Below are 144,179 nucleotides of genomic sequence, written 5' to 3' on the forward strand. Positions count from 1 at the left end.
AGAGGGCTCCTATGGAGGATGTGTGGAGTGGAATGGTGAGGGGAGAGATATTAATGGTCAAAACTGTGTAAATCTCGAGCACCTTAATATTCACACCAATAATACAGTCAAGATGGCTCGTTTATCGATACTTCTAAAGAGAACGAATAAAACTTTCACGTCATGACAGTGAATGTGGACACCAGATGAGGCCCAGGGGTGTCATGTTGGGAGGGTAAGTCAACAGCGTCATTTTCAAACGGCGGAATCTGATTGTATTCATGCCTCAAGTAATGTCCCATTACAAAGTTAACATGGTTAGGGCTAGAACTATTTACAAAGTTAAGGGCTTCGTAGATTATAGCTTATAGATGCTGCGAAAAAAGACCAATGTCTCAAATCACAAAAGCAATAAAAATTTTAGCGCCTTTTCTGGATCAAGAAAGAACACAATCATCATGTCCATTCTGTTAATAAATGTAATTAATAGATACATAATGCCAATTATGTGAAGTGAAGGTAAAGGGAACAGTTGTTCAAGGCTGTGTCAGACGTCGATTGAGAGGGAGTCGAAGAAAGCTAAGCCTTGACCATGTCATTTTCTTCAATATACATGCATACATACCTTCCTGGTCAAAAGGGTATTATGTCGAGTCATTTTGAGGGCCCCTAAAAGATAAAGCTCTTTGAGGGTCAATATACACTGTAGAGTCCACGCATCATCCGCTTATACCATTCTATTTAATGTGTAAGGCCTATGATACAGGTAACTTTAACTAAGTCACTCATCATCTTTATGATTATGTATTGTCACTTGTACTCAGGGCCTCTGAAGAGGAAGGGTACTTTCAAAGGGTCGCATCGACTTAATATTGACGTTCATGTGAGTGTTAATCCCCCTCCCCCTTCCATCCTTTAATTCGCACTTGCATATTCCTACATAAAAGTACTCTAATCAAGAGTTCGCGAGTTTGGCTCGTTGTGATCTTTAATTTTGAAGTGAGTATATTATGTAGCGGTGACCCCAGGTATCTGGTCCAAATCTCCACACTCAATCACTGCAGTTGTGTGCGCAATGAACGTTTGTCCTATCTTTACATGGACATAGTACTATTGTTTTATTTTTTTCAAACACCACAGCCCCAAATCAGTGGGAACTATAGACGGCTTAAAATTGTTTTACCTTTTTTTCCGCTTGTTTTCGTAAAGAGTCCACGTTCCATTTAGAAGATCTGTAAAGTGATAAACTGGTGTAGCTAAGATTACTGTAAACAGTGATTAGGCGAAGAAATAAGTTGGGCAAAAAGCATGATGAAAAGTGAAAGTGATATGTAAAATAATGACTCGGTAGTGATTACAGGAGGATACTTGTTTGTCAGAACCAAAGTATGACAGCAACTGCTATTGTTCAGAAGGGTAGTCCTACGTCCATAATTGTTTATTTTATTTATCTTTTTTTTTTCTTTTTGGTCTGGCATCCTCTTCAAGTCTCATTTCCGTAAAGGTAGCATATTTCAGGACATGGTAATAATCCTTCGAGAGAGGTTAGTGAGCCACAGTTCGTGGCAAAAAAAAAGGGGGAAAAAAAGAGAAAAATTCTGTCCGCTCAAACTATCTTCAGAGGCTGGTATATTAGTATCGTGGGTGTGCGGGTATGAATTGTGTGGCTATGCCCCCTCATAATATGAAATATTTCGCAGTAACGATAAAATGGCCTTATCTGTTATTTTGACCTAAATCAAAATAAGCAGATCACCTGGATTTGCAATAACGAAAAAACTAGCCGGAGATGCAGCTTTCTCTTCTTGTGCTCCTAGGCTGTGGAATAAGCTCCCTCCTCTTCTCAAATCTTCACCCACACTTGATCATTTCAAACAAAACTTGAAGACTTATTTATTTTGATGTCCCTCTATGTGCACTGGACTTATACTGTCACTGCCTGGTATTTTGTATATATTTTATCTCCTATGGCGACTAGGGATGACATGTCATAGCGCTTTGCTCTATAAATGTCTACTATTAATGATGAAACATAACAAAACTCTGCTCCAATAGCTTCTGGTTTCTATGTTTTGTTGGTGTTTTTTTTTTTTTTTGCATACCCATAATTTAGCAAATCTGGACCTTGCTTTTATAGCTGCATAATGATATATATTCAAATTCATTAAATTCTTCCGTCGAGATGTTTTCATTGTAACTGACTGACAAATTGTCCTACATCGATGTAAATAAGCACTGAATTTGATCAGTGTTTTAGTAGTAGCCATGGAAAAAAAAAAGAAATAATGGGCGTACATACTCGAGCAGGATTCGAACTTAGAACCTCCTGATCTTCGGACAGGCGTCATCTCCACTAGACCACCGAGCTTCCCCCCGACAGCAAGTGTTGGTTCTAATCCTGATAGCACGCAGCGGGTACTGCGTACTAGTAATTATTCAAATTCATGGAATTCTTCCGTCGGGATCATTAATCAATTTAGTGCTTATTTACGTCGATGTAGGGCAATTTGTTAATCAGTTGCAATAATACATATTGCTGGGTTTTTTTTTTCAAGCTGTTTAGAGAGAGCTAGAAAATGACAAAGAGATGAAGAGAGGATATATAGGATAAAGTAAATTTGTCTTTAGTTCAGAATTCTTCAAATTTGTTAAGTAAAAATGATAACACGAGGGTAATTGCAGTACGAGCAGTTGCTATTCTATCGAGAGAAGTGAACAAAGAAAAACGATTCAAAAACAAGACCTAGAGCAAGCATGATAAACAGTCTTTTGTTCACATATTCAGTCCCGACCTCATTTGGACACAGATCCGCAAGAGCCCGCCACCTACGCCGTTCATGGACGAGGAGTGTTGCTTGTTCCCAGATGGTGCTTCCGCTCCTCAAGTCTTGGTCAATAATAATACATTGTTCCCTCTCAGGTCATCGGAGGTCTGTCTTCTTTCTTTTATTCTGTTTCGGTCTCTATGTGACTGCTGCTTTCAGAGTATGATATAGAATAAAAACAACCTCCGAATCATGCAATACCGTGCTTTTCACAACGAATATTAGATTCGACACTTCCCCTGACTCCCACGATAGAGAAATTGAACCGTCATGTCCATGTGCTAACTTTGGATTAATGACTAGCCGCATTTTCGAAGTGACTTGTTGAGCATGTACTTTTTGTTAAGTCTTCCTGCTTTTAATGGGAAACGTTGCTTGGTGTTTTCATCAACAGATAACATTGCAGTTCATATTGATGCTCTTATACCTACAGGTATTTTTCTGAGACGGAGCCATGTTAACAATGTTTATTGCATTAAAAAAAAAACTAAAAGCGAATACAATAGGAAAATATAGAAAATTGCACTGTATGACTATCGCATTCGAAATTCGATGCAAAATATAACAAGGTTACCCGTCCCGTCGCCACTCCCAGGTCGAAATGAAATTGAACGGACAAACAAAGATGCAAGAACTACATTGACAGGTTAATGTGAACAATTAATGGATATAACCACCTTCGTCGTACTTAACTTTCGAACTATTAGCTACCGATGTCCAAGCATATAGGTTGTCCTTATGAGAGACAGCATAAAGGAGCAACACCCCATCGCCTAAGAAGAGGGACACTGCTGATTGAAAAAACATTGTTTGTCTCGTTGGTTAATCAGGTCAATTCTGCACTTTACCAGTATCCTCCTATCTTTATCATCTTCACTTTTAACTTCATCTTGCTTGCTATTGTGCTCCCGCTCTCACACAAACCAACCCATTCCTCCCCAGTACACCCACCGTGTTTCCTCACCTGTGACATACCGATTGTATTCCATCCATCTTCATGTCAGTCAGTGCTGTTTTGTGAAAAGCAAAATAGGTAACTGAGATCAGTTGCGAAACATCAAAAATGGATGTGTCTTTGAAAGCATTCGTATCAGAATCTAAATATTGTAGTGCGCAAGTGTCTCCGCGATACATGCAAACAATTCTAGACCATCTTCATGACATGACAAAATGATCGTAACTCACTTTATTCGTATTGTCTTTGTAATGTAAATGTAGTGTATTGTATATCATGCTGTATTGCTTTATGTTTTGTCTTGCAACGGTATATCTGTTCATCTCATTTTTTTTTTTTTATTGATATGAAAAATTTACCACCAATGCATTTTTTTAAATGGATTTTCTGGGTCGGCCAGATTTTAAGGAAATTTAATTCCTCGTTGGCTGCTGCCCTTCAGCTTTATGTATTCCAAAGTTATGTTTTTTTCTCTGTGTCTGTCATGATTGCTCATCATTGTCTTTCTCTGTTGTTTTTATGCTGAATAAATAAATTCAATTCAATTCAATTCATGGTGCATAATAATCATCTTTAAAAACTAATCCATGCAGTGTAAGTTTTGCATGACATAATGATATGTGCAGTTTGCACAATGTTAGTGCAGTGTTAGGCTAAACATTGCGACACTTCTTTCATTTGGAGCCAAATTATTCGAATGGAAAGATATGGAGTCCGGTTCAGTTTCACTTCTGCATTTCGTTTTCAATACGATACAACAAAATTTTACAAAGTGTCGACAAAATCATATGAATCATTCACATACATCAATGTACATTATGTAGAACAAATAATAAAGCAATGTCAAACTGAATGTATAAACTGACAGAGCAACCACTACAAATAAAGTTATAAAAAATAATTGGAAATGTAGGTGACCATCTTCCTAATAAGCAGAGTTTAGCTGGCATGTTGACTTGTAGTGATGTGGTAATGGGGAAACACCAAGAATGACCCACCAACTCTCAAGTTTGAAGTAGAAGTCATGCACACTTTAAACTGGGGAGCTGTGAATTCATGATAGTCATAAGTAAGCCGCTCTCCTTTCTTCGGGTTAGACAGAGAGTAACCGTTACTATGGTTACCGGAGACTCAAGTAGTGGGAGTCGCTGGCGGTAGGTCTGAACCTTCTTTAGCAGCCGAAATTACTCCCCCACTGATTTAAAGTTCTTCCATTGTTTCTTGTCCACACGGCAACGTGCACAGTTACATAGTCATTGCCTTCTGTTCTTGCAAAAGACCAATTGTGAGTATCATACAGTCAAGATTGTATCAACACTATTGCTTTTGTTAGCATAGTGGATGGAGACTGGCATTTTGACCAGAATTGCAATAAAATTTAACACGCTTGATGAGGAGATTTAATTAGAAAATGATTATTATCCCTATATAGATAATCCAATATTAAGTTTAAGCAATAGATCTTGAGGAAGAGGAGTTGTGCATAACGACTAGTGCTCATGGGCTTTAGCTGTCACTCAGTCGCTAAGAGTGTTACACTTTTTAACGTCATGCGTAAGATATTTGTAGTGACGTCATCTGTCAAACGCCCTGACGATATGCCTGAAAAAAAAAAAGGTATTAGTCAGTGTGAGGTCATCGGCAGCTTATTCATGTTCAATGAATTCACATTAACATATCTAAATGACATATACCGTCTGCACGCTGATTGCGTTCAGCAATACACTTGACACTGCACAAATGAATCTTAGTGACTCATATCATGTTGTGAATTCGGCATGAACTGTACTCAAATTCACCGATTTGTCTTTTCGTCATCGACTAATGGGAATGGTATTTAGCATGAAGACGACAATCACAGTCAAACCGTATTGTGATATCCAAGTTTCCTGTTATTGTGTTATCATTATGCTCCCTGCCAATTATACGCCGCTTTAGTATTTCACTAATAAAGTGCTCACGATGTTAACTCTACGAAATTGGGGACAGGAAAAAAGGTAATCTATACGAACACTGTATGCTACCAGAGGACGAAGTCCAAGCTCTTACCTATGTTAATAAGCACTGGATATTCATTGCAATCATGACAGTGACATCCGCTCCGGACTGTTTTTTCACGTGACGTGACCTCTGTTTTATATGACAGTCTGATTGCTCACTCTCACCTATTCACTGAGCGGTGTTTCATTTACATTGCTCGCCTTACGGTGTTGCTATCTTTATTTTCTAACAAAACTGTAGAACTTTCAAGTTGGGATATCCAAATAAGGTTATACACGTGTATAGCATAATATCATCAACATTTTAGATACACACTGTAGCTTCTTGCTACTCATCTCTTTCTGTATGATGAAACCGACGACGATGAGTAAAGAAAATACATTTACACACAAACATACACACACGCACAAACGACGAGCCAAAATAATATCCTTTCGTGATTTTTTTTTTTTCTTGAGGTATCCCATGGATAAGGCTGATTGTGTAGGCCATTCCCGCAGCCTAGTTTCCTTGCGTGGTCTGGCTCCCGCTGCGGTGGGGTCAAGACACGCCCAGGGGAAACCTGTTCACATCACTGTGGTTCACATGTACCGATCACACGCTGCGTGTCATCTCCAAAATATGCACGATTCTTTTCAGACGGAAGAAAAAAAATACAGCAACTCGATTCCTGATTGGAAGATGAGGTCACTAGATTGGTATGCACACTGTAAACTACCTACATCTCTAAGGAAGAGTTAAAACAGAAACACGAATATGAGAAAGCTATATCCTGGTAGTCTTATGGGACGAAGAAATACAGTCTGTTTTACCTAAATCTTGTGTTTTAGTTCTTATTCGCCAGTTTCAAGAGATGATTTCGTTAACATAATGCTTGTCTCTAACATGATCAACAATGGATCATTTCTTTCTCACCATACACAATTATGGAAGAAATGGAAAATGCGTAAACTCCATATATTATTATGAAAAGTGTATGTACGTTATACTGTTTTGAAAACATAGTTACAGAAGTGATGTAGTTATCACTATTTTTGTTTTCAGCCAATGCTTTCATCACGTGTGAGTGTAGAGACATTAACACTACACCACTTTACTTCAAAATGTTTCAGTAACATTTACTGTAATAATGTAGCGGCGTCTAGTGGAAGTCATCTTTATACATACCACACCACTAATTATATAGGAGAGAAGTTCAACTTAATTGAACTTTGAATCATACATTATATCGCAGATATAATTCATTTGAATTATAGTGCAATGTTTGTAATGTTATTATGTTTTGTTTTGTTTTGTTTTGTTTTTTGTTTTTTGTTTATTTCTCAACATTTGTTTTCCTGTTGTAATTTCGCTGATTTGAATAGCGTTGCCGTGTTCCTCAAACTATTTACACCGCGTTTAATTCAATTTCATTCTAGTTCTGGATATGCATTGCGTCGGTTTGGTACAAGGTTTTAGAGAGAGAGAAAAAATCATATGAGTTTGTTATTTTGTTTTTGACCAAACCCACCTACTCTACTCTATAAGCTACGTGGTGTTAGATTTCTTTAATTCTAATTCTTCATTATATGTTTTTCTGTCAGATCAGTGAGGTGGGAAGAGATACTGTAGTCACTTGTCTGTATGGTTTGTATTTCCTGGAGCGGGCATACGTGCAGGTAACGTCCTTGTGATATTTTGAATTTGCACAGAAAGACACAAGAAACAACACCAAAAAAAAAAAAAAGAAAAAGCGATAATGACATAACGTCTGCTTACTTGAATCCCCTCCTGGGTAAATCATGTGTACATGGTTTCAGTTATCGACTGCCTCTTCCGGTCGAGACTGTAACTCCACACCCTACCTCCCTGACCAAAAAACTTTGAAAATCGACAAACGAAAGACCCGAGAGTAGATGGGAAAATACAGATGAAATTGAATCTTATTTCCCTCGATAAAAAAAAGAAAAAGCTTCAAAACCACCTTGCGTATGTTTGGAAGGATACTGTGTCTTCTTTCCTGAGCATGGATTCGATGGGATGACAAATGGAAGGGACCCATAGATACAGATTAAACAAAAGTGAAAGAAATGTAACCAAAAAAAAAAAAAAAAAAATCAATTATGCAGACATTTTAGAGACTAATATCGAAATAACGAAAACTAAGAAGTACACATGAAACCCCACAGAGAACAACGAACGTCACTGCGTCATTTCCACTGACTATACTTGATTTGACCTCTAAACCCGCGGCCGCTCTTAAAAAGTGTGTGCACTGTGTTTTATGTGTGATGTGTTGCCATGGGGTGTTTGAAACGGCATGTGTCTTCCCTTTTGCCAGGTTCATTCCAGTGTTACCCTGAAATTTATTAGTGCTCCAATCAGTCAATAAAGGCTGACATCGCATTTGCTAGAAATTTCTGGATCTTTTAGAGTTAATGATAGGCTATAGTGCTCCGCGAAATAAAAGGAAGAATGTATACATTGACAAAGTTTAGGCAATCAATTCGATTGATTTCATTTAAGACACCTGTAAAACGTCTGTTCGTTTGTCCATAGACACATGGGTTCAACATTCGTAGTCACGTGAAATTTGCTTTACATGTAATCAAATTTTCTAGTTTCAATTTTTGATATCTGATTTGCAGACAAATCTCCTGTCAATTTCTCTCTCAGAATAATCCAAAGAAGACTCTCAGCACACAAGGTAGAATAAATTCACTTTCTCCGCAAATTCGATGGAGGGAATTGATTTGCAGCCTTGTCTATAACGATATCGAAATATAACGCGTGTATTAAAGTGTTTGAATAGAATCTTGAAGGAGTATACAGTGTAATCATTGACGAGCCGTGGACACCCATCACTACTTTCGGTTTCCACCGTATGTAAAACTGTAATGATGCACAGATTGTATCAGTCTTGATGTTTGCATGTCTGCCAGATGGAGACACTTTGAAGAATCGTATTAGCGTGTGAGTCATACCTCAAAACTTTCCATGGGTCCCATGGTGAGACCAGCCTTGTTCACGAACATCGTAACTATGGCAAAAACAAAAAGGGGAGAGAGCGAAGAGGGACGATCTTGATGTGAAGCTCAGAAATATCTTCATAACCCGTTGGGTCCTCTTTCATTTAAACAATTTTCTGCCAAATCCTCTTTTAGTACCGCCACGTCCACACATGTATGATGTATGATACAGGTAATGACCTCCATCAGCTTTTCACACATAAAGGTTCTGTTATAATCAGATATAAATAGACGATCACCCTGTTTCCGTCTACAGGCACATCATCTTTCCGCTGTTTACGCGCAGCAGGTGTCTGGCGAAACTCAATACAAGTCATGTTCGTGTATGAGAGGATATAGAGGAAGTGTCCACCTTCCGAACCTCACTGTTGCATACCTGTTCCTTTAACCCATCAAATCCTGGGAGAGTTTTACTTGCAGTAATTGATCATCCTGCAGTCATTAACGGTGTGTGTGTTCCGGTTGGCAACAGAAAACCCCGTAGCGTTATACACATTGTCAAAAAGTTCCTAACAGAACAAGGGTTAAATTGACACCTCTGATTGTCCATATCTTATACTGGAGAAATGTTAAGAGTGAGGGAAAATTACCATCATGATAAACATACAAAAGAAATTGTTAATATGATCTGCAAAATTAACATTCAATCCTTCAAATTGTTTTGTTAGTTTGCGGATCATATTACACAGTTAGCGATCTTAGCGGGGGTTTTTTTGTTTTGTTTTTGAGAGGTTTATGAGGATTCTGCCACGAAAAAGTAACGGTATGACCAAAATAGAAATCAAATGAAAGAGACATTCTTATGTTATACTCTATATGAATCACTAACGTTGAATGGTAAAAATCATAACAAAAAGATACAGCTCCGAACCACTAAAGTGTGTTTTCTGGGATTCATGTAAAATGTATACATTCAAGTGCTGTTTGGTCAGTCATATTTTCATCAATGGAGCCCAGGTGTTCGAGACTCTGTAAACCTCAATATTGCAGCCATATTATCACCATGTCAGTGTAATGTTTTAAAGTATTTTTCTTGTTTCCTTTATCATTAAATCTTTTAATTTGTGTTAATAGATTAATTCACTAAATTTGTGTTGATAGATTAATTCACTAGTGGAATGCCTAGACAATTTGTATCCTTTGTGTTATTTGCTGTAAAATTGACTACCTTTGTTAAGTTTGAAAAAGCCGCATGAATAGTAATAGCACTAACAATGATGATGATGATGACAATGCAACAACTATCATTAACTTGAATCTTTAAGGGTGAATTGATTCGCTATACTGGCAGACGCGTGGACACTTAATCTCAGAGTCTGTGACAGATTTCTCTGGATAAATCTTGAATTAGTCATTGCTTTCACGTGAGAGATCAAATAAAATACATGAAACATGGTTGAATGACATTGCAATCATTAGGGGAGTATATCATTTTGAGGTTCTGATAGTAGGCCTAAACATCACGTGCCAACGGGTTATGATTAAAACTACTTATTCTCAATTGGTTCGGCCCTAATATACTAGCTTGTATGAACTAATTGCCTATATCATGTATTTCTGAAATATTCTATGGATTTACATCTTTGTTATACTTCTGCCCTCCCAAGGAAAAATGCAGTATCTGCAATATAAATACATTGCAGATATTACTTTTTTCCTTGGGAGGGCAGACTTATTAATGTGACTTCAGTGATTATCTTATTTTCCTGCATAACTCCCTCATGTTCTCCTTCCTCCTCTCTCAAAGTTTATTTCTGCTTCCTCCGTTATTTCATTGATTACTTGTTTGTTTGTTTGTTTGTTTTGTTTGTTTGTTTGTTTGTTTGTGTGCTTGCTTATTGAGCCAGCAGTGTCTCCACAGGTTTCTGAGATTGTCATTTTAGACTGTCGACGATGTATCTCCTCGATGTTGTGTAGGCCTGCATAGGAATGAATTCAGCAGATTATGAAAAAAAAAATCTTCTCATAACATGCCTGCATTATCAGGACAGTATATTGCGACATGTCCTTGTCAAACTAGCTCATGCAATACAGGCTGATTACGGACAAACAACCAAACATTATGTTGTTGTATTTGTGTGTGTGTGTGTGTGTGTTGGCATTAAATATTATTGACTTTTGATAACACAACGTGATATGACACCGTGAAGATGGCATTGGTGGATATAAACAATGTTATCAATATACCGGAAGTTGCGTTCTTCAGTGTTTTGATCGGAACGCGGCATCCCAGCCTTAACCCATAGCTTACGGAATCGGGAAGCGCCATATTCCCCGGATTCATGAGGTTCTGGAGGATTCGCCGGTTTAAACCTGAAAACTAGACGTGCTTTGGTGTGGATTTATTCCAGCATACAAATTCTTCGGCGCTGAGCAGATAATCAAAAAGGCTATGCTTGAGGGAAGATCGTTCAAATTTGTCATAACTAAACGATGCATTTCTATACATTCGATACCGCATTGATATTTCGTACTCGACAAGAACAACAACAAAAACAACAACAAGGCATAAATTCCCTTTTCTATCCGTCGTTAAGCATTTTGGTGTTGTTGTTTTTTTTTTGTCTGTTTTTTCTGTATCCTTCAAGTGAGGCCCAGTTTACAGTGTGAGTATTACATCAAGTGACAGTTGCCTGACAAGTAAACTGTGAATATTTTTAGTGTGACAGGAAAAATTCTCTTAGATATCTCTCCTGTTAGTGACATGACCACAAAATCTTTGCCAGCTTTTGCTGTTACCATGGAGATGGAAGTGCTCTCACTCTCTCGCCTCCGTGTCCTTGTAACCTCTGTTTGCTCAAAATCACGACTAGCACGTCATCGTCGCTTTGTATCAAAGAATCTTCATTAAATCATGACAGAAGTACGAATTCGATTGTAATGCAAAATAACCATGCAAGTACACGACGGAGGAAAAATGATTTCACAAGTGAAGCTTGGATCACCAAAATATGCATGACCCAGAGTAATGTGTGTGCAGTCAGTCACCTTCTCAAGTAGAGAATACAGCGTATTACAGAAACCTTACATATCGTTGTCTTGAAAATGCATTTTGATCAGATTTGGCAGGATTCATCCTATGAGACAGAGAATGCAGATTTCATTATTGTTGTACACGATGGGTATTATTCATCCATTCTGTCAATCAGTCGGTCAGTCAGTCACTCAGTCATGCCATCTCTCTGTCCAGCAGTTTGAGTAAATGCTGGTTGTGTGTGTGTCTGTATGTCTGTGTGTGTTGACGTCTATAGAAAGGATGTTACCTAATGATTATTAAGTGCTTAGAGGGCCCCTGGATGTGGGTACAAACAATAAAGATATACTATCATGATGCATCACAGGAAGGTGACATCAAGGTCAAATTTGTCTCGAAGCTAAGGTGAGCCTCAAGCCCCCCCCCCCCCACAATTGTGCCACAAACACATACATACGTTTCCTTCCTTCTAGTTTTGGAGTATGGGAAGTGGGATGATTATACCCAAACTGACAAAGTGTGTTGCGACTTCAAAACACTCAATATCTGTCATTGCATTGATGTAAAGAGATTGTCTCATATTTTTGTACACTATCATATTTCCTGACATCATCTAGTCGCGTCTCAAGTAGCAAGCGGCCCGTGTGTGTGTGTGTGTGTGTGTGTGTGTGTGTGTGTGTGTGTGTGTGTGTGTGTGTGTGTGTGTGTGTGTGTGTGTGTGTGTGTGTGTGTGTGTGTGTGTGTTGTAAATGTGTGAAAGGTGTGTTTCAGAATGGGCTATAGTTTTTGGTTAAATCCTATTTTCACGTTTCTAACATTTTTTTTTTGATTATATAACGAGAAATCTCTAATGAAATATGAAAGAACATGTAATTCCCAGAGGAATTCACCGTTTATTTGATGAAAATTGGTTTTGAAATGGCTGTGATATCCAAAACAGAGTGATCCTAATAGAATGTGGGACCCACCTTTTATTACAATCCCTTTGTTTTACTTTGTGTTTAGATGTCTCAGCCATTCCAAAACCGATTTTCATCAAATAAACTTTGAATTCCTCTTAGAATGGTATGCTCTGTACTATTTCATAAGTGGTTTCTTGGTATCTCGCAAAAAGTTAAAAGCCCAATCCTCATCTCCACCAATACTATATTATCCCTTTATATTATTGCCCCAAGAGTGCACTAGTGGCAAGGTAGCAAAAGTAGGGGCGGATCCAGGGAGGACCGCAACCGGCGCACGCCCCCCCCCCCCCCTTTATTGTTGAAACAAAAGAAATAAAAAGAAAAAATGGGGGAGGGGTGCGTGCGCCCCCCTTTAATTTTGTAAACGCGCCCCCTCTTTACAGAATTCCTGGATCCGCCCCTGAAAAGGGATCCCGGATGGTTAGGTATTCATGCAAATAAGAACAAAATAAGAGGATATGGTTTTGGTACAGCCGCCCCATTTGAACGAGTTTGTTCATCGCAGCCCTAACAGTACACTGGCCTGAATGCTCAAAGGAGATGGTCTATAAATACTCCGACAGACTAAATTGTGGTCGGACGTTACAAACTACCTTCCTCCTTGCCTCTTCGAGTCCAAGCCATGACAGCAGCTGAGTATGTTGTCGAACTTGGTTGGGCTATATTCGAAGTGCTATATTTAGTCAGTGTCCCCTGTAACGTACCCGCCAACCTCATTCCCGTTTCACCTCAGTGGGCTTTCGTTTGTATATACCTTATAAAATAACGAAAAACACCTATTTTGAAATTTACCCGTCCTTGAGGACAGCTAGGGTTACTTCGACAGCAGACAAAACTTATCATGTGAGCGTATATTCCGCTTGTTCTGCAGAAGATTTGGCAGGCTCGGGTGCGTATAACAGCCACATTTTTCAAAGATAATCACCATGGCGGTTCTTAGCAGTAGATCTTAACAGATACAACGCAATTCATAAAGAAAGCAGCAAACAAAAGAAACCAAAAAAAAAAAGAAAATGAAAAGAAAAATACTCGTTGAAAATTACCTTTCAGAAAGTTAAGATGTTTTCATGTGTTTATCCTCAGTAATCAAATGGGGAACTTCACAAATTTAAATTCAGACAAAAAAAAAGACAATAAAATTGTGAGTGGTGTTGGACATGTACGAAAGAATCTCATTTTCGTAATGTTTTCAAAGAATAGTGATGTCTGTTTTGATCACATATGCAAATAAAATGAGACGATTATATTTCACTTTTTTTTCTTTTTTTTACACTAGAAACTGAAGTTTCATCAATAATCAGCCTTTCATCTAAATCGCAATTGCTAGACTGAAGCTAAAATGAAAAGCACTTTGAAAGAGACATTGGAATCAGTCAAGAGAGATTATTAGAATAAAATCACCCCGGGAGGAATCGTTCCAAAGACCTGGAATTCATGTGGTTATCCCGTCTTTGTCATTGTGTGATTCGTTAATTATTCTGGCGTTGATAATAGGGGAGTTGTCATTCATGTTAAAGTTACCATCGCAGTGAATGTCTTTGGAAAGAAAATGTTCTGTTACGAGGTAACATGGTTCATGACGAAGACTTTCATGGTCAAAGCTCCATCATGTACGTGAGTGTGCTTGTGTGTGCAAGCGTGAGGGACATGTATTACGAATAACTTTGGAATGTGGAACAGTGCTATGAATAGAATACATATCATTTCCCCGGGTGAAGTATGGGCGAAAAAAATATAAACAAAACATGTTTTCATGGGTGAAAGCAGTCTTTTTCGGAGCTCAAGATGTGTCACCGTCTGAGGCAAATGTCACGGACTCTTTCAATTCCTTTCCAGAATCCCCTATACGGTACTTAAATCTGGTTAAAGGGACACTTTAAACTGCAATTCAGCCATTTTATGGAAATGATATTCGCCTGCTGTGGTGTATGTTTCCTTTGTTCGAAACGTCGACGATTCCAGTGCCTGCAGACAGTGTCATTCTTCACATTCCGGCACTCAGTGGTTGCCCAAGTTGAAGTTGATGTGGATAGGTTGCCGTTTTACCCATCTTTTGGCAGGTGCAATACCTCATCTGCCTTTAAATAAACATAGCTAAAACATGGTTAATAGTATGAAAATTTAGTTGCCTTTGACAGCATCAAGTAAAATTATCAAACGATATTAGCGCATAGTCTAAGCGAGCATTACGCTATTGAGGAGTGACGGAAACACTTGAAGTAAAATGAAGCTTTACTGTGCAGCCATATACAAACCCTTGAAAGCTGCTATGTCATCACTGGTCATAAATGCAGGCCTACTAGTGTGTGGCATGCATTGGTAAAACCCTGGAATAGTAGCGGGGAAAATGATCCATTTTGACTCAATAATCATCCAGAATTTTCATTCTCGTCTTCTGACATCTATGCTTATAATCAGCTTTATCTTGACTGTGTATATGTTTTAAAGGACTGTATTCATTTTTGATATTTTGTTTTCTTATTCCTTTGCAAAGCACATAGTGACAAAGGAAAATAAAAGAATAGCTAACATTGATAGACGCGGTATCAGGTTCGAATTCGTGAATAAATTGGTCTTCATGAATGAGTTCGATTAATGATCATATTTTCGTCGTCATTACAGTTTTTGTGTTCTGCCGATGCTTTGGTTCTGTGCGGTAAGTGTTGCTCTTTACAACTGATAATCTTCAAGCAAAGGGATCATTCATTCAAACAAAGAGAGGGTGAGGGGTACAACTGACCCTTAACCGCCCCCAGCCCGCAAGCCCAAGCCCATCCCCGCCCCCTCGCTTAAAAAGGAAAAAAGTTCCTCTCCTCTGCCTCAGGAGGTAATTATGCTTAGAGATGTGTCAAAGTTTACATGAAGTCTCATTTCCGTTTTTATAGTCTTATAAACGTGCTTCAGTATTCAGCTTTCTATCCATTCTTCGAAGACCTTTACCCAAGGTCAGTCCAACTTACCACACTACTTTATCTCTTTTAAGCTAATGTTGCAGTGTCTATACGTTAAGATTAACCAAGTCTTTTCAAATTCGTTGAGAATTTTTGTTACCATGTTAGCATAACAGTTGCATAGGTTTGTTGAACGAATTATGTTATTATAGAATACGGGGATACGGAGAAAATAAAGGGGAAAAGTCACTAGACCAATTGATTTAAGATAGTAATTCGATCGAAATATGTCCAAGTTCATCACACAGTGCTCATCAGTGGCAAATCCAGAGAGAAAATGTATACCGCCGAAACACAGAATTTTGATCCATACTAGCTGTTAAGATTTCGTTTAAGATGAGGGACATAATGGAGTATATTTGGGTTAACGTGACAGCACTGATGTGAACAGGGTAGAGTCACAACGAAACGGGCTAAAAACTTTCCTCGTCGATGACACGTGATCTGTACACGTCAACAGAGCGAACCTCGGCAGGCTTGGTAAAAGGGGTAAGCGAAGCGTAGATCGTCACACTCACCATGCTCACTCGAGAACCTGCGGCATGGCATCCGGCTGACGAGTTTGATCTACGCTTGTGACTAATCGGCAACATGAAAATCATAAGGGTTTTTGTCAAGGGATATTGCAAGCTACAGTGATGAATCTCATGCGTTGGAGGGTATTTGGATATACCTGTGTAACATCTTTATCGCCTTAAACTGTTAAGGTTGCGTTGTACGAATGCTGAAAGGTATTTTATCCACTCACGAGAAGCTATGCAACGTTGGCACGATAACTAACTTGTCAAAGCTCTTTAGTGTACTGTCTGGAAAGTCTACAAGAGATCGAAAGTTTACACGAACTATCTCACAAAAGGAGAGCATGACTTTCTATCTCATTTGTTGAGAGAGTTAAGTTCAAGTGATATTTTGAGAACAACTAGTCTTTGTAGATTATCGTAGTCGTCAGGGTAGCATCATGAAGCAGGCAACGGCGCTGGTATTATCGCTAACAGTACTGATGGTGGGTGCCATCAATCTCCGCCAGGGCCCACGCTCCGTGCAGGTTCGCCCTGGTGTCATGGTGACACTTACATGTGATGTTGACCAGAAGGGTGGGACTACCGTTTACTGGAAACGTCGCGAGAGCAACGAGTACCTCAGCCACGACCGCAACATCTACATGCGTCTTCCCGCGGATCGTCGAAGACGGTACTCCATCGTTGGCAGCCACGCCCAAGATGTGTTTACGCTGCAAATTGCAAATGTCGAGCTCGCAGATGATGGGACTTACCAGTGTGGTTACGCAGACGGACTCGGACGTTTCAACGTTTTGGCCTCGGCGCGGCTCACGATCCTCATCGCACCATCAGCGGAGTCGCCCATGTGTTTCGTCAACACTATTAGCGGCAATCCCAAGCAGAGGAAGGTGAGAGAAGCTCATAAGATAATTTGTTTTGTTTCGTTGTGATTTTTTTTTGTCGGTATGTTCACGCAGCAGCTGTATACAGCAATTAGCAATTCTGCAATTCGGCAATTAACTTTCACGTGATGGTGGCCATGTCTTAAGTTGCTTAACACATTCATGCTTATCCTGTTACTATAGTTCGAAACAGAACTGGGGTAGGCCTACATGCACCGTGACATGGGTATGATTTGTGTGACACCAAGGTCGCGACTTTTTTTTACTCTATTTTCCTGGTACAAAGTGGTGAACAACATGAACAATTTTCTTTTTGTCAAATTAGATTGTTCTTGAGTGTGTATGTGTGTGGTTTTTAAAGTTCAATTAGTTTTTTTTCCCCACAATATAACTAGAGCGTTTAGTTGAACAGAATGTCATTCGGTTGGTTATGTATTGCCTCTTCATCAAATGATCAATGAAGGTAATTTTGCATAGACCCATTTTTAGGTCTTCCAAACCTCTGGCTATCCTATTACAATCTGTATCCTTGTCACAGGTTACTTCAACGAAGGAGTCTCTTCGACTATCTGGAAGAGGCTTAAATTGGCCAAGGACGTACAAAGGCTCTTTCGATGTATTTAGTAATATGGGTCGCCATCTCCCTGCCAGATTGTCTGCAATTAATTGGTCTCGCCATCCTGCTGTCCTACGAAATTTCATTAGTTTGTGTGTGTGTGTGTGTGTCTGTGTGTGTCTGTGTGACTGTTTGTGTCTATGTCTGTGTCTGTGTCTGTATACCCTGTGTCATCCACTAAGACGGTCCGTACGTTTATTTGTTTTTTAACTTTGCAAGCGACTCCATGTCCTTGCCTTATAGCCTTTACCATTACAAATATTATATATTTTATACCACATTTTGACCGAGTACCATTTGGCAGGTAGCAAATATATCACTTTGTAATACTAGTATGACAGATTTTGATAATTATAATATATTTTTTTTCTTTCCTGCTTTTTCAGATATGCTTAACTGCAAATGTACGACTTCGCATTACGCCATCAATACCGCAGCTTGTTATGTTTGATAATTAGTTGTTTTGTGTTCCACATACGGAATTATCGACAAAACCCGAAAAATATAACTTTCAAGTTTATATAGATTACATTGGGAGCCCAGGTTTACATCATCTACGAAATGCATTATTTGCTATTTATGTGATTCATATATCGAAGAAGCTGAAATTACAAGCACGGGTGGGCAAGGAAGTGTCATTGCTTATATTATCATGATGATCAATTTGTTGTCCCTTGAAAACGGCGAATCCATTTCATTTACAATAATTACGATGCTTGTCGATTGCTGCAAATTCGGCTCTACACTTTGTCATAAAGAAACAACCTTCCGAGATAACAAATAATGATTTATATTTTTAAATGCACATGTATATTGGATATTACAAGCCAGTACCGAAGCACCACCAGACGCCGTATGACCGTGAACATCTGTCCGTCCTATGTCTGCGGTATGACTGTGTACATTGGCTGCAGCCCTGGTGAAAATTGGTTTTATCAACTTTCCTCATCATCGAAGGATGTGTGCTGATTAATCTAATTAGCGTTAAGTTGAGGAAACTTAGAGCAACGAGACTCGTCCTAGCCGACTATGGATGAAGTCATGAGGAGCAGGCCGAGACGCCCCATGATCCCATAGTCCCTTGTGTACATAATAATTTTCTCTTTTCATATAACTGTAAAAGCTGAATTGATAATCTTTTTTTATGAGATGGGAAAATGAGAACAATGCAGCAAAGTTCTCCGCAAGTTTTGGCCTTTGAAACATTTCTTTGAAAACGAGTAGGCTAGGTTTGGCATGATAGGAAAGTTTAGTGAAATGTGATAAAAATGGTGCCATAACTCATAGACATAACCATCCGTCACTGGCCTGACATATTTGTAGACATTGTCTCCGTTTGTTTTGACCTGTTGATTTTGCCGTGGTTGCGCGTGCGCGGGTGCGGGCGTGCGTGTGTGTCCTTGTACGTTTATTTGAGATCGATTTTCAAATTGGTACATTCTTTGCGTGCACGAATTTATGTTGTCAGGAAGCATTAGTGAGTGGAATATAATAACTATTATGCCTTTTCTTTGTGTGCATATATGTCTATTCATTTTTGAAGAATGAAATTTCTGCGGCTTTTTAATAAAGAATTAGGAAAAAATGTTGACACCCGATATTGCTTTGCTCCTCTCCTGTAGGGTTTCTGTTTATGTCCCCGTTAATCGGCAAATCCAGGCAAGTGAAACATGTTTCCTATGTTATCAAATCTTCTCTCTAGCTAGCAACAAGTATTTCCCGCCAGCCTTTTCAGCTTTTTCATATGTCTTTAGTAATTTCAACCATGATGACAACATAAAAGATAAGTATTTCTTTTAAAAGAAAATCAAGAAGTAAGGGCTGAAATCTAAATTCCTGATCACCCAGTAAGCACAGGTAATCTGCATTTTTTTTTTTTTTTGGCTTCAAGCATTCTAATGTTTTCACGGAATCAAAGCGACCTAAAGTATTTGTAACTCCATAAAGATGAAAACAATAAAAATAACACTGGTCTGCTGGGCGCATTGCCTTAATCCCTCACATCCGATATGAGATTTCCAAATATGCGTCAAATGCAGGTAGATGTTAAAATGCCTTCATGTGGAAGTCCTGGATTTTCGTCGTTTCAACGAATCAAAATTTAACTTCCTCAAAATTCGTTCCTAATCTCCATGTAGTTAACTCAGATATGGCTGGCAGCCGTGTTAATGACAAAGGAAGCTGTCATAATCCCTTGTTTTTCGTGGACATATTTAGATATTGATGTATGCAGTCCGTTCCGATTTCATATGTGTCCTGATTCTACTCTCACTTGTGTTTGGCATGTCAAACAAATACATGTATGCTCGAATTTCTGGACTTCCCATACCCTTTTCACCTCTATTTCTATTTTTAAAGGAGTTGTTATAGACCTTTCGCTACTCTATCCCGAAATGAGCGAATTGATTAAGTGAATAACTAAACAGAGGACAGTGTTTAGTTTATCTTGCTTTGTTTAAAGACACCAACTGATAGTTTACAATTAATATCCCTCCAGCGTTTTTACATAAACATGATAAGCAGAAATTACAACAACTGCATCAGAATGTAAAGACAGTGATATCATTTTCCCTCAGACTCTTACAGTATCCTACTGCACAATAGTAGCAAAGTATCAATACACGATATTTGATATACAATCAAATAATGTCATAATGCAATATGGACGATAGGTTATTCCTAGGAAGTGTCTTAAGCGTCAGATTCAAAGTTAACGATGACTCGATCTTTTCTGATACTGAGAAAAGGAAAGACAAAATCACCTGCAAAATGATGAAAGAGAGATAGATCATAACGTGGGAAAGATGGATTAGCTGAAAGATAAAATTTATATCTAAAACGACAACGGGATGGATCATACGATGTGTAATATTCTTCTCATGCGCGTGATAAACATCGCTTCCTTATGCATGTGTCATATCAAGTCATTCATATTTCCTTTTTATGTTTTGTTATGCTTAAAGACGTGATGCCTGGTAAGCATGTATAATTAGATACGAGTTCGATTTCACTTGATACAAAGAACAACGGTAGCGTTATCCATAATTAAGACCTGATTATGATATACGTTGATGTAAGACAAATGCCAGACCAACGTTTTCACTGCATGCATCTTTCCAGGTCATATAACCAGCAAAATTATTTAAAGTGAAATGTCAGGCTAACGATCAAGATGCTATCTCATTTGCATTATTGTGAGGGAGGTTGAAACCAAAATCACCGACATGGTAAAAACGTGTGAAACTTTGGGACATCACAACTTTCGTTTTTCATGACAGGTATTTAGTAACAAATCTTTCATTCTCTCCCTGCGATTTCTCATCAAGCTGGCATGGAGTACCGTGGTATTGCGCTTCGGTGTAGAATAATACGCAGAAGTAATTCCGCAGTGAAAAAAAAAAAAAAATTGGTTTCCTCACTGTTAACGAGGTGCATGTATTTATTGTCTCAGTGATCACGTGGTCAAGACTAATTACTTGGTAGTGACATTCGCCAAACTTTCCTGTATGTTACTCGTACTTTCGTTTTGTTAGTCAATGATGAGCAGACTTCACAGACAAGTCTTTCACTTCTCTGCGTGTTCGTGCTTGGTTGACAAGTCTTTACATTAACTGCAAAACAACAACGACGACAACGTCATTAACCAAAGGATAAGGTTGATTGCCTATGATTGCTACGTAACACTTCAGTGTGCTTTGAAAAGTATGTCATATCGTTGTGAAAGGATATTAGATGAGGAAACTAGTCTCACGATGATCCGTCCGTCCGCCGAAAGCTGTTGATGTAATCTGAATGTGATGATGTACAAATATCCCTGAGCCAATATTTATGTGAGATTTAGCGGCAGTCTGTGTCATTTCAGATGGACTGACATTATTCCGGGTTCGAAGACATCATCATGCAGGCATTATATACAACAGGTTTGAAGGCAAAAATATAAACTGACGTCCAAGTTACGTCACTAGACCTGGGGTCTCCCCCCCCCCCCCCTCCCAAACCTCCACAGATCCTTATAGCTAATGTGTTAAAAGGCTAATAGCGTTCCTATTTGACGTTATCACACTTTCAGACACGCACCAGGATCTCAGGGTGAACCTGCATTTAGCGGGAAATCCATTTCGATGAAATCCATATTTCGTGGGAAATCCATTTCGAGCACATATCGGAAATATTCAGCTTGGGCGCCTTTCATTTGGTAGTGTTATGTCTAACATTAAAAACTTATTTTAACCCATTAATTAATGGGGAATTCCTGTACAATTACTATGTTGTCAGCATTTAAAAGGGTAAGTCTGAATGTCACTGCTTACCTTTTCAGGAGAAAAAGAAAATAATATGATGAAACAGATAAGCCCGCACAAAGTGAAAAAATGTTTTGATCGCCAGTTCGAGAAAGAAACAAGAACTAAAACTGTCCAAACGTTGTTACTAAAATCGTGTTCGCCGGACTTTACTCTATCTTTAAAAGTCAACTTAAACATGTGGAATCGAACTTTCCCGCAGAGAAAAGGCCTGTTCACAAATACGTGGATAGCAAAACCGGACTTATACTTATCTAGTGTATATTGGTTATGTCTATACTTAAAGGTATGTTGCGCTCCTCAGAGAAGTTATGTACACATATTCATTAATTTCCTCGCGGTAATTATCTTTTTTTTTTCATTATTCTGTTTTGCTATACCAATGACATTGAAATTATTTTTATCACTTTAGATACCTGTACGTTATCAAATAATTATTTGCATCTATATGTCATATTCTTGTGGTATTTAAGCAGAGAAATCGATCACTAATACACTCAAACATTCGTACACTGATAGATTATAATCATCGTTGTCCTATTTCGAATGATAAGCATGATAGTGGTCATGCACTCTTCAAATCAAATTCCAAATGTAACTATCACTTTTAATGGTGGCATGCATGACGAAGAGGAAATAAGCCATGAGTGAGCACACGTGGGAGGAACTAGCAACCACGCAGTTCATTGTCTTTATGTTTTTTTATCAATATTTTAGCTGCACTAAAACAGACAAAGGACAAAAAACAAACAAACAAACGGGAGAAACCATACCGACAAGTTGCCCAGACAGACATCATAATAAGCATTCAAATTCTCATGTCATTGCCCTCAAAACTTCCACACATTGGATTGTTCTGAACACATAAATCAAGTATTCGCTTTATGTCAAGTATATGACTGTCATGATCTACTGCACACCGTAGACACTTGAAGAGTATAGCCTAATATACAGTGTCTCTCAATATAGTACAAAGATAACGGATGAATAAAGGTTGTTAGTAGCGTCCTCACCGACTAGAACCTGCTGACAGTTTCGTCATGCGTCTTAGTTGCTGTTCAGTTTTATGTCTCCTCTTTTGTTGCCATTAAATATCTTTTTTTAAAACCTCAACTCAGTGTCTCGATCCAATTTTAGAAAATAAGTGTCTGTCCCTACATGTCTGTTTTAAGAGCGAAGCCCGAGTTAGAACAGAGAGAAAAGTCGAACAAATTTTGTATAGGTCGATGGCTGTTGAGGCCTAGGAGAAGGTTTCATTGCTGCCTTGAACACCAGATGACTTGCCTCGAAAATATAATTAATTTATCTGAATGGAAGATCCATATTATTTTTAGACCTGATGTTGAAAGTGGGTTCTATTAACTCTGACAGCCCATGATTACGAAAATCATTTCACATCTTTTTTTTTCAAGACCTGCAGGTTTCCCTACACCTGGGCAGCGTTTCATAAAACTTGTCAGTCACTGACAACTGTTTTACGCTGCTTTAATCCTTACATCTGATTGGCAGAAAGCAAATTGGTCAGTGAAAATTCCTGACAAAACTCTCGATGAAATGCTCCCTCATATTATTCACGAAATGACAGTGATATCTAGAAAACGTGTAATTTTTTTTTTTGTAAGTCGTTCAATTTGCGCATGTTTAACAAAAGACACAAATTCATGAAAGTTTAATGAGTGATTTGACCTTGGTGATTATGATAGTTATAAGTGACGTTTTTGTTTTAAATCCCCACCACTCTCTGCAAGACTCTATCTAGTTATCAAATTTCGCTGAACATGGCCTTACGCGTTTGCTTTTGATAGAACTTAAACACCTAAAGGGTATACACACGTGGGCATTGTATCACATAGAAGTGAAGTATTCAGTGAATGTAATTATCTTGAAGACTATATGAGATGCACATGTGCAACAGATAAATGCAACTGTGAACACTGTATTGGCAACATGATAGCGCTCCAGACAATCAGAAAATTCTTTGTTCATTAGCTTCATAGTATAAACCATACGAGGGAATAGTTTTACATGCGCAGTTATTATAACATCTAATGACTAGTAAATACACATTCGCATAAGGAATGTGTCCCACACGGACATTCCGCAAAGAAAAACAGAGATGGGAAACATCAACCGCCCCAGCAGTTCACCTTTTCAAGCACGAAAGTTAGTATATGTATATGTTTTAAAGTGTAAGAGATGATAACGTGCTCATGGAATGAAACCTCCACGATGTTTCTTCGTTGCTTCACCGGAAGTGGTCGAAGGGTGGTACTCCTTAATTCATGGATCCCCAGAGGATTGACAACGAAATATAGGGAGATGGAGATCATTTTCAGATGATAAAGATTGCCCTTATCCTCCGGCCTTTGCGATTTTAGATCAAATTCGCCCGTTCCTCTCTTGCCTAAAATATAAAAACACCGACATATGTTTCCAAACTATATCGTTGACATGGATGATAAAGAGATACATATTTACGCTACGAATGATTTTCGTGGAAGCTTCCTGAATATCACTTAATGCTTCAGGAAATTCGAATCATTCAGAGGATGGAAAGGAGGTTCTCAGTTGGATGTAGGAAGCATAAGGGCTTTTTACACTTGTGTTTCTTAACCCCGGACTTTCTCTGACCCAGGACTATCGTTAGTCCCGTACCAATTTTTTCAGCTTTTTACACTCGCCAATTAGTCCCGTACTATCTCTTGTCCGGGGCTAAGGAGAAAACTGACCTTTTTACACTCGTATTTCTTAGCCCCGGACTTTCCAAACCACATGAATATTCATAATTACGCTGTGTACTGTACACGTACACGCACGCACCGGCAGCACTTGATTACCTCGTTTCTGATTGGTCAGTGAGGGTCGGACTTCGTCTCCGTCGCTTAGCCCAGGATTATTTTTTCGTTCTGTTTACACTCACTTGCTTGGCACCGCAATTGCGGTGCTAGCACCGCAATTGCGGTGCTAACCCCTGCTATTTTGCAGGGCCAGATAGTACCGTACTATCAGTGGGGCTAGCCCACTTTGGCAAAAACGAGTGTAAACAGAAAGTGGGCTAAGGATAGTCCCGTACCAACGGTGGGGCTAAGGCCCCCCCTTAGCCCCACCGTTAGTCCGGGGCTAAGCAAAATTTTACAAGTGTAAAAAGCCCTATAAAGAGTCCAGATAATATCATGGCTTTCCCACCGTCACCCTGGTTTCGAATCAAGTCCTCGACTGGCGGTCTGGTATTTGGTTCCACCCAGACTGAGACGTCACGGTGACATACAGAAGAGGAAAAACACTGAGAAAGAGAAACTATATAAAAGAAAAGAAGAAAGAAAGAAAGAGGAGAGAGAGAGAGAGAGAAAGAGATGGAGAGACAGACATGCAGAGGGAGGCGGGGTTAAAGTCTGATGAAAAGTAAAATTATAAGAGGAGTTGACTTGAACATGATCAGTAAATGTAACAGGGACGGCAATGTTTGTCCCTGATCTACGGAGATATGGTGTCTGTCCTAGAAGATGCTGACACTGTGTATTCTGGCCACGGTTGTTACACTTTAATACGACGATGCCGGGAAGAAGGCGGTATAAAACAATACTGACTGTTCCGAAGCTTATCATTACAGTCAGGCCTGATCAAGGAGTGACAACTGCACTGCACAGGAATTTTCAACACCACGAGTAATTAGAAGTCATCCAATTCTAGATTTTCTCTTTTTTCGTATGAAAGAGTGCTGTCCTTCATAATCACATATATGTGATTGTCATTCGTCACAAAGATGAAGTATCTGATATGCAATTGAGAATGTTATTGACATATATATAGATCCGAACCTTGTGATTTAATCGTAATCAGCTATCATACCTGCGACCCTCATTGACACACCAAACACGGCTTTAAAGGAAGTTGATATTACATTGGGAAATGACGATGATGTGAAATCCCAAAATACTTGCAGAATTTGCAGGACATGTAGAAATCATAGCCACACCAACGAGAAATTACTCCCGTGCAAGTACTGGTGCGTGCAGGTGTTGCCTGACTATACTTGGTAGAGATGATCACACCTGTTGAGGCGACATACTTTGAGATAAAGGCTGTCAAAAAAAGACATAAGCACACTTACATGCCATCTTCACCTTTTAATTTCCTTCCAAGCTTTCTAGAGCTCCATGCTGTAAAAAAAAAAATTATTTTGTTTAAAGTAGACCTAGATCTTGGACATGATTGCTCGATTTTGGACGAAATGCATATGATGATAGATTCATGGGTGAATATATAGGCATACGCAATAAGAAAAAAACGAATGTGGACGTGACAGTTCACTGAAAAACAAAAACAAAAACAAGTAATGTTCATTGTGTTAAGTGTGCTGTACTTTTTGAGATATATGATTATTCGGACACATGTCAGTGCATATGTTGCGATGAATTATGATACAAACCGTGAAACTAAGGCTGTAATGTGCTATCTTTTATATATTGGACATTGCATTCCACTTAATAATATATGAAGCAGGGTACATGAAATTTACATATTGACCATTTGTTTGATTACAGTAAATTTCACTAACAAAATGACCCCACCCCATCATGACTGAAACACGTGCATAATACACAGATTACTCGTGAAACGGTGTATTAGATACGCATCGAGATTAAAATGGTGTTCACGTGTGTTCACCAGAGTGGGTGGAGGTGATTTCCCTGGCTTAGATATACTGAGATATCCAATATGAACTCGAACATATGACATCTGCACCTTTGAAATTGCCCCTAAAGGTATCAACTTTAAGCCTTACTCACATATCGACTTTGAACTTGAATCGATTATCGTGGCAGAAAGGCATACAATAATACGACAACTGGACGAGAGAATGGGAGATAGAGAGCAATAAATAAATAAATAAATGAATAAATGAATAAATAAATAAATAAATAAATAAATAAATAAATAGATAGATAGATAGATAAATAAATAAATAAATAAATAAATAAATAAATACGAGTATTCACCTCGTTACTCGTGCACTAGCACATATGCCAAAACCATCTGAGGAAGAAAGAAAGGTATTGGAAGTAATTTATTCAGGCCGTTCACTGAAAGTTTCGTAATATATATTATGCTCACCTGATTCTCACCTGATTTAGCCCATAGAACAGGATGCGATATGCACTGAAATGATGAGGAATACCATATGACACATATGACAACAGAGTGGATTTGCTATCATATCTAAAATATGTAACAGAGTAGCCACAGTGTTTGCGTATACGAACAGACATCTCAGTGGACAGACGTCTCAGTTGGCAGGCATCTCAGTGGTATGAATTAGTCATCAAATCTAAGTCATCTCTCAATCAACAGAGAAGACTTCTCTCTGATTTTCTTTTAATCATCAAAGTCGAACTTTATTCACCTCGGAAATTTCTATTCCTCTCAGATTGACTACTAGTCTCTCAGTTGAAAAAAAGAAGAAGAAGCAAACAAACAACAGACAGTTATTATATAAACACACTGGTCAGAGACAATAAGTACTACAACATGAATAGGATGAGGATAGACGAACAAACACTGAGGGGGTACTTAGCAACCATTTACTAATATCCGCATTGCGCGGCGTTACGGATATTAGTAAATCTTCACCGCATTTATCTCTTGAGCCATATATATATATATATATATATATATATATATATATATATATATGACTGTCTTATTATCCATGTAATCTCGTCGTATCATGAAAGACTAGAATAACGTTGTTTATAGAAAGACGAGTAAAGTCGTTTTGGAAAAGGCAGTTAAAGGGGATCAACTGTTTGCTTTTGCCTGTTCGTTTAATTGCTTTTTGTACGAAAAGATAGAGGATGTATTTTCTTATATACTTTTTATACGAACGTGCTTTGCGTTATAAATGATCCCAAGTACAGGGAAACTTTGTGATTAAGCTTTAGCTGCCTTAAAAGCTCCCAAAACGCTGCAACTCTCATTGCCGAAGTATGTTGCTATAACTACCTGGTTTAAACTCCGATTCATGTTTGATTTTGTTTGTTCTTCGGTGTCTTTGAAATTTACGATAAAGTGTTCCATAGCTGTGCGGTTAAATTACAAAACACGAAGCAAAGTCAACGTTAACTGTGTATGTGTGGTGGGGGTGGGGGGCATCTGCATAGGACATTCTAATTACCACGCGAGAAATCTTTCGACTTATTTGTGAATTTGCAATATCAGCTTTCCCGACTGCAAAGGAAATTAAGGGTTCTATTTCGATAAATGTCGCAGTCACATGGTCTAGATGGCTATTTTGAATTGCCCATGGGCCTCCACATTTGATGATTTTTATCAACATTACAAATGGATGTACATTTTCCCATCTGCGTAATTTCATTACATGTATAGTTTACTAAGTTGCAAAATTATTTAATCAAAGTGCTTTTCCCCCCTGATTTTCAGCAATGCTCACCTCTCTCTCTCTGGTAATGAGTATTTATTGATGAATGTAGCTTGTTAGTCATGCCATCATGACATTACACAAACCTTCATGGTTGTGGTTGTTTTCCTATCCATCTAATCGGCATCTACTATTACTTCCCCTCGTATAATTCTTCTGTAGGTTGGCGATGTAGTTGACCTGATCTGCAAGACAGAGGGCGGCAATCCCATTCCGGACCTGACGTGGTTTCGTGGAGAGGAAGAGCTTGAGGAGAACGAGAACAGACGATTCGCTGTGCACCGCCAAATCCTTCGTCCACAAGACGCCAATATGAACTATACCTGCGTTATGCGAGGACCACTCGTCACAGAAAGGAGGGCCTGCACTTTATTTCCCATGCAGACTCCTCCAGAGGTGAGAATCGAACCAGCCTTGATTTCAGCCAGGATTGGCTCCTCGGCCATATTTACTTGCTCAATGATAGGCAGCAACATGGAGGTGCGAAAGTATTCATGGAACGTAGACAAAACCACGGCTCAGACTGTTCTGAGTGCTTCGGGTAGAATGACGCTGACACACAGCGACCAAGTCCTAACCATCAGCGACATCCAGGGAGAGGACAACGACATGGTGCTAACATGTCAGACACAAACTACAACTGGCGAGTTACTGAGCAGCACAGCCAGACTTGTCATCGTCGAACCTACAACAATGATGACAGAGGAACTACCAGAACAGACGACCACCCTTAGCCCCACTGGCAATGAAGACACGGGCACGAGACGATCATGGCAGCGTGCCATGCGACCCACAGGATACAACACCGAACTACCAATCACCGAGGAACTCGATAGATACGCCACCACCGAAGTCGACGTCACAGTGGAAATGAAGCCCAAAGTTCCAGCATTTCTGAGAAAAAAGACATTCTTATACACCTCCGTGATAACGGGAGCTGTTATTGTAATATTGCTAATTGTCATAGTGGTGATCGTCAAAGTTGTCAAGAAACGACGATGGAAGAACGTCGGCATCACTGATCCAGTCATGAGGAAGGTACACGGTAACAGCGACGGATATGCGACGATCCTTGAGATGAAACGAGATAACGGCAGTACCTACCGAGGAGCGGCCACTCTTCCCAACCTCAAGTCGGATCGTAGACTCAATCTACGTGGGGGCAGCAGCCTGTCTTTGTCAGCACGAAGTACTGCTGGAAAGAGTGGGGCCTCCAGGCTCTCTCCGCTCTACGCCAGGGCGGACAAAGTTCGCGGTGGTCACCACGAGCTCTTGGCTGAGTCAAAAGACAACCCTGCCGACCCCCAAGAGCATCATGACCTGGTAGAGCACTGTAAGGACTCAAACCAAGCTGGCGACTCGTCAGCACCCTCTACACTGTCGAATAAAGACTTGAACGTTGAGGGACTCATTTATGCCGATCTCATTCTTAATGAGAGTGATTCTCCAAAGAAGGCTCCAGCTATCAAGGGAACTCAGTATGCAAGCATTGTCCCACAGGGAAAACCCTAAATACTTCTCTGGCTCCAGGCACTTGTACCGAGTTTGGTCATTTACTTATTTTGATTCCATGTTATTAGCTTGAGAATGGACAGCATTTATGAGCGATACTCGATTGAGCTATTTTTCCAAGCTGGAAACCACTTCTCTGTTTATTCTTCTGGTGCCCAACTGAATGAAATGAAACACTTTATTTAAGACAGTTATTTGATAAAGCTACTTAAGGAAGTTTCCTTTACTTATTTGTCAGAATTGATTTTTGGTAATATTATGTTGACATCATAGTTGCTGCAAATACTATAATTTTTAGTGGTGACGAATATTATGACTTGTCGCTAACATACCGGTATGGATTTCATGATTATGTGTTCTTCATATTTGTATTCTTTACGCTTTCATTTTGAATATGACAATGGTTACTTTGTTAATCACCTATATAGTATTGCTCACGATATATTGAGGGTAAGAGTCGTGGTGAAAATCATGTCATCTATACTAACTATGATCAGTAAAGCCTTGCATACATCCTTAGATCATTGTGTTACTTGATACCTTCACGAATTTCCTTTACTTAGCTTTCATTGGCTGTGCCTTTGATCGTTAAAAAAATGATACTGCTGACAGAATAGTTAAAGCAAAAAAAGTATAACAAAATATGAATCTTCCCGCCAATAGTATATATTTTTATATGTGTAAATAATGTTTTGTAAACGCTGAATGCTGGTTCATTCGTATTGATGAATGAAGTCAAGTACTAGGGAGAAAAGAAACTGGGAAATTCCCTAAGCGTTAAAAGGGCACTGGAAACGACTCCAGAACAATTGGACTCGACATATCGAAATTTGTCATATCACTATAATCTTCGTTATCACGTCAGTGTGTGCTCATGTAAAATAAAAATGAACATTTAATGTGATTGTTATTTCTTGAGTTTCCACTTGTGTTTTCAATACGATTCTACTAATCTTGTTGAAGTGCGATTCGCCATATTCTCAAAAGTTTTTTACGAAACCGGCAAAGCCCCATTATGTCACAGTTCTATGGTATGACACATATCAAAATAGTCATCTCAAATAACAAGTTGTTAAAAAGAAGGGAAAAGAGCTTCACTCTGAAAAAAGATTGGCGTTGTGCTATTATAAGTCCGTCTCAGTATATTCACATTCCACAGGGGTTGGCGTATATGGTACATAATTATGCAGCATAATAGGCCAATTGTACAGTCTCCATTTTGATAAATCGCGCTTCCAAACATAAGTGTCATTTAGGAACACTGTAAGACACGATTTACTGAAGTGCAGAGTGGCTTTTGCCATGCTCTGTGGTCTGTCCTGGTAAATACAACGCATTAAATGCCAATCACTTTTTCCAATCAAGTATCAACCCGCAATGTTCTCCCCCATGTTGAGTTGAGTGTTTACAGTGATGTAGGTAAGTCAAAGGGGTGAGGGAGAGTACTTATTGAGGCAAGGCGTTCATTTCCATTAACTTTTCGTATCAGCAATTCAAATATTTAAAAATACTACGAATATAGATGCATGGGAGGTCATTGAACACTGCAAAAAAGCCTATTCTACTTTGTGGTCGAGACGTAGCATCGTACCATCATGATTGTCAGATTTTGGATTTTAATTATTCAAGTTATGCCTGATGAGAGGGGGGGGGGGTGTTGGCTGGCAACAGTTTCTCAAATCATTCTGTCGTTTCTTATTGTCGTTCGTCGTTCGTTGTTCTTCTGTCATTCAGAAACCTTATATTTTGTCGTTTCGGACTCCCTACAAGAGAGCTTTCAATATCAGGATGACAGTGCCACAGGACGGAGATTTCACCGACCGTGACAGTCGTGATGGGCGACCTGTCATCTTGTTTTTGCGTTTCCCATCGATGACAGGGCAGGAGACGAAACAGGGTTAGGTACTTTTGAAGCGACTGTGGCAGCTTGAAAGAAACCGAAACGGGCTTCATAAACAGATAAAGGGACGTTAGGGCTGTAACTGTGTTAGCGCCCTCACGTGTCCACTTTTTCCGACTTTTTAGATCTGCGACGCGAGCGCTAAGACGACCCAGCCTCCCGGGTTGGACAATAGAAACAGTTGTCTTGTTCCCGTGCAGAAAACCATTTTCCGCCTAATTTACGTCGTCTTAGCGTTCGCGTCGCAGATCTAAAGCTCGCTGTTACATCTACGCAGGCCGCAGGAAAGTGTAAACAAACTTTTACCGACCATGTAAAATTTTGCAGAGCAAGAACAACGGGTAGATCTTGATATCCACAATATTCTCATTAGTTGTCGATTACAAGCAACCTACGCCAGTAGCATAGATATTTACGAATGATCTTAGTATTTCAGTTATTTCTGTTGTTTCGAAGTATGAAATTTTGTTCGATATTTCCATGTGTTCAATAATGTGGACAATGTCATGTAGTGAAAATATAACAAAAATGAAGCTTCTCTGTTTTATATTCCTCCAGGTACACAACCATAGATTTGAGGAAAACACTTACATTTTACGCTTTTTGTAATGTTGTCATATTCAATTTGTGTCATGCATGCTTTTATTTTTGCAGTTGTAAAGAAGTTACTAAATTGATCACATTGTAAATGCCACATAGTTCTTTGCGTTATCATCCATCCATTTCTTTTGCTTCAACTGCGATGCACAAGAAAAAGAACACGAACGAAAATGTGAAAGAGAGGCCAAGAGACAAGATGGCATCGAGCAAATAGCGAATAGCAGTAGACTTTATTCTTATTTTTAATATGTAGGTTAGACAGGATTCCACCAGCGAGTCATAATAAAACTTTGCCACACACGAACAGTATGATGCAATGTAGAATTAAGAGCGCCCGTTATAACATTGTTCATGCATCGGTCATTAATTTGCACATTCTCCACATAATAATCACTGGTGTTGCGTTGGTTCTCCCAGGTCATTAACCACAGTCGTTCGATTTTCTATGACATCATCAGAAAAAAAAGAAGAAACCCGGTTTGCTTTACTCATCTTTTTTTCTTCGGGAGTACACTTCTTATTCTTGGATAAAGTTCTCGATATTCTCCCTTATAATATGATCCTCTTTATCTGCCTTGATTTTAGTACCCCCGCCCCCCCCCCCAAAAAAAAAATGATAAAAAAAAACTTGGTTTCGAATATGCTTGTTAGTCACGCGATTAGATGTTCTATTGTATATGTATGAACTTCAAAGTTGGCCTGCTTGCATCAGCAACCTGTAATCCTTTACCTCTCTCTCTCTCTCTCTCTCTTTGCTCCCAGCTCTGTTCAAAAGATATTTCTTGGAATGATTACATTTGAAATCGAAACCAGGAAATGGTTTTTGCTCTATGCCTGGGAGGGGGAGGGGGCAAAATGATAACTTATATCAAAACGAATGTGTTAGAGAAGCCACTGTGCATTTCTTGGGTGGGTCTCTCCCCCCCCCCCCTTCTCTCTCTCTCTCTCTCCCTCTCCCTCTCTCTCTCTCTCTCTTTCTCTCTGTGTGTTTTGTTTCAATACGTGAAAAATATAATGTATTCTAAACAATTTTGAATAAGTATACATTAATTTGGACAGTTGATAGATGGTGATCATTAATAAGTTATCAGCTTGCACGTAGTAAATCCGTACATCATTCGAATTCATCAGAATCCACTTGAGCGATACTGTTCACAGTTTATCTTGTCATAACAACATCTTAATAGTAATGCTGCCATATCCACTTTACTGTGTCATGGTACACTGTAAAAACATCGGTGTTAGATAACACCATGGGTGTTAAATCTAACACCGGTCAAACTTCAATAGAGGACAACACCCAGAGGTGTAGAAAATGTATTGTGATGGTGTTAAAAAGTGTTCACCTGGCACTTCGTGGTGTTAATTTGACACTGTGGCTGGTGATATTTTTGACACTGCGCTAGAGTTAATTCAATAATGACACCGCATGGTGTTGATTTGATATCGGTGGTGTTAATTTCAATGGTATAACACCCGTCCAGCTTCAACAGGAGACCACACCACCTGGTGTTACTGTGGTGTAAATGTGTTTTCACATTTTTTCGAAAATCAAGTACTTTATCGGAAAATTCTTTATCGTCTTGTTGAAGTTCAAAATTAACAAGAAGTGCAGTAACTAAGAAACTGTTTAAAAAAAAACAATTTTATATTTTGAAATGACACCCGGAGGTATTAATCTAACACCACGAATGAGCACCGTAAATCTAACACCAGGGCCCTGTTGCATAAAACCCTTACCGCTGGACTTACCGCTCCTTTCTAGCGGTAAGTCTTCAAATTAGCGGTAAATTTCATAATCCTTGATGCTGATTGGCTGTGACGCCTAAATTTGATGGTAGTTACCATTGAAATTCAACGGTAAGTTTTATGCAACGGGCCACTGCTCGGTGTTTCATATTAAACACCGGACTTTTTGCAGTGTAGACTGCATGTAACAAGCAAAATAGGACCTGCATAAAAAAAGAACTCCTACATTAATCTACTCAAAACACATGATGCAGCCTACACGCAAGAGGGAGAATAATCATAATAATGATGTCCAAGATATCGTAAGTAAATAGGGCCTATATATATATATATACATGTATATATGTATATATATATATATATATATATATATATATATATATATATATATATATATTTGTGTGAGAAAGACCTAACTACATGAACTAGGGTCAAACTACCACCCAAACAACAGGACATCCATGCCACCTATATAGAAGATGAAGAGAAAGGAGGGGAGGGGCTCGATTTATTTTCATTGCGATATTTCGATTTGTATATCATGACCAATCATGACACTATATATCTATATCAGAGCGTGTGTGTGTGTGTGTGTGTGTGTGTGTGTGTGTGTGTGTGCTTGTGTGTGTGTGTGTGTGTGTGTATGCGTGTGCATGTGTGTGTGTGCACATACATCATTGGCACCGATACGTTAAGAATATTACAATATATATAGTTTTGATTGAGTTGGTTGAGACTAAATTTCTAACATTTCTTTTTGGGATAATGAGAACCCTCTTATGAAATGTGAAAGAGCATGTAATTCCAAGAGGAATTCAATGTTTATTTGATGAAAATTAGTTTTGAAATAGCTGACATATCCAAAAAAGAGCAATCCTAATAAAGGGTGAGGCCCACCTTTTATTATGATCGCTTTCATATACTTTGTTTTTTTTTTAATGTCTCAGCCATTCCAAAATCGATTTTCATCTAATGAACTCTGAATTTCTCTCCGAATGGCATGCTCTGGACTATTTCATAATTGGGTTTTTGGTATCTCGTAAAATTAAAAGCCCAATCTTCATCGCCACCATCCCTTTAATTTCACCGACTTATCACCAATGAGTGTTTTGAGTGTTTAGGTCACTAGGCCAGGAATGCACAATTAAACTTTAAAGGACAAGTCCACCTTCATATACATGTGGATTGAGTGAATGCAGCAATGTTATTGGAACACATCAGTGAAAGTTTGGGGGAAAATCGGACAATCCGTTCAAAAGTTATGAATTTCTAAAGTATCTGCACAGTCACTGCTGAATGAGAAGACTACTAGAGTGTATGATGTCACATGCGTACAACGATATAAGGAAAATATAAAGAGAATTTCACAAAATTTTACTTTTTGAAAAAAAGTGCACATTTCCTCGACTCGTCATTGACGTATGTTAAGGGTTATGTTATTCCCCTTGCCTTCTGAAAGAGGGAAGCCAAGTGTTCATTTATTATGCGAGAAAAGTGAAAAAAATATCTTGAATTGTCCTTATATTTTCTTTACATCGTTGTACTCATGTGACATCACAAGCTGTAGTAGTCTTCTCATCCGGCAGTGACTAAGCAGAAACTTCAAAAATTCATAACTTTTAAACGGATTGTCCGATTTTCCTCAAACTCTTGCTGATGTGTTCTATTAATATTGCTGCATTCACTCAATCCACCTGTCTATGAATGTGAACTTGTCCTTTAATTGAGTCTGTTGACTATCCCGTCCGTTTTTATTGCCGTCAGTCAAGCAGAAGAAAAAAAAATGAGTTGATGTCGAGAGTAAAGCTAATAGCCAAGCGCAAATACAGTAATACAATGCTTTCGTATACTCTCTTGAGAGTTCACTTTCACTCTAGTTCTATCCCGTTATTGCGTTATTGTTTATTCTTCAGTCATTTGTTACAAAGCATCCACATCAAGAGTGATATACGTAAGCTGCTGTGCACTATGTCATTAAGGACAACTGTTAAGTGATCAAGTCCAACTCTGTACAAACCATCTAGAAAAGTTCATGATCTGCTCAATAAAAATTTGGACATGGTTTGATGCATTATTGTTCACATCGCAATATGATTTGCACGTGAACAATAAAAGCATGTCATGACAACACTGTCAAAAGACTAAATACAATGGGAGTAACGACAATAATCATAAAAGCAATTACAGTGTACGTTATCATTATATCTACACTTAGACAGACAAGATTATCTGAAGCGAGACCCTTCAATGAGCACTGTGACCTCGAATGACCTCGAAAGGTATCTGACTTCACAAGGATACGTGGTATACGTATGCGGATTTCCTTAGCTCCATGGTTAAAATCAATTGGCTGTGTTTACGGATGTATGAAACGGCAGGGTAAGTGAAACTTTTCATACGGGTAGAATTGTCACAATTCAAGTCATAAGATCGTCATGTTGAGGAGCAGGATACATTTATTGACATTGATGGTAATTTGCACATAAGCACTGCACGCAATACATATACATCAGATGCTTCGCACCAGAATATAAAACATCGCACCCCAATATACGATGTTGGAGGAATTCCACTTGAATCACGAGTGGCATGTTCTCTTTTTCTCTGGTAATACCCCCCCCCCCCCCCCACGTGAGCATCATTACAGTTCCCTTTCTCATCCTAAATATAAATACGTGATCAAATTGTCAAATCTTATGGTAAACTCCAATGTGCATTTGACAGAACATGATTCCTGATATTCACCATTATGAAATTAACCTCGAAGTACTGAGTATGGAGATATAAAATACACTAAGTCCGTTGCTGACACAGACTTGCAGTAGACGATCCCGCCTCTGGCAATCGAAGTTTGTAGTTGGAATGGCCTCTGATGAGCGTTAGATATCCATGGCCATTTCATTGCGTACACACTCACCGAACAATGGGATACCTTGAACTTACTTTCTAATGTCGAATATAATGTTTTGTGTTGTGATACTGAATTTTGAGTGGGAAGTAATTAGCAATGGAAACTATACACTTTTAGAATTCGGCGGGAAATTTTTGATTTCACCCACTGCTACAAACAATACACATGATACATGTTGATAAGTGGTCCATACAGGCGTAATTCAAAATTCACTATAACATCAATAGATGGCGCCCGACTTGTGTATTCCAACACCTGCAACAGATATCTACAGGTTCCACAGAGGCACATTTTTTAGTGAATGTAAAAATATCTGCTCAGTAAAGCGTTACATATAACTACGAATATATACAAACTCATTTAACTATTCTTCTTTGGTTTCCAAGTTCACCAACCTATTTAACTTTTTTCCCAATAAGTGCCTGGAGATTCTGCTTAAAATCCATTCAGAGGCCCTGAAAGAAAAAAAAACACCGACTAACCAGTTAATCCCCCCGCCCCCAATCCGTGTTTGGGAAGACGAGCCGAATATCCATATATATTCATATATCATATCATATAAAGGCACGTAATACTATGTACGGAAGTTCGTTAGAAAAGATATTCACGATATCAAGCACAGTTAAAGGGATAGTACAGTATTGGTGGAGATGAGAATTAAGCTTTTGACTTTTTGCGAGATACCAAGAAAACACTTGTTATATAGTACAGAGCATACCATTTTAAAAGTAATTCAAAGTTTATTTGATGAAAATCGGGTTTGGAATGACTGAAACATCCAAAAGCAAAGTAAAACAAAGCGATCGTAATAAAGTTAGGGTCCCACACCTATTAGAATTGCTCTGTTTTGGATATCTCAGCCATTTCAAAACCAATATTCATCAAATAAACGTTGAATTCCTCATGGAATTACATGCTCTTTCATATTTCATAAGAGGTTTCTCATTTTCTTACCAAAAATGTTAGAAACCAGCTGAAATTAGGTCTCAACCAAAACTATACGATCCCTTCAACCTGTTCTTGCATAATGGCAATTACTCGTTTTGCGATAATTTTCTTTGATTCGCTTCTGAGTGTCTACTATATTCTCAGTGTGATACCTGTACACTTTACTCTCGTAGATTTCAGAACACGTCGAGGTATGCGCTTCTTATCTTTAACCAATCACATCAGCGTACTGATGCCTTCTCAAAGTTTGTTTTCATGGACACAAGACTAACAATAACATTGTGTGTTTCTCTGATACTCATTCTGCACATGGAAAAAGTAGAGTAAACAGCCAATTGGCCACCGAACCTTCGTACAGATAAAAATTGTGGTATAATTCTCAATCAAAGAAGTTTGGAAATTAGTCGAGATTCTGACGTTATCGCCTCATGTATCTGTCCTTGGTTTTTTTTTCCCCTAAAAAAATGGTTCTTTTCCTACGTGGAATAGTACTTGCAATAGTTCCAATGCAATAATAGTCTTGTGCATGTCAATGTTCATACAATTATCACGTTTTATTCGGAAAGCAAATGAAAACTTGGTCACCGTCATGGTTCACAGTTATAGGTATATCCCCTTTTCTTTATTTGGTATTATTTGATCTGGTCTGGTATTTTTTATCAGCGCTCAGTCGTTGTTTTTTATTTACAAACACTAATTATCGGGGCTTAAAGCCAAGCTTGCTTCTATGTAGGTTTCGTCATTCTTCTCTGTACAGAATGATGAAAACATCATTTCTTTTTTATCGAAAACATAATAATTGTAACTCCTCCCCCTCCACTCATCAGTGCAAAAATATCATAACTTTACAATTAATTTTTACACATGCTACAATCCGTCTATTTTTCATTATTCACATTTCAAAAATATATTTTGTTAAAGACTTGCGTACATATCAATCAGATAGGGAAGTTGTGCGTATTAATGTAACCGAAACAAAGTTTTGATTTGCATTCAATTGGCAATGTGTTTCTGAAAAGCCATAAAAGGAATGCACTACAGTAACCCAGGAAAAATAGAAAACAAAAACAGGAAGTGTAAAAGACACACATATAAAAAAAACAAACAAACAAAAAAGAGGCGGGCAGTAACCTTACAAGTAGATTCATCCGTGTTACACACAATCTTTGTTGTTCTTCCTGGTTTGGCCACCGGTTCGTGAAGTGGCCTGGATTGGCATACAGTGGGTCATGTGAGATCTTCATTGTATAGATGCCAAGCCGGCTTGCTAAATACTTATAGCTCGACCAGTCTCAACTGGCAACATAATCAATCTTTAATCTGCAATCTTTGATTTGAGCTGTATAAGACCTCGCTAGACTTTCTAATACGATGCTTACACTGTACATTTTTGCTCTCTGCCAAATAATTTTAAAGATCCGGGTATTTAACATCTAGGAAAAGGCAAAGGTGAAGCAATTCGGTAATTCAGAACACGCGATTTGGCACTTGCGCGTTGATAAAGACTCAATTACTTTGCGGACAAACAAATAAAAAAGGAAAATGCGTCATATCTTTTCGCTCTACTAGTGTGTCCTTAATTCTATCCTCCTGGATTCTTTGTGAGTTTTGTCAACGTGGTCAAAACACTTTCCCTCAATGTCAAGTGGAGGAAAAAAAATAGGGCGGTGTCGCAATGAACAACAAATGTTAAATTTCCAGTTCTTTCGACTCTCCTTATGGTTGAAATGAAAATACTGGACAGGTTATCTTCATCAGCAAACACGAGTGGTGTAGGCGTGATATGACCATCGGGCGGATCCACTACTCCGTCCTGGGAACAGCAATGCCATCACCCGAGAGGAAATGGTCCCGCCACACTAACGAGACGGTTTAGGGTTCAGGGTTCGGCCGAGCCCAGAGTCCACGTGGGATTTAGACATCAATTCCAACATCAGCTTTCGTTAGTGGGCTTTTTGGACTCACTGGAAACTAACTTCTGACAAAAATTTCATTCCCATAATAAGATGGCATTGTAATCTCAAACAACCCTCCATCAACGTCCTATAACATTATCAACATAATAAGCAGTGGCAAATCCAGGCGTTTTGTTAAAACAAAAGAAATAAAAAGAAAAAATGGAGCGGGCGCGTGCGCTCCCCTTTGATTTTGTAAAATTCACGGAATTCCTGGATCCGCCCCTGATAAGGAATGCATCTCAGTATTCTAAATAGTGTTATAGGCGCCTCACGCGCACTAACGGATTGTATAGGCCTACATTCCTATCCTAATACCACCCGTTCCTCTCACATAATGATGCATTGTCAATGTAATCATGTCAGAGAACAAATCGTTTTGCCTGTTTGAGCTCGACCGTACATACTGCGTTTACATATCAGAAGAGAGCTTAAGGACAAGGTTAACTGAGACATTGAGCAATATACCAATCATGCATCGAAAAATGTAAATCTCTTTCTCCCTAAAAAAAAAGTCATCTCTATTTTCACAAATCTTCAACGACAATTTATGCACGTAATGGCAGATTCTGCAGGTTCTTCAGTGAATAATATTGAAAATTTGATCAAGACTGTGGATGCGATATTACTAATGATGCGCTATTATTATGCAACATATTCTAAGGAATTCTCACTTCATGCATTTAACATCAGTTAACTGAGTGTAGACATTATCCTCAAACTTCGGTAATCTTCTTTTGATTACACACTAAAATTATATTCGCATCTCACAGAGGTTGTAGTTTTGTTGTTCGTCATTTATTTTGTGTATAGTCGAAGATGACACAGTCCATCGCCAATTTTCCTCCCTTGCCGTGGCAAGGTCAATGCTATAATCAGTCCTATGTTGTTGTTTTTTTCTTGGAAGATTATACATGTACCACAGGATGGGCTTGCAGTTCATTAAGCCATTGAATCATGCGATGACTGTATAATATTTTGATGGATCTGATTGATATTGAAGCAAGTATCGATAATTCTACTTGAAGTGAGAAAAAAGCGTTGATGATAATGAACATTATGCTGCAATAAACATTGAGAAACGGCACAATATACGTATACAGTAGCCTTTACATGATGACTGTGTAGGCACAATTTGAATTACAATTTGAAAAGCAAGTCTAATCTATTTTTCTGTACAATGAACTGAACAGTACATAGCTGCATTTACTTAAAGAGTAATAACATGTCTACTTGGTGCATTTTCAGAAGTGTAAGAATTAAGTTCATAAAAAATAAGCCTCATAATCATGTGCCGTAGTCACAGCATTTCATTGTACGTTTTTAATCATACTAGAAATGTTAATTTGTTGTGTGAGGACATTGGGGTGTTCAAACAGTCACGACTGGTTGATCCCCCCATGTTTTTCGAATTCAATCTGCAGATTATTTCGTTCATTCTTCAGTATATCTTTGATTAAAAGCAGATATAATGGACATCTCATATGTGTTGCGAATGGTTGGCGAAGGCAAAGCATCGATCTCTGCGTATTCAGAATTTTCTTCAACTCCTCGTTGATAACCGCTAGCCAAGGAACTGCACGAATTCTGTTGATTATTAGGATGTGGTACCGAATCGTTTCGACCAATCAAGTTCAGTTTAGGGACGCTCGGTACCTTTGGCTCCATGTACAGGTCCTCAGTGCATTGAGTATTTCGTCTGTAGGCATTAAACGAATCGCCATGCCTGTCGTCAGTAACAATGGTGCTGGAATCTCGGGCAACATTTGCATAGCCGATGCCATCTCTCTGGAACGGAATGGGTTGTCCAGATGCTTCGTTTACAGAAGCAGAGAACGTTTGAACGGTTCCACTGTGCATCTCAAAATACTGATTTTTCTGAGCTTGGGTCAGCTGCCCGGAGCTTTGCTGAATCTTCGTGGCATCACTATGAGTCGTGAATACTGGATCTTTTGGATGAGTGCTGCATCCTGACGTCCTCTCACCTGGGACTGCTTCTCGCTTGGATGACCACAGGAAGTTGGCCTGACTGGCCTGCTTCTCCTTCCTAACATGCCTCTTGTAATGCTTGCAGGTAACCACGATGATAAACACAACGAGAAGTGTCAAGCCGACGCCTCCGATGAAAGCTATAAAAATGGGTAGGACAGACATCGTGGGAGCATTTTTGGAGGACTGACCGTTTGTGCTGCAATCGGAAGACACATCATGCCTTGAGACGAACAACATCTTCCGACGAGATGATGTCAGTCCAGTGGGCGTAGCGACTTGGCATGTCACCATGGTTTGGTTGTCTGCAAGCAGTACTCTCAGTACGTGAAGTTCCTGTCCGCCAGCACTTAGAATAAACCTATTGCTTTCCTCCAGTGTTTCATTGTTTAGGAACCATTGATAAGATATGGAAGGTATTCCTTTACCTGAACAAGTGAAGATCACGTCATCATATTCTGAAACTGTATTCTTGTCGGATGTAAGGCTTACACTCGGTAGAATGCTGAGGAGTGTAACTGAACACGTTCGAGGTCTCGCAAACGCGGGGCTGTCACTTCTGCAAGTATACACTACGCCGTTGTCGTTTTGTTCCAGTGTCTTGTTGATAGTTAATAAGTTTCGGATTGGATCTTTTGTGCTATTTAGCACCCGTTCACCGTCATGCCACGACAACACTGCCGGGGGAATGCCATGACGAGAAAAACATGAAATGCCGACGGTATCGCCTCCAGTCGTGCCTAAATTTCGTGCGATGTTACATTCAGGGTAGTGGTCAGATGGTGGGGCATAGATTACCAACTCGTATTGGATCGTCCTCGAATATCTCGTTCCGTTGGCCCAAGATTTGTAGATCTGGCAGCTATATGGGCCAGCATCTGTCGGTTGCAGTTCCGAAATCTCGAGATTGAAAGCGCGGTCGCTTCCCGTCACCGCCAACCTAGCTGCAAACTCTGGTTCAACCTCGTTCCGGATTTCGCGCTCGACGTTAAGGTAGACTTGCGATCTCGACCAGTACACTCTGGAATCGCTCGTGTCTTGTAAACTACAAGGCAAGGTGACTGTTTGCGTAACTAGACCAGACAGGCGAATTGTTCTGGCCTGTGTACATACAATTGCTGTGGCGAAGAGTATGAATAAAGTACTCAGTGCCATAATGTCCATGAAGAGTAAGGGTTCACTCCGACGATTTGCTCGAGGTTGATTCCGAGGTTACCGTCCACGAGGCTGAAGATTATACCTGCGGTAGGTAGCACAAGCAGAAAGGACAAAACAATATTATTATGTTCTACATGATATAGAGTAATCAGATGGGTAGATGAATTTGGTTAATCGTGTTTAGAATGTCAGTCGTTTTAGTTTTGATTTTAATCTTGCCTTAAAGGGGAAATCCAGTCCAAATATAAGTTAATCTGATAAGAAAGAGTGAAATATAACAAGTTCAACGGTAAAATTTTAATCGAAATCGGATGAAAAATAAGGAAGTTTTGACATTTTGAAGTTTCTCTTATTTCTGAGGAAACAGTACTCGAACGGTCAATATGAATATGCAAATGGAAAAGTGAGCATGTCATCCCCTCATAACTTACCATACAGTTTGTACATAAAATTTTGAAATTTCCAGTTTTTCATTCAAACGCAATTATGCCCGATGCTCAAATCATATCTAACTGATCACTATTCTGAAGTTATTCAACCAGGTATAACATCACGTTTCAGACTTCAATGACAGAAACATTGAATTTTCGTTATTTTTTGTACACGCTCAATAGAAAATTGTTAGGTTATGACATGGTCAGCTAACTCATTTACATATTCATATTCACTGTACAAGAACTGTTTTGCAAACATTAGCAAACTTCAAAATTTCATAACTTTCATATTTTTCATCCGATTTCAGTCAAAATTTTACGGTTAAACTCGTAAGATTTCACTCTTTTTTTTATCAGACTAACTTATTTTTGGACTGGATTTCCCCTTTAATTCTGCCCTACCTTGACAAAATGAAGCAACTATCCTGAATGAGTTTCCCTGAAATAGGGTATTGTATTTCATTCTTTTCCTTGGAATTCCCTTTTCCTGTCTATGCATAATTGCTTGACACATCAGTCACTAGCCATCATTGATATCACCCACTCAGGGTCGTTTGATTATGATTTGTGTACAACGTGAAAATTACCCCTCAAATCCGTATATGCTAATAGTTGTATCTTATTTTTCTTCTTTGTGCCTCTGTCAAAAATAGTAGAATTTCTTCTCTTTCCTGTGTGGCATTTCCATTATGACGAAGTCATCCTTGAGTGAAATCAAGAAATCACAGCCAACAAGGATGAAGTTCACTGTTCTCCACAGTTTTTTTAGTGCCAAGAGAGAAAAGCCTCGTTTGCATCGTTTGTTAATATGAAGAAAAATGTTTCTCTTGCAATTACTGCTAAAACTGAAACCATGTCAGTGATAGGCACCTATAGCAAGCTCATGCTTTACAATATATTATAAAAAGGGTTCAAGAATGTAGCCAATTGGAAGCGCTGAAATGAGTCACGTGTGCGTGCATTAATTTCTTACTAACATGCACGGCCTGACGTCACAATGTTTACACTAGCAGTGCGCACTCAATCAGTTGTTACAAGTGCGTCGCGCGCTGCTATACGGGCTGTCAATCCTGTGAACAACTTCTAGTTCGGGCTGCGCTGCCGGTCGGCCTTTCTTGTGCATAAGTCATGTGGCGTACTTATATGTGCGGGATTTCCGAGTGCGACGTGCGTAAATGTTTGGGACGAACATCTTCGGACATCTTGACTCTTGAGCGAGTGCTACATGTAGCTGACTGGTATTGACCCACAAAGGTACGTGAAAAATGCTGTTAGTTTTCGACCCATTTTATAAAACAAATGATGCACAGGATTATTTCGTGGCGTGCGCCTCGTGCATGTTGCGCCATTGTCAATACTCTCGAGTGCGCCGCACCTTCACTAACGCACTCTATCCTGTGCATCATTTGTATATTGTAGCATCACATAACTTGACGTCATCATTGAAACTTGAGAATTATAACGTTTGATACAGGTCAGTGTTCCTTTCTAGATAATGTGGCCTGTATATTTTTCATCGCTCTTCAAAGCCAGTCATTATTATTATTAACTGGTCATGGATTTATAAATGAAACATCCGAATCCTAGTTATACCAGCGTTTCTGCACTATGGATTTAATGGCAAAATCGACTAACACGCGATTATATTCAGGTCTTGTTTATTCCGATGACTCTCGTCCTATTTTAAAGGCCTTTGCCTGACCTGAGACAGTCATCCAATGACTAGAGAGGGGAACTTATTTTAGTGACCTTTCCGAAGTCTTCGAAAACAACGATTCCCCAAATCACACTGTGATCATTTACAGTTAGAACCTTTACATATAATATGCCTGCATATAATATAATACAGCGTGTTTTTCGATTTCCTCCTATCTCTTTCTCTTTTCTATGTATTGACATCATGATCGAATTACACCAGTGTATGGACCCGAACACCAAACAAACAAATCGATGTAAACATGCGGGTTGTTGGAACAACAGTTAAATGTTTTTCGATGAATCACACTGATGGCTACATGCATGATGCAGAACAAACGAGAATAAGCGGCAAATTCTTGCCAACAGGTCCTTGGATGTGAAGACGAAATGATCATAAATTATTGGTATCACTAACATGGATGCATTCGGGCTTGCAGATTATGTGCATCTTGATGTGATTATGCGTGTACGCATAATACATTGTCTATACAATATACACAAGATTATAGAGAACTACTAGGAAGGTATAACAGGTATGATGTGGTATTTCACAACACCCTGCCCACTATGCCCACGAGAATAACTCCTCTGAGTTAATATGTATCATTCGATTTTTTAGATATTATCCTAGATAATGCAAAGTAGTCTGAATCATAAACGCAAACGTGTCGCTGCACTATGACTGTGTGTAAGCAGTGTGTTATTACAATTTACACTAAGTCTTGAGCCGCGTGCACGAAGAGCACAATATTGGTGAAATTTGATATACGTTTAGAGACCGGCAATTTTGCCATGCAGGCCTTTTGATCTTTACTAGAATCTCCTGAATATATGGCTATTTAGAAGGATATCATGAATACTGCTGTTAGTCGACATTCAGAGCTTTTATTTTCCCTTTTCAGGAGTCTTTTCATGAAAATACGGACTTGGTATTATTCTCATTGTTTCTTCAGGATAAAAACTTTTATGCCACACTAAAAGGGGTATTACTATAACACATTAAATGCCCAAAGCTGAAAATCAAGATCAGTTACATCATACCATTTGATATCAGCCAAACTGCTCCCCCCCCCCCCCTCTCTCTCTATCTCTTTCTCCACTTCCAAACATATTTCAGATCTTGTTGATTTGTAAGATTGCAGTTCTCAATTACATTTAGTGGTCCGTTAAACAATGGCATTCACAAATACATTTGCAATGATAAGCCCAAAAGAATGGAAACACAGATAGTGAAAGGAAACAACTCTTTTCCCTTACCTACAGCAGAATCCTTCCGTTTGAGTACAACTTAAGCAAGAGACCAACGCAGTAAAAAAGTATTGGTTCTCAAAATTCCAGAGAAGATAACAGGTATAATTCGGGTTAACAATGGATAAGGATACAATGACGCAGTAATGACTGTCTTTTTAGCTAATGACCTTTTGAAGGATGACACGGCGAAACCAGGAGGATATATCCTGTACACACATTCATCAGTTTGTTTGCAATTGTTTGTTTTTAGTAATAAGATTGCACCCAATATCATAATTACGACCACGCTACCTTTCGTTTTACGAACACGACACGAGCCTCTGACTTTTTTTTATTGCAATTTGGAAATTATCCAGAAATTACAGCGGCATACCGGTTTTCATATCGCAGCGATTTATTAATTCAGTCAAAGTGGTTTATGAAAGATGTTTCATGATAGCGAGCTCTAAATCCACTTTTATATTTGATTATTGGTATGAGAATCACGACTCTGCAATACATGTTCTCAATGTATGCATTATATCCGTCTATCATGTTCAGTTTTAATTACTTCTTGGGTACTATCGGTTACTAGAAATGAAACGGTGACCAAAGTTTGCCCGACAAAATGATAGTTTATGATAAATGATAAGATTTTAGAAAATTAGAGTAGGTGGATTTCGATCGATGACATATAAATCTTATTTGGAAGTTTTAAAAGGAAACTGTCTGGCCGAAGCAAGCGAACCAAGAAACAGGCAATCTGGAAAGAAACGACATTCCAAGCACACCAACAACAGCTAAAAACCCTACTCACCTTGATGAAGAGGCTCTGGAAAAGTGAAATCACCGTAAATAGTTTGACCGTAATTAAGTGTTCCGCTTGGGAGACTGAGGGTAGATTTTGTGTCAGTGCCACCAGATTCCGACCATAAGAGAATTCATCCCCTTGAAGAAGTTACCAAACAATATGAGGATATCAGAAAGGAACTATTAGCGGAAGCAAATGTTGGTGACGGTTAAGCTGAAATCCACGAATCATAACAGAGGACGACCTAATTCTCTCGGGGCTGGTGTCCGTGCTTGAGGAAGAAGACCAAATCTAAGCCACGACGCTCAACCAACCCACGCTAACTGCAGCCCTCCCGACATCGAAAGCCTGAGAACTGTTTGGTGAAACCCTGTAGGGAAAGATGATTGACCGAGAGAGGGCGTGCGAGGATTGGAATTGAAACCAACTTACGAAATTGCGGTTGTTCTTGCTCGCTTAACGAGATTAAAGTGCACTTCCACAACATTTACAGTTAGATCTTAACGGACAAAGTAAAAGTGGTACAAGTTCCAGCGAAATCGACGTTTTAATGTTTGACATGATTGTTTTTACCTATAGCTCTTACTGACATTGGTCACAACCACAATCTGCTGAGGTGATGATGACATCAACTCATAACTCTTCGACTGGTTGCTGCACTAGAATGCAATGAAATATATTTTCCGTCGATGATTTAGTAACTAAGCAACTTTTTTTCTCTTAAAAGTCACGCTGCTCAAAAAAAAAAAAATGGTTTCACATCCTGAAAAAGCAATTTATTTAAGATTCTTTGTAGGCTAATGGGAGATATGCGAGGCCATAACGATCATAACCTAACCTAATTTACATAATCAGTATAGTTGCTTCTAGTATCGATGTTTCATGGGTATGTATGTGTAAAACTAGAAAACTTTGTGTATGTGTTTTTTTATATTATTGTGCTGAATTTGATGAAATACACCCCATTCTGTTCTAAATTTTGCTTTATCTGTTAAAGCCAACTATAACCAGGGAGGTGGACCACCTCCCTGCTATAACAAAGTGTGAAATGACGCCCTGTAGTCCCGCTCTTGGAGGGCAGAATTTTGTCTGCTGTCGTTTTTTTTTTTTCTGTCGGCAAATAGTGAATTTTCATACAGGACGATAGCGAGGAGGGTCGTTTGCCCTTAAAAAATGATTTACTATGTATTCCATGTACTGTACTCGAACCAATTGTGCTGGCCGTATATTAATTATTACAGTCACGTTGCAAATCAGCCACGTGTTTTCATTATGATGGTAGCACTAATATTACCTGGGCCTGTTCAGATTCATTTTTTCAAGAATGGTAATTAAGCTATGTAGCGTGCTGTGGCATATAACCGGAAGCAAATCTTGTTACAGAACAACTTGCGATACATATACATATAAAACAGTCTTGATTGAGAGGGGTTGAAGGTTATTATCGTCACTTTATCATAATTCTCTTTGGCATCGTCACAAGAGCATAATTAAGGCCAATAGAGACTGATTTACAAGCGGGAAGGATTTTTTTTTTGTGAGGATATCATTGCATGTTTCAATAGTCACGCAATATTAAAGTCTCAATTATAAAAGAATCTTTATTGACTACAAGAAGTCTGTGAAGAAAGGTGCAAGTTGTTATAGTTTTGAAGTAGGGATTTGAAAGTACGATGTACCCTTTCTGTGCCACGGACTTTTGACAGTGTGTACTACGCTATTGTTTTTTTTTTCTGTGCGCAGCTCACCAAGAGTTAACAATTAATGTATGGTATCGTTCGTAATATTCAGATCATCTTGAACAACATACTTAAAAGCATTAGATGTATATAAAGAGGGATTTTACTTAAAGTTGTTTATAAGTATCTCCATCTAATCAAGATGTTTCAGCAATATTTGAAGAATGTTCAAATTTGTCTTTACACACACACACACACACACACACACACACACACACACAAACACACACAAACACATACACATGAGCTTTTTCATGCTCAAAATGCAAATGCTACATGATGACGAAGTGAAGAGACAGGATTGTTGTAGGAAGCTATAGATATGAAGTACACGTGTAGAAACTTAGATTCGCAGGCTAAAGGTCAGTCAAGATGTATACATAAAGCATACCTTATTCAATTTCTAGCTCATGCGTAAGATGTAACGTAAGCGGGGATCTCAAGAGGAACGTTGTAGGCAAACAAATCTTTGGCAGCATGACAACATTCATTCTTGGTTTCTGTTTTTCCACATCTAGAGTTCTATTACATCCACCTGTTTGCTTAAGTCTGCATTGAGAGTGGATACTTTCAAAAGACCGCCAATTGTATTGATTTGCACTTTAAATATTTTAGTAACATAAAATCCTGTTTTCAGCTCACAACATGGAATGACAAACTTATGAGTTTGGTATAAGCGCCACTCTGGAGTAAACTAGTGTTGTAATTAAAATGACTTGTAGAATGATTGTGACTCGAATGACCTCTTCCATTATGTTGTATATGTGCTCTTTGTTACTTTTTAGAGTGTCTGGTCTTTCTAAGGCTGTGAAAACAACTTACCAACGAATACTATGTCTCATGCATGACAACCACTAATTTACATATTTTGCCATTTATTGTCACGTATGCAAAATAGTCATCACAATAATGTCAGGGTGAGTGTGTCAGCTTCTTTTTTTGACATTGCGATGCAGTATTATAAAGTAAAGCCATCGTAGTCATAATATTAGTTGTAAATGTTTCAAAGAGACTTAATAAGTGATGATTTCACAGTCATTCGTCTGTACGTGCAAATTACATGGTGTGCGTTGGAATGTTCGCCTACAAGTGGTAAGAAGAAAACACTTCATTAATATTTGTTTCGTTTCGTTTCGGAAGTGAAATGGGATACTCGTAATGGTTACAGTTAGTTAGTCCGTTTATCCGAAAATGAATGAAGGTTCGTTATTCTAAGAGTTCAGTTATCCAAGAACGAAATTAAAGTTTGTGATTCCGAAGGTTTGCTACGACGCACCTTCTTTTTATTTTCAGATTAACGACCTTCAGAACTGCGTTCATTTTCGGATTAGCGAACCTTAGGGATAATGAACCTTATGTCACTTTTTGGTCAACGAACCGTCGGAGTAATCAACCTTATTTCATTTCCGGATGAATGAATGTTCGCACTAACGAGTCATCGAAATAACGATCCTTCTAAATAACGCCCAATGTTCGGATTGACAAACTCTTTTTCATTTACGGATTTCACATTTTTGGATTTCAAATTCAGCGATTTGATGCAAAGTTTTGATGGAGTAATTGAAGACATATTTGATAAAAAAGTTAGAAAGCTCACAAGATAGTGAAAGAATTAAAAAGAACATTCACAAATCATAAATCTTACTATAAATCTATGTATTATTTTGCTTGTAATGACAAGGGATTATTTCTCTTCAAGGAGCACCCCATAACTGAGATCAGAAATTCTGATTTTCTCATGTAGAGAGATTATTTTTCTAATTCCTGAAGTCTAGCTTTAAGGATGACCATGGAGAGTTTGACCATACCCCCCCCCCAAAAAAAAAAATCCACTCAAAACTCCCCCCAAAACGTGTTGTAAGGCCGAAGTGAGCATGCTGATTCACTTGACGAAAAGGAAAGGCCTTGAATGCGTGTGTGTATGTGTATAAATGTGTGTGAGTATTACAATGATTTGATAGAGTTTAGGCAGGAAAAGCTGTTGGAAGATATAAAGGCCGAAGTGAGACATGTTGATTCATTTTGCGACCCAAAAGGAAAGGCCTTGATTCCTTCGTTTATTACACAGATTTTTCCCCCTTAACTTTTGATTGTGACCACACGTCTCTAGGTGATATTTTACAGGTGAGGGATCTGTAGGTCCACACAACACATCACAGTAACGTAGTTCGCCCTCTATAGTTCAAGTATGACAATGTATTTATTATTTTCTTTAATGTGTCATCTCCTGCGTCGCAACTGATTGACAAATTGCCCTACGTCGATGTCATTAAGCACTGAACTGATCAGTGTTTTAGCAGTAGCCATGATAAAACAAATCATGCGCGTCATAGTACTCGAGCAGGATTCGAACCTACGATCTCCTGATCTCCGGACAGGCGTCATCCCCACTAGACCCCTGAGCTTCATCAAGTGCTGGTTCTAATCCTTAAGGCACTTTCATAAATGTTATTGAAATTTTACTGAGGCATTTCCAAACGTACAAAAAAAGAGAGAGTTCATGCTATAATGCAACAAAGCATTTGTCGCCTTGTAGTTTTTTTTTTCAGTATTCCACGTTCAAACATAATGCCAACTTGTTCTTCCACTTGTTCAAGATTATTCAAAATATTTGATAGCGATTCTCTCGTGAATCATTCTAATTATGGGTCTCGCCATTCAAATCATTCCCGACTTCTTTCTCCTTTACTTTTTTCGTTTACCGTTCCACGGTAGGGATGCATCAATTATAGCTGATTTATCTAAAATCTAACGGAAATCAGATATCGGCACTTTTGATCTCACAGAAAGATCACCGGGGTCATTTTATCATGACAGGTCTGTTAGCAGTTGGGTAAATTGATAAGTGCGTCTATGTATTAAATCTCAATATTTCTGACTGCACAATGCATTTCCACATCATGTCAGATTTGGCATGAAGAAAAAAAAATGACGTTCCAACAAAATTCTCTTGGCACACGTTTACATGCCTCCGGCGTCCACGTTTCATGCGTGGTGTGTGTGATGTGGCTTAATTACTGATGCTGGGCAGCGAGTTTTTATAAGCACTCAAACTGTTTGCAACGAACTTGCAATAACTGCATGCAGCATCGCAGTTGAAGGGAAATAGCTTGATCAGTAACTTCAAGCAGGCTGTGGATTTTTAATTGGGGGCATCTTCTTCCAACCTGAGGTGATTCGCGGATTAAACATTGCTCGTCAAACGTCTTGAGCAGGTCACCATGTTTATCGTTCTACCTTAGGATGCCATTCAGTATACATCATTCTTCACGAGCATAACATTTAGCCAATGTTCTCGTTCAAAACTCGGAACATATTCCTCACGTCCATAGTAAACGACTTTTATCAATAGCACTTTCTTTTTTGAAGAGTCGTTTGCCCTAACGCAATGTTATCATACTATTGTCTGCTAGTACATTCTGTTGCCAGGACTTGTGTAGTTGTCAGAAATTTGAGCATCGAGTAAAATGTAGTCTTTTGGATCCATCACCACTCCTATCTGAAGGGAGGAACACTGTGAGCTTGGGAGAAGTTTTGTTCATCATTTTGAAAGATGTTGGACGAATATTCGATGTCGACGAAGACAGAAACTGGACCGGGGGAGAGGGACTATGTGGAGGAAGATTCGTGCGAGGGTCGTGTGCAGATGTGGTGGATTCTCCTTAACCTCTTTCCAGCGGTGGGTTTATAGACAATATAGAATATAGGCCTTTTGTAATGTGATATACAGAGCATGATGTCCCGTAGCGGGAGAAACACATGAAAATAATGTCTATAAAATGTGATACTGATTAGTAAATGTCATGTCTTATGCATATTCTCTCTTTCACTGCATTCTCGTGCACCGTTATCTTTGTGGGCGATTTGTACAGGAATGATAGGTTGATAAACCGGAAAGTTAGGCCAAATTGATCTCTCTAAACTCACAATGCTGTTCTCACAATGCCATGTAGAGTGATTCATTCTGCCGCAAACTCCACAATTTTGCAAATGTTTGAAGATGAAGCTATAATCAAGCCACGTACTCACTGAGTGGTGAATTACTAGAAACACATTCTGAGAGCATTAACAGCTGATCCAACAAAGGATACAAATAATTAAACTTTTGACAAACATTTAACCGCATCCATGTTGCTGAGCATGTTTAAGTCTAGTACAAGAATGTTGTCAAAGAGGCAGATTTGACACTCTGCCATATGAGATGCCTCCTGTACTTAGTTCAATGTGACTTTGAATTTCTTATCTCGTAAAGGTTGTTTGGTCGTGTTACAACGCAGACACTATTAGATCCAACGCGGAAGTAACTTGCACACAGAAAAATGTGAAACAAGCATGATGACTGGTGAATGTTTATAATCACATCAAATAAAAGTGTGCCAATATCTAAGAATTACACTTTAAATCATCCTAATACAAGATAAGTAACAATGTCATATGTAAGCAAAGAATGTTTTAAAATTGTTGAGAGGAATCCCCCTCCCACGAATCACTTGTGTAATACAGCATACAGTATAGACATCTCCATCATTATGACTATCTATGAAAAGAAATGATGCTTTTCACAAAACGCAAAGGCAAACCACTCAATCCTTCCATCGATGTAACGACAGTATTCATACAATTGCACTTAATTTTCATCACTTTTTCATGATCTACCCTGTCAATGGCAAATATTTTGCATTATACTGAGCCAATTACTGCCTTGAAAATGGTACGATTATCAATAAAATGACATCGGAGCTGGAGTGACGAGACATGATTTTAACAGGCGTATTAAGAAATCCCGGACTTGGAATACGGGACAATCAGGAATGGCTTGAACTATAGACCCTCAAACATAGTCAGCTCTGAATTCTTTTGATAAAGGTATACTGTACTTTACCTTCAAAATTTTGTGCTCACTTTACATGTAACAAATCGTTTTTATTACACTGAGTTGAAACAGAGGTCTGGTTACGTCCATAAATGTTCCCAGGGAAATTATAATGTAGTCCTACATCCGGTCAGGGACTCAACATGCAACATTTCCCACCATTAAATATTATTATTTAGTTTACGGGAAAGGACAGGGGAAATGTCAAAGTGATTTCTGACGCTGGTTTGGTTTTTTACTGCCCTACTTTGATCGAACGGAGGGAATTGAGTGACATAATCATTCAAATGCACGATCATGAGTCAGGCAATATAGCTGCTTTACACTGGTGAGCACTTCTATTCCCACGACAATATTTGTGTATATCCTATCGATCAAAATGAATGGGAAAATGAAAACCAAAACCGTTCTGAAAGGAAGTTGATAACCCCCTCTAAAAGTCTTTTCCAGCGTACCATTAAGCAGTGACGAGCGAGAGGTACTGAGTACTCCGAAATAACCGGGGCCTTCGTTCACGCGTTTCCTGCAGATGGTGCTTGTGATGCTAGCCACTTTCTGTCGCTTCCAGACCGGTCCATGCAAGTGGCAGCGCCGACCACGTTTAGCCTAGTAAGTATCAGAGCGAAATACAGCAAAAGTACATTTATATAGATATCCTTACTGTTTATCAATAATTGTTAAAAATAGTCGCCTTCATTTGAAAAAGCAGCAAAAATTAATATCTGAAAATTCATATTTACAGTATCTAAATCAGCATTTTTATGCAATTTATTCTTACACATTGCTTTGGGGATTTGTTAGGGACTACCAAAAAAAAAAGTCAGTACGCGTCACCTCTTACTTTTCACTTATGAGATAATTTCACACATTGAAAAGAAAAGAGAACTTTATATTCAGTACATTAGAGCGTCTACTGTGTAATCAGAATGCAAAAACGTGCAGCAAAGTGGATTAAAGTGGATTCAAATAGTTGCCAAGCCCTTCATCATATCATCATAAAGATGTGTGACAGGTGGCATCTACTCTAATCACGTTGATGGAGACCAATTTACGTTGTCATGCCAGTGCTTAAAGATTGCAGTCATACAAGTTTTTAACCTTGAGGTTACATTTTATTGTGGTACACTTGTACTGCGTTACGCTTAAAATTCATTGACTTAAATTCAGATGGTGTTGCAGTATGTTATAATCAACGATAAAAACACGTTGGATGTATATCGGTTCGAAAATAAACAGCGGAACCGAGATAAAAAGTGGTAAGTTGGAATACTAACGAAAACGGTTAAAGTAATGCCAATAATCATGGCAACGTTTGTTTTTTTTCATAAGTGAGCGAGTGTGTGTGTGTGTGTGTGTGTGTGTTGTGTGTGTACGAAGTTGTCTACAGTCGAATGTTGCAGACATTGCTAATTTTCGTAGTCCTTAAATTACTCGTTGAACGCTTGTGTTCTGTCTGTTTTTGTTTTTTGATTACATGTTTCTTTTTGCTTGTTTTTCTTCAAGCCCTGTCAACCTCTTGGATGGGTATTCGAACCGGCTGGCCTACTTACTTGTCTTCGTCATCATGAGTAATGTGGTCATTAATATGGTTATATTCGGGGCAGGAGGGAAGGAAATCTTTGTTGGACTATCAGCTCCAATGCAATGTGAGTACAGTCTGGCACAGACCTAATTGATCAGGAATTAGGCCTAGATAATTATCTCACTCACTACTTTTGAAATTTCTCCTGTTTTCATATGTTTTGTACGACTTTACTAAGTAATGATTATTAGGGTTATTAGGTAATAAAGCAAATGAGTATTATAAAAACAGTGATAATTATAGGCCTATGCTAATAAAGATGAAACTTTAAACACGTAACAGAGTACAATATATATACCCATAGAACATGTATTCTACTGCTGGTGACCTGCAATTCTGTTTATTTCAGTGTTCCAAAACCCCTTTTCCCCAGGTCTTAACGTGTAGACCTCTTTCTTCATGAACATTTATTTGCCGGTACATATCCGGCAAATAAATGTTATACACACGTACACGTATCAAATACTAAGTAGTTCTGCTGAGTGAGGTGACTGGTGAGGACGTCATTAATAACGAAGTTGTTAGTAGATACCATACTATGATGATCAGATACGATGTTCAAGACTTTTAATCGTGTTTCGATCCTTATATTGCCTGGGGTTTTTGTTTTGTTTTGTTTTTTACATCGAGTCATTCTTTCGGCTCTCGTGAAGTACATAACGGTGATCATGCTGGGGCTCCTGTTCTACCCTCTACTATTGTGCATCACATACAACAATGTCTTTACTGACGTCTGCGGTTTCCTCTACACATGCGACTGGTATGTGTCATTGTTATTGATTACAAGAGGTGATATCACTTATTCTTAAAGTTCGTTAATCCTAAAATGGAAAAACAAAAACAAAAACGAAGCTGTGTACTAACGAACTTTCGGAATAACAAACTTAATTTCATCTTAGAAGAGCGAATTGTAACCGAGAACAAGACGTTCTTTTCATTGTGCAATCTGTATAGTAGCCCTGCTATTTTCATCATTTCTGCAACTTCATTAATTTATCAGCCATTTTACTATAAGAGACATTCTTAAAGGTATTTTCCTCAGCATTTACGGCCACAAGCGCAATACATGTGATTTTATTGCAACCTATAGTTTACTGTAAGCATGATAAGACAAGTACATTGGCTTCGAATCTAGATGTAAAAAGATGACCGCGAGTCCTTAAATCATGCGCAAGATAACAAAGGTTGCGTAGCAGAGAAGGTCATACATGTTCAATTTCAAGCGTAAAATTCCATTCGCATATTCCGAATCAAAAGTAAATGTACTTGTATGAGGCTATAATAAAAATGAAATCAAACAGCATGTGTTTGACAATACAAAATGTACAAGGCGATGTGCAGAGCTAGAGGGAAGGAATGTTCGTCGGCCTCAGACTTACAGAATTTGATTCCTCCTATAAAGTTTAACAGCTTTGACCGTGATTATTATACATTATGACACAGGTTTTAGGCAGAATTATACATCACGTATTCTTAGACTTTTCGGCGGCTAGTCGAGCATTACTCCGATAAGACCGTAAAGTTGATTTGATACTACTCATCCCATGGTGTAATTCTTTAAAGAGGACAAAATATGAATATTGTCATTCTTGACGATATCAACAAAGAATTGCTAACGATATCAGTTTAAATGTATTAATATCGTCTCTATGTCTTTTTTAATACGATGCATGACAAAGATGACTTTAGAAATAGTTGATGGGGTTAACCTAAACTGGTCAATCATTTTCTTTCGCCAGTGATCATCCCCAACAATCATGACAATTATTCATAATGTTACGGATAGGAAATTATATATATCGTCTGTACATGATTATCAACGCATTGCGAATAGAACACTCATGTCATGCATCTCATCGAGACCAATTGTAAAATGTTTTCCCCTGTTGTGCCTTTGTAGGAGCGTGATGCACATTCATCACTACTTGGCCTGTACTGACAGCGTAAGTGATCAGTCAAAAGGCGTACAGACTTGGAATAAGATCAGGGCCCTGTTTTATGAAGAGTTAAAATTAATTATACCGTTGATTTCAACTGTAAGTCTTTCATGCGTGTCTATGGCAGCCTGTGTGGTAAGGAAATTTAAGATCGACTTTATCTTTTGATGAAACAGGGCCCTGGTAACTATCCCACATTCCAAGTGAGGAAATAGTAAATTATCACACAAAATAAAATGATAATGGTGCTGATGTCGACATAATAAAGGTTTCCATGGCGGTACCGAAATGTCGAGAATGGGTAGGCCCCGGAGTAGGCCCTTTTCAGGGCCACACACCTATTTAATGAAGAAAAGTATAGTGTACCATAACGCCTTCTACTATATACCATGACAAAAAAGAATGTCTACATGTTGCTTATCTTTCAAAATGCTTGCGTGTCGGCCATTTCCTGCATGTGAAATCATAATTATGACAACAATAACAATAATGACACTGATTATTATTATTATCATGATGATGATGATGATGATGATTATAATGATAGTTATGATAATGGTAATGATAATAATCATGAGAATAAAGATATGTATGATATAACATTCATAACAAGCATTTTATATAAATGTTAAGATTTAAAAAGTATATCAAAAAAACTGTGTTAACCAAAAAAGATGGGGTGAGAAAAAAATCTTGATCTATTTTCTGTAGACGTACGTGGTCGAGACATTGCGCTGGTGCACGTGTGCCTTCATCTTTGAGGGTTGTAGTTAGCAAGAGATAGCAGTTATGAACTTTCATGTTGAGTGGTAAGGAATTATAAGACTACCAGTCATACCTCTGATTGGAGATTTCATCATAACGCAAGGAATAAGCGAAATATGAAAATGAATTATATGAACAAGTTATAAATCTCTGGCAAATACTCGTCTTAAAATGTTGATAGTGTCACTTCTTGGATTGATTCTATTTTATCCCACGTCCTTTATTAGTCACTGTCTGGTCCGTTGAGGGCTATCAAGTATGTGCCAGAGTTGGTTTCCTGTTTGATACTTGCCATATTTTTTGCTCACCGGAGCGTCACCCGATGTCGCGCAAGCTGCGCTGGAAAAGCAAAAACGGTTAGTGATAGGGACAAAAAACAATAAGATTTCTTAGATTTCAGATTAACTGTCTACTTAATAAAAGTTTGAAATAGAATGCACACAGCGATTTAGATAGTATGCTACAAAGTCACTGTCCGGCGTGTGTAAAATAGAATCGACATCTCTGCTCGTCAAGGAAATACAGCTCCTCATTTTCTTCTGAAATAATAGTAAAATGTATTCGAGTAATAGAGGTCTTGACCTAGGAAACTAATGTAATTCATTGATCATAAGCAAACCTGATCGAATAAGCTATGACATACCTTTACCAAGCGCTTCGTTTGTGTTCATCTATTACTGCCTCTCATTCAGTTGAAAAAAATAGAATTGTTAAAAGTCGTAATGTTTAGAAGTCATTGTCCAAGTCAAGTGAGTTGCTAATTGATAACGGTCTCCTCCACCAGTATACTTAAAGGTTTGCCATGGAATATATGTATTATACACATGATCATATATGTTTGTAATGAGAACTCTTGTTTATATTTTCATGACTTGTTAATAATTATTTATGTTCGATATTGTCATACTTATTTTTTCTTTTATACAAATGGAGAAATAAAATTTACTGAAACTGAAACTGAAAATTGATTATGTGTATAAAACCATATAATCACTTGACGCTCTATATTTCAGATACAATCAGAAGTGACCATTTCATGCATTGAATGTCAATATTTTGTGCATCACATGCTGCAGTAGTGATATTGAGAGGTCATCTTGTCAAACATAGCTCCATATCATAGTTCTAAATCAAGCTATAGAAAACCGCTGCATTGGAAAATTAAAACCGCCAATAATTATCTGCTCTCTGTCAGAACTTTATTCTCCTTGAGGATGATCACGGTTTCAGGAGGACTCACTACTATCGACGAGTCAAGCACCTCCTGACGCCTCCAAATTGTATTTTGCAGAGGTTTGTATGTCTAAATATCAATTGGTATAAATATCTTTTGCTCGGTAATATTACTGGTGTATTGTCTGTTTATCCATATTGAAACATATCTGAATAAGTTATTTCACAATATACATGGAACCCTCCCCCCATTTCATCTCATTTCTTTACTCTCGCGTGCGTTAAAGAACGACTGGTTTTAAGAGATCTTCAACTGAACGACCAAGTGTTATTTGATGTCCAGAGGAAAATAATTATTTCATTTCCGCGCCTAGTAACGACATACCTCAAAACTGCTGGGTGGAAGTATGCTTTTCAACATTTTCTTCCAGTAACACTGATTGAAGCTTTGATTCAACAACTTCCAACACAAAGTAGTTCACACGCAATCAGGAGGCATGCTTTAACTTCTTGCATGCTGTGCATCGAACACACTAAAAACACAATAGATAGGTAATACTTTGGTTTCACATGTGAAATTCCACTTCTGAATCGCTGCCTATAACAAATTGTATTTTCTAAAACGTCTATACATTACGGACTCACATTTCGCATAATGTATATTGTTAGTATTTCGTCTGTATAATTCATAGGAAACCACAACAGAGATTTCTTCGTCGGCTGAAAACATGGATTTATCCAGATTTTCCAGGTGAGGAAAATGATGTGCACAAACAACTATATTGCCACTGTCAGCACTGTCACGTTCAGTTGTAATCAACATCAACCATGTACAAAATGATGCAATGTTACTCATAGTCAGCCAAACTTAATACTGATCGAACTTTCCTGAAAGTGCTCTAGTTGGATAATATCATATTATTTTAAACGAATAATATTCTTTTTTCGAAACCATGGACACAGTGCTTTGATGATGAAACAGGAATCATGACCGTAACCTGGAGACCAGAAACTTCTTCATGGGCATTGGTAATAATTTCAGGGAATACACTCATGTAGTAGGCCCCTGTTTGTCCACATCGGTTTCCTGAAGTTTCGTAGAGATCACAAATAATATATCTGCACAGTTGACTTATGTGCATGTTAGTGCTTCATTCTGGTACTTGATACTCCTTTTTTCAAACACTGCAGGTTTTAAATATTCAACTCGGATGGTGTGTACCGTTGGTGTATCCGTTGCCATAATTTTTCAGGTTAGTTAATGTTCAGTACCCACTTTCTACAGAATGCGGCTTAACATTCTGAAGATTAATAATGATTATGCATTTAATTGACAATAAAGCTTTATAATGAATCACACACTCACACACACACACACACAAAATAAAAACCGATTTGATATAACAGAGAAAATCTAGAATCAAAAGAATAATATTAACAACAATAAATCTTAGGTGGGCTTGTCGTTGACCACAGCTAAAACGATTTCAAATATAATTACTCGAATTGTCCCACAAGATCATTGTTTCAGGTTTCTGTGTACTTTATTATTATGTAATTGCAGATCAGTGTTAAAATAACGTCCTTACCGGATTTTTTCAAGCCTTATCTTCTGGCGTTACTTTGGCAGAGTCCGGAAAATGAAACAATCTTTCTCGATATCTTAGATGGTGAGTATATTCTAAGCGGCTGACGGATGGAGTGATCACAATCGATGTAAATAACAACAAAAAAGTAAATAAACTTTGATAAGATACGTGTAACTATTATGTATGTATATATAGTACATTTGCAAAGACGCTTTAATTGTAATGTAATAGCATGATAAAGCATCAGATTCTAATCAAATGATTGGTTGAGAGCGTAAACGCGATCATGTAGGCATTCATTTTTCCCAACAAGTAATTTTGCTTTTGGCCGGTCATTATAACACTTTCACGTTGCTATGGTGACCGGACAAGACTTCATCGCTCTATCTATTGTTATCATAGTATAGCACGATGTTTTATGTTGCCAGCAGTCATTCACATCTTCAGTATTTTTCTCTTATCATCATCTCTACTTACACAGAGAAAAGTAACAAATCATAATATGTCGACAGAAAAATAAAGCTCTTGTTTGAAACCTTTGAAATTTCCTAATGCATTATAAGTAATTCCATCAATTAATAAACAACTATAAATCACTTTTGAATGATCAGTTAAATTAAAGTGAATGAGTCCTTGTTTTCTGTCGTATACTGACCTCTTTCAATAACAGTAATAGACAGGACTAAAATTTATTCAATACGTTGGAAAATGGTTGAAACCATGTAACAGTACATAATTTCCTTAAAATAAATTCATTAATGCCTATCATCTCTTTTACTTTTTTTGAATCATAGTCTTCACTTTCATCATTTGTTGTTGTTTGACAGTTTCCTTCATTCTGTCTATGTCTATTGCCGTGATGACGACATTTGTAAACGCTCTACTCTTCCTTCACAACTACAGGTAATTCAATGACACCATTTAAAAAAGTTATAGCATTGCTTTGTATAGTCTTATCGAGACAACAACCAGCGTCCAGCTCAGCACAATGGCAAAAGGATTTGTATACCCCGCAATAGACATTGCGGTTCATTATCTTTGTAAATATATACGAATCTGCTGTCAGAAATGATGATCCTGTCGTAGATATTTAAAGTTTTGTAAACAATAAAACGCATCGATCTCATGACATCTATTCCAATGTATTCTGCTATACAGCTAGAGGATGACGAGTCTATGATCAGTGGTTGTGCTTTATCTATTGGGGAAAAATGCCCGCTTCTTTTTGTGTTTCCAGAGAAACTACAAGACTCATGTGGAAAGGAGACAGGTCGTGTTTTCCTGCCAAAGATTTAAGTGCGCACTCAGTTGTAGTAAGTTTAGATTTAGCACAACTTCTCTGAAATACATGAAATACTTCATATTGAAATATTAATATACACTATGCTACTATGTTTACTTTTATGTGTTTTCAAAGATGTATGATAAATTGAGTCTGGTAAAGGAACAATAGAATCTTCAATAGCTTTCTTTTAGCTCTATATCGCTTAAAAACGACGCCTTGCTCATTTTTTTTTCTGCCCCCCCCCCCCAAAAAAAATAATGTGATGGCTGAATTTTTTTTTTTTAAATCTATTTGTCTGTGAGGACTAGGCATCAAGACTGTGGTCCAAATGCTAGTGACCTTGGTTCGAATGTATAGATGGAAAATGGCTCTTTCTTTATTACTACCTCTTCCTCATGATTATTAGACAATCATAATATTATTTGCTCGTTTCCTTCTCAAATGCCCATAAAGCACCGGGCATTGAGATGTTGCTGGATACACTCTTTCTTTAACACCCGAGACCAAATGGTAGAAATCTCTTTCCTTTTAATATACACCATTTCAGGTGGTAAGACACCTTTGCAAGCTAGCTCAACGACATTTTGTGTCATGTTGGATCCCAGAAATTGAGAACGCACATACACACGCATAGACTTTTTGGGCTAAGAGTAAGGCATATCAATGTGTGCGAGTGTGTGTGTGTGTGTGTGTGTGTGTGTGTGTGTGTGTGTCTGTATATAATTATATACTATAATACATATAATGCATTGTACCGCCTGCAAATAAAAGCACAATATCGAGAAAAAACCCATTGAATATCACGTTTTTCGGGGGTGGGGAAGCGTTTATCTGGGGTTGAGTAGTACGACGGAAATTAACAATTTCTCAAAGCAGTTTCTACTTTGTCCTTTCATTGCAGATTTATTGCCTAAGATTTTCGGGCTACAGCATGGCGTACATGCACTGGGGTATGTTTTTATATTGTTTTCCTTTTCTTGGGCCATCGTTATATCTTTGCGGGTTTTTTATATGAACAACAGTCTTTCTATAAAGTGTGTGTATGTTGCGTGCTTGTATAATAAGTGTACATGATGACGAGGATCTCCACGAGATACATTTTCATATCAAGCAAAAGATCGATTTATACGCCTCTCTCACTTGCAAACTTTCGTAGAAATTATACATCAATGAACAAATTAAGCAGTTTTAAAACATTTCATCTGATCTTGACGATATGGTTTTACAATGCTATACGAAGTGTGCTTGTGCATGTATGACTGCAGATGCATGCCTTGTGTGTTCACGCTTCCAATGTGACGGAATGGTTTTCATGCAGGTTTCCTGGTCTTGCTGGTCACACTGTGGATGCTTACAGGAACGATAATAGCTCTCATACGATACCAAGCGATTGCTCTTTTCCTTCTTCAAAAGTACTGGTTGGTATGGTTCAAGCAAGAAGTGGTCGAAAAGGAGGTTTCGCGGGGAAAGACAGAAATCAGTACAATAAAATGTGGATAAGACAAATAGAACTGAAAGGTTATAAATTATGCATAATGAATGATATGACGAACGCATTACTCATGTTGTCCAATCGCATTATAATATCGTATCTTGTCAAATTGTATTAGATCATATCAAGTCTGTAGAATTACGAACTCAACGAAGGATCTGTATAGGTAAACTGACATAAATAGTATCTTAAAACATCCAATCCCACTGAAAGCAACTCTTAATAAAATTTCGCAAGTGTGTCAATTTTTAGCTAAGGCGGGCTTGAAGCGATTATTCTGCTGATAGGAAATTTGAGGTGTCTCAAATCTAGCTAACATTTAGTTTTCTTAAAACCAGAATGGAAAATGAACAAAAGAATAAAATATAGTGATTTACATGATGGAATGAATTTACAAGATTTGAATTTTAATTACATATGCCTGCAGCTCATTACAGGATAAGATGAAACTACGCTTTTAAAACTACAAATTATAAAATAAAAAAAAGAGGTTCAAGGAATGAAAAATCATATCAGCTCTGGTATTGATCATATGGAATACACAGCTGTATTACGATTGTGAAAATGAAAAATGCATGTGTGATTTAGTTTTGATGTGTGGGTTTTTATCAATGAATATAAAAAGGAATTCACTCGCGCAGATATTGAGCCCATTGTTTATTGCTAAGTCGGGAATGCTCAATGCTTGTTTTTCAACTATCCATCGAATAGGTAGAAATGAAGCATGTTTTATTGCGACTTTTTCTGAAGCATGCGTCATTCATATTTTACGCACAAGGTCTCATAATATGAAAGAAGAAAGTATGGATATTTAATTTGTTTATGAACTTCGTTATTCGAAAAGATAACGGTAAAAGTATTAAGAAAAGACTCAACGTCGCAATTTGTCCTTGCAAATAAAATTTGGTGGCACCACTGTCGATTGTTCTAACTCATTCATGCATGAATTATGAACATTGAGTTGTGTATCAAATGAAAGTAGAGAAGCGTATCTTTCCATTTATGTATATCTTATGAAGCAATCAATTATTTTGACAGCAAAAAGTTGCAATGAAACTCGCCTTCGTTTCTTTGTTGTTGTTTTTTTGTGGGACGCACTGTATGTATGTTATATACATATAAAGTATATACCTTATGTTAATCATACAAGTCTTATATCATCTCTGGTTCCCTGAATTAGGGCATATTTCTTTGGGATAATAACGTTCATCTTCATCCAACATCTCCTGGCTCGATGTGTGTTACTTAAACGGGACGCAAACGGTTCTTTGGTCATCGATAACAGGTAGGCCTGCTATGCATGAAAGTTTATACGCAGCTCCCTGTCCTTTATAACGCGATCCCCTCACCATGTCATATCTCAATATCACATACCTGAGATTGCAAGAATAATGATGATGGAAAATGAGGAGAAATTACCACTAATGAGGTAAGGCCTTTGGCATTATTACTCCGTCATGAGCAAGGCAATATCTGAACTTTCGTCTTAACGATTTCTGGAAACGTTTTAACAAAGGCGCATGCTTCGATATGTAAAGGAAAGTACACTTGTACAGTCTCTTTGCAAACTGTTTTGTAGGTCTGACAGCGGCCATGTTAGCACAGTGATAATTAAATAGGTGAATTTCCAAATTTGCTGGTAAATGATATTGAATGAGGCTCTCATGGACGTTCCTGGTGTTTGTCAACATTTGGCAAATTCATGTTTTCTTTCCAATTTGTGTTATAGGCGTTTCTTCCATATAGCGATGCATTTCTTTTTCTTCCTAAACCTTCTGGTGGGACTCTTCGGGTGTATTAAACGCATCTGTAAGTGTGCGCTCATTAGCGTACTCCTACTTGGCCGCGTTGATCGATGCCTTGCTCCACCCGGCTTTGAAAGGTTTGACCAAGGTAAGAACAGTAGAGTTACTCTCTACCGTAGTACCACGACAGGTGATTCACTTTTTCATTTTTATATGTAATACACTTTGATAATGCATACTAGGTTCAAAATATTTTTGTCCTATGTGGTTGTTATTTTAAAATTTAACATAATGTGGCATAATTAGTATGTCCATCTATTAAATCATTCTTGCATGCCATCTTGAATACACAATGTTGTCAAATTCATGATGCAACCTCGATATAAGAGAAACATATGAATATTCAAAACTGGAAAAAAAGGAAGTAAAAAAAAATCCACTTGATATGATACTACCAATGTTAATAACACAATTACTATAAATACCGTGATCACTCCCTGGAATAGTGAATCCATTAGTCTTTTCATCAAGTTGTAATATGAGCAATAGTTTGCTCTTGCCCAGATATTACTATATGGAAAGAAAGGTCAACTATAGAATTTCATAAATGGGAGAAACTTTTGGCCAAAAAAAAACCCACAAACAAACTAACCACCCTCAAATAACGGAAAATGTATTGGAAATCTGATGCTGATTATCGGGTACCAAGCCAAGACAACACGATAAACACGTTAGGAAAAGGATATGGAGAATTTATATTTCAGAATGATAAACCTATTAGTCATTATTGTTAACAATCAGGTTAATGCTCAAAAATTGAAAATTACCACGACTGGTTAGAAAGACTACCAAGGTAATATAATCATAATGATCTCTCATTTTGTTTTAACGTTAGGTTACAGCGCCTACCGTGCATTCCTAGAGCTCGAGGTAAGCCTTAGTCACCCCGTTGTCGTCACTTTCTGCCATCTTCTCACTCAATCACAAACCAAGAAGGAATACGACGAGGACGTTGAGCGAGGACAAACTGAATCAGACGTTGGCAATGATATGAGGATGGGATTGCAAGGTGTGATAGACAAAGTTCGGTTGACCCACATCATGATAGAAAACTTGTCTTTTAATCATAGAAAGCCAGGATTTTTTTAAAGTTAGTTTGATGATTTGTATTCTGGATGTATATAGACTTCGCAAGAATTGCTGTACAGCGAAAATCGTTTCAGCGTTCACTTCAATCTTTTCCAACCTATATAGTCGGATCTGCATATTATTTCTATGTAGGTAAAATCATAATACATAACCTAGTATATATAATTATATATATATATACAAGTAACAAAGCTGCAACAAAGTTCATGCTGTATTCACCAACGGTTTATTTCTTCACACAAATTTTCGAGCGTCTCGCCGCCCTTTCTCAAGTGTTGATACTGAGAGAACAATAACAAAATTAAGCCATAACAATATATTGCAACCGTGTTACCAAGGATGCGCGCTTTAACGCATCAATGCTAGGCATCCTAACACCCAGCGCGCATCCTGGCAACAGTGCAATGTTACGTCATAATGAAATTACAATGAGTATAAAGCATACATGAAAAAAACTTGGCACGACTGATACAGAAGTAATTCCTCTGAATACGCAGCTGCGGTGGTAATGTAAAAACAGTGCATTATTTCTTTCAAAATTCAACATACACATAAATCAACTTTAATTCTAGTGTATAGATAATCTTTACATAATCTGAAATCATCATGATTAATATAAACATTCGATTTTTTAAAATCAAACTGAATCGTCACACTGATGGTTATGCAAAATATGTGCAAGCAGTTTACCATTCCTTTCAAATTTCAGCATACACATACATTAACTTCCAAATTCTGGTGAGTAGATAGTCTTTAAATAATCTGAGACTATAGCATGAATATGAAATACGTGAAAAATCATATTTTTCTTCTTTTGATTAAATAGATACGTCACAATACGTCTCGGAGTGGAAAAAAGACTGGTTCCAAGAAATGGTTAAAGGAGCGTCAGCATTATATCACTCAAGCAATATAATGATAAGATATATTGCAGCGGGGTAAACGGGAGAACATACAACAGTAACATTAATTAACATTAACAGTAACATTAATTAACAGTAACATTAATTAACAGTAACATTAATTAACAGTAACATTAATTAATTAACAGTAACATTCATGCTATAGTCTCAGATTATTTAAAGACTATCTACTCACCAGAATTTGGAAGTTAATGTATGTGTATGCTGAAATTTAAAAGGAATGGTAAACTGCTTGCACATATTTTGCATAACCATCAGTGTGACGATTCAGTTTGATTTCAAAAAATTGAATGTTTATATTAATCATGATAATTTCAGATTATGTAAAGATTATCTATACACTAGAATTAAAGTTGATTTATGTGTATGTTGAATTTTGAAAGAAATAATGCACTGTTTTTACATTACCACCGCAGCTGCGTATTCAGAGGAATTACTTCTGTATCAGTCGTGCCAAGTTTTTTCATGTATGCTTTATACTCATTGTAATTTCATTATGACGTAACATTGCACTGTTGCCAGGATGCGCGCTGGGTGTTAGGATGCCTAGCATTGATGCGTTAAAGCGCGCATCCTTGGTAACACGGTTGCAATATATTGTTATGGCTTAATTTTGTTATTGTTCTCTCAGTATCAACACTTGAGAAAGGGCGGCGAGACGCTCGAAAATTTGTGTGAAGAAATAAACCGTTGGTGAATACAGCATGAACTTTGTTGCAGCTTTGTTACTTATCTTTTTATCTTGCCAACACGTGGACTACCTTATCAACATATATATATATATATATATATATATATATGTATATATATGCATACATGGATATTATAAACATACATGTATATGCATATTATATACAATGTATATTCATATTGTATGTACTACACATGATAGATTTAGATTTGTTACTTTATCTGAACAGATCTTGAAACGACGTTTGACCGGATAACACACATCAAAGCCAGACGTGTCCGAAATCGTTGGTTTGTGGCGTACACACTCATTCGCAACAAGGCTCTCCAATCTCGGCGTCATCACCACCTGGACAAGGAGGCTGGGGAGGGGCATTTCACGGAAGGCTGCTGAAGATTGTAGAATATCAGTCATCAACACACACACCGTCTTCAAACTTCTTGTATTTTCATTTGACTGATAGGACTGAGTAGCAGAGAAGCCAATGATATTTGAAGAACGTAAGATGGAGAAGTATTGGCCGCATTCAAATTAAGTATCAAGAAAGTTAAAGGGATGGTACAGTTTTGGTGGAGATGAGAATTGGACTTTTAACCTTTTGCGAGATACCAAGAAAATACTTATGAAATAGTACAGTGCATGCTATTTAAATAGGAATTCAAAGTTTATTTGATGAAAATCGGGTTTGGAATGACTGAAACATCCAAAAACAAAGTAAAACAAAGCAATCGTAATAAAGTGTGGGTCCCACACTTCATCAGAATTGGTCTTTTTTGGATATCTCAGCCATTTCAAAACCAATTTTCATCAAATAAACGTTGAATCCCTCATAGAATCATATGCTCTTTCATATTTCATAAGAGGTTTCTCATTATCTCACCAAAAAATGTTAGAAACCTGAAATTAGGTCTCAACCAAAACTGTACGATCCCTTTAACCGTGATTCAGTGTTAGATTCATCGGTGCAATGTCGTCGAACGTTCGTTATCGATCACTTCGCTTCAAGAAACCAAAGACATTTTGTATTGGAACATATTAGTCTGGGTGCCAGAGGCTGAACCTTGTTTTACCGTCCACCCAATGTTTTTTGATGGTTTTACCCTATTTCGGGGGTGCTGAATCCAAATCTGGATGATGCAACTCTTGCATCCTTGAGGGTTTTGAGATATTCAAGATGGCCGCCAAAATGGCCGCCAAAACCAGAAATTCCCACGTATTTCCTTTTAAATGGTGAGATATTGAAATAAAATTGATGGTTTTACCCTATTTCGAGGGTGCTGAATCGAAATCTGGATGATGCAACTCTTGCATCCTTGAGGATTTTGAGATATTCAAGATGGCCGCCAAAATGGCCGCCAAAACCGAAAATGTCCACATATTTCCTTCTAAATGGTATGAAATTGAAAATAATTGATGATTCTACCCTATTTGGAAGGTGCTGAATCCGAATCTGGATGATGCAACTCATGCATCCATCAAGTTTTTGAGATATTAAAGATGGCTGCCAAAATGGCTGTCAATTAAAACCGGAAATTCCCACGTATTTCCTTTTAAATGGTGAGAAATTAAAAAAACAATCGATGGATTTACTCTATTTCGAGGGTGCTGAATCCGAATCTGGATGATGCAACTCTTGGATCCTTGAGGATTTTGAGATATTCAAGATGGCCACCAAAATGGCCGCCAATTAAAACCGAAATTCCCACGTGTTTCCTTCTAAATGGTGAGATATTGAAAACGATTGATGGTTTTACCTTATTTCGAGGGTGCTGAATCCGAATCTGGATGATGCAACTCTTGCATCCTTGAGAATTTTGAGATATTCAAGATGGCCACCAAAATGGCCGCTAAAACCGAAAATTCCCATGTATTTCCTTCTAAATGGTATGAAATTGAAAATAATTGATGATTCTACCCTATTTGGAAGGTGCTGAATCCGAATCTGGATGATGCAACTCATGCATCCATCAAGTTTTTGAGATATTAAAGATGGCCGCCAAAATGGCTGTCAATTAAAACCGGAAATTCCCACGTATTTCCTTTTAAATGGTGAGAAATTAAAAAAAACAATCGATGGATTTACTCTATTTCGAGGGTGCTGAATCTTTATCTGGATGATGCAACTCTTGCATCCTTGAGGACTTTGAGATATTCAAGATGGCCGCCAAAATGGCCGCTAAAACCGAAAATTCCCATGTATTTCCTTCTAAATGGTATGAAATTGAAAATAATTGATGATTCTACCATATTTGGAAGGTGCTGAATCCGAATCTGGATGATGCAACTCATGCATCCATCAAGTTTTTGAGATAAATCAAGATGGCCGGCAAAATGGCTGTCAATTAAAACCGGGAATTCCCACGTATTTCCTTTTAAATGGTGAGAAATTAAAAAACAATCGATGGATTTACTCTATTTCGAGGGTGCTGAATCCGAATCTGGATGATGCAACTCTTGCATCCATGAGGTTTTTGGGCTATTCAAGATGGCCGCCAAAATGGCCGCCAATTAAAACTGAAAATTCCCACGTATTTTCTTCTAAATGGTGTGAAATTGAAAATAAATGATGATTGTATACCCTATTTGGAAGGTGCTGAATCCAAATCTGGATGATGCAACTCTTGCATACATGACGTTTTTGAGATATTCAAGATGGCCGCCAAAATGGCCACCAATTAAAACCGGAAATTCCCATGTTTTTTCTTCTAAATGGTGAGAAATAGAAAACAATTGATGGTTTTACCCTATTTCGAGGGTTCTGAATCAGAATCTGGATGATGCAAGTCCTGCATTGATGAAGATTTTGAGATATTCAATATGGCCGTTAAAATTTGCCGCCCAAAACGGAAGTTCCCATGTATTTCCTTCTAAATGGTGACAATTTGAAAGCAATTGGTGGTTTTCATCTCATTTTGAGTGTGCTGAATCCGAAGCTCAGGATACAACTCTTGCATCCTTAAGGGTTTTGAGATGATAAAGATGGTCGCTAAAAATTACCGCCAAAAACGGAAATTCATATGTAGACCCCCTATCTCCTTCTAAATGGTGTAATATATAACAGTTGGGGCCCGTTTTAATAAAACTCCAACTGGATTTTTTTTCCGGTTGAAATCACAAAATTCCGGTTGGAAGCTCCTAACCAGAGTTTTTATGCAACGGATTTTACATTCTTAGGTTAGCAACCTTAAAAAATTCAGGTTGGGCAAATCCCAACCTGAATTTTTTAAGGTTGCTAAGAAAGTTTTATGCAACGGGACCTTGGTGGTTTTACACTATTTGGAGTTTGCTGAACTTGAAGCTCCAGGATACAGCTCTTGCTTCCTTGAGGGTTTTGAGAAAATAAAGATGGCCGCCAGAATGGCCCCTAAATGGCCGTCAAAAAAGAAAATTTCCATGTAAGCCCTATATTACCTTCTAAATGGTGTAAAATTGAAAACAATTGGCGGTTTTACTCTATTTCGAGGGTGCTGAATCCGAAACTGGTTGATGCAACTTTCGTGTTCTTTTTAAGGGCTTTGAGATGTCCAAGATGACCGCCAAAATAACTGTCAAAAATTGGAAAATTTTAGACCCTATTCAGCACCCTCGAAACTTGGTTGCTGAAATTCGTCCATTCTTTAGGGTTTTTAGACGTCCAAGATGACAGCCAATATAAGTGGCAGAAATTCCAATGTTAGTATATTTTTTCTTAATGGCAAAAACTTTAGAATAAATTGATGGTCTTACCTTATTTCGAGGGTGTTGAAGGTCTTTGAAGGTTTTGGAACATCTATAAATGTCCTGCATGAACGGAAACTCCTTAACATTTGCTTATACTTAAATGGTGAAGTACTGTGCTCTAACGCTTTTTAGCAGTCCCCTCCATTTCCGACCTTTTCTTTGTTATGATTCAGTCACATTTTGTCCATGTATTTCTTCAACTAAAGTATGTTCATTGATTCATGTAAACATATGACGTGTATCTAAATTTCATTTTGAAATGTAAAAGTTACATTGTATTCAATTTGTTTATATGCAATTGTCATATTATATGCTTTGGCCGGAAATGAAATAAAAATGAAATGAAATGAAATGAAATGGACGCGAAGCGGGGGATTAAAACCATGCAGGGTGAAAAGCAATAATTCGTATTCTTAAATTCAACTCAGTTGAGCGAATTTGTCAAATCAGCCAAAAGTTATTGACATCCAAAAGTTATTGACAATCAAAATGACTGTCGCAATGGTATTGTAATATACTGAGATATTCCGATATGTCTCAAACGGAACTTTAACATGTACTGCAAACAAAAACAAAAAAGCAGAAGTGATATTGACATCATACTGAAACGTACAAACACAAACATACGAGTGAAAATTTCTTTATGCATAATTGTTATAAAATAATGCTTGTGGTCGCCAATAATATGGCTCAACAGAAGTGAAGTTAATCCTTTTCGGCTATCAACAGAGTAAAATTAAATTATGGCATGTTGGTGTTTGGTGTTGAAGCTTGTCTTGTATTCTGACGAGTCTCGCCTTGTATTCTTGTGAAACTTGTCGCATATTCTGATTACGTCATTGGAAATGGTTACATCCATGACCACTATAGTAGATATCAATAAGGGTAATTTCAAAAGCACTCTCCGAGATTATGATATTCGTAAGTACTGGATTATCAACTATTACCTTCCATGTTGTCGTTTTTTTTTTCATTCAGTTTTTTTTTTCACGGCGCGTTACCTGTGATATATATATATATATATATATATATATATATATATATATACATATATATAATCCATATATACATATATAATGTCACATCATATTGCCGAATAAATTGAAGCGTAACTATAAAAATGTCCCACTCGTGTCTTCAACAATGTCCTCAAGACCACCAATATAAACCAAATAACCAATCTGAGTGTTCATGGATGAAGAGATTAAAACTGCTCATGGATTAAGACAGGTAATGTTGGGTAATTTCAGTATACACTTCTCTACATCACTATCACAATATGATTTAGATGAAAATGTCTTGTCCATTGATTGTTAGTGTTCAAAACTTATCCATTATATGTAGAGGAAACAGTGTAATCTTGCAATTATTCAAAAGTATCTGTAGTCTTAAAAGGTTCATTGCTGGCACACATGTATCGTACCAACTCAAAAGATATCCGGTATAGAGCTGATTTCACTGTATATACAGCAAGTTCAAACTGTGCCATTGACGAAAACCTGAAATCTTTCAGTAAAAAAAAAAATAGAGTCAAACCATCCATTGTTATCAATTTCTCAATATTTATAAGAAGGAAATACATAAGAGTTTCCGTTTCGGCGGCCATTTTGGCGGCCATCTTGACTATCTCGAGGTGCATCATCCAGGTTCGGATTCAGCACCCTCGAAATAGGGTAAAACCATCAATTGTTTTCTATTGCTCACCATTTAAAAGCTAATACATAGAAATTTCCGGTTTTAATTGGCGGCCATTTTGGCGGCCATTTTGGCAGCCATCTTGAGTATCTCAATACCCTCAAGGATGCAAGGTTTGCATCATCCAGACTCGGATTCAGCACCCTAGAGATAGGGTAAAACCATCAATTGTTTTCAATTTATCATCATTTAGAAGGAAATACGTGGGAATTTCCAGTTCGGGCGGCCATTTTGGCGGCCATCTTGAATATCTCAAAACCCTCAAGGATGCAAGGTTTGCATCATCCAGACTCGGATTCAGCACCCTAGAGATAGGGTAAAACCATTAATTGACTTCAATTTCTCACCATTTAGAAGGAAATACATGGGAATTTACTGTTTTAATTGGCGGCCATCTTGAATATCTCAAAAACTTCATGGATGCATGAGTTGCATCATCCAGATTTGGATTCAGCACCTTCCAAATAGGGTAGAACCATCAATTATTTTCAATTTCATACCATTTAGAAGGAAATATGTGGGAATTTTCGGTTTTGGCGGCCATTTTGGCGGCCATCTTGAATATCTCAAAACCCTCAAGGATGCAAGAGTTGCATCATCCAGATTCGGATTCAGCACCCTCGAAATAGGGTAAAACCATCAATTTTATTTCAATTTATCATCATTTAGAAGGAAATACGTGGGAATTTCCAGTTCGGGCGGCCATTTTGGCGGCCATCTTGAATATCTCAAAACCCTCAAGGATGCAAGAGTTGCATCATCCAGATTCGGATTCAGCACCCCCGAAATAGGGTAAAACCATCAAAAAACATTGGGTGGACGGTAAAGCAAGGTTAGGCCCAAAAAGTGGCTTTGGCACCCAGACTATATAGAGTGATGCAGTTTGAGTGAACCATCAATGCTTATCGCCCAAAGTAAGACAAGATATGAACAGACGCGTGTACTCTCAATTCGAGTTCAAATTAAACTTGTCATTATATTACCAGATGGCTATCAATAATGTGATACAAATTTCAGATGAGCAGGTATACTGTTTTCAAAACATCACCACATTGGGTTTTTGTTGTAAAAGGTCTACTTATAGACAGTGTTTATTGTAAATAAAAAAGTGATCAGGATTACTGAAAGGCTTGGTGAATTTCTTGTGCTGCCACCAACTCCATGTACCTCATTATTTTCTATTCCAAGTTTGCATTCGTGCCAAAATGTTCGTTTTAAGTGATTAGAAAACATGGATCTAATAATGTCTGTGATTGTTATATTTTCGCTTACTGTTTAGGCCTACACAGGCCAAATATGAATACATACATAGATATATAGGCTTATATAGGTCTATATAAACACAAACACACACACACACACACACACACACACACACACACACACACATATATATACATATATATATATATAATATATATATATATATATATATATATATATATATATATATATATGTATATATGAACCCCTTAAATCAAAGTGTGATATATCATGTTCCTGGAGTGTACAAAGTAGCCGAGTATGAGGACAGATCAAAAGTGGAAAGTCCCAACAATTTTGCTTTAAAAAAAAACCGCTGAATAATGAGCAATTATTTTGAAGTGTAAGGACTTTCTAAAACTCCCATTTCCTAGTCATTGCTTGGTCAACCTTTAAGTTTCATTTTAATCTGCAGATACCACTGCAGTTCCTTATTAATTGATGACACCTGGAATCTAGTGAAGATCTCACAATGCATTCTTTTCAAGCACATGCCTTCCCTGAAAATACAAAACAAATGGGGATTACACTGTTTGATATAACATTGTTGCTCCATTATGTAACATTTCACGCTTGGCCTTTCCTTATACTCGGTCGTACTTGCGCATTCGCGGCCGGGGGGGGGGGGGGGGGGTGTTTCATAAAGCTGTTCGTAAAGTTACGAACGACTTACGAACGACTGGTAATCAGTTCTTGTGCTGAATAATTGAAATTCTGATAAGTACAGCACATCAGAACTGATCACCAGTCTTTCGTAACCTGTTCGTAACTTTCCGAACAGCTTTATAAAACAGGGCCCAGGAATGCAGGAATGCATAATGTAAACGAAGTGAGTTGTCATTGTAAAGAAAAATAATCGGGCTTTCATAGATGTCGCATTTGAATGAAATAATGTAGTTTTAAAGTTCTCACTGCATTAAGATGAGTTCTACAATAGCTTGACATAAATCTTCGCAGCATAGCACTTATTGTTTTGTAATGTTCTTAGCCATTTTTTCATGAATAGTTTACATAGTTCAGTATCATTGATTTTACATAAAGACAAAGATACAAAATATACTGGTACAGAAGGAATCACTGATATAGTACAAAGATAAAAACATATTCAAAACAAATGTAAAGTAGAAGAAAATATATATCAAAAAGGGCAATCAAAGTCAAAAGACCTGTATGTCAGTGTCTTTCCCAAGACAATATACAAGATCAGAGCTCTTACTAACAAATCACACTCATGAAAGACAACATAAAGAAGAAGGCAAATTCACAGGCATAATAATAATATGAGGTTAAGGGTGTATCATAGGAATGAATAAGTTTTCTTTAAATTTCTTTTTGAAGCATGGTAAAGAGGGCCATTTTCTCTAAATCCATCTCAATACCATACCAACTTTGAACCAAAATATCTTATTATTGTATGAGAAATTCATAACTGAAACTTGGAATATAGGCCTATATGCTTGCTTTATAGTTATATAGGCCTATTTCGGTTTATGCTTGCTTTTTAGTAGGTTCCTTCATATTTCTTTAGCATTCATTCATATATTCCAACTTTTATCGATCGACCACTATGTGTTATATGTTTACAGTATTCTATGTATGTCTCCTAACTGGACATCATGTATTATTCAGTTTTGTTACATTTGATGTATTTTTTATCATTCATTGAGAAATATGAAAAAATAGAAATGAAATGAAATGAAATATAGGCCTAAATGTCATTGAACTGCCTTGTGGAGTATAAGCAAAGAAATATATGAATGAATATCAGTCTTTATGAGTTGTTTTTCCTGGGTCAAATCAAACCAAAGAAGATCACACCTATCTACACTTGGGTTCTTAAGAAGATAAATGATAAAGTCATTGATAACTGATAAGATTTATTAATCGAAGACTTCTTCGCTGTCGTTCTCAAGCGAATTCTCTTTGAATAAAGACTACCAAATTACATGTGCGCGCCTCTTATAAAGCTAAGAATTAGAACAACGACAACAACAACCATGGCCTCGTCGATGAGTCGAATTTACTCCCAAAGATTGCCGTCGTTCTTGTCCTCATTGATGAGGAAAAGTCGCTTTGTCTGCGCTCATGACTGCAAAGCTCAACGTGAGTACGGTGTTTACTTATGCATGAGAGAAAAATAATTTAAACCTAGACCTTTCTATGCCAGTATGGTATTGTAAAGCTGCGTAGACCATGTAGCTCAATCCGTCATAGTCCCACATACTCCTATATATGTTTGCAGAGATCAACTAATAGTAAAGGTATAGGGCTCACACCCATAAATATTTCCCCATAGGGATGTGTGTTAAAAATCAAATTTCAAAAAATTCTGTAAAACAGCTGGGAGAAATGAGGTGTTTCAGCTTCACTAACCTGGATAAGTTAGATATACCCTTTCATCCATCAAATTCTCAGGGTGGATAATTCAGTTCAAATTCTGTCCAGGGGTCCGCAAAGCCAGACTACGAGTTCTTATCACTCAAAAAATCACCCATTTTCCGTACACGTACCCAATGAAATCTAGTCCCCTCAAATTCCACCAGAAAAGCTTTCATCTTCCAACCAAAATGCAACTTGTAGAGGAATTCATACTCAATATCTGCAGCTATTCAGTTTTTTGCCAAACTACATCATTGATTTTTAATCAATTTTTTTTCTTCATTTATTTTGGTATCTTTGGTACGAATTTGTGAAGGGGCCTGGGGCATTCCCTTGTATTTACGGGTGTGAGCCCTATAATATATGGTTGGACCTACTACTGTCATCGACTGCCTAATGTTTATTTGCTTGATAAGAATATTTAACACTGAAATTTACGTTAAAAACTTGACCTACGTGATTGAGAAAATCCAGCTCTATCAAATGCCGTTGTTCCCTTTTCGATTCGAAGTTTCAGTGCAAAAATATCGCCGTCGAACTTGCGTGGCCTCGTTTCAGTTCCCCGCGGCGGTAACGCTCCTTATTGAGATCGACCGCTGTGTTTGCATTGACAATGCACGCAAACCGAGTTGCATTGAACACCGTGTTGTACGAAGCTTTTTAGAAACCTCCATAGACATTACATATTACTATTCGGTGAAAACATTCATTCGAAATTTTGTCCTTGATTAAAACCATTAATGAACAGTGAATTTTTCATCAACAGTCAAAGCCAATCCATTTTTATGTGCTTTGCGCGCAGTGAAGTGCATATTAAGCATTCAGTGCGCCAATTAATACACGGCCGGTTTAAAAGAAGGTGGTCGATATGTAGTAGGGCTATCATACGGATACTGCGAATACGCGATATCGCGATATAGTCTAGATGGTCTCTAACAGTTAGAGTCTAGACTGTCTATGGCAATACGGGACGCGGCATGAGATAGGACTATTGTACGGGGTCTTACCTAGGAGATCTTACCGTACCGTAGATGATTTTGCTCTAGGCTGTAACCGGTATGGCAGTAACCAATGGTAACGGGTATAGCCTATATAATTATGTAGGCCCACTAATACTATTTAACCATGTTAATGGAACGTCTTGGTTGGGGTTTGGGGTTAATCTACTACTAGTACTATAGTAGAAGTAGCACGTAACCTGCCTCACTCTGTCATATAGAGGTCTACATGTACCACTACTAGAATTTAAACTCTATCATGTCTATTGTACAGTTGCACCGCCGGCGCCACGTTTTCAAAAGTGTGTGTGTGTGTGTGGGGGGGGCACTTCCATCGGGTTTCTTCAGCTGACAAAAAAGAAATAAGGTCTTTACACAAAAACAAAACCTTACCGCGCTCACGCTTCAACAAGGTTTCTATATTTCTCTCTACTTAATTCTAGTGCCACTTACGCACTTTCGGGGTAAAAAAAAAAGGGGGGGGGGCCAAAATGTTGACACCTAATGTATTCTCTGTGTGTATGGTACAAAAAGTGCCTCCATTCCACGGGCCCTGAATTGTACTGTGGGCCAAATTCTAGCACCCTGTAAATTGTCACCAGGGTTGGGAGAACTGGGATATTGGCCTAAAGTTAGGTCTCACACCTCTGAATAAATTCCCCATAGACATAGACTACATGGAGACATCATCATGTTGGCAAGATTAGAAAACAAACAAGCAAAACTTCAAAACCTCGGATCGGAAGATTCATCATGCCATATGGTTATCTGGTTGTGCGTATTCAAGAAGTCAGATTACTCAGAATATGGTGTCCATGCCCTTGCCCTTGCCCTTTAAAATAGGCCTGGCCTTTAGGCAAAGAAGTAGATCCTGTGAGCCAGCTGTAGATGTGATTGCTCATCAGAGGAATAAAGGTCTTGTCTTACTCATGACTGATGATTGATGTAGCAATGTATGTTTGGGCTAGCTAACAGTTAGAGTTTGAGTTCCATTTAGAATTGTTTTGTACCCTCTACCAAAAATGGATTTTCTGTGTTTTGGTATAAATCCATTTTAAGGTCACTTGTGTAGAGAGAGAGATCTACAGTTATCATGGTTATTGTTGCCAGTATTGCAAAATCTAGCTTTTTGTTGCTGAAGTAAATACTGTCTCAAGCATTCAATGAAAAAGATAATAATAATAATATATTTTGGATTTGATTGCTTTACAGCAACGAGAACACTTCTGTCAGATGCCTACCATGCTAATGATACATGGATCAACAGGGAAAGGATAATTGTTGACATGGGTAAGTATGATGTAGGTGACCATAAGTGGGCTGGTGTGGTAGAATCGTTTTGGTCATAATACAGTGCATGAACTCCCTGAAATCACTTTTTGGACACAATTTGGACCTTTGCTTCATTGTCACTTTCACATTGTTTGGACAACTGCTTTGGAAGTATATTATATTGATATAAAAGTGAAAAAAAATTGATAACAATGTAAACCCCTCTTTGATTTCACCAAAGTGATGAAGAAAAATTAACTTGTGTTATCCTTATAAATTAGGATTGCTTTATAGGGGGAAAATCATTCAGTATTTTAGATTATCACACAATCTTTGCCATTAAAGTACATCTGTCTTAGCAGAGTATAGTCATGCTGAGTGCCATGAGGTGCGTGGTCACAGAAACACATGTAGTGAAGAATGTAGTGTGAACAAAATGAATAAACTTGCTAAATGCAACATTTCACCCCTTCAAGTACCAGTACTGGTTATTGTTTTTGCAAACAGATGAACTGAAGATCAACTTAGACAGATCGTTCTATGACCTAAAAGAGCCTGTCCTGTCAGTGGAGCTCCACAAGGTGAGAAACATCCAATTACATCAAAGTGTAGATTTTGAATTACTTTCACACTTACGGTAAGAATCACAGTTATAAGCAAGACAAAGGACACATTTATATGTCAGGTACTTTTTTTTTTTTTGCAAAGAAATTTTTTCCGTTTTTGTGACATAGAATTCTTAGAGAGGTATACCTGCAATAATACTGACTGTATAGGTTTTTATGAGGTTTTCATCAAACTTTTAAACTTGTTTCCATTTACACAGTTTTTAATATGATCTCTTCTCAGCCAAATAATGTTATCTATCATTCTAAGTATCTACATTGCTGTTTTTCTTTCAGTATATTGACAATGTCTATGATAGAGATGAACTGGATGTTGCAGCAGATTATTTGTACAGGTAAAGTAGATTCTGTGACTTTGAGTACTGAGTATCCTTTCAAGTAGTATTCAAGTAGAATAGAAAAAGAAAGTTATCATACCCATGATGAGAAAAGGAAAGATCCTTCACTGTAGAGATAAATGAGATACATGTACAATGTTAGTGTTGAGTTTATGTTGCATTAATACAGCACACACTTCATCTTTACAAGTACTACCATGAACGATAGATCATGTAGCAATGTGAAATTCTGATAACAAGGAATGTCATTTAATACAGTGAGTTAGTTCCCTTATTGGTTTATGATTTTCGAATCTCAAAGTGGACAAGCTGTTTGCCTACATACAGACACAAGAAGCAATGTTTTAACCTGCTGAGGACAGACTGATTTTGCTACACCATGCATTTCCCATAGACACCTGCCCGAGTATACTTGGGACTCGTCCTCAACGGGTTAACCAGACATTATAAAGAAAGCCAAAAAATTAATGAATCAATCAACTGCTGTTAATGAACAGCACAGCATTGAATTTAAGAATACTTTTATATCTTTTCTTTCTGATCATGAAGTAATTTTGGACCAAACCGTAATCACAGTTGTATTGTCCAAATGTGTTCCGCTTTTCTCAGAAAAATTAGCACAGGATGTGACATGAACTTCACTGCTTAAGTATCTTCCTGCATTCATTACAGTCAAACAAGCGTTGATCATGCTACTTTGCCCTTTCACTGTCCTGTTATATGAAACAACATTTTTTTTTTCAAAGTAGAAAAGAAAAGACTGGAATTCTAAAGGATGTACAAGCATGAATTTTCGCTATTATAAATTATGCTTCCCTTGTATAGGTTTTCTAGCATGTCCTAATTATAATTCATCTTTAGGTGTGTGTGTGTGTGTGTTTGCGTTAGAGTATGTGTGTTTTGCATGTTTATAATACTAGCAGTTAAATGATAAGCTGTACTTCAAAACAGAACAGTATATTGCTAAATGTGTAATGAGTTATACCTGAAAGTAGAACACTGCTAATGTTGGTACTGTTGACACTCCTTTTTCCTGCCATGTGTTCCTTTGTAGTTATCGACACTCGCCAGTGGCCCACCACTTGCGCCAGTCAACAGTACACTCATGGCTTAGGTTGTGCATGGAGCTTGGCTTCCATGAACAGGCACTCAAGGTCTTACAAAATAAGGTAGGAGAATTGCAGTAGTGTCTGCATCTATATTTTATTGAGAATGATATTGTGCAATCTTTGTCAATGACTGTATTCCAGATGTGAAGTCATATGCATTCATCCCATGTCATTTACTTCATATTTCTGAAATGAAATTTATTAAAAATAACAAGTACAATACAATTGGATAAACTTCCTGAGCATGATTATAACTTGTCAATGACAGGAAAATGCTTGGGTTCCAGAGGAAACGTGTATGTCATGGGACCTTCATAACCGCAGGCTTGTTTAACATCAGGTGTCATTTAATCATTAGCGTGACAGAAATCCTTGAAGAATACGGAAATTGGTTAGACAATGAAATGAATATCAACAAAGGTATTAGATAATGTTGCATAATACTGTTAAAGTAATATAGTTTCCATTTATTCAATGACTAGTATGTGAGTATCTATATGGCTGGATCATGACATTTTTCAGCTTGGTACAAAGAACAGCATTTTTAGGCCCAGTATACTTAGAATTTTAATTTGACTGATCAACTGGGAAACTTAAACATCACATGTTTGTTGGGCAGGAACATTCTTCAGATGCCTAGGTGGATTCATTCTAACAGATAATGGCAAGGTGTATTTTTTTTTTCTCAAGATGGAATGATAGACACTGTCTGAAAATAAAACTTAATGATTCATATGGAGTTGACAAGAAAATATCCAAAATGAAAAAGAAAACTCTGAGACATTTTGTTACAGAGATTGTGAGAATTTGCTCAGATAATTTTTCCCACAAAGCATGCCACTTCCACAATCCTATGATAGTCAGCAATTCTGTATGTCTTATGCAATATGATCTCAATGTTGGTAAGTTTTGCATACCTTGCTTTTTGCTGTAGTACAATAATACAAGGAATATTTCTTTTACAGAGAGACTACGGCCTGTTTCCAGATAATTACACATACAATCTCCTCCTCGATATGTTTCTGAGAGAAAATGATATCAAAGGTAATGACAGATAGTGTGTATGTTGTGTGTATGTTTGGCAATTTTTTTTTCCCTGTATGTCCAACTTTCATGACACACATTTCAATAATGCGTGAAGCAAATATTAATATACTGTATAATGACAGCGCTGACAACTTTCTTTCACACTTTGCTTTATTGTGTAATGCAGGAGTTGTTAGCCCTCTAATTAAAATTCAGTTTATTTTTATTTTTTTATTCACTTCCTGAATATCACCACTTCTATGTTTGATTTGCCATGGAAACACTTTTAATAATCTAAAACGAAGTGTGTTATGGGATGCAGGCATTACCACTTCTGGTAATTCTTTCAGTTCAAAATGTACAAGTGGTTCATCTTATATCTTGGATGGTGTTGGTGTGCATATTTATTTGAGGTGTGTGTATTGTTCTATTACTTATGAACCTACAAGTTATGCAGGTGGAAATATTGCCTGTGCTGGGGAAATATCATGCATATGTATTTTTTAATGCAAAGTTGAAATCTAGATCGCAAAAAAGTGCTGAAAAACATGTTACAATTACAAATTTGTAATATTTTTCGCTTTTCATTTTGCAGGTGCCTGTGATGTTGCCATAGTAATGATGCGTGAAGAGACATTGGAAAACTGCCATTTATCCCAGCTCCTTGCCCTTCATGCATGCCATGCGTATATGAAGAGAGAAGAAATACCTCAGGTAACAAAATAACAATGTGCAAGTTACATATTATACATGCATTTTTTGTTTAACCTTTATCTCTCCTTGGGCACAGTGCGGGGTGAATAGCTCATATTTCAGTCATGTTTAAAGTTATCTTTAGAATGGATGATTCTGTCTCGAGTCTACATCATTGGTTATTTTGTTCAGAGTACAAAATTCAGAAGTCAGAGAATGGGAAAGACATTAGATTAGAGCATTGTATGTTGTATGTGTGCATTGGTAAAGCCTTCAAACATAGCCATTCCAAGAATACACACCTTGTAGTGCAACACACACAAATTGTTGGCATTCTTGATTGTTGAATAAGCCCAATAATATGTGATTTCATCAGAATTGCATTTGAATGGGGATCATCTTTCTTTGTTGTGCAGGAAGAGCGATGGGACATTGGAATGACCCTAGCTGATTCAACACGTGATGTCAAGAGCACACTTGCAGCAAGTTACCATGTTATTGGCCATGCCATGACAGGGAGATTAGATCAAGCTGTCAAAACTCTGCAGTCAGTTTGCAGTGTTGGGGATATTAAGATCTGTTCAGAAGTGGTAAGCTTGAATTTCGTGGAGATATTCACAAAATTACAGTATGCATTTACAATTGTATGTGAAATGAAAATCATACATTCTTCATAAAAGATTAGAATAAGGCTTACACAAGCATTAAGCAATTTGCTTTATATCATGTAAGCAAAATTCTGTGTAATGTATCTTTGTTCTGATAAATCATAAAATTTGCCATTGCTTCTTACAGTCCACTATAATGGCCAATCTAGATTAAGATTATTGGTGTGAAGGGAAAAAAAGGAATAATAAGCCATGTCATCATAAAGATTGATATTACGAATTATGTTAATGGAAATTTTAGCATGTCTTGTCATGGGGCACCTAATGGTTGATATTTGCAAATCAACTTTCTTGTTTTGCTACTTCTCAAATATGGGAGAGTTTTAGTCAACATCACTGCATGTCATTACATAGAATGTCACCTGCATAAAAGTTCTGCTAACATTGATAGGATTTTCTACTTCTTCCATAATAGGATGTAATGAGGTTTTTTGTTACTGTTGTTTTAATATACCAGGTAACTGTATTTTGTATTTTATCTCATAGTTTCACCAAATGCAAAATAGGAAGATATGATTTGATTTCTCTTAATATGTAATATCTCTTTGACATGAAACATGAGGGAACAGTGCTATTTTAGCTGCTCATGTAACATAAAATTGAATTTCTTACGTTTTGATTTCAAGGCGGTGTCACACCTGTCCGGGCAAGCTACGCGGGCTTGTGGCGAGGAGGTAGTTTAAAGCACGTAGAAGATTTTCCGCGGGCGGACAAGAATGTTTGCAATTTTCGCACGTGTTTCTTACTTACTAGACGCGTGCTACTTAGCTTCTACTTTCGTACGTTCCGTGTGACTCGCGTGAGAGCTTTGAAACCGATCCATTTTCTGTTACGAGCGACTTACGGGGATTGCGAAGTACCTGCTTTGGAGTTGCCTGTGAGGTGCTACCGGTAAGGGTTTCCTACTTGAAGTAGGTAAGTTGCCCGCTGATCTATGCCTATGTGAAGGGAGTGCGTGCCATTTGTGGGCTCATTCTCTTCTTTGTCCTCTGTCCTCTGTGGCGTCGAGGACTACCTGGTCCCTTTCGGACAGGACTTCATCCGTCGAATGGACTTCAGCAGCAATTTGATGCATTTGCTGTGAATCTTCCGGGCTTTGTGGCTGTCCATCCACTTGACGTTATCTGCCCTTGTACACTTTCCGTCTACGGGGCATCTTCACTTCTTGAAAGCTAGTTGACAAATGATTGTTTGCCCATCCACTCGAACCAGCCTATTGTTCAGGCTAGCACTCATCTCGCAGGCGACTAGTACGCAGATAACACGCAGTTGTGGCGCAGGTACTTCGCAGAGCCCGTATGTCGCCCGTAACTGACATAAAAGAAGCTATCACAAAGCTATCACGTGACACCCACGCGCCTAACATGCAGTTCAACTGAATACACGCAAGAAGGACTTAGGTATCACACGTTTATCATGTAATACCCACGCCAAACTCGCCCTAAACCTTGTCCGGCCGCAGAAATTATTCTGTGTGCTGAAAAATCCCCATACGCAATAAGCCCGCTTAGCTGGTGTGACAGGGCCTTTTTTGGCAGCGGGTAATAGAGCCAGCGTGCGCACCTCCGGGTAACTACTTTTGAGATACATGCTAGGTACTGTCATGTGCGGGTCATCTGCGGGGACACCTTGGTACGTTCTTACTGTTGACTCCACTATTTTCTTGTAGAGTCTGACAAAAAAAAACAACAACCCATAAATCGTAAGGTCTATTCTGTTTTAGTGGGCAGAAGTTTGAGCTGTAGTGATCATTGCAACACACATTTCCCTTTGCAGCCTAATTCAGAGTACTATTATCTCAAATGTTATTCTTTTCCTCTGTAACTCTCATTAGTTTTGTTATTTTCTGTTATTTGTTCTTGTGTTTCATATTTCATGTTAGTTGCTGAGTTAGTTCTTGAGTTTCATATTTCATGTTAGTTGCTTAACCCTAACTAGGCCGGGCTATTTAGGTAGATGATAGAGCCGGGGGTGGGGGGGCCTCCCAGGCCCCCGCCAGATCTCGGTCGTCGACCGCGCGATTGCGACGAAAATTGGGACACACATTGCTTATGATGTAATCTAAAGTACCATGAAGTTAATTTTTTCAAAAAGTATCATTTACACTAAATTATGCTAATTTATGCATAATGATGCATGAAATCGGACAATTTGGTATAAATCACCAAATAAAGCTCAAAACAGGCAAATTTTTTTGGGTAAATATTCTTTTTAGTGTCCTTAGCAAATGTAAGAGAAAAAATTGCACAATCAGAAAAAATTTCCTAAGTATTTTATTGTTTTTTGAATTTCTTATGTATTTCCTTGTTTTTTGACTTTATGTTTTTCATTGTTTTTTCAATGAAATTTATCCGCGACATTGATCCGAACAAGAAAATGTGTTATTAATTGATTTTAATCAATAAAACCCCCAAATAATCATGCTTTTATGAAATTTGCCTGTAAACACAGTTTGCATTGAAATTGTACTCGAATTCACGTTTTTGAGCAATTTTTGGTCTGACATGCATGTGCATATTTATGCGCAACTTCGGAACCGCGTGCCCGGGCTTCGCAAATTTGGTGTCAAAAGATGCGGGAGACTCGAAAGAAAAAAGTCATGAAACGTCGCGGCGATAGCTTCTCGCGATAGCGATACATCGCGCGAAACGTCGAGGGGGGGGGGGGCGGCCTTGGCCCCCCCCCCCCCCCCCCCCCCCGGCCTAGTTAAGGTTAAAACAATTATGTGATAGTGGCATCTGCATAACTACCATATTTCATTCATTCAGATCAACAGACTGGAAACTGAGTTCAGTACGGGAGATGCATCAGAAGGCCTTCAAGTATTATTTCAGGTGACTGCAGTGATAAATATATTTAAAAAAAAAGAGGATGCACTTTGTGCAAAGAGGCTTAGTGTGTTGTGCCTAATAGGTTACATCAAACTCGTTACCATGCACACCCCTCGAGTAAGAAGGTGTTTGATATGACGGATAGGAATGAAAGTTGTTATTAGGGTATTCCTCATATGCCTGTGTGGTTCTTTCATCATGTGTGATAGATACCAGAGGTTTCAAACTAAACCTAGCAAGAAACATCCATGGGCTTCTGGGATCTCAACTTCTGTATCAAATGCTTTAGCCCAGAGGGGGATTAAGCATCAAGGCCCTAGTATTGGCAAAATCAGCAAATCCTCAATGTCCATCCTTCAGTTACAGAACTGCTGGAGATTAAGTTCATGTTGTGTGTAAGTGTCTCAGTGAGTGGAAACTGACAGTTTCACATAGATGATTTCAGAGAGATCTATTACCCTTTCTTACTTTGGATATCCTGACATATCAAAATATCATTCAAAAATACCATAGCTAGTTATTCACACTTTGTAAAGCTAAAATTGTAATCTATATCAATGCTTTTGTTTTTCCTGTTTGTTTGTGGGCCAGATATTTTCTCAATGATATGCTGTGCCAAGTCTGTTAAATGTGATTTGTATGGTTTGAATTTCCTAGAACACTGTTCAGGAGCTGACTAATCAAAATAAAGTATCAAGTGAGGGCCTTGATGCCCTGATGGAACAGGAGATGGCCTCACGGCTCCCTGCCCTGGAGGAAGAAGGTGTGGCTGGATACACAGCCCTGCTAGAGAAGTGGCACCAAGAACATATAGAGGCCCTAGAGCAGAAGCGACTAGCAGCCCTCAATCAAGAGAGAGTAGAGAAGGAGATGCGACTGGACCAGCTTCAGAGAGCCATTGGCGGGATCAAGTACTGGGAGAAGGATATTGAGGCAGCTTCTGCAGCCAAACATGGAGAGACAGCAGGAAGAGAAGAGACACAGCAAGCAGAGAACAGCTAGCACTCTCGTCTTTTAAGCCCTTCTTAAATCACCGTCATTCTGATCCTTACTGGCATGAAGAAACAAACTCAAGTGTGAGCAGTACAATTTGCCTGACAGCCAGAAATGCTCTGAAGGATATACATTTTGATGGACACAGCATGAAGAATTTGTGTTGGCTGCTCATCAAATATTCTGTGACTAGTCTTTTTGGACATGGTGAGAAGATCATTGCAGTTGAGATGTTTTCTTTAAGATAACTTCAGGAACTCTTTCCAGATTAGGATATGAATTTCCACAGACTGATCTTGTAAAGTGTTGCTTAAATGGTACGCAAAATATGTTTGTGCATGGCAGCAGACTGGCCTAGATCACTTGAAAATTGTATATTTTTTGCTGCAATTTTGACATTTAGCATTGATACAATGCAATATAGCCTATGTTTCAGAAATTTGTGGAACGTAAGTATGCTTGTGGATATTGGCATCTGTCTTGAAAGGAAGAGGTGAAGATGTCTGCCACATAGTGGTATTATTCATATGCCACACAGTGGAAGTTGGTTATCATAACCTTTGAACATATCAAGATATTGCGTACAGTTGCTTGTTACAGAACATACATTCATCTTCCATTTTGTAGCCAACATAAATGCTTGTATGCATTTAGCCCCCCCCCCCAAAAAAAAAAGCAAACAAACAAACAAACATTGTCTGAATATGGGAAGGACTTTGAATGAATCATTTTGTGGTCTGTTCCTTTTAGAGGACCTTTATGTGCTTCCAAGATAAGCTGTTCAAATTTGATGGCATTTAAACAAACAACTAAATTATACTGTACAAAAGAAGGTCATTATACCTATGTTGCGTTAGGTCAAGTCGGATATTCACCATACCCACCATCACCAACATAATTTTGGTTAGGAAATAAATTATTCTTGAGCTATGAAATAAATTAAAAGAAATAATGGAAAAGGGGTCTTGTCAAACATACTTTTCCATAAGATATAACATATTGTCAAAAAACCTCTGAAACTGGAACTTTCTAAAACCTTCATACATTTACACCTTTATACATCATGCATGTATTGATGACTTGAGAATTCACAGCATCTCACAGATTACGTAAGGGGAAAGAGAAAGGTCTGCTGTATGGGATTTTTAATATCGGTGCCTGCCTAAAAATCATCACTATCAAATTTTGTCTGATCCTTCACTGTCCAACAAGGGCAAACCATGAGTAGATGAAGGCTGCCAATTTGTTGAGAATTACAAATATGTATGTGATGAGATAATTTAAGACATGCAGTAAATCTGTGCGTTGTACTTGTAACGAAAAGTGGAATATGTGGTTTCATCGTGCACTTAATAGTTGCAGTTAAGAAGTGGTTGTCTCTCAGTTTGAATATATCTTTGTATTTGCTTTAGACAAAACCAAATACTGTAAAAGTGGATATTTTTGCACATGTAATTTTTCTTGCTCGGCTGGTAAGATTGGTTTCGCGCGTTTTTAATTCTGCTTAGTCGGCATGTGCTACTGCAACATACAGCAAGCAAAAATATTTGCATGCTTTTATTTTCGGACTAGTTTCTGGTTGCGCGAAATGCGCGAAAATTTCAACACTGCAAAAATTTTCACTTTTACTGTATGAAGTGGATATAACTTGTTGTATTTTGCTTAGCCACTATTGAAGAAAGCAACACAACACATAAGGGCAATCAACTGTGGAGTTCACAATCCCAACAGACTGGAAAATAGAGGATTATGTGCCTTGCGTAAATTACGCTACCTCTGCTGCCAACAAACTCAAACTAGGGATCTATAGATTGGGGTTCCATGGCTTCAATTCACTGAACCATAATTATGCACAATATACACTATGCATTGTGTAGTTGGGTGTGTGAACATTGTAAATGCAGAATAAGCTGCTGAAAACTTAGTATCCAATTATAGAGAGCCAGTAGAGTAAAATTGAGACAAAGGGGCCTAGCTGAGCTTTCAGTCTTCACTGAAACTATGTCAGTATGTCTGACAGAAATTCTGCTAGGATTGAAAGCTTTGGCCTCCTTTGACTGATTGTGAATGCAGTGACATTGAGCACACTCTATAAAGGGAAGTAAATAAGCCAGGGAGGTAAGACTTGCTTTTGTACCTTACAACTTAATACATATAAATGCCAGATATACACACAGATAATGATCCTTGGGCCATGACTGTATTTATTATGATTTTCACATTCTTGTGTGATGAAAGCAATTTGATATACACATGTGCAGTCCATGTCTGTGGTATCACTTCACTTTATGCTCTGCTGTGATGGATAGCAGCAATAAAGTATGAGGTATGTCTGCTGTCACATATCCACTCTGTTGCAAATTATTTTTCTTCAGGACTGAATGATTTCCAACTTTGACAGTGCTCCCAGTCATATGTGTCAACACATGATTCTTGTCAAAATGGAATCAACTCATTATGTGGATTCAGTGAAAGCAGCAAGACACTGTATTAGTAGAACATGTCAGTGATGTTTGAGAAAATCAAGTAATCCATTCAAAATTATAATAGTATAAGTTTTGATGAATGTCTCTATTTGTATTTTCTTTATCACCGTTCCATCGCAAAATTTTGTAGCCTTATTCAGCAATGATGACACATAGATTTGATCAATGCTTGGAAAGTTCATAACGTGTGACTGGGAGAAATACATTGAGTGAAAATGAGAGTACGTGTATAATATAGTCATACGTACAGTCCCCATTGTTTACCATGGTAATGGGGACATGGATGAAAGAGAACTTTGTGTGTGTGTGTGTGTATATATATATACCTGTATATATATATATTTGGAGTAAGTTGTCCTTATGTTATTTTTGATGATATATATATATGATATACAAGAGATGAAAGATAGAGATCAGGGCACTGTTTTAATGAAAGTTGTAAGTCCTGACAAGTTGTGAGTCTGTGACAATTTCAGTAAAATCCTTGGTTTTGATTGACTGAGAAGCCCTGGTCTTTGACTATTACTATGCCGATTGTCAGAGAGTGAGAACTTGTTAGGGCTGACAACTTTCATGAAACAGTGCCCAGGAGTCCATTACTAATGTCCAACAGGTATATGCACTAAATTTTTTCAACACATCACATCATCTTCAGGATTTCAGACAATTATTTTATAGTGACATTTTTATGTTACTGTACTCATGCTACTGTACAATCTTTATCTGAAACCCTTTGTTATGTTACTATGAAATCATTGTTTGAAACCCTGAAAGAAGTGTGTGACACATTGCAAATTTGATGTTGGATACTATGCATTACTGGTACTGAGTTCTTCCTTTCGTTTTTTGGGTTCTATATATCTATATATACATTATGTATATGTATATATATATATATATATATATATATATATATATATATATATATATATATGAAGAGTTCGTTTGCAAAAACCGATAAGTCCATATTTGCCAAATGGAGATATTTGCGATTAAAGGTCAAGAAAAATAAATAGAATAATAAGAAAATGTTTGCTTCTTTTGACCATAACTTCAAAAATATACCTTTATATGTGATTCGGCACGCCGTACACCGGGGTACCGTTGTAACCCAGGGTACCGCGTTGTATAGCGCCATTTCATGCCCATTATTTTATAATGCGTATCCGAATTCAGATACGCCGATTCCTAATTCGGATACGGCAAAGTCGTCGCAATGAACTAGCACCATAGGTGTTTTTCGAAGTACACTTGCATGCATTAATTGTTGCATAATCACAAATAAGAAAACATTTTTGTGCATAATAATACTAAAAAATATTTTGACACATTTTTTGGTAAGCCAGGGTACAGCGCTGAAAAAAAATAATTAATTCAACAAAATGGCGAATTTTCATTTGGTACCCCAGGGTACCAAATATTGCATCATGTAGTGACCAATATATTATTCAAAAGGTATTATTTTGTACATTATGACAGAGATCGTACTTCAAAATCTTCAAATATGGACTTATCGGTTTTTGCAAACAAACTCTTCATATATAATATATAATAATAAAGTCACACCAGAGGAATGCAGGGAATGAATTAATAACCAATCTTGATTTTAATGAATAATATAATATAATATGATATAATATGATATAATATAATAATATGATAATAATAATATATATGAAGAGTTTGTTTGCAAAAACCGATAAGTCCATATTTGTTAAATGGAGATATTTGCGATTAAAAGTCAAGAAAAATAAAGTGAATAATAAGAAAATTTTTGCTTCTTTTGACCATAACTTCAAAAATATACCTTCATATGTAATGACCAATATATCATTTGAAAGGTATTATTTTGTACTTTATGACAGAGACCGTACTTCAAAATCTTCAAAAATGGACTTATTGGTTTTTGCAAACAAACTCTTCATATATATATATATATATATATATATATATATATATATATATATATATATATATATATACATACATATTTATATACAAAATAAAGTAATGTGTGTGCGCATATACGTACATGGATGTGTATATTGATATGTTTGATTTCCAACAGAGTCCAATATTTCACTTTGGGCAACCCGTGCACTTTTTCCAAAAAAGGAGGAACAGTAAGAGGAATATAAATTTTGAAGCTAAGCATCTTTTTTTCCCCTCGTATCTCACATATATGTAAATAAGATTATGTATATGTGTGTGTACATATACATTCACACAATGTCATAGGACTAATCATCACTAAACATGGTCTTAATGTGTCTCACACCTGGAATGCAAGCTTTGAATAGACTGTCTAGTTAATTGATCCATACTACTCTGCCATGCTACCAAAAATAATCAGATAAAAAGACACTCGGCTATGCTGTAGTTGATAACATTGAATGTTATTGTAAGCTCAACATTACACATGTATTCAATTAATTTTGAAAGCTGGATATATATACATGTCGGATTCTCTTTTTATTCATAGAGACTGCCATCTTTCAGTGTTGTTTTATTAGAGAACAACAATTTAATACTCGTGCACATTATTATGTTTCATGCCTGGGTTTCATGGACTTCTTGTATAGCAGAGTATGAGGAGTAAAATTCTGTACGGTAAAGTATTAAAGCTGGTCACTTGGACACCTAACAGATTCGGAAAACATGCATATTCCTTTGTCTATTTTATCTATTTTGTTTATTACAACTACATGTACTTAGTTTGTAAGAGGAAATTGGGACACAGGTGCTGGAATTTCCGATGTTGACAATCCGTCCAACGTCCTCTACGTTCGTACATGGAGAACCATATGTTTGCTGCTCTCCCAGAGACGGCTATTTTGCACGAATGGGTGACCATACAATGAGCGCAGCGCAGCAGTGGTTGTTTGCAGGTTGCTTCGATACGTAATGAACATGTAAAAAGTGCGAACCCGTGTGAGATTTGCTGCTGCGATTGAAAGCACCACCACCGTATCCGATCTAGCTATCCTAGTGCAGTGCAGGTAGTGTTGGTAGGCCCGACTGGATTTTAGCATGACATTCTTGTTATAAACAAGAACCACTTCAAGATGCCTAATTCTCTCTCGTAAATTACCGCCTTCAGTGTTGAGCCATTCGGAAACAGACAGACGGATTTGGTGTATGTTGTTATGATTTTAAGCTAGATTTCTGGAACCGTTTCGCTACTCCTACTGAGAGTGAAAATGACAGAGGTTGCCGACCGACGACCCGAAGATGTCGGAGAAATTTTAGTCAAGGTCAGTTGCCTTCTTCAATCGTTTCAGGCTAGGCGAAACTGTAAATCATAAATTTGGCGTTTGTAAATAGAATTTAAAATAGACAAGTCAAGAATGACAACAGTTTCACGGAGTGTTTTCTAATTGTGTCTACATCAAGAAGGATTTCTCCACTACCACGGCCACGCTTTGACTGAGTTTGAAATGAAAGACCTCAAAACTGGTTCTGAAAACTCGATAACCCCGAACAGGACCATATAGTTCGGAGAAACCCTTATACCTGTTAGGCTAGTTGTATTAGATATCGAACATTTATGACTACAATTCTCACATAGATGCCAAGTTCATTTTTTTTTTTTTATGAGTGAGATTTTCATGACTCAGCATCTCGGCATGCGTGCATGTGCGTGAGCGAGGGAGCGAAGTGACTGAGCTGAGCGAGGGGAGGGTGTGGGAAGGGCTCCGCCCTCCCGCGGTAGGGAGCTTTTTCAATTTTTAGCTCTTAATGGTGCAAGCTTGTGCATATTTAAGTGACTATTTTTTACTTATTTTGAAAGACGAAAGGGAAATATGCCGGCATAATCGTGATATACATGTAGTCCCCACCATAGGCTCCACCGCAGTGCGCGTGCACCCACGGACTAGGGTTAGGGTATGGGGTTAGGTAGGGTTGTATTTAATACGGACACGCAGCGGTGGGGACTATATCACGATTATGCCAATATGCCTTCAATTGCAACTCTCACTTTAATTCTTTTTTAAGCTATGCTCCCAATGCGTGAGAAAAGTGGATGTCATGCGTGAGATCGTGAGACAGACCCTAAATGCTTGAGTCTCATTCGCAATGCGTGAGACTTGGTAGCCCTGTTCTCATCATCTGACGAACGCATGCAAGTCTATCTAGGCATGGTATCATCACTGACTGCACAAGTCACACAAAAGTCCACACAACACGGAGGTGTTCTATTACTATGCAAGATAAGACCGCTCACATGCTTTTACGTTGTCTTTTAATTCTAACAAAAAAGTTAGAGTTATGTTTAGACAGGTCTGATTGTTTGAGACTCTAGCTAGCATTACCCTACATTGTACCTAGATGACAAAAAGTAGATCTATTTCATTCTAGTAAGCCTGCAAATCCGTCCAATTACTGTCTGAAGTTTTTGTGGCATACACGTGTGTAAACCTGCACTGTCTGTAGCTAATTATTATTAAATTAGAACACTGGTATGACCCCTATACATAGCCTTGATGCAGTTCTGCATAGGGGTCTAGATCTAGTAGAGAGCTCTGTGATCTAATGCTTCAATAGATCGATTATCAAGATCATAGATTGCATGTCTAATAATAATGTATGATATTGTGTGGAAATTCTGTGATGTGTAAATGATATACGATATGGTTACCTGATTTGTTTGTGTAACAGGTGCAGGAGGACCTACAACATCTTCGAGATGAACTCCTTCAGAAGAGCCTTGTGGGAGGAACCAGGGATCTAGTCAACATACATCTCTTGGAGAATGCCATCCAGAGGGCAGAGGATGGGATTAAGGTAGCGTATCGACAGGTCTGGCCGGCTGAATTCTTGTTATGCATCTTTAATACAATCCTTGCACAAATTAAAGGGATTGCATTTTCAGTCAGTTCCTGTATTAGTTTGAACCACCAGCAGAAAACACGCACATTGCCCATACCCTAAAAGTCTACAGAGGTCGACCTGCTATTACTGTGTGAATCTGTTTCAATGGAAGAGTTATCGTTCATGCACATTTTGTGACTTTTTCTTTCTTTTTCATTATCTAAGCCATCCTAAACAGAGACTCGTCAAGTTCCTGTGTACCTTCTCAAAAATCATTATTTAACAATTAACAAAACATTACATGATAATAGAAGATTTCCGGACAGATGAAAGTGTTTTGACGTTTCCAAAATCAATCTCCAGGAAAAGTTGACATCTTAGTCTTGGGCATCTACAGTGTAACTCACAGAGGGTATTATTGTGTGCAAGATCACTGTTTTGTTTGCCTACATGTGTCTGCATTGTCTCACATTGAAGTCTTCTTGTTTTTGTGTTTGTTTGTTTGTTTTTTTACATTAACAAATTAACTCTTCCCCATCTCAGTAAGACACTTTAGTCTGCGCATTCGGAAATTTGGTGTTGATCTTAGTGTTGTGAGACACTAAACTCGAACATTGTGCTGATTTATGTAGATGCTGGCTATTAAGTCATATTGCTCTTGCTCCCAACTTTAGTCTCATATTTACGATGTAGCTTTTCTTCAGTGCAGTCATTTACTGCCTTCCCATAATAGGTATCTACATTCTACTTTAACTAAAAAGGCGAAATGATTGTTTGACTCATGTTTTTGGAGTGCTAGCATTGTTTCTATGCTGGCAATGTAAGTTTTATTTTGTATCTTTTATTTTTTTAATTGGAGCTTACATGTACTAGTATTACAGTATGTTTTGTTTTTTTGTTTTGTTTTGTTTTTTTGTCTTCACAGGAATGGAGCTTGATCTTCAATGTGGAAGCAGCTGTAATATGTCCTATGGATGTCTGTTGTATATGATATGTTGTCAAATGATGGGAGGATACAGCATAGTTTTATGTTTATTCCCACAGGAACAGTCAGAGAAAATCTTGAATGTGGTAAACAACAGAGTGACAACACTTCCTTCAGTTGACTCAAATTCAAAGACAAAGATCCAAGAATCTGGGTTTGCACAGTGAGTAATTTGTACTGGTATTTTGCAATGTTTATATCAATGCCTGGTAAGTCTGAAAGTTTTATCATTATCAGCAAGGAATATCATGCTTTATCCATTTTCACTGAGGATTGCCATGAGTGCTCAATTTACCCAGTACGTGGATGTATACTGTACATAAAATTAGAGTACACATCAAATCATTTTTTTTAGAAAATATAGCAGGAAAGGTTGAAACAATATGGGCGTTTCAACAACCCAGTAGAATAGCTTGTACAAGTTACACTTTTTCCAGTTCATAATGATACTTGTGTAAATGCAGACTACTGTTACAGTGCAAATGTGTATGTGGGCTGTTTTTGTTTTTTTTTTCATGAATATTGTTTATACTGGTTATTCAGATTAAAAGAAGAAAAGAAGAAAAGGAAGAAGAGAAGAATCAGTGCTATGGATGAATGAATTATATGTCTGTAACATAGACAGCCTGTTGTCAATTATATCATAGCACATTTTAGTTTTGGGAAAATCTGTTCAATGCTTCAGCTCTGTGTAAGAGTTTAGTGTGAAAGATCATACGGCCTGGCCTAGAAGGGGCCAAATAAAAGAGCAGAGTAGTCAGTGGTAATATGACGGTGGAGGTTTTATGCAAAAATTGCATTTCCATTGTAAACAGAGCACGATGTTTATTATGTTGTTCAGATATGGTGTAGCTAATGAGCAAAAACTAAACCAAAAACAGGAAACAAGAAGTCAATGCCAGAGAGACAGGTGAATCCCTCAAAGTCACAGAAAACACTGTGTGTGGGCAATTTGTGTCTGCTTCACCCACAACAGGGACTTGCTTGTATGGAAACACTGTTCATGTGTCAGCATGATCTTTTTCTACTGTTATTTTTCTTTTACTCAATGTTTATTAATTTGTTCGGGTTTTTGTTTTGTTATTTTTATAATAAACAGGGAGGCAGTATGGGATCTCAGCACTGTTCATGACCCAAATTCAAACAGATTCGGTAAAAATGACAGGTAAGAGTTTTAATCTGTTGAACCAAAAAATACTGTTTGCTGTTCCATGCTCTCATAATGTGCATCATAAAATGAATTTGGTGTAACAGCATTACATGCTATGCAGTGTGTTTCATAGTCATATTACAACACATGTTACGTGTATAATGAGATAAATGGCAGGGATCGTTAATTTGTGTTTGCAAATCACATCCTTTATAGTAACAAAAGTATTGAGCTCTTCTTAATAGCAAAGGATGCCGAACCCCTCCACCACCATTGGAATGAATATAAGGCAGGTTTTAAGTAATGACCAACCACAACAAGGGACAAGGATTTCCTCAAAAGGCATTTAATTGCATATCTGAAAAGGAAATTCTGCATTTCACACTTATTTGGATTCTGGTACCACTCAAAACATTGATGATTTATTACATGTTATCACTAAAAGAATATACATCCAATGTCCAACTTCTGAAAGACCAAAATTGTTTCAGTACCAATATAGATATATAACTGTATAAGTTATGCCATTATGGTGTCTTCTTTCATATGAATGTGGAAAGGTATCAAGATGATTACTAGATGACTGGATGTAAATATTTGTTTTGTTGCAAATATACACCATATACATGTAAAGCATACTTGAAATGTAAGATGCAAATTTATGTAAGTTGTACAATGCATTCATAAATCTAAAGTATCTATGTTTATGTCATGATCCAGTCTTTAGGTATGCCAAATCATCTGAGTCCATGCTGGTTTCCACATTGTATCTTTATGTCCTTCTCTACTTTGATAGGAAATTTGGGAACCGCCTCACAGCCATTGAACCAGCAGGTGGAGGTGGGCCATTTGGTCCATCACCAGGACAGCAGGTAAATTCATACTGGTCTGCCTATTTTTCCCCCCAATCCTGAGACTAAATGGCATGATTCAGGTTTAATCAATTGCCTCGAACATATATGTAGAGAACAAATCATGAGGATTATTTAGTGGAATTTTAAAACTTCCTTCATATGCCGATACCACTGAAATGTTTAGGTTAAAGGGTGTGTACAGTTCTGGTTGAGGTGAGGATTTAGCTTTTAACGTTTTGCGAGATATTCAGAAACCACTCTATGAGATGTCAAAGATCATGCAACTCTAAGGGGTATCAAAAGTTTATTTGATGAAAATCAGTTTTGAAATAGCCGAGATATCCAGAAATAAGGTGAAACAAAGAGATCCTAATAAAGGTGTGGCCTGTCGCCTTTTATTATTATCACTTTTTTTGATATCTCAGCCATTTGAAAACCAATTTTCATCAAATAAACGTTGAATCCTTCTTAAAGTTACGTGCTCTTTCATATCTCATAAGAGTTTTCTCATTATATCAATGAGGAATGTTCAAAACATGAATCCCCACCCCAACCAGTACTGTACAGTCCCTTTAACTGTTGCAAACAGCAGTTTACAAAGATTTAAGAGCATCGATCTGTTATAACTGTCTTGATGAAATGTAACACATACTTGTACTGGAAAAGAAATTGCAACATAGAGTTGCCTTGATATATGTGTACATAATGTTGTAACATAAATTTACAGTCATGGCATAGAATTGACTACTTCAACCCCTTGTCCCTCCTCTAATGTCCCTAAGCCAGCTGTTTTCCAGCAACCCATTCTATTCAAATCCCACTTCAGTCTCAGGGTTTTTTACAGTAGCTGTTGTCCCTCTTTGTTTGTGAGTATTGAGCCTGGTCAAGTCCTGTTTTATATTCCCAATGCTAGTAGCCTAGGTGAAATAAAACCCAAGGAGAAAGAAGCTCTCAGCTAGGGATGTTGTATAAAATGACCCTTTTATTAGTGCATTTGTGGTATAGGAGACATGAAAGGATCATGTCTCAAATGAGGAAGGCCATTCTTCCTTGTGCAACTTTTCTCTTTGCCTTGGGATTTAGTGACATTGTACCCAGTGAAGTCTAAAAACTATGATGGACTGCTTGATAGTAACTCTGTGTATTGCTTTATCTGTAATTCTTTGATCTATACTTCTGTTAGTCCTATCTTCCCAAGTCTATTTCCCCTCCCTCCCCCCCCCCCCCCCTCATTCCCAATGAAGTGATCAGGCTCTGCATATACCACATAGAGTAATCTGTCATGTCGCACGTGGCAAGGTTTATTTTGGGTGCATTACTGTGTCTTTTGTTTTCTGACATATGAACAGTCTCTTCAGCACATGAAGCAACTAGTGTACATACATGTATCATACCAAAGTAGCAAAAGACACAAAACATAGGAATTAGTGGGAGCTGACTAGACCTACCTGTCCAGGCCATAATTTGTGTCTTGTGCAGAGTACTTGCCAGGAAAGTGACTTTGATAACATTCTGTTTGATTGCTCTTTCCATTGTCCAGAGCAAGTTCAACCTAAATATGAAGCTCCTACGGGATCCAACAAACACTCAGAATAGAAAGGCCGTCAGTGAAACTTACCATGTCTCACTGCCACTCATTGTGGACAAGAGAAAACACAAGGTAAGAATGTCTTCTGATATCAGGCATGATATTCTGTAGGTTTAAATCTGATTTCAGATTTTTTTTTTCTCAAGTCTATACACCCTTTGCTTTTATCCATGTACCAAAATTGCCTGAAAATTTTAATTTCAGATTTTTCCAACAAACTTTGATATCATCCCTGTGATATGAACCTAATGTGTCAGTAGAATCATGCAGAGCAGGTCCAGTATGAAGGAGATAAAATGTTGACATTTTAGCCACTGTAAATTATGTATGCTTACAGTATGTCAACTAGGAGAGTGACCTACTGTAGCTCACTCTTTCGTTGAGAAATTAATTTGTAATGGAGAACTTTTGCGACATATTTCAGTCTAAGTGATGCCTTGTGGTCCCTATAAAGCACTTTCTGATTTCTGTTCATTTTGTCTCGTTTGTTTGTTTGTTCAGTCTTGATAAGTGTATGGCATGCAGTCGCCAATGAAACCTGTTTCTTCATGAGTTTTCGGGGATCAACATTCAATCATTGTGTCCTTCACAACTGTGGACTTCATTGTTTCATTCTTTCATTTTGTGTCCAACCTGATGATATTCACAGTGTAGCATATCTTCATTTTTACCCAGCCCCCACCACAGAAAGTTGTGATTGGTTCTACTGTAGATCATCTAGCAGTATTACCAAAGGCAAACAGAGTAGATCCACAGGTAAGCATTATCTTTTCACCTTTGTATTTTGTCTACTAATTTTTTTAAATCATTTTTAAAAATCTTTTGGAAGCCAAATGTAGCATCCAATGCACAGTCCAAAGAAAGTGGTCTTTGCTGGTTCATAAAGGTGTAGAGTTTTCCTTCAAGCCAGTGTATTTTTTTACAGAGGGGCTTCTTTTCATACAGTATGCCAGTTTGACTGATTTGTTATGATGTCAGCTGGAACTGTGTGTACAACAACAATAACAACAACGACAAAAAGACACACACACACACGAAAAAAAAAAAAAAAAACCATACACACAGTAGAATGTCTTTCAAAAGCTGTGGAATTATTTCCTGTTTTGAAGAGTATATGAAAGTATAATAAGTGACTTTTAACAGAATTTGGTAATTATAGTGGAGATTAATGATCCTGTAGGAGCTTTATGGCACTGGCATTTTTCAGCATAATCCTCGCAGCTCAGAGAGATATTTTAGGAAGTTTCATGTTCTTTTTCCCGTGCACTGTGCTACCAACAAATTAATCACAGCCAACAGACAGTCAATTGGTTATCTGTCTGTGACTTGCATGCTTTATGATGTGTAAAGGGTTTTGGTCTTCCATGTTAGCATTGTGTCTAAATGTGTCAAGGAGCAGTGGCAGCTTTGACTATATTGTGATCCCTCAGTCTCAAGGATGACATGAAGGCATTGACTACTAACTCCTTTAGCGGTGTTCAATATGCACATGTAAAGTTTCTCCTTTTCATCATATGGCCCATTGTATCTTCTTTGCCTTGTATGTGAAACTGCACAGATGGTGCCTCCACCGATCACTGAACGCGATGCCCGCAAGGGTATTCTGAGTCTGATGGAGAGAGGGCTCATCCCACCTGCTGCTGAGTTGACCCTTGACCCCAGCCCTGTCCGACAAAGATTGGTGACTCTGCATGATCCGCAGGAGAAGAAGGAGCAGAAGGCAGGCTCTGGACCATTTGGTGGTAAGTTACAAATGCACTAATATTTGAAAGTTTTTGTGCAGATTGTTTACATTCTCTTCCATTAATTATAATTTTTTTTTAAAGGATTAAAAGTATGTTGAAATGTGTAAATCATTATTCAGTTTCGTAGTTTCACAGCTGAGAAGTTGGATTTCAATGTACTTTATGAATACAACAATTCTGAAGTGTTTGACTTACATTCAAATGATGAATATACTGCCTTATAATTATATTGATACCAAAGTGGAATGTGTATCCTGTGAAGATGCATAGTGACAGAAATGAGATTATGATAAAGTGATACTTCACAGTGTACAGAAAGGAATCAGACATTCCTGGATGTGCATATAGCACATAATTACTGGTAAGGTAAGCTTTATTGGGAATCCAGGTCTGCTAGGTTGCAGTGTAAATTGATATCTTTGTAGATTAAGTGCAATCCATTATAGGCTTGTTGGGCTTTTTTTTTTTCTTTGTATGTTTTAAGGACACTAGGAATGTACACACCATTTTGAAGACAACGAGGATGAGGAATACCCAACTACAAGAAATCATGACATGAACAAAGCTGTAGTAAAACCACCAGATTTTATTCTCATCATTCAAACATTTCTTTATTGTGTCCAGATGGTGTCTACAACATCGCTCCAGTGAAACTAGATGCCAATGCCCTATTGGGATCCCACGATGCACCTGTTACCCACTCAAAGAACCATCCCCACACCCCAAAGACACTACAGACTGTCCCCAGTGATGAGACTGTCTCCTGGGCCTCACCTAGATCTCGTGGCCACTCAGTGAAGTCTGCCAAGTCACATGAATTGGTGCCAGTCAATGCTAAGCCTTTAGACCCATTGGTAAGTACAGGACCTATTCACCTACAAAGATGAGTTTCTGTGAATGCAATGTCTGCTGTATATACATTTGTAGCAAAGGTATGATATCATTTGAAGGGCCCTTCGACAAGGTAGTTACAGTTTATGGCATACTCTCACAGGGCACCTATGGTACATTTCATCAAGGGCGAGTTAATCTCTAAGCTGCCAATGACATAATTCTCATTTCAGAGACAGATTATGTCCCAATTACTCATTTACTAGGATTCAACAGTATTTCTTGCAATGAATACACTGTGATTTTCAAATTTGATACATTAGTTTTGTTCATGAATAATTTGATTGTGTTAAAGCACTGTGAACCCAATGAGACAAAACATTTTTTGGTGTGTTTGTATCTGTGTACAATCAGTATATTATGTATGAATGTATTATAGCTAGGTATGTGCATATACAGATATGTACATATATAATACAATGTACTGGATAAAGAAAACTACCTTTAAAATATTTTGTAAAACATGCAAATTCATTTCTTGCTACCACATGTAGCCCCCTCCCACGACTCCAGCCAGTGAGTTCAAGCATCTCAACCATCGCTTTTTGATCCAACATGGCAAAGTGCGGGATCACACCAAAGACTTCATAGCCTTCAAGCAGCACTATTGCCTGTCATGGGGTAACATTGTCACCATGCTCAAGTATGTCCAGAAGCTGCTCACAGACTATACCGTCCCACTGGCCTTCATCAATGGTGACAGGTGAGTCTCATATTCAAAGCTTCAACACTTAAAAAGTTCATTTGTGTACCAGTACATGCCAAACCTCTTTAATGTTTTTTTTTTTTTTTCACCTGTTTGTTCCCCTACTGACTACCTGTTTACAAATGTCAATTGAATATTGATGTAGTCATTCTTACCATGATTTCTGATAGGGATTATCAAGAGATATGCCACTTTGAAATAACACTTTGACCTCTATTTTCCTTGTTTAACTTTGTCCATGAATAACCTGCTATTGCTGATAACACTAGCCAGACACTTATGAAACTTTATGCCTTTAGCATATCACATACATTTTGTTTCACATACATCTTAGACTCAGAATAGCAACTACAGCAGAGTTAATTGTCCGTACATTCTTTTCTGTTCTGCCGCAGACTGGCTGATCTCGCTATAGAATATGAATTGAACCGGCCCCCCTCAAAGGAGATCATTCTCAGTATGGTGATGAATATTGATGATGTGACCACCATCATGAAGCAACCTGGACAGCGATTTCTGGCTTCGGATGGACAGCACATGGCTGTGTGCAAGATCCAAGCAACCTGGCGGATGTGAGAATTAAATCATTTGTCCTTTACACCTCCCGAATTAAACTCACGTGTGAATGCCTTCTACTTGCATGTTGTTGTGTTTTGACATGGCAGTAATTTTACCCAGCCAGCTGATAAGCCATTGATCACTGTGTACAAGTACCTTTACCCAAGACTGCGATACTGGTATTACCCAAGCCTCTGATAAGCTGTTGCTCGTGCCAAAGGGATGTACGTTGCTCATAGTCACACTTGGCGAGTGTGCAGATTTGCCAAAAGTCACATTCACTGAGTTGGTCTTTGATGTTTTACCGAAACACCAGTTGGTCTTTGATATTTTACCGAAACAGACTCCACAATTGTTAGTGTAATCTTGCCAGATTTTTGAATAATTTGTGTACAATATTAGTTTACATATTCAAGATATATAGATAGTAATGATGATGATAAGAATAGTGGTGGCTACTGGCATAGTGCAAAGATCCGCCTTTTGATGCTCATGGCACTTTCATACAGACAGTGAACTACACATGGCATGATACACAGGAGCAGTGGAGCAGTTAGTCAACAATGAGAAATGCCAAAGCATGGATAATAAAAGTGTGAATAAGTACTTTTCTAAGATTTGAGTTGAATTTGTTGAAGAACTTTAGGGAACTTTGAGTGTAAGAAGATCATTCCAAAGTTTTGGACCTACTTTGTATAGCAGAAAATGCTGGATCACCCCATGAGTGTTTGACTTTTAGAGCATGGAATATAAGTACATCTGCTGAAGAACAATAATATGATCATGCTGGAATATATGGCAACTGATATGATTAGTTCAAGCATATGTATTTACGTCAAAGGTTTGATGATCACAGTTGATTTAGTTGTATTTCTTTGCACAATCCTCTTATTCCGTCTGGTGCACTAGGCACAAAGATCGCACTGCCTACCTGGAATATCGACGGAAGAAGTGGGCTGCTGGTGTCATTGCAATCACGTGGGTTATGAATGTCAAGATGTCAAAGGTCAAACAGCAGCTTAAGATTACCAGGAAAAATCACCTAGATTCATTCAGGAGAAGGTCCAAGGTGAGTCACTATTCAGTGTGAGAAAATATGTATGTGAGGTTCTCCCGTGTGAATGATCCTAGAGGAAGATATGTTCTTTTCTTAGATCTGTATTCACTTTATCTTTTCATGCTTTTGTTCATGTACACTCTTCACTGGCATACATTCTGGTGTAACTTTACTCATTGTGTTTTTGTCTCTCTTTATTCCATATCCCAAATTGGTGCAGCTGCTTCAAAAGTCATGGGACCGGATCCAGCAGTCAAGGCGGGTCCTCATACACATACCATCACTAGGCTACTCACATAAGATTAGGTCAACCATTGGGGACTTCAACATCCAGCAGAACCAACAAATGGCAAGGTTGTGTGACTTACAAGGTAGGGGAAATAAAAAATCACAAAACAGTTAGTTGGCCCATTACAAGTCCCATTTGTTTTTGTTTTTGTTTTTGTTTTTGTTTCAGTATCTCTTAGGTATTTAATTCTATGTGACCATTTCTGTACATACCTTGCAGGTACAGTTAATGTGTCATGTGTTGGTGTATGCAATATTTACATGAAGTGCAGTTTGCATTGCCTTCTTGGCATGTTGAAAGGTCGAAACACTTAAGTACCATCCCGTAAGCTTGGCCGAGAAAACTTGGTTGATTATGGAATGTGGAACATAAAGTAGGTTTACGAAAATTTACTTTTGGAGTTTGGTTTTTGCCTGTAAAAAGGAGAACTTATTTTGTATGAAATTGGACACTTAAAAGGTTTTTTTTTTTCGTTTTTTTTTTTTTTTTTTGGGGGGGGGGGAGGGGGAGGGGGAGGAGGGTGGTCAAATCAATTTATTTACCATTGCATAATTCAGTACATGTTGAAACTGACATGTGATGAGTTTTGCACCCTTCTGATATATATAAAATGGCTTAAATTGGTTAAAGTAGCATGTATAATATCTTTTATTCGTGTATGTAGGGATGTACTACAGGCATTGTTTTTTGTGTGCATGATGCCTTCATTTGCATGCTATGCTAATTGAGCCTTGATGGATTTTAGCAATGGAAACTTGACTTAGTTGTCTATGTGTTTCATATCATGACTGGTATGTCAACAGTTTCAACAGTTTTCTGTATTTTATAGCAAATTGTACATATGTCGTAAGTGATTGTGATAATATGCCATATAAGATAGACACTATGGATTTATTATCTCTCTTTCCATATCACCTCAGCACATGACCATATTCTGCTACATTTCAGAATATCGTTTTGTACTTTTGTGCAGATATTTTCATATCCAACTCCTGAGGGTGCATTTTATACGCACATGTTCTTGTATGTATGTACAGTACACTTGCGAAAGCTAGTTACACATCCTGTTCGATATCTTGGGGGGGGGGGGGGGGTTTGCATTGTTGATGTTGTTGTGTTTTTCTATGAGATGAACTGTTAGATAATGAGTGGCCTGTTCTCCTAAACATTGTTTACTCCAGACCCCAACGTGGAGGTGATCTATATCTCACCGGTGCTGCTCAATGATGAGACCCTTCAGTATTACAACAAACTCCTGGGCCTGAAAGATGCAGTCAAGAGCGGTAGTGTAGATGACCAGCAAGACATGGCATCCCGCTTCAAGATCATCATCCCTGAGGCCATCAACAGCTTCCCTGTAAGAACTCACAGTGTTGATGGCAGCCCTTTCTTTCTTTCTGTGGTGGAGTGGGATTGAGAGAAGGGAGCAAAGGTGTAAACTTTCTGATTATTAAGGGACAGAATTTGGCAAGATCTGAATGGGGGGGGGGGGGTGGGGGGAGCCTCACATGCAGTTTCAATATACATTTTTTTACGCATGTGGAAATCTTTTTCTCTAGGTCTTGTTATGAAAATGAAATAGAGTATCATAGATCTTTTCATATGTCCTGAAGAAACTATGAGTGTGCTTATTTTGGTTATCTCAAGACATTTCTGTTTAAAAAGTATCATGAATGAGTTTGGGTGATTTATATATATATATATATATATATCAGTAACTTAATGATATTGAGTATGAGCTAGAAGATGTTTCTATCTATGACAGATTTGAATCCTTGTGGTTATATGTTATCTCTAGACCTGTAAAAGTATACAACTCATCCAATGGAATCAGTACACAGAATCACAGTAAGAAATCTGTTCATTGTTATCTCTTTGTCAGGGAATGCAATGCTATATACATAGACATTGATATTTTGCTCTTTCTCTTCATCAATTTTTCATTTAGACCCATAGTATGTGCCTAGCAACGTTCCTGAAGTACAGTCCACGGTCATTACGGAGGATAAAAAATCTGATTGCTGGCAAGGAGGCCTATGTGGTTCCTGGTGTTATGCATAAGGATGATCTGGCAGTGGCTGAGGAGTTAGGTGAGAGAGAAATCAATTCCTTTGTCTTATTAGAAACATAAGTAATATTGTATAGGATGAGTGCAGAAAATTCCATTTACAATTTGGAGTCATATGTTCATATCTATTTGAAATAACACCAATAATTTGGCCTATCATCAGAATGTTTGGAGTGTTTTTAAAAACAACAGTGATGAGTGACATGTACCAAGAAAATCAAGAGCATACTTCCAAAGAGAATATCGTTTCCATTGTTGCCAATAATGTGAAGGAAAAAAGTAAATAAAAAACACAGAATGTCGGGCTCGTGATGATGCAAGTCACTTGTTTTGTTTGTTTTGTTGTCCTTTTTTTTTTTTTTTTTTTTTGGGGGGGGGGGGGTTCATATACCTTTTCATTTACCATTATCCAATTAGCCAGGGTGACTCCTGGAGACCATCCATAGAGCCACTCATGCATTTCCGGAGTTTGACATGACATGTTACATAGGTGTATTTTGCTGACAACTTCAAGCTGTCAGGAATGCTACAACAATATGGGTCATGTCATATTATGATATTTTCCTGGCAAGTGTGTGTGCATTGCTGACCACATCACCCAGGTTTCACTCAGAAATTTGACCATTATCATCAGAATAGGTTTAGACTTTCCCATGCAGTGGAAATTCAGTATAATGAGATTCTTGGGACCAAGACAATTTGTTCCTTATATCAGACATTTTGTTATATCGGTAGTCACTAGACAATACAAAACAAAGGAAATAAATTCACTGGGACTGGAGAAATTAATTTGTTATATCAGATCTCTTTATATTGAGTTTCCACTCTATACAGTAAAATATAGAGCTGTGATTTGTGCTTTGTGTACAGAGGGGAAATAATGGTATGCTCTCACACACACACACACACACGATAAAATGTATGGATCTCACTATATTTCAAACCTAATGATGCTCTGGACCTGGAACACATACATATGTCATGGCCCAGTCTATGTTGTTCACAATTTTGAACAAAAATAGTCAGCTGAAGGCTCTGATGAAGTATGGTTTTGATGCAGATATGAAAAGACAGAAAGACAGTAGGATGGAATAGGAGAAAAAAATGCTCCTGGTATGATTATTTGAAGGAGTTGTAATGAATATGAACTCTGATGACTTTGCAGTTGAATAGGAAATGCTCTGCTCTTCTCTAGATGTACCCATCCTTGGCAGTGAGCCAGAGGTTGCTCACCTCTACTCCACAAAGTCTGGCTCAAAGAGGATCTTCACCAGTGCCAAGGTGGATATTCCTCCCTCAGACTATGACATCTACAGCATACAGCAGGTAATAGAGCCATGGCTGAAGAGCCATTTTGTTTTAAATTTCTAAATACACTCTTATATGTGTTGTTCATTATCAGTAACCAAACATCCCTTGTTCATCATACTCTGTTAGTTGTACACAAACCTCACTTTTTTGTCTTCTTCTTTAAACCTTTGTTAACAAAACTGCAAGAATCATTCCCAGGACAGGTCATTCAGGGTTGCTGAAATGGAGCATATAAACAGTAATGCATGCAAATGCAAATTGTTTGTTGTATTTTGGTATCATTATAGCTGAAGAATCTTTGTTCGCAAGGCTTGTGAAGAGGTAGTTTCTGTCATGTTAATGACACCTTCATAGGAGTACCGCAGTAAAAAAAAAAAAAAGATTAATGATATTGTAAAAAATAGCTTAAAGCATGATTACGTGAGGCTTAAGCCTGACTACCACCATTTCACAAATTATCACATTTCAAAAACCTTACACGTAATGCTGTGAAATTATGGTATTGTGAAATACAGGTTATTTACTTTTGGATTATCAAAAAGGGGGAGGGGGATAGGGAGGGTGCCAATAGTGTAAGAAATGGTTGTACTTTAATAAATCTGTGTTATACCTGTTCTTTTGTTCAAATATGCAATTTGTATGCTTGTCAGTATAACCACATGTTTGACCTATGCTTTTTCCTATCCTATTCCAGTTGCATGAGAGCCTTGCCCAGTTGGTGACTGAGAATCTGAACACGAAGCGCTACCTCTTCAAGCTAGATGATGAGTTCGATGGGCGGGGTATAGCCTATTGTGACATCACTCCCAACCTCCGTTGCCATGCCTGGGCCAGGAAGGAAGAACAGCGGTATGGTGAAAAGTGGACCAAGAAGTGGGCACAAGTAAGCTTTCAGAACCTGAGCAGCATCAGAGGCAGAAGTCTGCACTCTAAAGTAAACGTTTGCAGTGACAGTGAAGGCAAGAGCTCTCATTCAAAAACCATGAAAAAAAAGTTCACAAATATGCCTGGTTTAGTCGGATAGGAATGATCCAAGTGGTAAATTCTTCACATTTGTTATGTGGTCAAAGTCTGTCTTGTAACATCAACTTCCTGAATCACGCCCTTCTATTTCATTTCCATTGAAAGCAGTGTAGAAATGTGTGAATGAAAAGGGATTTGAATTTCAGTGCCTCTCACAATAAATTACTTCTCAAACATTTGCATGTGTAATACAAAAAGAATCTCTCACATATCAGTGACTGTTATATAACCTTGCTCCCATTTACATGTGTAATATGACCTATCCTATATCTGTATTAAAGAACCAATCTCCTGTTGCATGGATTTTAAAATGGGTGCAAGCAAATCAAACAAAAACCAAAAACAAACAAACAAACTCAAGTCTATACTATCATGAATTTTCCCCCTGTGTAGGAGCCAGCGTTTATCAAGATCCATGCAGAGATTCCTGACATCCTAGCTGAACATGCTACACCAGTCAATAAGAAGCTTTTCCCATCATGGGAGAAGTTCTTGGAAGCCTTTCTCAGTCAAGGTACTGTATCAAAAGTATGTTGCTCCATCCTATAACAAAGCTGCTCAGTCTCCCTGATTCTACAGGAGGCTCCTTGATAATTACCACCGCCATGGGGGGGGGGGGGGGGGGTTAAGTTTTCGTTACCGTTGGTTGGTTTGTTAGTTAGTTTGTCCGTGTGCAAAATAACTCAAAAAGTAGGTAACGGATTTGGATCAAACTTACAGGAAAGTTGAGGATGACACAAGTAACAGATGATTAGATTTTGGTAGTAATCCAAGAATTTTGGGGGAATTATGAAGGATTTTTGATATTGTGGCAGGTAGGGTCGATGAACTTGGGGTTCAAGCTGCGCATTTTTGAGGTTTTCAAGCTGCGCATTTTTGAGGTTTTCATGCACGCACTAGAGTGCGTGCTCTAGTTTCCGCAAGGGCGAGGCGCGCTGTGCAGCTGAGGGTTTATGACGCAACAAAGGCTTCTATATTGGGAAATCAGGCGAATTTTCAGCATGTATACCTATGGGTGGAAATCACTGATCTCTATGGAAGAGCCCAAAGAGCTTTTCCCCAGAGATGGAGAGGAGAAAAATCTCTTTGGGAAGAGCAAGATCATCGGTGGAAAGTAGCTGCTTAGCGGAGGTCTGCGCTCTCAGCGTGCTTTTCTAGTTTGAATATTGTACCTTGGCATATCCTGACAGGAGAATATGATACTGTTCCCCCACTGAGATTCATATAATACAGAAGTGTCTGCCTAGTGGATCTTTGAAAGCTCCATGATTTTGATGAATGAATGTTGGCAGACCCACCATAATCATTGTGTATGGTTTCCTGCCTCAACCCAAAACTCTTGAGCAGATTTTCAAAGGGTATGTATACTGTATATAAAGTCAAGTTTGACATGAGCTTTTGTCACTGCTCCTTCTCTTGAATCTGTCATCCTTCATGATGCTTTTTAAGGTTTGCTGGAAATATTTTTTCATAGTTAGTATCATGTAAACAATTCTACAATATTTTGTGAACTGTCAAACTTTATTTGAAGTCTGTTGAGCAAGATATCCCAAAGGAGAATAAAATTTTCGCATTGATTTACATGTCTTTGTGCACTGTATACATGACGTGTATGGATAATATTTGTTGGTTCAATTTTCAAGTGTCTGGACACACAGTGAAGCATTGCTGGCCCAATCAGATCCCTGATGATCCCTAGAGTTGAGATTCGCTGTCCTTGAGTTGATATCGTCAAGCATGACATGATAATGTTAAGCATGACATGATAATGTTGTCTGTTTAGAGTAGTTCTGTAACCATTTCGATGGAGAATCTATATTCCCAGAAGCGTTGTTAAACCTATGAATCAGATTACAGTGGTTAAGAGTGCCAAGCCCTGCTGAAAAGTCAAGGAAAATGGGAAAACTGCCTTCTGATGATCCAGAGCTGTCAGATGTACTCTGTACATTGAGTCACACAGATTCTTTCTTTTTGCTGAAACAAGACCTTTAAGCCAAGTACTACTGTTTAGAAACAAAATAGATTTACTCCAGACAGGCCAAGTACTTTTTCTTTTTAATGTTTATTTTGCACAGGTGGAGTGATTGAGGCCTGTCCCCCATCAGAGAGTGTCACATCCCTGACGGTCAATATACTGATAGAGCCCACTGGACGTACCTCAATAATCTCAGCTGGTGACCAGATCCATGCAGACTCACCTTTCAACTGCTGGGGGCTGTCAGTGCCCCAGTCATCAGTAGATGCCAGCTTGCTGAATGAGGCATGCATGAAGATTGCCAAGTGCTGCAGGCAGCGTGGAGTCATGGGCTACTTTGCAGTTGACTTTGTCACTTTCATAGACCCTGTGTTGGTATGTACAACTCAGTTTGGGCCAATAGTTATGAAGAGAAAGCATTTATTTGCTGTGGCATGCATGAATTGGAGCATTTGACAATTTGTTGTATCACAACAGCTATTCATTTCTGACTGCCAACAGTAAGAACCTCAAATTGGCTTTTAGAAAACTAGTTTGTACACATAAAAGGATTTAATTTGTGGACAATTATGATGAAAATGCCGTCAGCACAATTTGAAATGGCAGAAATGAACTTTGCAAGGTTTACACAGTTGTTGGAACTTTACTTGCCAATGGGTGAATATTCATCAAATAGCCCAGACGGATCAAAAATGATAGCTTTCATTGAAGAGAAATGTGCAGTCACATACATTTTTACATCTTGATGTCATTTTCCTGTTTGGATGTCGAACCAAAGCAAGTGAAAAAAGAGAAAACTAAAATGTGGTGACAGATAGTGACATACTGAAAATTGGAGAGTTTTGTGCATTTTTTATTATCTTTTTTTGTGTGTGTACTGAACCAATTTCAGTACACATTGCTGGTTCATGTTTTAGCATACAAGAGGATTCATGTGCAAAGATCTCCTGAATATTTTGTGTATCATTGCAAGAATTTAGCAAAGCACAAAATTTTTGAAAATTTCCTTAGTGAAGAATTCCATGTTCACGTTATCTGTTTGCACGTTATTGTACATTTCTCAGAAACACCATCACTACATTTGATTAAGGCAGACACATAACATTCTTTTATATTAAAAGTAAGTTGTTTTTCTTGTCCCATCTTTATCTGCAGCAAGAACAGAGGTTGTGGGCTGTGGATCTGAACCTGTGGTATGATGACAGTGTGGCCATGACACAGCTAATGCTGTATGTTACCTCAGGCACCTTGGACACTGACAACTATGTCTTCAATGTGCCACCAGTCAAAAAAGAAAAGAAGAAGACCCCACTAAGGAGAAAGTTTGAGTACATTGAGCCAGAGGTGAGAATATGACATATTACATTTATCCTGTCTAGGAAATGGTACAAGCAAAGCACAGAAAAGTTGTCTGTGTATACTCCTTGGCAGAATTTGTCTTAACTTCCTTTAACTGGGAGAAACAGTGGTATGGAATTTGGATGACTGCAATTTTTGCATAGCTCTCATCAATCAAATCATCATGACTGGCAGTTGATTTTGTATGTGTCCTCGTAGAATTCTAAGCGAGTAACTGTCATCAGCAATACAGCTATTTGCTAGAGATGTTGAACTACATGTTAAGTGCCTATAATAGTGATGCTTGACTAGAAGCACTTTGAGCACCTGTTCATCAAACTGTCGGGCATATTGGTAAATACCTGCAATGCCCTCGTTAAAAGAGCATATGTCATTTTAGATACTTTGTGAGTGCACTAAAACATGGAGGGCTTTGCCCACCAGCATAAGAATCTATCTACACAAGTTTGAAAATACAAGGCATTGTCCATTATGAAATTTGAGTCTTCTGTTGTTGTTGTTTTTGTGTGCTTATATCTTTACTCCTTTTTTATTTGCATTTTACTAATACTGATGGAAAACCTTGTATCATATTTCGCTTTGAATATTGGTTTGATGCAGACGCCAGCTAACCCATCACGATATGCTGTCATGAGCACCCGCCTCCTACACACCAACTTGACAGTCATCCATTACAGTGTGTTCTTTCAGATGTGCCGGGCTCATGGCATTGGTTACGACATAAAGGTATCCTTTGTTGTGTGAAACATATGGTTTTTACACACATTTCAATCTTATCTCAATTTTCAGCCGTAGGCTTGTGGCCAAATTGTGTAGACTGACAACATGCTGCCTGCTGATTGGGCGTAGGCTTTGTGTAATAGTCACTGAACAGACAAATTGTCACATGCTAGTTCACATGACACTTGCAGAATAGATCAGTACATAAGTCACTGTTATCATCCAAATATATATGCATATTGGGAAGTGGAACTATACTTAGCTTTATCAGATACCTTTCACACAAGTCATTACAAAAAGGCAGTGGAGTGATACGAACTGCTTACTTGTGATATGCCTTACTTGAGATTTTTTTTTTTTTTTTTTTTTTTTGGGGGGGGGGGGGGGGGGCGGGATAATTCACTGTGATTTTAAAAGGGGAGAGGGTATGGTAAACATTACTTTCTTAAATACCGTGCAAAAAGTCCGGAGCAGCATGCATGCCACCTTCACTGTTTTTCCTTTTCAGCTGCAGCTGCAGCTACTGTACAGGCATTACAATTCCCTCAGAGATCATAGAGACATGCATCACAGTGGTTTAGATGAAAGCTTTTCCTTCTGGAGTATGCTTGTGGCTTTTATTTCTGAAGATATTCTGAATTTGAATCCAAACTGGGGCCTCACAGTTGGCCCTCAGTAAAACAATCCATTTTCTATGTGTGACCCTCTATGACGATTTACTCTTGTACTGCCAAATGTTTCACCAATCACTGTATGACTGAATAGTGTGCCATGTTCTTTTAAGAATGAATGCCACTATGCATATATGGACAGGCACTGAGTTTAGGATATTTTGTCATTCAAGGAAATGGCAGTAAGAGAATCAAAAAGTGGAGATTCACTAATATCATTATATGAATTCCAGTAGGCAAGTTTATGGATAACTACCGTCAAATTGCTTCATTTGCAGGACCAAGGGATATCTGAGTAGGGTGATGAATTTTAATACTCTTCTTGTGATGAAGCCATGGACAATGTTTGTGACAACAAATGTCTAATGAGATGTACTCCCATCACATCTTGCAGGAAAAGCAGGGCACTGTGTTCACACTGATTGACAGCTTTAAGCGTGAGGGCATTGGGATGCTAGCTGTGGGAGAACAGCTTCAGGGTGCCCTCGCAAACTTTGCCCGCAACCTGTCTGTCATCCACCAGGAGATCTCAGCCCCCAACATGCAAGGCCAAACCAACTTCAAGGTAAGAGCAGCATCAGGGTCATGGTTGGGCCCACTGCTATCAATTGATGATGATTCTGAGCAGCAAATACCTCCTGCAAAGTTGATGGGACTCAAAATATGTTTGAACTTGGGATTACTGTAGACGCAAAGAATTTAATGACACTTGCCCAGGAGATACGTTTGCGTAAGCTTGTAAAATTACAGGAAAAGTTACAGCAAGAGAAATACTACAAGTTTGTGATGGTTTGATGAATAAGGAGTAACATATAAGGGGCTCAAGCCAGCAAAAGGAATTAAAAGTCGAGAGTAGAATAAAACTTTGTGGCAAAACATGGTGGCCTCAGGACCTCAGAGAAGCAATGGTAGTTACTGTAAAGCAAGAAATGTACACGGCATGAGATTTACATGAATTGCAGCCAATGGCCTTTTTCGCAACATGAAATTTTCTGAAAATTGCCACTGACATTTAATGCATATAGTGTAGACAAGAACTTTCATTTGCATTTTGATATCGCGAATCTTGGCTCTTGCAAAATTTGCGAAATTAGAATGCACACAAATATTTCTTGGGTTACAGTGTAAATGTATTATGAAGATGGTTTCAGTGTTGATCAGTATCCTATCACAAATGCATGGCATTAGCTTTGAAATAGTAGGAATGAGAGGTTTTTGGGGTTTTTTTTAAAGATGATTTGCATAGGACATGCTTGTTCTGCAATGGGATCTATTAGATTGGAAAAAACATCAACTTAGGATTCTCAAGTGAATTTCAGACTCAGATTGCAACAACTCCAATGAGATTATTATATGTATTGGAAGACTTTTCCCTTTATTCTGAAGATTGAATTTATCTGTTTCAAATTTTGATACTGACCACCATGACACCACATAAAAAAATTTTATAGTTCAAGTGATTTGTAGGTTATTTTCAAGATCAAATGCATGATAAAATACAAAGAGACTGTTGCTCAGGCTTTATAGCAATTATTCCTCATCCTAATAACTATGATTTTGTGCAAAGTTTCTCTTTAGATGTCTGTTCACCATGAATCAAAGAAGAGTCACTGATAATTCTTGGGTGGGAATCAGATCTGTACCAGTGTTTTTTGGCTCTCATTTTGAATCTCATAAGGAAATAGCATTTTCAGATTGGTTGTACCAAGGTACATTGGGCCCTGTCACCGTAGTATTATTTGTTCTCCTTTCTCTCTCTGTCTTCATCCCTACAGTTTGTTATTAAAGACATTGAGGGTATCCTGGGCACAACGATCCAGAATATGGACAAGGCGGAAGAAGAGAAGGAGCAAGAAAGCTCCTAGACTCCATTCCCTTGACATTGTGGTCATGGTGATGTCCACATCATGCTGACCAGTTGATTATTTGGAAAGACTGTAACCTTTTCAACCTCTCCAGGTTAATGAATCTTGTGTTGATGTATATTATAGAGTGTGCAAAGTACAAAATATATATGATGAACAAGGCAAATATTTGGCTGTCATTTCTGGCAAAAATGCAGATCAGTACTGTCTATTCCGTCCATTTTATCCACTCCGTGGCGCTGCATAGCTTTTAACTGTACCTCTCTGTAGTGCAGATGAATGTTTACCACCCACGTTTTGTGTTATTGCTTATCAAGATTATTTTTCCAGTAGAGAAAATTTGATGGTAACACAGGACCTGGCCAACTCGATGGTTAAAAAGTTTCTTGTGACAATAGACCTTTTTGTCGTATTAAAGTTGCCCTGCAAGGCAGTGATACTGCAACAATTTGGAGTACATAATGAAGCTATTAGGCACCTTTGCCCAAAAGAATAGCCTCTGAAATGAAATATTGTCTTTCATGTAGATAATGGGGCTGCTTGATGCTGTTAATGTGTAGCTATCTACTGCTTCCAGGAACAGTGTTATCAGTTGCGGGATATCATGCAAAAATTAATGGTACAGTGAAGTGCAGCATGAAGTCTATTGTTACTAATGTAACGTGTCTTTCACGGTTGAGACAAAATTGCTGTAGCTTTTGTATTGGTAGGAACAACAAAAAGAACATATTAATACATATATTCTGAAAGTTGTCAAAGGGGGGGGGGGGGGTCTTCTGCATGGCACCAGTGGTAAAACAATTTGTGAATGTTAGCCAGTTGTGGCAAATTTTGCAACAAATTATTTGCACCACAGTAAAGGATAATTTGACCATCATTTCCAACTAAAATTGGCGAATACTTGAGCCTTCCAATCTGTACATTGCATAATCATTCCAAACACTGCATTTATTCTAAATATATGTATGCATAGGTGAGCATGTGTTCTTGTGGGATGATCAATTATGTAGAGAACAAAGTGGCTGGCAAACACACAAAAAGTGGTGTCTGTGTACATGTGTACAATGGTATGAATAATGTAATAGCCGCAGCAGTATTACTTCCCTATATTAGCCATAACGTATTTAACTACACAAAAATGTATTGACATGATGTTGCAGATCACATGAGTAGACAGAGGGTTGTGTTTTGCACATAGCCAACCTTGCTTAAGTCTACCTCATCTAAATTAAGTCATATGAGTAGACTCTGTATTGACATTTTCTTCTGTACTGAAATTGTTTATGTGACTTGCAGCATTCATTATATGAGTTTTTTGTTTGTTTTGTTGTTTGTTAAGGAAGTCAACTTGTGTTCATTTGACAGCACATGAACAATGCCTCTTTCTTGTAGTCTTGTACAGGATGAAACACATATTTGTTCATTCAATTAAAAATCTATTGTAAACTACAATGTAATTGGGTCGAGAGGAAATTTGCCACCTTTTGAGTTTCAGAAAGTAACTCTGATGAATAGAACGGCTTTTTTAGCATTTCAACATATCCATCTTGTCCTGTAACTGTAATCGTGCTTACATGGTAAAAAAAATTAAAAAAATCCCAACTTACCCACACAAGACATACATGTAATTTCTCTTAAATTTGCATGAAGGGATGAACTAACCTCTTCTCATGAGTGAGAAAAAAAATGTGATTTCTCTGCAGTAAAATTAGAGTCAATCTCTAGAGGTTAAACATTTCATGAAAAAAAAAAATTAAAAAAAAGTATGGAGTTCTATGCAAGTGCCATTATAGTCAACTGACCATAACACTTATGACTGGTACTCATTTAGATGGCATGTTTGGTTTCTTTATAGCATACTTAAACACTGGCATTATGTCTGCAATACTGGTCTTTCTTCTCACACAATTGTATACTATTTGTATGTTTCACTGTTATTCAAATCAAATTTCCTTTTGTTATTGACTGCTAAAGAAAAGCCAGTACTTAGTACTTGCTGTGTTTGCTCTGTGAGTGTAAAGTGTGATTCAAGAAGCAGTCTAACTGTATAGAAACTGTAAAAGCCTCTTTATTCCGTGTTTCATTGTAAAGTTTATTTTCTGTAAATTTATTGTATTTCACGCATACTATGTCTGAGAACCATAAAGTAACAGCATTGTGAAATGCATCAAATGTTCCTTCGTGTATTCACCATGAGGTCATGCTGGGTATGGTTTGGAGAGTCATGTGGTAATGTTCTGTGGAGTTAAAAGCAAGACACACTATCTCCATACTCCATTGAAATTTGGATTTACAGTCAACCTCGCCTAAGTTGAACCTATTTGGACTGAAGAAATAGCCTTGATTTAGAGAACATTTGACTTATGAGGGATTAAATCAATAGAATACAAAGAGAAGAGGACTTTAAAAGACCTTTGAAGGTCGATTGTATTCTCTTTTCACTGATGCCATCTTCTTCACTGGTATTATCCTCACAGAGGGTCTGTAAGACCCACAGTAACAAAGACATTTCTTAGAAGATAAAGGCTATCTGTTCAAAAAACAAACACACAAGAGCATTCAAAAAGGGTTAATCCATAGACCAACATACACACAGGAATAATAACAAATTCAGAATATGGTTTGAAATATCAAATACAATATATACAATTGGCAATCAATTTATTTAAGAAAAGAAACTTAACTCCATCAGAAAATGGTTAATTTGCTGCATCATTATGGTGCCATCTTCCTTTCAACAATTGTTATAACAAAGCAATGTTCTCATATATTTTTTTAAACTACAGTGTACACAAATCTTACCTGTTTGCATAGATACCTACCCATAAACACAAAATGCTACCTTGCATTAATTCTTATGCTCCTGAGTAATGTGGAGCTAATAATACTGCAATGATAATAAAGTATTAGAGGTACATATATAATCATAATACAGTTTGCACAATATGATTGCTTTCAAGTTACATACTAGAGAGCTTTTTAAGTAAGGGCTAACATTATTGATAGTTGCAGGGTGGCCAAAATTTGTCCAAGAGTGTCTTGATAATTTACAAAGTCCTGTACAAATTATTGTAGTTTGGTCACACAGTGGACCATGTGTATCATTCGAACAAGTATGCATTCCCTACTCTCAATAGTGACTGGCCGTCGAGTTGGATGTTATCTCATCTGAAGCATTTCAAAATGATGAAAATAAAGCTAGAAATGTCCTTTTGGAATAACCTGTATTCCTTACTGACCAATGAGTATAATTTCTGTAAAATTTGGTTATAATTTGATCATGCAGTAGCCAAGAGGATTTAATGAAAAGGTAAATTATATCTGGAACTTATCTTTCACCCATATTGAAAGAACTGTACACTGTTGCAGTAGTGGGTCAAAGCACACAGTCATACCATGCAGCTAGATGGATGTGTACCATTTCATTCCTACTACCAGACCAGCTCCAATCCAGACCTTACGTTTTTTTGTAACACACCACTACATGTATATGCAGCCTAAGGCTGTATCGAGTACTTGTGCAACTTATCTTCAAAAGAAAAAAAAAGGGGGGGGGGGGGGGTAATGTAATACTGGTTCTGATGATGCTTCGTATACCCAGGCATGTTCAGTCACAAGCAAGTTTTGAGTTCCTTGCAACTAACTCACGTTTGCACTTAAGGACTCCAACTCTATACCCTAAATACCACGTTTGTTCAGTGCACTCCTTTAAAGAACATGGTCATGATAAATTTTTCACAGCAAAGTACTTCCAGCAGACCCTAACCTTTTGTTGGCCTTACACTTCTTACTTATTACCTCCGCCAAGAAAGAAAGTTATGTTTTCCTTGATGTTTTTTTGTCTGTGCACATAATAACTAAAAAGTTGAGAATGGATTTAGATGAAAGGTTGAGAATGACACAAGGAAGAGATAAGTAAATTTTGGTCATGATCTGGGAAGTTTTCATAGATCTTATGAAGAATTTTCTATATTTTGGCAAGTAGGGTCAATGAACTTGGGAGTTCAAGCTGCGCATTTTAGAGGTTTGCACATACGCACTTCAGTGCGTGCTTTGCTCAGGCAAAGCCCCACGCAGATTGAAGCTGATGACATTACAAAATGCTTCTATATTGGGAAATTGCGCGATTTTCAGCATGCATACATACAGTATGAGTTGAAGATCTCATTTGGGGAACAAGATCGGTGGCGGAAATGAGCTGCTTGGTGGAGGTCTGTGCTCGCAGAGTGCTTCTCTAGTAACTAATTAACTTCTTATTAATTTTTTCTTTTTCTCAGCTTTTCCTAACCTCATGCATGATTATGTCCAATGTTGCTCATATACAAATTCCCATGAGTTACCAGTCTTAATTTGTGCTGTAACTACTTCAAATCTGAAAAAAAAAGACTTTGTGTGTCAGTGGTACATTAATATGAAATTAGATGAAATGAATATGGACACTTACAATAACTGAACAGAAAGCAATAGGTGATCATATTCATGATGAGAAAGCAAATTTGGGTTTTGCCCTCTTAAGGTAGCAAAGGAAATTTGTGCCAAGGCCACAAAGTCACAAGTCCCCCCCCCCCCCCCCCCCCACCCCAAAAGATACGAGTTGGCAAAAACCTGGGCAATAAATGTACATTTATTCTGGAACATGTCCACATTTATTTAGAAAGTGTTGAAGTATGGTAGTTTGATTTCAATGAGTCTATGGCACACATTCTGGAAATGCAATTCATGTGCATTCATAGAACAATTGCACGTAATACACTAGAGACTTATACAACATTTTATCATTCAAACACATAGTCCTAAAAAAATACACACATACAGTGTAAATCACGTCTTGCACATCTACAGTACATAATGTAAAGCCCAAGGCCATCATACGTACACAAATATATCTAAATGGTACAGAAGAACTGTAGTTCATTCCAGAATATTTTCCAAAAAGTCCTGCTGTCTTGGTAGTGGCTCCTTGGATACTTGTAAGTACTGTAAGGCAGAAACATTCGAGGCACAAAACTTTCGCTTAATTGAAGGCAATGGCCTTCTTTGCAGCATGAAACTTTTGTGACTCACCACTGGCATTCGATGCATTGTGTAGACAAACACTTTGCATGCATTTTACTGACGCAAATTTTGGCTCCTCATGAAATTCACAAAAGTTTAATGCACACAAAAATTCCTGGTCTAACAGTGTTTCATAGACACACACACATACATACACTGTATGTACTCCATATTTGCTTGCCAGTATGGCAATAGCTAGTTTGAGTCTTGGGGGAAAAAAAAAATTCTGATGACATTCAACAAGTGAAGAAGTTCTATCAAACTCACTTTAGGGCTAGTGGAGTTGCATCTCATTTACCAAAGGTACATGGTAACCTATTCAGCACCAAAATGATGTTTCAAAGAATAATCACAGTTAAAAACACAATTGGTTCAGAAAAACTGATTGCTATAAAAAGTTACAAACATCCCTCAAGGACAAGACCCTGTGTCATCACCTTTTACCACAACAGCACACTGTCTTGCATAAAACGTTTGGTCATAGTCAAATCACTATAACTACACAAGTATCATGAATTATTTTTTTTTCATAGTGCACTTGGCAGCTGAAAAATGAGAGAAAAAAAAATAAAAAACTCACACAATGAGATCACCCCTTGACATTTTTACTTCCGAGGTAGTTCCCAAAGTCCACTGCACATATCACACACAACAGCTTGTACACCCTGTGTATACACTGTACAACGTATAATATAGGCCCACAGTGTATCTAGATCTAAGATTGAGTATCTTCTCCTTCAACATTATTTTCATTACCACTGTGGATTCTGAATTAATTCAATGCATTGTACCTTCTTTCAAGCATCAATACATTTGAAGTACCATGGGCACATACAGACATGCCTATAAATTTTGAATGAATTCATAGTTGGTATAGTAACACTTCCAATTGAATAAAACTAAAGTATTTTGAATGTCAGGCAATGTTTCCAGCATGTGATAGTTGTGCTAGTACACAACAATAATATACACAAAACACGAAAGCTAGTTATTTTATCCTGAACAGGGCCCCAGCCAGAAGCCCCGAAGTGCCTCCCATAAATGATTTAAATACAACGAAAACAAAAATGATGGATGATATTGCCAAGGTTTCACAAATACAAGAGAATGTGAACACAGGAAGTGAATTCTAGCAGAATCAAGACATGTACATTCTGCCCTACTTGCAGACAAGGACCTGGAAACATGGGGATATGTTGTGTTTTGGTTTAAACGATTACGCATGAAATGTTGGAAGTGAGGACTACACTCATGATACTTGTGAGTCTCGAGAAGGAGACTAAGAGAGTTTCAAGATGGTGTGAATAAAGTTGCAGTATTCACTTCACATCATTGTCTGAAAAGTTTCTTCATACATTTGTTCCCACAATGTAACAGAATACCATGCAGTGAGAAGGCTGGCTTGACTTTGATGTGGGCAATTGTAACAAAAATATTGTAATACAATACAAAATATTGTAACAGGCCTGTCGTAGTTGTAGTTTTCAAATGTACCCCAGTGGGCAGCGAATGAAGATTGATGTAATTGGGTCAACCTTCTATCCCCACACTACCGGATCGTCTTATTAAACTTCATATTACACAGCAGGCTTATCTACTGGAATGTGATAGTGGTACAATAACAATTTGTAATCATGATTAATTCTAACAGGTAAAGTGATAGCAACTTATTTCAGCGTTAGGGTATATATTGCAAAGAAACCATCAAGAGTTTGAAAGAAATCCTGAGATCTTGGTATGGGAGAAAATCTTACTTTACTTCACATCACATGTCTTTGCTCATAATCAATTTGAGATATATTTGAATATCCCACTTTTACCATCTTGCTCCATCATGTAAAAATGCAAACACATTGTATGACAACTCTTCAAAGCAGCACAGATTTGGCTGCTTTGCTAACACTTTTATTCATAAAATCTTCATAATGCATTCTAAGCTGCCTTCCTTCACTTTCTCTAGAGCTTAGATAACAGTCTGGGAGATATGTCACCTAATTCCAGCTTCTTAAGGAACACATCAAGAAGTCCCTGGTATGTCTCTGGGTCATGTCTGAGATGGGCAGCATGAGGTGATTTTTCCCAAGACTTCTCCATGATATCCAAGTCATACCTGTCCCTCCAGTGGTTCATGAGACGCTTCATACTGTCAGGACAACACAACTCATCAGACAGTGAATAGAAGCACAGCTTGGGTGTCTTCACGGGAGAATTGAAGCAGACATCAATGAATGCATTGTAAGGCACAACTGTGTGTGGCTTGGTGGCAGAAAAGTACAACAAACATGACCTGAAGATCAGTGATTGTAGGAAAGAATTTTTTGGCGAAATAACCTTACAAACTCCAGTTGCCATTTCTTCAAGAGTACCAACCACGATGCTGTCATACACATGACCTCTCACTCTTGGGATAAGGGCAGAGTATTTTCCCTTGTTGTCATCAATGTGCTTGAGTGTAACGGCATACAAGTAGGCACCAATTGACATGCTGTGAATAAGGAGGGGTCCCTTGGTACAGGTGTCCAGGTACTCTGTGAGCTCTCTGGCCACAGGCTTGGCCCACGCAGGCCACAAGAAGTAGGACATCTTCCCCCACACTGTCAGCACATTGAAACCACGGGCAGCATACAATTCACGATAGCAGTTCGCTGATGATGCAGTGGCTGTCAGCCAGGGCAGAAAGACAAGCAGTGGCCTTGGGTCTCCTGTAACTGCACAGTACAGAATCAAATGGTTGTGAGTATTGATTAAAGACTACCATGTAACAGCTTGCTAGAATGCGCTATAAAATTTCCTAATACAGAAGTCTTGACCAAGAAAAAAGTTACACCAATTACGGCCTATTCTTTCATTGATGTAGCACAGTAATGCAGCTTGTATCAGTGAATCACAAAAACATAGAACCACAACATTCATGTCATCAAAAGCACTACCGGTATATATGATTCTCCATCAAAAGAAAAACACATCAAAAAGTCATCAGCCTGATTTTAGTTAAGGGCAGATTCTGAAAGAGGAGCCTGTAAGCTTTGAAATGAGCTATTATTCACTGTAAACAGACTTCATAACCCAATTCAAATGTGGAAAGAAAGCACATCCTCTACAAAAGGGTGTGCTGAGAAAAGGGGCTTTGAAGTTTGGGGTCTATTCGAGTGGAATCTCTCCCAATAATACTCCGTGCAATGAACGAGATGTGAAACTCCATGGTAACCACTCCTGGTACATTCTATTCATGACCAATACCAACTTTCAAGGCAATAATACTATCCTCGAAAATGTTATTACCTACCGAGTTGAAAATAAAGAGTATGTAAAGGACCTCTCATGCTCAGAACTGTAAATTCATGAAAGCCTACTTCAAACTGAAAAAAAGTGTTTATACTACACAAACTGCCAAAAACACAATTTTGCATAATTTCTTTTATGTTCCAAAACTTTTGAATTATATAGAAGAATTGCTTTTTCAGAAAATACAGAAAACCACCAAATTGACCAAGTTGGCCCATGTCACCCAGTTTGAGTCCTCAGAGAAATTTGAGTTTTGTTACCATTTGTTGGTTTTCTGATGCAAGGTCAAAGAGTCATGTACTGAGAATGAAGAAGAGCTTCAACATAATTCCCATGGTTCAAAAGAAAGTCACAATTTTACATTTACTGTACCCCAGCCCCACCATCATGACATGCAAGGATTTCTCTAACTTGTGGTTTCTGGGTGATACATATGAAGCTCAAGATGATCAGACAGGCGAGTGACTTTGGCATTCCTGTTACTGCATGACGCCATCCTCACTGGGTTATTCCTGTATGCGTAGATGGGCATGGACCTAAAAGCTCCAACACCAAGCTGAAAATCAAAAGTAAAACTCATCCTTAGAATTGAAATGCATTAATTTCATATGATACATCATGATGACCAGACTTTCTGATGGGATATGTTAAAACTGGATAAACAGTCAAACTTGCCCAAATTGAACTCACATATTACAGTTGAATGAATACTGCATAATTCAATGTTTGAAAGCATTCTCTTTGACATCATTTTCTGTTGTTTTTATTTCTTGTGAGCTAAATTTTTCAAATTAACCTGTTCCATACTGAACTAGACTCAGAATTTGTCAAGACTGACAAATTAGGTGAGCCGATCTTTTTGGAAATCAATGATTTGAGTCCTGATCCCAATAGGCATGACCATACCGGTTTCATTTGTATCTTACTATCTCTCTACGTCGAACCATCTGAGCAGTCCAGGCCCAGGCTCACTACTACTACACTACTTCTGTTTCTTTCCAGTAGTGCATCATGTGACATTGTTGACATTGTCTTTGTTATTGACATTGTCATTGTGACTCGGATTGACCTGAGCTGATCGAGCCGAGGTCTGATCCTGGCTTCACCCTTCAGGGGGGCGTTTCATCAACGAGTTCGTCGGAGTTTTCACCGACAAATTTGCTATCAGCCAATCAGACCAAGGATTTCATTAGCTTTTGACAGTTGTCAGTATAAATCCTTGCGTCTGATTGGCTGATAGCAAATTCGTCGGTGAAAACTCCGACGAACTCGTTGATGAAACGCCCCCCAGGGCTTCATGCTAAATTGCTAATCTGGGGACTCTAACGTTTATAGTCTAGATGATACTGATAGCCGTAGCTAGTGTAGATTAATTCATTGTTGGGATCCGTCTACCTACCTTTAATCCGCAATTCTGAACCAAAGGAACTAGACTTAACTAACATTGTTAACAGTTACAAGTAGTATAGTAGGACCTCTATCAATGGCAAGACGATTATGTAACCATGAGTCTACTCACCTTCAAAAACACCCCCATTCCAACAATAACGATTCTGAGGTACATTCAATCTCAACGGAGCATGTAACTGCGACCAGCCCGAACATAGAGGGCTCCGTTCCGCTATGAGCTACATACAAAGAGAGAATGGGATCGTCGCGTTGTTGTTGTTGTTGTCATGTTGTTTTTACTCACTAGTTGCGTGTGTGTATGCATGTCCGCCATTTAAAGTCATAGCGGGCTGCCTGGCTAGCTCCACACGCATTCAGTGAAGATACCATTATAATACCAAAACAAGTGCCGAGATAAGAAGACAAGGTAATATACTAGATATGCCTACTTGTCAAGTGCTAGTGTATCTGCATGTAATAGAGGAACCTAAATACTGTAACTACGTTTCCAGAGACTCCAACCCCAAACACCTTCTGATCTGGAGAATTTCCCGCCTGAAACCCCTAGCAAACGGGAGACTCCAAGTTTATGTGTGCGAAGCGCGAAGTTCCTAGGGTTATAGATGCTCTCTGGTGCTATCTAAGGCTTATTTTTTTCAACATACGATAGAAATAAGTAAGAAATCCTTTCCAACGGGAGACATTGAGCCAGGGCGGGAGAAATTAAATCTCAAACGGGAGAACGGGAGATTTTGCAAAAATGGGTTTTCGGCGGGAGATCTCCCGTCGAAAACGGGAGAGTTGGAGTCTCTGCGTTTCCATTAACCTATTGTATTGGTGGTGTGTAGGCACTAGCCCCACTAGCCCCGGAGACCCGCCGCTCTGCGGCGGGGTCCTGGCGGCTACCCCGCAGTTTCGTTCAAGTGAGAATAACGAACAACTCCCTATTGCCACATATACGGCAACTTCACAAATAAACCATGGCTAAATGTCCATCATAAACACAGTGACAATATAAAATGAAATATACACTACCCCATTGCCTTGGTCCTTCTCACCAATTTATCTGGAAACTGAATAATTTTCCACATTTTTTAGGAGTAGGTGGTCTGCCCTAGTGGAGAGCTTTGCTGCTATTTTGAACGTGTATATCCATCAGTACGCATCTACGCATGCGTAAACAATGACGTCAACGTTACGGACGCAAAAGGATATGAATAATGCATCATCGCACGGTGAATATGCATCATGTAGCGAGTAATACAGCTGTCAATGCACTGCACTGAATGCATTGTGTGCGCATGTGCAAGTGATTGTGAGTTTTAGTGAGCATCGGTGAGCTGAAGATATTTGCCTTATAAGACAGCATTTTCTGCATCATAAGCAATGAAATGCATCAAACAGTCGCCGATGTGAATCATTTAGGTTTAGTCCACCCATGTAAGTATTCCCGGTAGTTTTTGTTGAAAAATTAAGGAAATACAGCGCCGGAACGGCACCCGATTGGTACAACATTAAAATATCGAGGCCAAAACGGCGCAGCCCCAACACTGTACGTTGTACGTTGGGGCTGCTGGTCGCAGTTATAGCCCCACGTACTGTTTTATATGAAGGGAAATCAGTTATATTTGTAAATTGCAATCACAATGTCAATGCTATAGAACACTCTAGTTCTAGATCTAGTAAGTTTAAAATGCAATGGAACGGTATATAGTTGAGTGACCCGCACATCACAGTTAAAGATTATGCGCTTTAAAATCAAATTTCGTCACTGAAATTCTATGAAATCCTCACTCACAACATCCGAACAAATGCGCACAAATTTCTAATCCATTTACAGGGTACCGGATAAGATGTCTGTGCGCTCATGCGCTGGCCGTCAATTCAATGTAGCTTTCCCAGGTTTCTCTAGACCGAGTGACATTAAGTCATCAATTCGAACAGAAAGGGACTATTGACAGAACTATTGACTATTGACAGAAGTTGATATTTGGGCGTGATACTACATTGTACCTAGTCACGATCCTGAATGCTACAGTCCGCAGCCCCATTACGCTATGCGTATGGGGCTGCTGGTCGCAGTTAGTAGGAAACCTAAAAGACGTGTGCGGATGACTGTGATGCTCCCATAGACAAATACATAGGGCCTACATGTAAAAAATGCGTGCGGGTGACCGTGATGATACTTTAATACAGCACGTTTTCCTAAATTCTTAAAAGAATTGAAAATTTTCTCGAAAAAACTTCAGTTTTCACCACAATTTGCTTGGTTATGGTAGCCCTGCCAAGTTTCAAGTGTACTGTACTGAACACAGTCCCGGGCATAACTTTTTGTTCAGTGTATGAGCAGACCTCAATTACTTATCACAATACTAAATTACAGCAGTAATTTCTGTAATGGGTTCTGTCTTTTACAAACAGAAGTATATTTACACAAACACTTTTTGGACAACTTATTGTATGTACAGTTTACAGTAATAACCATGTAGAGAATTACAGTAAGTCCTTAGGCCTATACATGTAGATGAAAATTTATAGAAAGACTTTTGTGAGGGATACTGTAACACAAGATATATTTGCTGCATGAAAATTTCCCGAATTGGAACTGATGAGACCTTTCTCGCGGCATGAAATTTTCTTGAATTGCCACTGGTGTCCAATGCATATTGTGTAGGCAAGAACTTACGCGTGCATTTTAATTTCGCGAAATGAAAATGCACACACACATTCCTCGTTTTACAGTAATATCCAATTTACATGTTTTATACCCTCGTAAAGCAATCGCTGAGCTCTCTTTGTGTTGTGGACCGTTCCGGTACAGCCCTGTCGCTATTTATACAGTGACTGGGCTGTGTATAGTTATATGTACATTATATTTATGAATCGTATACACTTGTACATGTACGTGTATGTACATTGTACGTGTCTGTGTATACATCTTTTATTCATGTGTTTTGAAAATGGGAGAGTTACGATATAGTGATAAATTGAACTTTGTTATGATCTCTTTTCCTATCCTTGTTGCATTGATCTGACCGGGCTTGTCTACAGCGCCTGTGGATGTCTAATGAGCTGGAGCTCGTTTCTGTGGCTAACGACAACTTAAGGGCAAGACTGCATGTGGATGAAATGCCAGCCTAAGGGAGTTTATAAAGCCCTCTGAACCTTTCACCGCAATGTTACCCATGACCATCATAAAGTGTTAGTGATTTCATTTTGCATTGACTATCACACGTTGAGTCAGTATTCTCTGACAAGAAATGAAGAGAGTAATCAAAGAACATTGATATTGTGTGTATTATTATTATTACCAAGTGCTGACACCAATACTGGATGGCAATCGATGCAACTGTGCAAACATCATTCATCAATCTGTGACAAAGTTCTCACCCCAGTCAGGATGTCTAAAGAGGAATCTGTGAGACGCTCAATGAATCGGACCAACTTCAATGCAAAGGTCCAGACGTCATTCTTCGTTAGCTTGGTCAACAATGGTTTTCCTCTTGTCTTTGTGGCTCTCATGGTAGGAGTCACTGTTTACACCAAGTCCCTTTACAAGACAGGCTATGTATTTATAGCAATAGCCCTCTCCATATCACTTGCCTACACGCTCTGGTACTTTGTTACCTACCTTTTTGTGTATGTGCTGTTTTATATCAAGAAACTTATGCAGGAGATTGTTAGCACAAAGCCACCTGACAAGAAATTGTGAAACTTAAAAGGTAGCTCACCATGCACTGCATGCAGGACATGCAATTAGTGTCGAAATAATGCCATGTGTTTTAGGTTTCTTGCGTGATCATGATTGTGTGGTGTGTGCAATCGCTCACAGCTGAAAGATCCCAAATGTGTATTAAGGTAGAATTTTAGTGTGAAGTACGTTCTTTCATTACTCGTACCCGTGTACTTGTCCTTGGCATTAGTACACAGGAACTCAGTCATATTGGATTATATACTGGGATAAGATGGGTCTGAGATGCCAAAGTTTCTGTAGCTAGCATAATATCTATCTCTTTCTTTCAGTGCCTGAAGGTTTACTGTGATATGATATAGTATGATCAACATTCATAGTGTGCAGTTAACACTCTTTTGCCCTACTATTATATGTGCTTGTCTCATTCTTGGAAGGAAAATGTACTCAAAGAAGTGATTCTAAGCAAAACCAGCAGATAAGTGCATGATTTACGTACTGTGACAATCGCAGGGTTCTGAAATTTAGAGATCAATAAAATGTGAGCAAGTCATATAGTACAACAGTTATTTGAAATACATGTATTTGCCCAAGTCACATGGCAGTGAAATTTCTTGTGCTGCGTTATTTGTTATGGGTTTTAAATTGCAATAATTGACACTTTATTGAAAAGTGTGAGCTGTTTTATGACTGCTGTTTAATATTGTGAATGGAATATCACTACAACACATTCTTGTAATTTCTAATTTTTTGTGTCAATTTTGTACATGAAAGATATCATGTACTTATTCATCTTCTATGATTGAGAAAGATAATCAAGTGCCTCTAAAAACCTGATGACTCTTGTACAGAGTACCATACATGTATGACAATTTCAGAAGCTTTGAGGGGATGGGTCAATTCATTCTTATGTGATTATTAAAAGAATCTAGATTTGATTGTTGGGTTATTGTTTTTTTGGGGGAGAGGGTTTTTGTTTGGTGTGGTTTATTTATCTATTTATTTTTATTAATTTTTTTTTTTTGCTTATAGCAAGGGGAAAGTCTAGTTACCAACCATCATGGTCGCATGACTCACAAAATTATGATTGAAGTCTCAAAGAACATTGTTTTAGATGATTAATCAAAATTTGTGTTGAATTTTGCTCAAGCTTTGGCTGATCGGTTGTACTTGTATCACCACTCATGAAAAACAACTTCTTTGTGCAGAAAATTCTTTTGTTGTTTGTTTTTAGCTCACCTGAGCCAAAGGCTCAAGTGAGCTATTGCGATCGCCCTTCGTCCGGCGTCCGGCGTGCGTCGTGCGTCGTCCGTCGTGCATTGTGCGTAAACTTTTTACATTTTCATCTTCTTCTTGAAAACCCCAAGACCGATTTTCATTAAACTTGGCAGGTAGCATCCCGAGGGGGTTAGGAACTCAATTTGTCAAAAATGGGCACCATGCCCCACCCAGGGGGCCCCCAGGGGGCCCAAACCCCCCCCCCCCCAACATTAAGGAATCTGTAAAAATCTTCTTCTCTAGAACCAGAAGTGATAGAGCTAAGTTAATACTTTGAGTTAGTACATTGATGACTGTAGTTTCAAGTTTGTTCATGGCAGACTCAGGGGTGCCCCCCTTGGGACCCAGGGGAGGGGTTCTAATGGGGCCTAAATTGTACATTTTCATCTTCTTCTTGAGAACCCCATGACCCATTTTCACCAAACTTGGCAGGTAGCATCCCTAGGGGGTTAGGAACTCAATTTGTTAAAATGGGCACCATACCCCACCCAGGGGGCCCCCAGGGGGCCCAAACCCCCAAAAATTAAGGAATCTGTAAAAATCTTCTTCTCTAGAACCAGAAGTGATAGAGCTAAGTTAATACTATGAGTTAGTATATTGATGACTGTAGTTTTAAGTTTGGTCATGGCAGAATCAGGGGTGCCCCCCTTGGGACCCAGGGGAGGGGGGTGAGGAGGGGTCCTAATGGGGCCTAAATTGTACATTTTTATCTTCTTCTTGAGAACCCCATGACCCATTTTCACCAAACTTGGCAGGTAGCATCCCTAGGGGGTTAGGATCTCAATTTGTTAAAATGGGTGCCATGCCCCACCTAGGGGGCCCCCAGGGGGGCCCAAACCCCCACAATGAAGGAATCTTTAAAAATCTTCTCTAGAATCAGAAGTTATAGAGCTAAGATAATACTATGAGTGAGTACATTAATGACTGTAGTTTCAAGTTTGTTCATAGGAGATCCAGGGGTGCCCCTCTTGGGGGCAGGGGGGGGGGGGTTGGTTGGGAAGGTCCAAATGGGGGCCTTAATTGTACATTTTCATCTTCTTCCTGAAAACATCATGATGGATTTTCATCAAACTTGGCAGGTAGCATCCCTAGGGGGTCAGGATCTCAATTTATCACAATGGGCACCATGCCCCACCCAGAGGGGCCCAGGGGGCCCCAATCCCCCCAAATTAAGGAATCTTAAAAAATTTGGGCCCTTATTGTACATTTTCATCTTCTACTTGAGAATGCCTGGTCAAATTTTGGTAGAGCTGTGAATAATTTAGATTAGTGACTGCGTGAAAGGTGAACTTGCGATACTCAGGTGAGCGCTAGACCCGGGGGTCTCTTGTTTTTTTTAAAGCCGTTACATGTATGTATGTATTATTTACAGAAGTGCAATAAGTTTTTATAATGTGAAATAACAACTTAAATTGTCAAGATATGCAGCATTCTCTGAATTACTGCATACATGTGGTAAATTTTGAGGTGTGGTGTCACTGCTGTTTATCTCATGCATACTGTACTGGAAATAGATTATTGTTTCCATGTTCAGTCTATCTTGAACCGTTACATTGACTTGCTATTTTTCTTCAAGGAGTAATATGACTTACAAGCACCTACTAGTAGGCATAGTGTAGCATGAACAGTTTCAAAGCTCCTTAATTGTATTTTGTTAACTTTATGTTTCCCCTGGTACCTGCACTGAAGGATGTCTTGGATTTGCAGTGTTAGGAAACCATATCACATTTTTTGTGCGCAATACTGGCCATGTGTCTGAACGGATTTATTCAAATTGGGCATATAGATGTATCATTATAATAAAAAAAAGAATCTAGCTGCCTACAACTTTTGGTCGCAGAGGCCTTGTTTGTTCTGTCTGTATATGCATAACTTGACATTTTGTGGGTCTACTTGTTTGCTCTCCACTAGTTAATGTGTTGACAGATTTTGTTCAAGTTTTGTAAGAGATTTGTCATAGTCAAATCTGAACCCAACCCCTATAAGTTTTGGTGATGCTGCCCCCAGTGTTTCACTGTTTACGGAGTCAACGGCAGCCACCACATTTTGTGTGTGTGTGCTCTATCATGCACTTTTCTAAATTGATTTACTTCAAATCTCCATGCTGGAAATTACACTCCTTATATCTTTTTTTTTAAATCATTCTTTTTTTTTTTTCTTTTTGGTGGTGGTGGTGGTGGTGGTGTTGCCCTCAGTGTTTTGCCTTTCATAGAGGGTTACCAATGTCGTACATGTGTTTTGGTCATCTTATGTCATATTGAGGTTGATGTCTTGTGTGTGGCCACTGTGGGCTGCATTCTCTTGGTGGAATTCATTCAAATTTGATACAAAAGTGTATTATTTAAGAATCTACTCACCTGTAGCTTTTGGTGGTAGTGCCCATGCTTGTTCCTTCTCTTATACATGTACCTGTACCGGTAAACAAAATGATTTGATTTTAGGATCTGCTTGTCTGCCCTCTACTGGCCGCTGTTATTTCTGGATGGATTTTGTTCAAGTCATGTAAAGAGATGTATCATTGTCAAATTTTGACCTATACCAGTTTAGGTTACAATACATGTACTGCCCCTAACGTTCCGCCTTCTATTGGGTCACAGGGCTGCCGGCATGTTAAATTTCTTATGGGCTCTACCATGCACATTTTCTATATTGAATTTTGTTGGTTTTTTAGTCATATAGACCTGCATCGTGGTGAAATGTAGACACTTTTTTCTTTTCTTTTTTTTCTGTCAATGCTACTCCCAGTGTTTTGTGTGTTATTAGGTCAAGGTCATATTTTGGTGAGTGTCTAGTGTGTTCCTTACAGATAGCATTTTGTGATGGATTTTGTTGACATTTTATTTTCATGGGTGGATTGTCAAATCTAGACTCCTGGTTTTGTTTGTTTGTTTGTTTGTTTGTTTGTTTGTTTGTTTGTTTTTGTTGTTGTTGTGTTTTTGTTTTTGTTTTTTTGTTTTTTTGTTTTGTTTTTTTTTTTTGGGGGGGGGGGGGGGGGTTGGCTCACCTGAGCTGAAGGCGCAACTGACTGAGCTATTGCAATCGCTCTTCACCTGGCGTCCGGCGTCCGGTGTCTGTCTAGTCTAGCTTCTGGACTCTTTTTATTACTCATAGCGACAAGCTGTAAGAGGGCATGACACCCAAGGATTGCGATACGCCGAGAACTGCGTGCAGTCTCACATCATTCCAATCAAAATATTTGTGTACTCTCTTGGTTTATCGCACCAAGGAAAAAGGGACAGAACCCGGACTATCATCCGTTGTGCGTCATGGGTTTAAAGGGTGTGTAAAGTTCTGGTTGAGGTGAGGATTTAGCTTTTAACGTTTTGCGATATATTCAGAAACCACTTTATAAGATGTCAAAGAGCATGCAATTCTAAGGGGTATCAAAAGTTATTTGATGAAAATTGGTTTTGAAATGGCTGAGATATCCAAAAACGAGGTGAAACAAAGAGATCGCTAATAAAAGGCATGACCTGTCGCCTTTTATTATTATCACTTTTTTGGATATCTCGGCCATTTGAAGAACCAATTTTCATCAAACAAACGTTGAACCCTTCTTAAAATTACATGCTCTTTCATATTTCATGAGAGGTTTCTCAGTATCTCACTTAGGAATGTTCAAAACATGAATCCCCACCTCACCAGTACTGTACAGTCCCTTTAACTTTTTACATTTTCATCTTCTTCTTGAAAGCCCCATGAAGTATCTTCACCAAACTTGGCAGATAGCATCCCTAGGGAGGTAGGATCGCAGTTTGTATGAATGGACACCATTCCCCACCTGTGAGGCCCCAGGGGACAAAATCTCTCCTCCCTCCATTAAAGAATTAAAAAAAAAAATAAAAAAAAATCTTCTTCTAGAACTAGAATTGATAGAGCTAAGTTAATACTATGAGTTAGTACATTGATGACTCTAGTTTCAAGTTTGCTCATGGCAGATTCAGGGATGTCCCCCTTGGGACCCAGCATGCCTAGGGGGTTAGAATCTCAATTTGTTCAACTGGACACCATGCTTCGGGGGGGGGGGGGGGGGTCCAAATGCTGGCCTAAATTATCCATTCCATCTTCTTCTTGAAAACAACATACACCTGTAATGGATTTTCACCAAACTTGGCATGTAGCATTCTTAGGGGATAGGATCTCAATGTATTTGAATGGGCAGCAAGAATCAGAAGTGATAGAGCTGTTAGAGTCTTTTTTTTTTGTGCAAACTACATAGTCCAACTTTATCAATTGCAGTATCCTTGGCAGGCATTTTTTAACAGTGTGATAGAATATTCAAATGGACACCATGCCCCCAGTTCTCAAGCTGCCCTCACCACAAGTTTTCAATGTTCTCAGGTAGAAGCCTGCCAGAATGCATGGAAGGTGAACTTGCTATACTCGTGTGAGTGCAAGGACCCCACCCCCCCCCCCCCCCCCAACCCGTCTCTTTTTTTTTTTTTTTTTTTTTTGGGGGGGGGGGGTGTTTTTTATGCTGCCTTTAGTGTTACAGTGTAATGTCTTTACAGGAACAAAGGACCACACTTTTTGACCATTCTTTTTTACCATTCTTTTGTCTTTTTTGTCTTTTTTTTTTGTTGGCTTTTTTAGTACAAGTGTATACAGGTCCATTTAACAACCCATGGCCCACACTTTCATTGTGAGCAGACTGAGATATTTTGATTCTGTGAATGCCATCTGGCAAACATATCGTGTATAGCACCCACTGACCTCAGGAGGTCAGTGATAGCACGCCATACCATACGGTGCAAGTGCAGTCATTTGGGGTCATTTTCCAAAGTATCAGAGATGTGTCAAATAGGATTACATATGAAGGACCTGGTAGGCTGGTATTAGATGTTGCCATGCCATTGAATTTCTGTTAACATTTTTCAATGTCAGCAGTAATGTTTCCATTAATGTATCATCTTTGTTTTGTACAGTAAAATGACTTAAGGGGTATTGTTAGACCTGTTATAAGCACTACACAAGTGTACTGGCAAACATTGTACTGTAGGTATTGTGTGCATCTCCTGGTCAGATTTTAAATGCAATTCAAGATCAAGATTGCAGTCATAATGATATCTTACCTATTGTAGAATGCCATTGTCTACTCTACATTACTAGTGGTTGTGATGTGTATATACAGTATGATCAAAACAGTTAAAAAGATTCGCTTTACATTGAGTAATGCTATTTAAGTCATGTTGCTGATTTGGTATGGTGCTTGTGAAAGTGCCTTTCAAGATCAAGGTTATGAATTTTACTATTTTTCAAAATGTAAATACACATATGTCTGATGAAAATCATTAAGATTTGGTACCAGCATGACTGCAAAAATAATCAGAGTAGAGATAGAATGATTAGGCGTAGACGGGTAAAAGGTCTGGGTTAAAGGTCAAGTATAGTCAGCTTACATTCAATTAGATGATGCCATAGAAGAGTAGAAATTCATCTGTGCTTGTCGAGGACAAATGAATTGAGCTTCATGAGACAGAGTTAGACAGGACAGAAGTGAATTGATGGGATGAAATAAATCAAAATGCATAGTACATCAATTGTAGTGAAGAGAGGTTGGAAGATGCAAATATGATCATCAATACATATATATCACTTTGTCATTTTGTATGTTGCCTTGCATAAGAACTAAGTACAGTTGTATCATGTATTTGATTACCATTTAAAATTAATGTGATGTATGGTCAGAGAATAAGTGTTTATATTTAATCAAGTACACATTTCACATGGGTACTGGTAGGTGCCAAGAAGAGTGAGACGTTCTGTGTATAGAGCTTTAGATGTCATAATAATGTAAACTAAACCACTGTGTTTGGACATGTCAAAGAAAAAAGAAATAAAATCGTGGACCAGTTCTCACTCAGCAATACCTCTTGTTGAAGTGTTGAAGAAGTTTGTATGTAAACACTGTAGCTATTAGAGTTGGAGAAGATGAAGATACAATTTGAGAGATGGTTGAGATAATGAACTTGATGTAATTATCACTATCTTGACTGGTAATTATTCTAGGTACAGTTGACATGTTAACATACCTATCAGATTGACGATGCAAACACTTTTTTGACAGGCACGTACTATTTGATCAATTGTGGAAATATTGTAGGAATACAATTGTAATACAGTTGATGAAAGCTGGATGACTCCTGTTCTGTCGTTAGTACATGTACTGTAGGCCCTACATGTATTTCCACCAGTAACGAACTCCTCATTCCTTCCAACACAAGCCAGTCGTAAATGCCACTCAAGCCTCCATTATGACACAAATCAGTCAGAAATGCATGTAAACAGATATAGTCACAACAGCAAACTTTCTTTTCTAATGAATGTAACGTAAAGCATTCATTTTAATATATCTCCATCTCAAAAGACTAATACAGAAGCGAAGTAGCATCATACATGCATTTTTTTTCCAACCATATTACATGTATGTACCAGTGCGTATCTTTTGATTCAGACAATACAGATTTTAGCACAACTTTTACAGAACTTTACCGGATTTGTTTTAAAGATGGAAGATAAGAGATAATTGGAAGTCCTTGATGAAATTGGGTTTAACAGGAGTGCAGTAGCCTATTTCCGAACACAGGCCAAGGGATGTTACGTGCAGTAATCAGTCATAAATCTGTTAACCAGCAACTCTTCGGAGAGCTTTATACCAGGGAGGGGGCAAGACAAATAAATCAGAGGTGAATATAATCAGCTTGGTATATGCAGTTGAGAAATAACATGTCGGTAGGATACTCCCACCTCCCTGTTTATACAATCATGTACTGAAGATATGACAGTGACCCTGGGATACTCTGCCTCGTGTATCAATTAAGGATGTGATATTATCTCTGTGTTTGGGTCATAGCGTTTACAGATGCTTCTCACAGAGCACGTAACATTTGATATCAGGTGTGCGGTTCCTGTCTCTGATGAGGCCAGGAGCACGCATCACCGCAGCATCCTTGGTGTTGTTTTCGGGCGTTCTGCCATCGAGCCAGAAAGCTTCCTCCGCGATGGTAAGGGGGCTTCCATCCACCCATCGCCACTCGCTACCGAAGCGTTCCAATCCTGCCAGGAACATGAGGGGGAAAGAAAGGAGACAGTTTTTGATAAAGTGTCTGTAATTTTCTGTTCCCCTCCTTGAATGGTATAAGAAAAATCCAGTGCGTCTGTGACATCAAGACGTGTATATCATCAACTACATGTACATCGTCAGTCGATACAAACACCCTTCCACACCACGCATAAATGAATACACACACACATACATAATAAAGAACTGCAGCCCGCACCCTTCCCCCACTTTTGGCCACAAAAACAGAACAACAGAACGGTAAGGGAGGGGGGGGGGGGGTCTACAGAACAGTTCTCGTACAGTTGATGTGAATATGAAAATGAGTGAGTTGATAATGTCATCACTTCACAATTTCCACTCATCGTGTTAAAAAATATGTACAAAACTAAATGTGTTTGTGTGTAAAAGTGTAAAATATGTTGTTATTCCTGGTTAAATAGCTTCAGAATACTAGTAGTGATCTGCCCGATATTTCAAGATTTTAGCCTGGGGCGTATTCATGGTTGAATGAAAATGTAAAATTTTAAAATTTTATGTACAATTTATATATATGGCACCTATAGTGAGGGGATGACATCTGCACTTCACTTTTTTGCACACATTTTACTCGTTTTCAGACTAACTTTCAACTGCGCTGGAATTTCCCTTTAACCAAACCCACCACGAACCCACCCCACATTCATCGGCCCTTGACACACACGTTCGAGTTGAGAACAATCACTTCCCATCTACTGTACCTGGAACAATACCACGCACTCAAATTGTGATTTCACTTCAGTGTCTCGCTTGAAAGTCGGAGCATCAGCTTGTTCACGTTATTAAAAAAAGGAGAGTAATACAACTACTAAAATATATCGTCTCTGACATGCAATGGCATAAAAGCTATAGTTGGTTGTATGTAAATTACTCGTTAATTTCTATTATACTCTTAATCGATTGTGAGTGAATTTTATGATTTAACTTGGCAATACACACAAATCTGAGACAAGCTTGAGAAATGATAAGAATAAATGACATACTGTATACATTGTACTTGGATAGGGTAGACCTCGCGGTGCACAATAAGCGCACAAACTGGTCATGCCCTACCGTTTATTGTTTTTTATACTGTCTCGACGAATGCATGCGAATAAGAAAAATAGAAACTCCTGAAATTGCATGCAATATATGCAGAATGTTCAAGTCGTTACATGAATTCTCGTAAGAAAGTCTCCAAAATGCAGGACATTTTGTTCTTCATTGTCGGATGAAATATTTATTCGTGCTTCAAGGGTGTTATTAGGAATGTACAATTTGTAAAAAAAGACCCCTGCCCACCAGAGTACATTCGAAACCACGAATAGCGCGCGTTTTACATCTGAGAGATGTCTCCGCGACGTCTTTATCAGTTAATTGTGTCTGTGACTGGGGAAGCGTTCTCCCCTGGACGTCTCCGAGACGTGCTGGAGACCAAATGTTCAGATACATACAGGTCATGGTCTTTATTATTGTTCATACTTGTTCTGCCTTTAAAAGAAACGTTAATCCGAATGTGAAATTATCCAAAAAAGTTCGTTATACAGAAAGCTCGTGATTCCGAACACACAAATTCCCTATATACGTATATGTTTACCAATCCGAAAATATAATAAAGAGTTCGTTGATCCGAACATTTTGGCATAATTAGGCTATTACGAAGGTTTGTTATTCCGATGGTTCTTTGATCCAACAGGTTGGTCAATCCGAAAATGAAATATGGTTCATTACTCAAAAGGTTCATTGATCCGAATCTGAATTAGGGTTCGTTAATCCGAACACGAAAAGAAGGCGCGTATACAAATAGCTACAAACCTTCGGAATTACGAACCACACATACTGTATTTCATTTTTGGATTAAAGAATATTCCACACAAAAAAAACCGAACTTTTATTTTATTTTCGGATCAACAAACCTTCGGAACAACGAATCATATCATTTTGTGATGAACGAACACTCAGAATGACGAACCTTATTTCATTTCAGAGAAATCAACCTTTTTCGTCTTACGCAGGGACTGGTACATGTATATCATTGTTGGCATATTTCTAGGGATTGTTTTTATTTTTCATACTTATGTTCACTGTCAGAACCGATGAAAAATTAATCATCATTATATATAGACCTTTCATGAGTTCGTTCTCACAGGTGATAAAGCCCTAAATTATACTTACCAACCCAGATTTTCAACCAAGTCTCTCGAGCAGAGGACACGTAGTCATAAACAAATCCCATCTCGGCCTTATTGTTCAGCACGACCATATCGGCGCCGAGGTTGGTACATTGTGCCCTGGCGTCATACCATTCGAATTCACTCTCTATCAACAGGTAGCATGATCCAGTCAACGGGTTCATTGCCCATCCGTCTGGACACGTCATCCCCGCTGTCATAGGAAAAATAACACTACCATTATATTTATCCAGGCACAAAAATGACATCACATGAAGATAATATAAGCGATCGGAGTGATGAAAATAAAGGAAAAAAAAATCGGCTGTTGACAATAAGTTGAAAGAATGACGAACCATCATAGCCCATGCACAAGGTTCGCTGCTATTTTATCGCGTAATGCCATTATGACTTTGATCAGATCGAGGTGCGAAATTGAAGCATATCATTACAGAATATTATATAATGTATGACAAAGCAAGCAACCTATATAGGGCTATTGTCCAAATTCAGTATGGAACCAAAATACGACGGATATGACAAACTATCATATGGTATTGTTGGGCCTATTGATAATGAGTTTCGTCACACATGCAGTAAAGAATACTGTACTATACCTTCCACCAGACTTACCGAACTTTGCATCATCGTGAAAGAATGAATGAGAAACTGATGATTTGATTCCTAACGTATACTATGAGATGAATACAATAATTTGTGATTCCCACAGTTTCTCTAAAGGTTTGGTTAGGAGACTCAATCCAAAAGTATACCGATACATGTATTATGATTGGTAAAGTTTCTCAATACATTATTGGAAAAAGGAGCAAGAATATGGGACAGCTATATTAAACCGCTTTAATGGTTATACGAACACAGGTGCACAATGACTCAATATTGCTAATTCACATGAATGTAGAGCATCTGAAAATTTTTACTGGATCGTCTAATGCGATCATCTTGTTCTCACGACCGAATATCGAAATTTTAGCGAAATATCGAAGTGAAAGTGATGTTGCAATAAAACATCCCAAACGTCTTCAAGCAATAAGAGCTTTGTATACAGGAAAAATGAAGTGTTTATTACCATTTCCGCAGCTCTGGAGAACTTTTCCGATAGAATCGGCCATGTCACATGCGTCCAGGGCGTAGGCATGATGCAAGCATGTGACCAAGAAGAGAGAAGCAATGATAGTTACGGAACGCATCTTGGTGGTCTATTGATAGCTCTTTACTGTTCCACGTTCAGCAGAGAAGTATGGATAACAGGTAAACCAATTCAGGGGTATTTATAGGGAGACGAGTGAAATATCTTTGTTAGGACTGCCATAAGGAGTGAGGAAGAAATTTAATTTTGGATGATTGATCGATGTAGACGACAGAAAGGAAAATGTTGGAATAATCGATTGTCATAATCTTTGACTGGGTCGTCATCTGTTTTTGACTTGAGAACTCTATAGAGGTGAAGTCGAGACTAGACGGCACCATTGAAAATGATACTCTCATAATAAAGTACGCCCCAACAAAAAGATAATACGTGGCAAAGAAATCAAGGTAGTAGTTGAGTGAGTAAAATGTCGACTGCGTTGAGGTATTTACATGCACAACAACATCCGAATTAAGATAAGAATTATTATGACAGTCATGTCTGGATTAAAGCATAAACAAGAGAGGCAGGAAAAGAATATTGAATGTTATTATAATTCTAATGAAAACTAAGGAGCACTCCGAGAGAGCAGACCACCGCCAAGCGGCCATGATTAAAATATCGCCATTTAACAGGCAGTATCTTTAACACAACCATCAGAAGAATAGGGACATCTATACGTAACACAAGTGGTGAAAATCTAAACGTCCATTGTTGTTAGGCCGGAGAGCGCAAGCTATTTCTTGCACGAGTCACGGCAGTGGCGGCTATACTATTGTCTTGTATTGCACGCTGCAACTTATTTCCAGTATTCAAATTAGAGGCATGATATGATTTAAATCGTTTTATTGGGAATATCAGTGCATGATGGGCTGTTGTAGTACTTTGGACACAGGGGGGTATTCATTTTTCTCCTTATAGACCTTTTTGTATTGGCCATTACGCAACCCTCTTATGTGGGCCTACTGGTATAGGACGTTTGTTTAAACTACTGGATCAGATGCCGGGACTTGTGAATGTTGAGGGTAGACTCTTGTCACGAAGAATCTCATTTAATGATCGCGATATTGTTGTTTATGGTCATTTAGTGAATGTACTATACCATATAGATGATTATGACTGAAAATCTATTGAAACATATAATTCACTCAAAACAACCGTGCACTCAGATCTCATCTCCCACATTACATGACTTCGTCGATTCATATCACACACTCGCACACACAGAGACATCAATCCCGCATCTTACAAAAATAAAGTGGAACAAGACCGAATTCTTTAAGTCGTAAAACAGGTACCTGCTATCTTGATGTATGCATATTTTTTCTTTTATTTTGGTCTCTTTTTTTTTAGTCACGCACCCTTCTGGAATTGAGCAATACATCTGCCTCAAATTTTGTGACGCATAATGAACGTTATTTGCATTGATATCCACAGGTATGATTTGCAAAACAGCTGTCCATACTATAGAATAAGTTATCATTTTGAACCTGTCTACTTTCGTCTGGGATTGTATTGCTTTTTGCAAACATTCCGGACAGTAACAATGTACAGGCAAAGTAGACGAGATTGGCAGGTTGATTGAATAGTATTGATTTCGGTGTTTCTTCAGTAGGTCAAACACTGTTAGCGAATCAGATCAAAATTAGAAATAATATTGGCAAATACAGTACAAACTTTAGTACACAGTTTCGAGAAGCTGTCTGATTAAGGTTTCCTACAAAACTATAACCACTGTGGTGTTATAACAATCTTATGATATCAGGGGCGGCGCAGCCGTGGGGGCCGGGGCCCCCACACTTTTTGTGCGCCATACAAAGGAATACATAGGGTGTCATCACTTTGGGCCCCCACACTTTTTTCAACCCGGAAGTACGTAAGGGCATGGCAATAAAATGGGAGGGGAGAGATGAGCTGCCGACCCTTTTTTTTTTTTTTTTTGCTTGTTAGCTCATGACACCTGGAAGTGGGCCCCCACACTTTTGAAAACACTGCGCCGGCCCTGTATATATATATATATATATATATATATATATATATATATATATATATATATACATATATATTTATGTACGTATATACACTTTATACGTATATATACGTATACAGTGTATAATGAGAAGTCGAAAGAGCGGTAGGCGTATAGCTGTAGATTTCAACAGGTTTAATGGCCACCGAGCTTTCGGTCCTTCAATGGACCTTCATCAGGGCTACGTTAACAGACAAGAAAAAGCAAGGGACTCCTTGCAGCATCACCCGAGCTGCTTAAAACATTACTTGCGGGATGTAAAACAACAATATATGTGAAATACGCTTAAAATCAACTAAAAAAGAAACATGATTATATCTATAAAATAACGCACAGCAATAGCGTATACTAGTAAACATTATAGCCGTACATAACCTTTCATAAAGAACACATTGACTCGATATAATTCCGAACAAGATGATAGCATATTATAAATAAACAATATCTCAATGCTGCTATATAGGTCAACAAAACATTAAAAATACACTTTATGTACAGATTTTATTGTTTACCTTTACTCAATAGTTGATGTGGATGCTGGGCTTGATGGGTGTTCGTGGGTGCTAGGTTGTGGGCTGTGTGTGTTGTGGTTTCTGGTTGTGTATGTGGGGCACGGGTCTATATGTGTCATGAGATCAGTGATGCGGAATCGTGTTTATTCATATCTGATACCTGGTCATGATATATCCGGAGCATTATCAACTTTCAACTACTAAGTATCTTTTAGGAAATAACAATTTCCCGACGAATTTCTGCGAACCCGACTTTTTTTCTTTCTTTATTTGTTTGTTTCTTCCATTTTCCACCAAAAAGAGCAAGTTTTTTCCTCATAGAAATTGATCAATTAGTATATAACAATCGCTAGGTCTCCGAGAAGGCGTACCACGGCCTTAAAGTCTGAAAATATGACCCCCCCCCCCCATCACTTATATTAGCCCGTGAATTCCCTCCCCATATTCAAAAGCAGACAATTAAGGAACCACTTCATCCGTTCGTGAATATCAACACCATACAGTTGTCTGTTCATCCCTTGACGTTCAGGAAGATTGAGATTCATTTTGCGGGTATTTCTACAGCCTAT

The 144,179-nt window shown here is 38.1% G+C and overlaps 6 protein-coding genes across 6 annotated transcripts; 4 read left to right on the forward strand and 2 right to left on the reverse strand.

Annotated features, from left to right (window-relative positions):
- The first annotated feature begins 16,613 nt into the window (after positions 1-16,613).
- Positions 16,614-29,925, forward strand: LOC139708532 (uncharacterized). The gene is made up of 2 exons (XM_071620476.1): positions 16,614-17,063; positions 28,576-29,925. Exons 1-2 carry the CDS (start codon positions 16,614-16,616, stop codon positions 29,923-29,925), a joined length of 1,800 nt encoding a protein of 599 aa, XP_071476577.1.
- Positions 29,926-52,600: 22,675 nt separating this feature from the next.
- Positions 52,601-68,644, forward strand: LOC139708533 (uncharacterized). The gene is made up of 12 exons (XM_071620477.1): positions 52,601-52,726; positions 54,450-54,529; positions 55,424-55,566; positions 56,133-56,262; positions 57,403-57,445; positions 58,518-58,560; positions 60,569-60,630; positions 62,204-62,262; positions 64,924-65,028; positions 65,473-65,636; positions 66,384-66,557; positions 68,481-68,644. The coding sequence occupies exons 1-12, from the start codon at positions 52,601-52,603 to the stop codon at positions 68,642-68,644; spliced, it is 1,293 nt and encodes a 430-aa protein (XP_071476578.1).
- An 8,277-nt stretch (positions 68,645-76,921) lies between these two features.
- Positions 76,922-88,125, forward strand: LOC139708521 (small ribosomal subunit protein mS27-like). The gene is made up of 10 exons (XM_071620463.1): positions 76,922-77,032; positions 79,519-79,596; positions 80,086-80,159; positions 80,481-80,539; positions 81,597-81,711; positions 82,617-82,695; positions 83,273-83,391; positions 83,787-83,960; positions 86,807-86,872; positions 87,527-88,125. Exons 1-10 carry the CDS (start codon positions 76,927-76,929, stop codon positions 87,869-87,871), a joined length of 1,215 nt encoding a protein of 404 aa, XP_071476564.1. The 5' UTR covers positions 76,922-76,926; the 3' UTR covers positions 87,872-88,125.
- A 5,423-nt stretch (positions 88,126-93,548) lies between these two features.
- On the forward strand, positions 93,549-116,206 carry LOC139708522 (IQ domain-containing protein H-like). The gene is made up of 23 exons (XM_071620464.1): positions 93,549-93,602; positions 95,008-95,133; positions 96,205-96,308; positions 97,245-97,310; positions 98,092-98,167; positions 99,690-99,809; positions 100,413-100,493; positions 101,296-101,479; positions 102,107-102,336; positions 102,868-103,076; positions 103,475-103,651; positions 104,547-104,706; positions 104,915-105,065; positions 106,165-106,340; positions 106,932-107,073; positions 108,247-108,377; positions 109,057-109,245; positions 109,779-109,899; positions 111,461-111,735; positions 112,516-112,704; positions 113,320-113,445; positions 114,505-114,675; positions 115,886-116,206. The coding sequence occupies exons 1-23, from the start codon at positions 93,549-93,551 to the stop codon at positions 115,973-115,975; spliced, it is 3,348 nt and encodes a 1,115-aa protein (XP_071476565.1). The 3' UTR covers positions 115,976-116,206.
- Positions 116,207-122,072: 5,866 nt separating this feature from the next.
- LOC139708523 (uncharacterized) lies at positions 122,073-125,859 on the reverse strand. The gene is made up of 3 exons (XM_071620465.1): positions 125,835-125,859; positions 124,727-124,871; positions 122,073-123,738 (listed from the first exon to the last, which is right to left on the reverse strand). The coding sequence occupies exons 1-3, from the start codon at positions 125,850-125,852 to the stop codon at positions 122,987-122,989; spliced, it is 915 nt and encodes a 304-aa protein (XP_071476566.1). The 5' UTR covers positions 125,853-125,859; the 3' UTR covers positions 122,073-122,986.
- An 11,122-nt stretch (positions 125,860-136,981) lies between these two features.
- Positions 136,982-141,168, reverse strand: LOC139708524 (C-type lectin domain family 4 member M-like). Its single transcript, XM_071620467.1, has 3 exons — positions 141,010-141,168; positions 139,927-140,136; positions 136,982-137,729 (listed from the first exon to the last, which is right to left on the reverse strand). The coding sequence occupies exons 1-3, from the start codon at positions 141,128-141,130 to the stop codon at positions 137,530-137,532; spliced, it is 531 nt and encodes a 176-aa protein (XP_071476568.1). The 5' UTR covers positions 141,131-141,168; the 3' UTR covers positions 136,982-137,529.
- Positions 141,169-144,179: the final 3,011 nt, after the last annotated feature.

This window comes from Diadema antillarum, unplaced genomic scaffold (assembly GCF_040938485.1).
Source record: "Diadema antillarum isolate AM-2024a unplaced genomic scaffold, OU_Dant_1.0 seq00001347_RagTag, whole genome shotgun sequence".
Taxonomy (NCBI): domain Eukaryota; kingdom Metazoa; phylum Echinodermata; class Echinoidea; order Diadematoida; family Diadematidae; genus Diadema; species Diadema antillarum.

What these genes read in the sequence shown, in the direction of transcription:
- LOC139708532 (XM_071620476.1), top strand. Translation starts at nt 16,614, where the DNA reads ATGAAGCAGGCAACGGCGCTGGTATTATCGCTAACAGTACTGATGGTG. An exon ending in GCAATCCCAAGCAGAGGAAG is followed by an intron (nt 17,064 to 28,575) that starts GTGAGAGAAGCT and finishes ATTCTTCTGTAG; the next exon opens with GTTGGCGATGTAGTTGACCT.
- LOC139708533 (XM_071620477.1), top strand. Translation starts at nt 52,601, where the DNA reads ATGTTGGACGAATATTCGATGTCGACGAAGACAGAAACTGGACCGGGG. An exon ending in CGCCGACCACGTTTAGCCTA is followed by an intron (nt 54,530 to 55,423) that starts GTAAGTATCAGA and finishes TTTTTCTTCAAG; the next exon opens with CCCTGTCAACCTCTTGGATG. An exon ending in GCGCTGGAAAAGCAAAAACG is followed by an intron (nt 58,561 to 60,568) that starts GTTAGTGATAGG and finishes CAAACACTGCAG; the next exon opens with GTTTTAAATATTCAACTCGG.
- LOC139708521 (XM_071620463.1), top strand. Translation starts at nt 76,927, where the DNA reads ATGGCCTCGTCGATGAGTCGAATTTACTCCCAAAGATTGCCGTCGTTC. An exon ending in TGTCAGTGGAGCTCCACAAG is followed by an intron (nt 80,160 to 80,480) that starts GTGAGAAACATC and finishes TTTTTCTTTCAG; the next exon opens with TATATTGACAATGTCTATGA. An exon ending in TCAAGGTCTTACAAAATAAG is followed by an intron (nt 81,712 to 82,616) that starts GTAGGAGAATTG and finishes TTTCTTTTACAG; the next exon opens with AGAGACTACGGCCTGTTTCC.
- LOC139708522 (XM_071620464.1), top strand. Translation starts at nt 93,549, where the DNA reads ATGACAGAGGTTGCCGACCGACGACCCGAAGATGTCGGAGAAATTTTA. An exon ending in GGGCAGAGGATGGGATTAAG is followed by an intron (nt 95,134 to 96,204) that starts GTAGCGTATCGA and finishes TTATTCCCACAG; the next exon opens with GAACAGTCAGAGAAAATCTT. An exon ending in AGGCCATCAACAGCTTCCCT is followed by an intron (nt 106,341 to 106,931) that starts GTAAGAACTCAC and finishes TTTTTCATTTAG; the next exon opens with ACCCATAGTATGTGCCTAGC.
- LOC139708523 (XM_071620465.1), bottom strand. An exon ending in GTATCACCCAGAAACCACAA is followed by an intron (nt 123,739 to 124,726) that starts GTTAGAGAAATC and finishes TGTACTGTGCAG; the next exon opens with TTACAGGAGACCCAAGGCCA.
- LOC139708524 (XM_071620467.1), bottom strand. Translation starts at nt 141,130, where the DNA reads ATGCGTTCCGTAACTATCATTGCTTCTCTCTTCTTGGTCACATGCTTG. An exon ending in TCTCCAGAGCTGCGGAAATG is followed by an intron (nt 140,137 to 141,009) that starts GTAATAAACACT and finishes TTCCTATGACAG; the next exon opens with CGGGGATGACGTGTCCAGAC. An exon ending in TTGGTTGAAAATCTGGGTTG is followed by an intron (nt 137,730 to 139,926) that starts GTAAGTATAATT and finishes TGTTCCTGGCAG; the next exon opens with GATTGGAACGCTTCGGTAGC.